Source organism: Pleurodeles waltl, chromosome 3_1 (assembly GCF_031143425.1).
Source record: "Pleurodeles waltl isolate 20211129_DDA chromosome 3_1, aPleWal1.hap1.20221129, whole genome shotgun sequence".
Taxonomy (NCBI): domain Eukaryota; kingdom Metazoa; phylum Chordata; class Amphibia; order Caudata; family Salamandridae; genus Pleurodeles; species Pleurodeles waltl.
The window spans coordinates 1079115853-1079260031 of record NC_090440.1 but is presented as its reverse complement, the minus strand read 5'-3'; positions in this window follow the sequence as shown (position 1 = coordinate 1079260031).

Here is a 144179-nt window from a genome sequence, read left to right as displayed (position 1 = left end):
AACATTCCCTGTGGTAATTTGAGAGCTCCACCAAAACTCCATATGAATGAGCCTCATTTGCAATCAGTGGGACTTGCAGTATCTGTCCCTGAAAATGAGTGTGCAGTCTTGGACCCACCATTACATAATAGTGCATGCTTTTCCATAATTTCTTTAAAAATTTGTCACACGTTCCCCTTTGTATGCTGTTAGAAATAGGGTCTCTAGTTGGCAGTGGTTTGCACCCTGTCCAATTAGGGACCCTCACTCTAGTCAGGGTAAGGCAGTCACACAGCTAAGACAACCCCTGCACACTCCCTTGGTAGCTTGGAATGAGCAATCAGGCTTATCTTAGAGTCAACAAAGAAGTTGCATGGAGTCGGGTAGGTGAGGCAACGCTCGAGCCAGTGCGGCGTTGGTTTCTTAATTCTACCAGGGAGGTGAGGATCTGGTTCCTTCCTGCTAGTCAGGAAAAGTGAGGCATCAATTCCTTATGGTTGCAGGGGAGGTGATGTGGCATTGGTAGTGAGGCATTGGTTCCTTAGAATCTGGCAGGGTCAAAGAATCCAGCAGGTCAGGATGAGAGATGACGACTGCGGTGTCGCAATCACATCATGGGGCCACAGGTGCTGCAACAGAGTATGAATCGGGGGTCATTGATGTTGGAAACATGGCACTCAGGATTCATGCTGCAGCAGGACTTTTGAGGTGCTGCAGTGGCATCGGACCTCTGACATTGGTCACGGTCGCGTTTCACTCGAGGGGACCACAGTTCCTGTGCAGACAACAATGCAGAGTCAGACAGCAGCACCGATTCTGAAGTTGCTCTGGAGCCGAGGTGCTTGGTTTCTTCTTGGTTGCATCAGAACGTACTCCCAAGGGCCCAGGGACTGGATTTGGCACTACTTGGCAAGTCAGGAATCTAAGAAAGAGAGCCCAGGTGCTGGCAGATGAAGTCTTTGATGTTCCTGAGTCTAGACTTCTAACAGGAGGCAGGCTCAGTTCAAGCACTTGGAGAAGCTTTGAAAGCAGGCTCTAGAAAGCAAAGTCCAGTCCTTTCACTCCCCGGACAGAAGCAGCAAGCAGCAGGCCAGCACAGGATAGCAACTGGCAGAGTGGCAGTCCATCCTCCAGCATCTGGGTCTTCTTCCTGGCAGAATTTCCTCAGTCCAGAAAGATTCTAAAGTTGTGGTATCAGAGATAAAGTACTTGCACTAATTTCTGCCTTTCAAGAAGGCAAACTTCAAAGGAAAGTCTTTGTAGCGCACAATACCATGCCTTTTCTGCCCTGGCCCCAGATACACTCCAGGGACTTGGATACTGCTTTTTGTAGGACAGGGACAGCCCTATTCAGGTGCAAGTACCAGCTCCTCCCACCACTCAAGTCCAGGAAGACCCATCAGGATATGCAGGGCACACCTCAGCTCCATTTGTGTGCCTGTCTAGAATTAATTCACAAAACAGCCCAACTGTCATCCTGACCCAGATATGTATTCCACAGCCAGAAAGAGGCGCAGAATAGTTTAAGTAAGAAAATGTCAATTTACTAAAAGTGGCATTTTCAAACGTATAGTTTAACAAACAACTTCACCAAAAGATGTATTTTTAGATTGGTAGTTCAGGGACCCCAAAGTTCATATCTCTATCTGCCCCTTATTGTAAATTACAATTAAAAGGTATTTCAAGTCAATTCCCATGTTACCCCTGCATAGTGGAAACTGAATTTAGCAGTATTTCATTAAACCCGTACATGTCCTTCCTTTTAATTACACTGCACCCTGTCCATGGTGCTGCCTTGGGCTTACTTTAGGGGTGACTTTCATGTAGTAAAATGGAAGGTTTGGGCCTTGCAAGTGGGTGCACTTGCAAGATCGAAATGACAGTTAAACATTGCACACACAGGCAATGCAGTGGCAGGTCTGAGACATGTTTAAAGGACCACTCATGTGGGGGGCACAATCAGTGATGCAGGTCCACTAATAGCATTTGATTTACAGGCCAGGGAAACACATGGTGCACTACACAAGCGACTTACTAGTTAATCAGAAATGCCAATCATGGATAAACCAATCACCAATACCATTTAGACAGACAGCACTTGCACTTTAGCACTGGTGAGCGGTAAAGTGCTCAGAGTCCTAAAGCAAGCAAAAATAAAATGAAAGTCAACACAGGATCAAACCACAAAACCATTACTTAACTGTGTTTCATTCATTCTGTCTTTTTGGTAAACGCTATGCCACTTTTTCACATCTCAATTTTTTTTTATTCTTGCGTAAGTGGTACTGTAGCTCTTTTAGGTGGACAATATTCTGTTGATATGGAATTGCCAGTCGACCATTGGGTCTAAAATTTGGAAGTGGACACTCAAGATGGCAAGTTGGGTGCTGCACTTTAATCACACAAGGGGTGCGAGGCCTTTTGGCGCTCACTGCAATTGGCATTGGTGAGTAGTGTTGCTCTTTTCAAGAATGTAATGCTTCTCAGAGTGCTGTATTTCTTCATAAATCTCCTGGGCTGGGTGCCCTGGAGTTGGTCCTGAACTCTCTGCACTGGGAGTTGATTTGAGACAGTGGGTGCCAGCAAGTGTCATTACATCCCTTCTGTTACCACACCAGATGGGGGAATGGGCATCTCACTGTTTGCCTGCCCAATTGCAGTGGATGACACACTGGCTGGTTGGGATAAGTTTCACAGAGATTGTCAGAGTGGGGGCTCCAGAGGGAAGAGGAGCTCTAGTGGCACTGCTTTTAGGGACTAAGCTGAACCTTACACAATATCCCAAGCTGCTCAGCACAGCACTTTTGCATTGTTGGGCAGTGATTGGTGAAATGGAACACCAGAAGTTGTATACTCCATTCCATTAATGGGACTGCCCACCACAAGGGACGATTCCTGACCAAGGGGTACTTACTGGTTTGGCTACAGTGAGCATCAAGATTCCTGGTGACTGTGACTCCAAGGGGGATTGTCAGAAACTTGCTGTGATAATTGAGGAAAATGATGTCCTTGGTGCTCAGTCCTGATGTATGGCAAGGTGGTACAGCCCCTGTAACATCTTTGGGACAACAGTAGGTCACCACCAAGCTATCATAGGTTTATGCAATTTTTGTTGATGGACATACATTGGTATTGGAGATCTAAAAAACCCTTTTTGAGATGGTGACTGACAGGCTTCCGGCCTTGCAGACTAAATGGGAGCAGGTGATTAGCGAACAGTTCCAGTAAAGCAATTGGAACAGGCACTAGAACATGTCCATCCTGTCTCAAGGAATTCTGTGACCAATGCACACAGTTTAAATATTTGAAAACCACATACCTCACACCACACAGATTGAATGTAATGTTACACACAGGCATCCGGATTTGCTCTTGCAGTAGCCTACTGGATGCATGCTTTATTCATATGATGAGTAGCTGCCTGGTGCTGACTCCTTTTTGATGAAAGTAACAAGAGATCTAGAACGCAGATTGAACAGGAGAAGGGCACTGTTTACAGTGAAAATATGTCTGTTGGGACTATATGTCAGGAAGAGGGAAAGAAAGACTAGTAATAGGTTTCTGGACCTGCCCTTGGTCTACTCACAGATACATTGCCAGGCCTTAACAATCACCTGATGGGCAAGCCCATACCAGGTAAAAAAAGGAGGTTGAAAAACAAGCTATGGTGGAGGGTTCCGAGGAGCACACAGCTAGCAGATCTCTGAATGGACCTGATCTTGGGTTTTCTTGAGCTGATGGACTAACAACAGAGCTGTCAACCTTAGCTCTTATGTAATTTGAGTCAATCCCCACCACATTCCCCGTCTCCCACTCTCCCCACTTGATTCATAACAGTTGTATCACATCTTATTTCATGTGAGGATTGTGTTGGGGGTACTGGTAGGAAGTTTGAGTGAAGGCTTCATTTACTCTTCCTTGCCCCACCCCTTTTTTCCTTACCTTTCCAGTTACTGGGAAAAGCATTAGAATGAGATGTTATTATAACGTAGACAGAATTAGGATGATCCACTGAAGTTACTTTTTTGTTTATTCTTTCTTGCTGATATCGATTGATAGTTGGAATGCACACCAATCAAACCATCTATTAAGTAAAATGGCATAAGAATATGTGAGCTCACTCATTTGCTATGAATATACACTGTTTACAAATATCAAAATTATACATTGGTGGTCAAATGCTACCACTCTCGTGATAGGCCATTTCAAATGAGCCCTGCCTATAACTTGGATTCAAGGCCTTTGAGAACCATTATAGGCCTTGGCAGCGGGCAGCAATGCTACAGTGCAGTGACGTTTCAACATGGAAGGCTGTGCACAGAAGTGGCGTTGCCTCAGGTTTACGATTACTTGTAAATCTGGGGAAATGTCAAAAGCAATGGTTGTTGCCTAGAAACGCCCAGAGCAACACCTATTGCACGCCCCTCTGATGCAGAAAAATGCATCAGAGGGGCCCATATTTAGAAGGAGTCATTAAGACACTCAGCGCAAAGGGCACAGTGCCACTGAAGAATTGCTGAAAGTGACGCTCCGGTGGCACTAGGGGCTTGTAAATATCTAAAGGTTGCCTCTGTTGTCCATTACATTAGTTTTAATGAAGGGAGTATATGACTGAAGAAATAGAGCCACATCAACAAAATGTAAAATAGGAAAATTAAAAGAACTATGTGAAGGAAAAAGCAAGGGAATGAAGAATGAGGAATACATAGGGCACATGGGACTTCAATGATGACAGGTGGGCGGAATGAGACTACATATGGGGTAAAAAGAAGAAGACTGAGAAAAATGGAAATAGGGATGGGACAGGGACTGATTCTAAGGCAGAGCAGGTAGGACAGGTAGCCTGATGCAAGTATTGTATTATTCATTCCCCATAAAACATATACACACATACAGACAGCAAAAACAGAATCCATAAAATATGAATGTTTTTCATAATATTAAGAATATTCATTAAAAAGATCCCTTAATATGTGCAGCCTTTCACAAAACCATAATAGTCCTAAAAAAGAAAAATCACTATACAAATTGAAAACATCTTGTTGAGCATATTTATTGTTTAAAAAACACTATTAAGAAGAACATTTCCACTGTCACATTTTACAATAGTAAGGCTTGAGCAGTAATCGTCTAACTTTCTGAAATCTGAACCTTAGACAATCGATTGAACAGTCATTTGTACGTAGTGTGGTAGAAAATACTCAGTAGAAAGCACATAAAATGTATTATAAGAGCCTAAAACGAATAGGTTTACAAATATTACTCAAATTCAGATAAATGTAGCAATTATTGACATAAGAAGCACTTACAAAATTTACAGATAGCCTCATTTATACAGTGCACCCCATCAGCCTCTTTACAAGCTAGACAGCGTAAAGATGCCTACTTACTGTACATACAATAAGAGATTTGGGGCCTCATTCCAACCCTGGCGGTCAGGGTGGCTGTCCACGGAAGCACCGCCAACAGACTGGCGGTGCTTCATGTGGAATTCCGACCGCGGCTGTAAAGCCGCCCAGCCAGGTCCGGCGGTTTCACACCGGATTAGCCCCGGCTGGGAGAATCCTCCATGGCGGCGCTGCAAGCAGCGCCACCATGGGGATTCCGACCCCCTTCCCGCCAGCCTGTTTCTGGCGGTTTTCACTGGCAGAAACAGGATGGCGGGAACGGGTGTCGTGGGGCCCCTGGGGGCCTCTGCACTGCCCATGCCACTGGCTTGGGATGGGCAGAGAGCCACTGGCATGGGCAGTGCAGGGGCCCCCTAACAGGGCCCCAGCATGATTTTCACTGTCTGCTATGCAGACAGTGAAAATCGCAACGGGTGCAACTGCACCCGTCGCACCCCTGCAACACCGCCGGCTCCATTCGGAGCCGGCTTCTGTGTTGCAGGGCCTTTCCCGCTGGGCCGGCGGGTGCTCCCTTGGCGGGCGCCCGCTGGCCCAGCAGGAAAGTCTGAATGGCCTCCGTGGTCTTTTGACGAGGAGCGGCCAATTGGCGGTTTCCGCTTGGCGGGCGGCGCCCGCCGCCCACCAATATTGGAATGAACCCCCTTAGTGTTGGTCCAAAGTATCCTAGAGACATTGAGAAATGCTTTATACCAAGGTTTATACTAACTCAAGTACATCTTGCTCTTTTGGACAATAGCCAGAAGAACGACACGTGGTTCTGTACCTTTGATTAAGTCCCAACAGGATGGGCAGAGAGCCTGCACTTTGGGATTCTGTCTCCATTTACAGGAGGATTGGCCTACCTGTAAGGGGCTCACCCAAAATTTGATATATACAGATCTGGCAAAATAGGATGTAATAGCATCCATGTAAGGCTGAACTGCTGGTGTCAAATTGAAAGATAGGAAACACTCAATGAGGCTTCCAGAGTTCATAGTTATATGATGAATCTCAGTCAGATGTGACCAGAAAGGCACTTTGACAGTGTCTCAAATTCCATCCATTATAGAAGAAGGTGTTTCCATGCCTAATGTCTCTGAAATACATCATATATAACAGAGCCAAGAGATGATATTCGAGTCATCCATATCTAGGACCTATATTAAGGCTTACCTACATGGATCTAGTTCTAGGGTTGTACACAGTCTGATCCTCCCAAAAGTTAAAATGGCCGTAAGGCTGTTATATTGCCTGTATGCTTTAGCCCTGTATCAATTTATCAAAAAATGAAAGGACTGTGGGAATGCTTGGAGACAGTCTGAACAAAGACCTTAAGAAAACATTTAATTTTACTGTTAAAACCTTTGTGTTCCCCTAGCCCCAGGTTCCAGCCTTGTACAGGTCAGTGCCCTGTTCTTTGGGGCGATAGAGCTCAATAGCTAGTGATGTTCCAATTTTAGTATATGTGCCGCCGAAGTGATGTTATTTTGTATCTTTTGAGGACCCTGGAGTTATCATGCAGGAGTGTGATCCTGCTCTTGTGTAAATGTGAAGTTCAAAAGGTGAAATTGTTCATTCGGATTCTGAGATAATCAAAGCTATTGTTACTTGGCAAAATGGACCCTACATCTTGAAATTACTTGTGAATGTTTTATGGAGATTAAAGAAACTACAGTTTGTTGAAGCAGTGACCACCTGCAAGCTCATTTGCAAAAAGCAATGTATTTATTTACAAGGTGAAATAAGTGCTGGTATAAAGATGTCATCCAGTTTTTGAGAATATGGGAGACAGTCATTTAAATAGCTTATCACATCATTGAAATATAGAGATAATAAGGTAATAAGGTGGGAGCCAACACACAACCCTGTCATACTACCCTCTCAATAGGTATTTGATCATTTAACTCACCCCGAGTGCTCCACCGTACTTTACTTGGGCATAATTGGCCTCAAGTAATATCACAATGATGGTTAACAGTTGACCATAGGTTCTGCCTTGGTACAAAGTGGAATACTCCCTTGAGGTCCACAAATGCCACATAAAGGTGGTCCTTTTTCAGCCCCAAGTATTTCCAGCAAATTAGAGTACATTAAAATACCTGCTCTACTGTGCTGACTCTAGATCGAAAACAAGATTGTAAAGGGGAGAGGTTCTTATTTGACATTATCAGCCTTAAAATATGCTTAGGACTTGATAGCAGAACCCCTCCTTGATGTTCAAACGTATTGAGCGATAATTCCCCAGGATTGCCCTGTCTCTCTTTTTATACACATTTATAATTTAGACCTCCTGACAGGAAGCAGAAATACAGACCTCCTTTATGATTGACAATTTATTAATGTAAAGGGTCCATACAGCTGGCTTAGATGGATAGAGGTCCACTGGTATCCTATCGGGGACATGTACTTTCCTGCATTGTAGGTGATTTATAGCTCACTGTGAGTCTCATTTACAAGACCGTAGTGGCACACTGTGCCACCGTAGCATCATTTTCCTTTTACGCTCCAGTGGCGCAGGGTGCAGGCCCATATTTACAAAGTCACACGAAAGCCACCATGTGTGGTTTTTAATGGCCATGTAAATATGGCTCCCTTTCACACATAACTCTGAGTGAAAGGGGTGTTTCATGGGTGTTGTTGTGGGTGTTCCCCATGGAGCCTGACGGAATCTGATGCATTCCCAGATGTATAAGGCTAGGAATGCATCAGATTCCTACCCATCCTCAAGGGTGGCATTAAAGTGGTGCAATGGGGAGATATCATATTATTTCTCCCTGTTGTTTCTCTTTCTTTGTATGTTGCATTGTGCAGTACACATAGAAAGAGGAAATGCCATTAATGATTGTTTATGTGCAGGAAGGTGTCCCTTACTGCACATAAACAATCATACCTGTCATGCAGGCAGCCTTGCACCATGGTACAGGGGTGCCTGCATTGGTGCTAGGCAGCAGTTTGTGCACCAGACTGAGGAAAGTACAGGGATGCATTGTATTTCTGAAAATTCAACATATCCCTGCATTTTCAAAATGATGCAGCGCACCACGCTGCATCAGTTGCTTGTACATGAAGCCCTGTGTGTCTTCCAGAGTGAAAAAAGGGTGTGATGGATTCAGCTTCTGACTAGCTGTAGCCTCATGGGTGGATACTAGATCAATAGCAGACTTTCTAGTTTCAGATACCTCGTTTTCAGACTTAACTGCAGTGTATATGCCAGCAAAGTGTTTTCCCAGAAGTGAGAGGGGATTAAAATATCTAGAGAAGCGTACATTGATGCGCTTCTATGGACTAAGGTATGCCAAAAACCTTATGTTTTTCAGGTCTTAGATGCTTCCTGAAGATGCACCCGAATTGAGTCTATCCAGTTCTGTCCAGTTCTGTATGGCGTAAAAAACAATGTTCTTAGACCTTGCTCTATTGTCTCTAATCTTCTGCACGCCACACAGCTTGACAGTCTTGATTAACTCTGATTTGTCCTTCCTACAATTGGCATTTGATCATGGAGAGAACTCGAGTATCAAGGTTTGCGACATTTTGACTTCAGTGGATTATCGTCCAGAATACCAAATTAAATGTTGGTCATTTTATCAGGCCTAAAGGAAAGTTTTGACCGGTTAACAGATCTCATGTTGTTACCTAGAGAAATACTTTATCAGACCTGCTACAGGTGGCAAAAACATTAAACTTTAATGATAGATCTAAAGGATAATGGTCGCTAACGGATTTAGTAAGTACATCAAAACCACTCATAGCATGCCGTTTTACCAAACCTGATAGGATACAATCTACCCTAATTCTACCCACCCCATGAAAGGTGTAGTCTGTATGGCTATCTGAGTTTGATTGTATGTTGCATGTGCGTAACTTGAACTTCAATGTTAAAGACTCTAATTGTATAGCAGGAGTGGACCATTTTTTAAGAGGCTCTGCATCAAAGCATTGGATGTCTCTGGCCACATCCCCAGGGTCAGTAAAAGAAACAATAAAAGCTATAGGTGTAAACATTGTTTTAAAATCCCCACCAATGATTAGTGGAGAGCATAATAGCCTGTTCTTCAAAGTCAAGCTTAATCAGCATAGGGAATTTTTACATAGTCCAGAAGATCAATTGTAGATATCATATAGACTTACAGTTACACCATTAGTCTCCCTTTAAGATCACTTTAATAATATCAGGGCAATTAATCAACACATTTTGTATGGACACATTTAAAGAAATTTGAATCCACCTCCAAAAGGGTGTCCACCTATGAATGGAGTGGCTTTAAAACTATAGTTTTCATAGCCAGAGATAAGCACAGGTTCTATGGACCAAGTGTCTGACCCATTCAGGATCAGCCAATTTCGTGCATAGCCCTGCTTTGCTTCATGTTAATAGCTGTAGACTAGACAGGCAACCTTACCCTGATGAAGAAGGGGAACTTGATTTTTGCAAATTAAGACTACTGTTTCTTGTGGTGTGTACAGGAAAAAGTGGTGTCTCCAAACTGGAATAAGATTTTTTGTTGTTTTTGTTGCAATAATGCAAGGGAAAAAAAATGGGTAATCAAATATCTGGTTCAGGAAGATAGAAATATCCATAATAACAGGAGGTGATGGGCTGCACATTGCTAAGGTAGTCACTGTGTCCGCACTCTGAAGATGACCAGTATTAAGTCAGTCCACTTCAACTAAGGCAGGAGCAGAAGGGCCCAAAAAAGAAGCAACATTTTGGGAGTCTGTTTTTTTCTGTACGTTTGATCCAGTGAAAGGTTTATTTGGGATCACGTGTTCTTCCCCTGTAGATTGGCAGGAGCTCATAGAGGCCAAAGCAGCTATGTCACAAGGCTTCAAATTTCTTTAAGTTGCATGTTTGAGCCCATGTATGGCAGAGTCCTAGCTTCCATTGTAAATAGGCCCTCCACTAGATAAGTACTACCTAATATGAAGTTAATTGAGTCAAACTTATCCAACTGACCAGAGAGATGGTAGGCAGTGATTCAATCTTTATGGATTAAAGAGTAGCACTGTCTGTCAGTGTGAATTTAGTTAATTGTCTTTTTACTGTTTCCTTGATTTCCCTTTTACCTGGTGTTGGCTTAGCCACTTTTATCAAATAAAAATATAGCCTCTCTATCAGGACCTGTCTGCTTGATAGAGCCAAAGTGTTCAAAGTTATATTTGTCGGTCATATAAGGACTTTGTATCAGAATCAGCCACTGGGATATAAGGCGGGAAGTAATACTCCCAGGTACTCCTCACAAGATAGTTGAAATTAGCTGCACTGGGTGGCGGTTAATCCTTCAGTAAGCCATGATGGCTTTGAAAGTGTAGCTATTGTGCTGCTACTGTGCAAATTCTCAGAACTCTTCTGGCCAAGAATCCCTCCTTGATTCATCCTTGAATCGGTTTCTTTGGCCTCCAGATCTTGAGGGTAGTAACTTACTATATGTGTGACTGGGGCAAGTGGTTTCAAAGGTCAGCTTACTGAGGAGCATTTTCATTTGGGATCCATGGGTACCTGTGGCTCCTGGCTAGTGAGAGGTGGTATTGATTGCTGGTAGCCTATGGGTCAACAATGAGATTGCTTCTTTAACTGAGGAAAACTCAGATCTCAAACAATCTATAATAGCCTTCATGTCCATAGAGCCTGATGGCTGTTCTCCCATCACACAATGAATCACAGGCCATTTTGATTATCATGGGCTTGTCTGCAGAGTATAATCAGAATGGCTCGAGTTATCCAGGTGAGCATGTGTATTCAACACTTTCTATGAGCTGGCTTCCTTTGGGCAGAAACGCTCATTGACTAATGAGATAGGTATCTGGGTGTAAACCTCAGTGGAACTGGATCGATCTGGATTAAAAGTGACACAAGAAGAACTAGTCACTAGATATCCCATGGGATGGTGAAAACATGTTTCACTTTGTTAATGCCAGTATAAAAGTGTGTAATTTTGCTGGTGGTTGGGGCTGTTTCAGTTCCTTATTTAATATATCTGTAGTCTCCACAATTAATCCATATTGCATAAAGTGTAATTTCTGACTGCATGCCTTGCTGTTTTAGGCGCCTCAGCATGGAATGAAGGCATATCCACCACCTTAATTTTCCCTCTTTTTGAGATAAATATATTATAATAATAATGTAATATTGAATGCCAAAAGACTTTTTAAGGAAATAACCAACTTACAAGGTTGGTAGTCAGTATCTAATAGACAGCTTCACACAGTACCTCCAAAACCAGAAAAGGTGGCAATAGCTCTTACCAATTTACTGCACAAGACACAGAGTAGTACAACATGCTGGCATTAAGGCAGAACCAATGGGGTTGGCTATGACTTGCCTCCTCCTGGTGCTGAGGCCTTGCCCGGCATGCCCTGTGTAGCGCTTGATAATTGTGAAATATAGCACAAAGGGGCATATTTATAGGCCCCTAGCGCCACAGGAGCATCACTTTTCGTGACGCTCCTGTGGCGCTAAGCACTGTGCCGTATTTACAAGGTGGCATTAAGCCACTTTTTGTGGCTTAATAATGTCACCTTGTAAATACAGTCCCTTCCCACACAGCACTGTGCGGGGAAGGGGTGTGCAATGCATGTTGCTGTGAGCGTGCTACAGCAACACCCATCGCATTTTGATGCTGCCTCAGATTTATGAGATTTCGTAAACCTGAGGCAGTGCCAAAATCCAATGCCACCTCTGGGGTGGCGTTAGCAAGGCGCAATGAGGAGAAATACTTTTATTCCTCCTCGTTTTTTGCTTTTTCTATGCATGCTGCATTTTGCAGCACGCATAGAAAGAGCAGAATGCCAGAAATTATTGTCTATGTGTGTCAAGGTGTCCCTTCTTGCACATAAACAATTATTTGAAAATGAAGCTTTGGCACTTCTGTGTGTACTGCATTGTCCAGCACCCACAGAAGTGCCAAAGCGCCATTAGTGATTGTTTATGTGAAGGAAGGGACACCTTCCCGTACATAAACAATCACACCCATCAACACAGACAACCTTGCACGATGGTGCAAGGATGCCTGTGTTGGCAGCTAAATTTATCGGCAGAACAGGGGACAACACAGGGGTGCACCGTATTGACATAAATATGGCACATCCCTGCATTTCTAAAGTGACGCAGCGTGGCTCTGCCAAGTTTGGCACAACACCGCCCTGTGCCACTTTTCCATAAGTTTGGCCCTAATTGTTCACTGGGGCCTCTTCCTTCGGCCTTCCCCTTCCAGCCAGACAAGGTTTCTAGAACAGGTATTTCCCTCAAATGCAGCATATCCTGCACAGCAGGTGGTAAGAGTGTACTTTATACTGCCATGTTTTTTCTGGGGCTTTCTCTTTCTATCCTCTCCTTCCAGCCAGCCAAAGATTTTGGGACAGGTAGTCCCCTCAAATGCAGCGCACCTGGTACGGTGCATGTTGAGAGTGCGCTATATAGTGCCAAGGGTTTTTTGAGGCCTCACCCTTCCACCCCCTCCTTCCAGCCAACAAAAGATTCTGAGACAGGTAGTCCCCTCAAATGCAGAACATACTATGCAGTGGGTGGTAAGAGTGCACTATATAGCACCAGGTGTTTTCTGGGGCCTCTTTCTTCCGACCTCTCCTTCCAGTCAATCAAAGATTCTAGGACAGGTAGACCAATCAAATGCAGCATGTCCTACCCAGCGTGTGGTGAGAGTACTCTATGTTGCACAAGGTGTTTGCTGGGACCTCCGCCCCCTCCTTCCAGCAAGCCAAGGTTTCTAGGAGAGGTAGCCCCCTCAAATGCAGTGCATCCTGTGCAGCAGTAGTTATAGTGTGCTATATAGCACCACAAGTTCGCTGATGCCTCCTCCCTCTATCCTTGCATTCTAGTTAGCCAAGGACTCTATGACATGTAGTCCCTCAAGTGCAGCATGTCCAGTGCAGCAGGTGATGAGAAGCAGCTATATAGTGCCTGGTGTTTCCTGGGGCCTCCCTCTTCTGCTCCTTCCTTTCAACCCGCCAAGAATTCTGGGACAGGTAGTCTCCTCAAATGCAGTGGGTCCTGTGCAGTGGGTGGTGAGAGTGCACTATATAGTGGCAGGCGTTTGTTAGAGCCTCCTACTTTCACCCCCTCCTTCCATCCAGTCAAACTTTCTGGGATAGGTAGTTTCCTCAAATGCAGCACATCCTGTGCAACAAGTGGTGAGAGTATGCTTTAAAGTGCCTGTGTTTGCTGGGACCTCCTGCTTCTGTCCCCTCCTTCCAGACAGTCAAGGATTTTATGACATGCAGTCCCCTCAAATACAGTGCGTCCTATGCAGCAGGTAGTGAGAGTGCACTATACATCAGAAAGTGTTTGCTGAGGCCTCCTCCCATCCCTTCCTTCCACTCATCCAAAGATTCTGGGACATCTTTTCCCTTCAAACGCAGCACGTCATGAGCAGTGGATCGTGAGAGTGCGCTACATAGCGGCAGGTGTTTGATGGGGCCTCCTCCTTCCATCCTCTCCTTCCTTCCAGCCAAGGATTCTTTAACAGGTAGTCCCCTCAAATGCAGCACGTTCTGGGCAGCGGGTGGTGAAAATGTGCTAAATAGTGCCAGGTATTTTCTAGGGCCCCCTCCTTACATACCCCTTTCCAGCCAGACACAAATTCTGGAAAAGGTACACCCCTCAAATGCAGCACATTCTGTGCAGTGGGTGCTCAGATTGAGCTGTATAGCACCAGCAGACTGCAGCACAAATGGAAAGAGGGAAAAATGAGGAGAAATATTTATTAGAAGCTCGCACTGCTGTTGCATCATTTTTACTGATGCATTGGTGGCACAAACCTCTCGACCATATCTATGAGGCCATGCAAAGCCACTTTGCATGGATTTTAATGGCCTCATAAATATGGAGTAAGGCAAGGCAGCGCAAGTCGCTACATTGCCTTACTCTTGGCCTGGGAGAAGTTCCATTAGTGACGTGGTGGGTTTTCCCATGCAACACCCATGGATTTTGATGCATCCCCAGATTTATGGGGGCCTGTAAACCTGGGTATGCGCCAAAACCTTACGCCACCCCAGGGGAGGCCATTCAAAGCAACATAAAAAGGCATTCATGGCTTATTAGGTATGAGTTTGCAGTTTGCACCACCGTAGAGCCACTAAAAGCCAGGCTCCGGCAGCGCGAGAGGCTTATAAATATGCCCCCAAGTCTATAATGTAATACACACATGCAGACTTTACACAGAAGCTAAAGATGCCCAATTCTTACTTCATTCCAAACATCACACAGACTTATCTACATTTAGCCTGGAACAGTTTTCCAGTCAGGCCCAGTCATTCATAAGAAAACACACATTTGCATTCATTAAAGCAAGCATGGTTAAATAAACAATAATATACAAAATAAAAAACAAAGCAACATTCTAACCATGAAATGAAAACATTGTATAGTACACTCAGCTATAAACAGTTATATGAAAAATGCAAACATATAATACCCCACAATAGGGAAAATAATCAATAGCTTTCAGACAAGCAGCGTAAGCTTTCATCAAAAGCACATAGATCATAAGTTTGACTTTCACATTCACTTTATAATATTCAGTTTCATTGATGACCTCAATTACTCTCAGTCAAACCAACCAAGATAATCATACAAAAAAGTGTCAAGCACGTACAAATATGTGGAAAGCCAGCAATGGTGTGCAAACCTTAGGGCGTGTACTGGGTGCCATGGACTGCACACATGTGCAATTTGTGCCACCTGCTGCAACTACCCACTTATACCGCAAAAGGAAGCATACCTACTCCATCAACATGCAGGATATTTTTGACCACTGTGGGTTGATCCTAATTGTAGTGGCCGAACAGCCTGTCAACATGCATGATGCCTTCATATTCTGGCAGTCCTTCATAAACCAACAATTCCAGGATGGACAATATGGAGATTGGGTACTTGTAGGTAAGCAAACAACAAGTACCTAACAGACACAATAACAAATAGGTATGGGGACACAATACATAGATCAATGTCTGTCTGCACAGATAGGCACTGCAGGATGAGGGCCTTTACACATAAATGCACAGTGCTTCAGTTTACATATGTAATGTAAATCACACTGACATACATGTGAATACCAGTTCTGCAGACATTGTATAATGTAAAGGCACACAGACATGCATTGCAGCCAGGAAATCCGCCCAATATCACTTTGTGCAAGGGAGTTGTGCCATGTCCACTGGTGGGTGTACACATGCAACACACATGGGCCATCAGCCATGTTGTGGCTCACACACCAGGGACTAGGTGTAAGTTGACAAACCATGGCCCATAGGCAGGTGACATGTAACTGTACAAACATAAAATAATATGCAAAATCACTCCCATCTCACATGTGTGATGTGTAATGCTACACACATTCATCACTCACCATGCCGCTGAGGAAGTAGCCTTGGCTGGAAGGTGCTCCCGCACACACAAATACCATCCTGAAAGCTAAGAAGAACCCCCGAGTCCCTGATGCAAGTGTAAATGTGTACTCACTAGTCAACATTTGCGCACGTCTAGTTTGATAGAACCAGAAAGTGCAGGAGGCCCCAAGTATTGTGTATCAGTTCCCTGTATCAGAGATGTTGTACAGTGCAGGATGTTGTGTAGCTAGACTGCAGAGGACCAACCAAAAAACTTCATAATCCATGTGTTGTGTGCACAAAACGGGCACAATGCCATCACACATGTACACATTGTTCCCCAACTGTGACATGCAACCATGGATTGGGAAATGGCAGTAGTGACATCATGCCACGCAGTTGGTATGTGGGAGTGTATACTGTGTGGATGGCATCATGTCAACTGTCCTAGACAATATTGGACAATCAAAGGCATGGCCAAATGTAATGTAGGTTAGCACCAATTTTTGGGGATGACCATGGACCCATTCATGTGTCTGTGTCAGCCATTTCTGGTATGTTATCACCTACCTAGGCCGTACCTACAAAAAAGATTCACATCCACATTTTGCCTCTCCACATATGTAGTGTGAACTCATAACATTAAGTGGAATAGAACAATGGGAATCAGCCACCACCAAAATCTGCAGCAGAAATATGACAGTCAGAAAGTTGAATTGTATGATGTATCTGCTTATGTGCTGCATTTGACATCACATAAACGTCAGTACACTGGCATGATTGACACATCATATGGTCATAACTGGGAGAAGTACACAACAATACCATTGCACATAGCACACATGGGCAAGACTTTAGCAAATATAGTAATCCTAAACAATGACACTGTCCCTTTTTTTTCACTTTTCAGATGGCCAAGTGTTAGAAATGGGGTCTTTGGTTGGCAGTCAAGTTGTCCCCTGTCCAAGCAAGGACCCTCACTCTAGTCAGGGTAGAGGAGAATCACCCTCAGCCAAACCCCGCTCACCCCCTTGGTAGCTTGGAACGCAGGCTTAACTTCAGAGTGCTAGGTGTAAAGTATTTGTACCAACATACACAATAACTGAATGAAGACACTACAAAATGACACAACACAGGATTAGAAAAATAGAAAAGATTTATCTAAACAAAACAAGACTAAAACGATAAAATTAAAACATACACAAGTCAAGTTATTAGTTAAAGAGCAAAAAGAGTCTTAAATCCATAAGACAACAGGTAAAACACTGTTAGCATTGAAAACTACTTGGGTAGCGTCAAAATAACATTCACAAGCAAGCAAGACCGTGTGTTGTTTCTCCTTCTGCGGTCGGCATATATCGTTTTTTACTGAGTCCGTTATTTTTCCCTGCATCTATCTGGGCAGCACTCGGGTCCAGGCAGGCGTTGCATCGTTTTTCCGTGCCCAACAAGGTTTGTGTCAAAAATCCTGCTGCACACTATCACCAAAACCAGGCAATGTGGGTTGTGACGTTAACAGCCTCCATCAGCGGGTGTGGCACGTCGTTCTTCCAGCTCCGTGTGCTGATTTTCCAGCAGCGATGACGGTGGAGCGTTGATTTCTGCTGCAAAGCCAGCGGCGCATAGTTTTTCAGCTGTGTCTCAGAAGGTGCGTCAATATTTTCCCCGCACAGCAGTCTGTGCATGGATTTTCAGTCTTGGTCTGCTAGCTTTACCTTCCATAGCCCCAGGAACTGGATAGGGCACCACTTGGCAGGGCAGGAATCTCAGCAGAGAGTCCAGGTGCTGGCAAGAGAAGTATTTGAAGGCCCTGACACTTAAACAACACAAGGTAAGCTCAGGACAAGACCTTGGAGATTTCTTCACAAGCAGGAAGGCACACAAAGTCCAATCTTTGTCTTCTTGCACAGGCAGAAGCAGCAACTGCAGGATAGCTCCACAAAACACAGTCTAAGGCAGGGCAGCACTTCTCCTCAGCTATTCAGCTCTTCTCCAGGCAGAGGTTCTTCTTGATGTCCAGAAGTGATTGTAGTTTTCATTAGGGGATGATACCTTTTTAGGGATTTGGCTTTATTAAGTGTTTTAGTAGGTGGGGGTTGATGTTTAAGGCATGTGTCTAGGAAACTAAAAAAATGCAAACAATTGAAAAATATAAAAAATGCAAAAAAAACTTTTTCTTTGTGTAGGCCTAGTTGTTTAGTCAGTTTATGTACCACTGTAGTTACTGTTGTCTTTGTCTCCAGATGTGTGTTAGAGGTGTAGTTGTTTATGATGTGGCATAAAATGTATTGTAAAAGTTAGGGACAGTTGAGATAGTGGTAGGTAATAATTAGTATTAGGTTGTGTAGGTTAAGTTAGGATAGCTGGGTTTGGTAGTTTAGATAGTTTTAGTGCCATATCCATGGTTTCATTAAATTGTGTTGTTTCCTACATTGGAGTCCCCATCTTGATTTACTGTTTAGGAGTTAGCATGTTGCTCAGCTTATGTTAGGTGCATGCATTTGGGTTTGCTAGCAGTATTTGGCAATATGTGTGACTAGGTATTTTCCCTATGGGCAAGCAACTGTGAGGTTGGTAATTAAATCACATAAGCTATCTACAAACATCGTTGAGCAGTGCATTTGACAATCTGGATGTGGATGGATACACATCCCAAAACAGGTATTTATGTGCAGTTGATCTGTGTAAGTAAGTCATGGGACATGCATTGGTGGAATGTTGTTGTCTTTGTGTTCACCCTAAATCTAGGATTTGTTACTCACACACTTATGTCTGCCCCTCACACATACATGATTTGGTTGTCACAGCAATGTGGTTTTATTGTGAAGGTCCATACTTAGACCATCCACCTGTGGTGTGAGTCACATCAGCTTACACAATGACTGCAGGATACCAGTTGCACTGCATGCTTGGAAGCCTCATAAATGCTTGAAAGTCAACATGCATATCACATTCACCAAATATGTTTCACTAAAGTCTGTGTGGCTTGGTTTGTGGCTCCAATCCACATATGTCGCTTTGGCAAGTATTCGGTGTATTTGCTTCACACAATGCAACAGGTCAAAATGTGTCATGCTTCAGACACTTACAAAACACAGATTGTAGTTAGTGGTTTTATGTAGAGATGTAAATTTACGTGATGTATTGATGTGCATTTCATGAGACAACAACCACAACAGATGTATCAAGACGTTTGCTGTCCAGACAGAGTCCATGGGGAGAACATCTCATTGGATAGGTGCAGGAGAGGAGTGCTCTGGTGAGGGGGAGGAAGACGCATTTCCATTGGGGTAGATTGACCACAATGACAGTCCACAAATGTGAGAGGTAAACAGAGGGAGAGTCAAATTGAGGACAGTACCAATTGCTTGTACACTGGCTTGATCTTAAGCCCACAGCAAAGGAGAAAATGAGCATGTGCCATATAGAAATGCTAACAGGCAGTTTTTCTGGTGAAAGATGTTTGTTCCATACCTTCTTCATCTGATGTATGCAGTGCCTCCTGTGACAGTGGTGTTGTAGGTGTTGAAGTAGAGGGAGGCACACATACACCAGGAGCAGAAGATGTGGATCCCATGTCCATGGTAGCTCTTATCTGTGGAAATACATAAAGCAGCACGAGGATTTGCTTATTTTGCAATACAGCAGCAATGTCTCAGTTGTAGGCATCCATGGTGGCAATAAGGGAGTCCTGCTTCTGCTCCATAGACGCCAAGAAGTTTTGGATTGCGCCCAGGCTGCTAGCGACCTCACAAGTGCCACTTTGGCAGGGCATTTGCTTATGCCTCTGCCTCATGACCCCAGCAATGTCAGACACAGATAGCAGGAGACCACAGAGTGGAGAGTAGGTTCCTCGAATGGTGGCTGAGTTGTCCTTATTCAGACTGAGGAACCTATTGACTGCCTCCAGAATGCCTGCCCTGGTCTTCTTCTGCACCTTCACCATTTCCTCCGGTTCCTGCTGGAATCCTACCATAGTTTGTTAGAATTTAAGTTGTGGGTCCTGGGAGTCCAGGGTTGTGGGTGAGCTGGCAGGTGGTTTATGTGGATGTTGGGCTGATCATCTGGAGACCCACCACAGCTGTCAGGCCTCCCTGCGAGTGGATATGGTGTCTGTATGGCACCCAGGATTTGCTGGAGGGTCTCAGGATGCATAATGTGCAGCTGGTTGTCCACATCATCAGAAAAGTCAAGGAAAGTTGGCTGGCCAGGACATAAGAGTTCATCCTCTGCAATGAGATGGAGATATGTTAATCTTGATGTTGACATGAATAATCAGTTTGATATTCAAAATTTCAAATGTAGCACTTTCATTGCCCCATTTCCAAGACACTAGCAGCACATGCTCAATCGGAGTGTCATTGCTTTTAATGCTCCAGTGGCACAGTGTGCCAGCCCGTATTTACAAAGCCAGTTTGTGTGGCTTTTCATTACCCAGTAAATATGGCCCCCTTTCATGCATGACACTGCATAAAAGGTGCATTTAATGGGTGTTGCTATGGGTGTTCCCATCCAACACCCATGGAATCATAAGGAATCTGAAACATTCCCTGATTTACAAGTCTGGTAATGCGTCAGATTCCTTCACCACATCAGGGGTGGCGGTTAAGTGGTGCAACGGTGAGAAATAAAAATGTTCTAGCCATGGTGCTAGACAGTAGTTTGCGCATCAGCACCGAGGAAAGTATAGCGATGCATTGTGTTCTCTACACTTTCAAAATCACAGAGTGCAGCACAGCAAGTTGCCTTGCTGCACCACGCTGCATCATTTCCTCATACCTAAGGACCTCATTTTGACAGTGATGTGTAGTAAATCTGTTAGGCATGAGTTTTAATGACATTTTCACAGTATTTCCATTTTAAATGACAGCATCTCTGCATTATTTTCACAAGCACTGTGTGCCTACTCTGAGAAGACGGGCCCTGTTCTACTGGGTAGTTTAGCTCATTGACATTCCCACCACATCACCATTATCAGAGTTGTTTATCTGAAGAGTGCCATGTGTCATGTGACTGAGGTCTACGCCATTGTATGTGTACATGCCTCCTCTGATTACCCACATTTGGTTCCTGGTACATGGGTAAGTGCAATACATTGATCCTATACATATCATACATTCATTCTCACATGCCTACAATCACATGTATTATGCATGACCATATCCAGTGATCATACATGTTGCTTTGTTATATAATGATTTTATTTTTTCCTCACCCCACATAGTAGTAGGGGTGTAATTAGTGGCAAGTGCCTATGTTAACGCGTCCCTCTATGTCAATTTATACACATTAGGACTAGTTTTAGGCCGATGAATCTTTTGACCCAGTTGTGAGACACCGTAGAACGAGACAACTGATTAATATGTCAAGCAGTATATCAATGATATTATCAACATATATCACCACAATATATTTCACTTTAGACATTGATTAAACGGTCGGCACAACCATGACCTTTCAGTCATGAATAACCACACCTTTATGAGAGCTTTGTGAATTTTATTCCCTATTAATTATAATCTAATAGCAAGAGTATTAGTCTCAAAACCATTAAGAAAAAGAGCATAGTCGCGATATGACAACTGTGGTAAGACTTCGACAATGCAAAGATCACAAACATAAAAGCACCAATGTAAGAGATACACAAATCAGAATGCATAAAACCTCAAATGCGTCTCAATTCAGCATAGCACAACGTCAGTCATGTTAATCCGCTAGTCAAGTTGAATGCCTAATCTAACCACTAATTAACATCAGCATGTTGGACTTCATGCAAAACAATTTAGAACACTAATTTAGAAAACATCTAACTAGGGTCTCTATCAAAAAATACAGCAGTTGGTACCTAGAAAGGAAAAGCAAATAGACAAATTACAATAGCAATTTTCATAATTACCCTCCTCGGAATGAGTCAGCATACAGGATCAGTCTTCGTTTTCAGGACATCAGTTAGATCACCGTCAACCTATTTTATCTAAGGAACAGGGGACACTTCCCTCATAAGGGGGGCAAAGTGTAATGGGGGGTCTATAGTTGAGGATGGTTTAATTAAGTCTCAAATCACCAAACAGAGTGACAGAGTTTCTGGATGCAATCAATATCATTCTCTACCCAGTACTACTGACTGTTCTGTGTCATGAGTTTTTATCCCTTTTCCCAAATACATTCCCCCAAAATTCTATTGGATAATCGCTATATCCCACTATCTTTAGGCTATCAAATTATACATTAAGTAATCCAACTTGTCACCCCCGCGATAATTTATAACGCTTTGATTGGTCTTCATAATTGACGTCTTCGTAGGTGGCACATCCGGGGTTAGTTCATTCTTTGGCACATTCTTCAGGTCAAAAGTTCTCTTTTCCATGGTCGATTGTCTTTGAATGTTTCCATATTTGTTGCAAAACGTATAAAACTTATACTAAAGCAGCTAATATGCGGAAGGGAAACAAAATGAATTAGCAACATGAAACAAAGAAAAGGAACAAATGCTGGGTCATGGCCTTTTGCGAATCAGCACACTGGAGAAACAGAAAAATATGCTTTAATATGCGAGCTACACAGCTAAGTTTTCAGCTCACGCTAAGTTAAGACTTATAGATTCTAATGAACGCAATCTTCGTAGATGTTCAATTAATCATAAGCAATTATTTCTTATATTTGACATTAGCATATGTGCACAATAGTAACTTCACACTTATAATTATGTTAAGAATACATTTAAGCAAATAATATTTTATGATTGTTTTTGTATGCAGCTTTGTTACGTATAAGCATTTCACGTCTAATATATATGTAATATTTAAACTACGCTCTCTCAGTCCCTCCTCTGATGACGCTCGTCATCACACAAATCTTTCTTTGATTTAATTTTTCACCTTGCGCATAACACGCATTTCAACATCTTGCCCTTTATGTGAGCTTTCCCATATCTCATTGAACATTTTCTCTCTCTCACTTTCTTCATTTCTTCTGGTTCTTTTTGTCCAATTTCTTTTTATTTTGTCATTAATTTTACATATCCCCCATAATCCCAATAGACAAACCAAAACAATTAATAAACCCATCAAGATTTTTGCAAGTACCCCATTCCAAATGTTGGTAAACCAGCTTCCCACTCTGGCAATTCCCTTTCCAAATTTCTCCCAAACACCAAGTTCTTTCAAATCCTTCCAATCTGTACTATCTCTAGTAAGGTTAGTAAGCATACTTCTAATCTTCTTACTGTTATCAGGTATAAATGAACAACAATGACGCTCATTGAGCATTTTGCAGACCCCTCCACTCTTTGCTAAAATAATGTCTAAAGCAAGTCGATTTTGAAGAGTCATAGCTCTTTCTGCAGCAAGTTCAGTATCCATCAGGAGTATAGCCCCTGTAAAATTTGTCAACATGTTATCCACTATAGTAGACAACTTTTGAATCTTCATAGAATTCAATATAACCCCTACTGATGGGATTATGGCTCCAAATAGATCATCAATGACAGCCGCCACTGATTCTCGTTTTTGTCTAGGATGTTGTAATTCAGATGTTTTAAGTATTTGTTTTAAGTCATCAACTTGGTATATCTTTGGGAATACTATCCCCAAATAACATGTCCCATACCATCCCTTAGGGAGATGGTAATAAGCATTTAGCCCACAGATGTAATTGATTCCAGGGATTGCTGGATCTTGTCCATTTAGCACAAAGGTCCATTTACTCTGAAACAAAAACACATGCCTGCATTCACTCGTTCCCACAAACAAATTATCCTGTTCAGATTTCGGCCTATATATACAAAGCCTACCTACATGTAATGCATCTATAGCTAATTTGCCTTGTGTTTTGATTGCAGTGTAAGCATAATCATTTGCATATGTGCGTTTCTCTAATCCTTTTTCTAATCATTCTTTTAATGCTTTGCGCCTATCATCTGTGTGATCTAAAAAGCTTTTCTCTACAGGCGACAGTAAGCAAGTCAAATTATTACGATGTGCATAGGCAGTTCCAAACGTGAGTGTTGGCTCAAGGAATCCCCTAACTATTTTTATATCGTGCTCTGTAGCTAATTTATTTAAGAATTCAATCACAGGCACAAAGGAAAACACAACATCCAGATTCAAATAAAAGTATTGCACATGCTCTTGATTATAGAATCTTGTTAATAATAAGCTACAACTAATTCCATAAGTAAGAGGGAGACTATGATACGTAACTCCCTCCTGCACAGATGAAGGAATTTTAGTACATACATAACAATCTTTCGCATCCATGGTTTCCACATATTCATTTAGTAAGCGATAGAAGACATTAGTTGAAAGTTCCTCTTTTGCATTGGTTCCTTCATGCATATGTCATGCATCCTGCTCAAATCTCTCCCACGGTGTTAGTGTAGTAGTTTCAGGTTTTGAAGTTGCGTTAATAGTTTCTTTCTCTCTCCATGGCATTCCCACAATCACTCCCACTATTATCACTGCACACACAACACCTATTATAAGACCTAACCAACCACACACCTTACTCCCTTTGTTACTATTTCTATTGTAAGCCATGTTTGTATAGAATCAGAATAGCAGATCAACAATCAACTTAAGGATAAACTCTTTTTTTCTTTTCTTTTCTTTTTTTTTTTTCTGTGTATATTTTAGCGTCTTCACTCACTCCAGGACCCTTTCAGTCAAGTCAGGTTAGCAGCTTGTCATAATCAGGTTTCCTTAAAAGTCAAATTCGGTTTTTAGTGTCACTTCCGGTGGTTTCAAGAGTCTCTCTTTCTTTTCAGTTTTCAATTTTAGCCCCCCAAAAAAAAAATTCAAACTCATTCAGGTGCCATAGTATTGGCCTGGTACTTCTCGATCAAAACAGAATGCTAGGAATTCTTGTTGCCATTCAAAGGTTGTAGCGTACGCCCATTCAGGACCTGTATATCTTCTGTTTGCGATTCTTTTTCTCTTTAATCTTCGTTCACCTTGTTGTTCCCCCTCACTCAGATCATCTGCTTGAGAAGTATCACTCTCTTCTATTATTGTGTCATTTGATGCCTCCCTTATTTTAAGGAGTTGCCTGTCTGGCCAATTGTCGCCTCTATGCGTTTTTTCTCGATGTTTTCCTTCAGGACGTTGGACAGCACCCTCCTCTTGTGATATGGTGTTTTCTCTTGACAGACCTGCAATTGGTTCAGGGGACTCTGATACGTTTTGGTTTTTCTCGACGGTTTCTCCTTCTCTTTCTTCTTCCGGTGCTATATTGGGTTCAGACTCTAATCCGTATTCGTCTACTTCTGGGAGAACCGCTCCTTGATTTAGTTCTCCTGCTGCCTCTACTGAGATAGGCACTCTGTCACCTCTCTCGAACTCATTGATAGTTTGAGGGGCAAGGCTGTTCTCAGTGGGCTCTCCGGTAGTCTCAGTTCCTTCTTGACTGTTCTCTGACCCTGAGACCTCTCCTTCTAAGGTTACTGTGCCGGAAACTTCAAGTTCCTCTTCAACAGGACACGTTACCTTCTTCGTGTGACTGGCATGTATCCAGTTGGGAACCCTGGCACACTTCACAGCAGTAGTAGTCGTTAATATTACTTGATATGGCCCTTTCCAACGTGGTTCTAGACACGATTTTCTCACATGCTTCTTGACAACTACCCAATCACCGGCTTGTAGAGAGTGACCTGGATCGCCAATCGGTGGCAATGTGTTAGCTTCCACCTGGTGAGAAAAAGAGCGAATCACATCAGCCAAACCTTTGCAGTAATCCAACACCATATCATCTGTAATATTCACTAGTGCATTTGCAGGTACTGCTGGTAATCTCATAGCTCTGCCCATGAGGATTTCATGGGGGGACAGTCCCGTTTTCTTATCCGGGCTGTTTCTCATTGACATCAGCACTAGAGGTAAGGCATCTGGCCACTTCATATTAGTTGCTGCGCACATATTTGCAATCCTTGATTTCAAAGTACCATTCATCTGCTCTACTAATCCTGATGCTTCAGGGCGATAGCTACAATGCAGCTTTTGTTCAATGTTGAGTGCGGCACACAGGAGTTTAATCACCTCTTTGTCGAAGTGTCTACCCCCATCTGATTCTATAGAAACCGGAAACCCGAATCTTGGTGTTAGTTCCCTGAGTAATAGTTTTGCAACTGTAAGACTATCATTCCTACGTGTGGGATACGCCTTGATCCAATGACTGAAAACACACACAATCACCAACACATACTTCAATCCTACACAAACAGGCATTTCAATAAAATCCATTTGCATTTTGTTAAATGGACCTCCAGCTCTCCCAATGTGGCTCAAAGTTAACACAGTCCCATGCCCAGCATTCATCTGTTGATAGATGACGCACCTGTGGCAAGTGATTTCCGCGGAATGTCTGAATTTTGGATTGAACCAATCGATCTTAAAGGACCTGATCATGGCATCTCTTCCCAGATGTGCCTGCCCATGATAAAGCCGGGCAAACTGTGACAAGGGGCTATTTGGCAAGACTAATTTTCCTTCCTCTGAAACCCATAGGTCATCAGCTCTTTGTACACATTGCATTCTTTGCCAAGAGCGTTTTTCTTCTTTGCTCGCACGATTTTGTAATGTTTTTAGTTCATCTAAGGTGTCAACCACCCGTAATGCTAGATTTAAACATGTATCATTTTCAGTTTGTGGTAACAATTCCCATTGCTCCTTAAACGATATACAGTTCAATGCACAAAATCTTGCAACTTGATCTGCATAGCCGTTTCCCATAGACACAAAATCTCGTGATCTGATGTGAGCGCTGCACTTCACCACGGCAACTTCGAGAGGTAACTGAATCGCGTGTAACAAATCTCGTATTTGTTCACCGTTTTTCACAGGAGAACCAGAGGAAGTCATAAAACCCCTCTGTGACCAAAGTTGGCCAAAATCATGCACAATTCCAAATCCGTATCTGCTGTCAGTATAGATAGTGACTTTCAAATTTACAGCTGCGTGGCCTGCCTTAGTAAGGGCGATTAATTATGCCACTTGTGCTTAAAACACTTTCTCGAGCCAGGAGGCTTCGACGATGCCAGTTATGGTACATACCGCATAACCAGCTCTCAGGGTTCCTGCAGAATCTCTTAGACAGGACCCATCAACAAACATGATGCAGTCATTTTCTTTCAGTTGAGTGTCCTGAATATCGGGACGAGGCTTGGTACACAACTCAGTCACCTCAAGACAATCATGCTCAAATTCTTCCCCATCTTTAGTTTCAGTGTTTTCATTTGGTAGCAAAGTTGCCAGGTTCAGTACAGTACATCTTCTAAGAGTGACATTTGGCGATCCCAGTATGATCGTCTCATACTTAGTGAGACGTGCATTTGTCATATGCTGAGTCTTAGTTCGTGTCAACAGAATTTCAACTGAATGTGTAACCATTACTGTCAGAGGGTATCCCATGACTATGCCTTCACATTGTAAAAGGCTCTGACCAACTGCTGCAACTGCACGCAAACAACCCGGTAAGGCTGCTTCGACAGGGTCCAAAGTAGCTGAAAAATATGCTACAGGGCGATTTGCATCTCCGTGGACCTGTGTTAAGACAGACAAAGAACAAGCATCACGTTCATGACAAAACAACAGAAAAGGCTTCTCGTAGTTTGGCATCCCCAATGCTGGTGCTCTGCACATGCATTCTTTTAATTCTATGAATGACTCAAGCTCCTCTTTTGACAAAGTTATAGTATATGGCTCATCCTTGACTTCCTTTCCTGTCAGTTTTATTAACGGTTTTGAAATGATTGAGAAGTTGGGTATCCACTGGCGACAGTAGGCCACCATTCCCAAAAACATCCTGACATCTCTTTTTGTTGTTGGGGGATTCATTTGCAAGACAGCTGTTATCCTTTCTTTTGATATTCTCCTGGAACCCTTCTCAATCAAATGTCCCAAATATTTCACCTCCTTCTGACAGTATTGTAGTTTTCTGGGTGACACCTTATGTCCGTTCTTTCCCAGATGATTCAGTAATGCAATGGTATCACATTTACAACTGTCCCTTGTTTTGGATGCAATAAGCAAATCATCAATGTACTGCACAAGAGTTGAATTAAAAGGCAGCACAAGAGGTTCCAAATCCTTTTTCAATATCTGATTAAAGATGGATGGTGACTCTGAGAACCCTTGAGGTATTCTGCACCAACTGTACACCTTATCCAGGAATTTGAAACTGAACAAAAATTGTCTGTCCTCATGAAGAGGTATTGAAAAGAAGGCTTGTGATAGGTCTACTACGGTAAACCATTCAGCATCACAGGGAACCTGGAACATTATTACTGCTGGGTTAGGTACCACAGGACAACATTTTATCACAATTTCATTTATTTTTCTAAAGTCTTGCACAATTCAAACTTTTCTACAGGGCTTCTTTAAACCTATTGTGGGAGAGTTACATGGATTGCTCAAGACTTCTTTCAGAACTCCCTGTCTGAGAAAGTCTGCAATTATTTGTGATACTTCAATGAGGACGTCTTGGGTCATGTGATATTGTGGCACTTTTGGAAACACTGCATTCGGTTTTATCTGAACTTTGACTGGTTCTACTCCCTTTATTAATCCTACTTCTTTCCCGGTCAAATCCCACACTTTCTCTGTTACTGTTCCTTGTAGTTCGACAGGTAGATCAATCAAACTATGCATTGGGAATAGAGTAATCAAATCTTCATTTGTCCCTGTTTCATCCTCTATAATTTGACTTTCATCTCCCTCATCGTCACTATTTGTCTGTACTTCAATTCCATCGTTGGAACAGGTAATTGAACATTTTGTCTTACAGAGTAAGTCCCTTCCCAGTAGGGATACTGGACTTGAATCACATACAACAAATCTATGTAGCCCTTGGAAGTTGCCAATTTCAACTTGTACCGGATCGGTAATCGGGTTAGTCAAGTACCTATTTGCTACTCCAACCACTCGTATAGTACGCCCCGAGAGAGGCAATCTTGGAACTTCTGCACTTCGAACTGTGGAACGTGTGGCTCCTCTGTCAACCAAAAATGAAACTTTATAGCCCATCACCTTCCCTTGTACATATGGGCCTCTCTGATCTACCTCTAAGGATGCGGCAAGCCTGCACTCTTCGCTGTCTGAACTATCGTCTGACCAATCCTCATTCATCCCATTTTCACCTCGTAGTGGGAACTGTTGTACAGTATTGTTTTGATACGTTACCTTACCTGTGACCTGCTGAGGAAGCATCACCTGTTGCTGTCCCATCAGAGCCATTGGCACTTGCATTTGCTGTCTAGACACCATAGGAATCTGCTGTTGTACTGGTTGCATCTGTATTGATTGAAAACGTGGCATTTGTATCTGCTGCATGGGCTGTACCCCCTGCATTTGTACCAAGTTATTCTGAAAATTTGGATTTTGATGTCTTATTTTCGGACCTCGTGAGTTTTGTAATGTACCAACATTAGTGCTCTGCTGAACTGCACCATCCTGCACCATATTTGGACATTCCCGCTTCCAGTGCCCCACGCACCCGCATGCTTGACATGGTGACATCTTTTTTGCTCCTTGAACATCATTTGGAATAACAATTTTATTCATGTCTAATCCACGGTTCACAAACCCTCGACCTCTACCTCTCGGCTGTGCCTGAAACACGCCATTCATTTGTGGTTGTTGCTGTATCATCTGCTGGACTCCATTTCCCTGTATTCCAGCCTGTGCAGCTCTTATCTGCATCACCATCACTTTTTCCTTCAGCTTTTTCTGCTTCAACTCAATCTCATCACTACAGTACTTTGCATACTGCAATACCTCATCAATCGGTTTAGCTTGCCAACAAATCAGATGATTCTTAATTATTTGGCTAACTTCCGGTCTCAATCCTTCAACGAATCTAAATACAAGGTGGTTCATATCTTTCGGTTCAATAGTCTCAGTATCACTGTAATGCTTAAACGCCTTTAACAATCTCTCATAATAAGCATGTATTGACTCCTTAACCTCTTGAGAAGTCCGGTCGGTTTTCTGCCAGTCAGTCACCTTCGGCAACACTTTTTGTTTAAAAAACTCAATCACTTTATGATAATATTTCATCACCTCTTCTGAAGGTGCTCCGGTCACCTTATCTCTCGCCGCCTCCTTCGTCGGCCAATCTACCCCTCTCTTGCACTCAAGCCACAAATCAGGCGGAACAATGATCTCAAACAAAGTATTCAAATCTTCCCAAAGACATTTTGCAAGTTTCACAAACCTGTCCGTCTGTTGATACCACTTGATCGGTTTCTCTCTCAATCTGGGATAATCATTAGTAAAGGATAGAATGTCTCCTCTAGTCCATGGCACATGTACTAAAACGCCACCAGCTGTCTCTCTCATAGGTAATATTTTTACTGATTCCAAATCAGGTGAGGTCCTAGCTTGATTAGACCCTGGGCTATCACCCTTTCCCTTATCTTTTTTCTTCGCCCATCGGCTCTCCCATTTCTCCAATGCACCCCAAATCTGTGCACTTTGCAACAGTTCTCTCAAATTTGCCTTCATGCATGCAGATCTCATATGTTCAAAATCTTTTGAATCAAAATCTAATCTGTAACTCTTTTTCAAATGTTTAGTGTTTCCGATATTGATATTCTATTTGTCTGCTAAATTCGCTAATCTCTGATGTACTTTGCCTACTTCCTTGGTAATCTTGGGGCACAAGTATATTAATTCTGCCTCTGTGTATGATTCCAATCTATTTACTCCCATTGTTACTTCCACTAACTCGGCAGCTTCTGCCCCTAGTCGTACAAAGTTCACGTATTCGTCTTGTTTTTCTTTCTCAGGTTCAACCGTAGTCACTGCAGTCTTTTGTGAAGTATAAGTTTTTTCCAACCATTCATTCAACTGTTGAACTGTAAAACCCTGCAGTGAAATGTTCCCTGCATGTATCATTGGAGAATGTGAGGTATTCGTACTCATGGTTTGGGGAGTTAAAACTCCCAACCCTGCTTGACGCATTGCTTCGAGAGATGCTCCCACTGGACTAAGGTCCATTAAGGGTCTGGGTGATTCATTTACTTGTTCTCCAAGGGCCATTATTTGTGGAGTTCCCATAGACCCTCCTCTTATCGCTTCCTGAGTCATCACTCCCTGATCACACACGCTCGTTTTACCCTGTGCATATAATAGCACTGGTGGACCGACAGTAATGGGTAGCGATATAGCAGCAGGTGTCTGACCTGGACCCAGACCTCTTGGAGCAGCAACTCCATATGTCTGTTCCAATGTACCCGGAACAGGTACTATCGGTGGTCCCGCTACAGGGTTATACCCTGGTATTAACTGTGGTGGTGGTTGAGACATTAATTTCGGAGTTGATTCAATCTGTATTAGCTTTGGCTTTGTATATATCGGGTCTGGTGGCACTATCAAATTCGTAGTAGTCTCAAGCACTGGGACATCAGGGTAGATTCTCTTTATCTTTGGTGGAGGCTGTAACTGTATCGGCAAGTCTGGTGCATTGGGTACACTGTCACCATTCTGTGTCAAAGCTGTATCGTTAATCAGTACCGTATCAGCAACACCCTTTTCCTGCGTTTGGTTCCCAGGATCCAGACTAGTTCTTGGAGCGCTGTCGCTCACCGCATATGGTGGTGGACAATCATATAACAATCTATCCATAAATTCCTCATCATCTGAGTCATCTTTCTCTTCCCAGGATCTTTTATTTTCTTTAGATTTGCCTGAATCTTTGTCGGTTTTACAGGAGGCTTTCTTTCCCTGCATTTCTTCTCCCTGAGTTATTGCTGGGAACATCTTCAACCCGTCTACAATTCCCCGTCTCCACATTTTGCTCTCATTATCCCATCTAGCCTCTGCATAGGATTTTTCCGCCCTTCTCAGTCTTCTCTGAAACCTTTCCTGTCTATGCTTGAGAGCCATCAAGTCCCAAATCGCCAAAGCCTCATATTGTGCCGGTCTTGGAGGTGGTTTCTGCGTACTGAACATCCATCTTAGATTTTCTAATACCTTTGGATTAAATGTCTCATGTTCTGGGAACGCTAGACACCCTTCTTTCTCTGTTAAGTTGCGCCACTGTTTCATCCATAAACAAGGTGCAACACCCTTTTCTTCCATAACTGTATAAGCTGGTGTGCCCTCAGGTGGTGTAGGTTCCCCATCGGTTGCAACAATATATACATCTCCCTTTAGAGCGCTCTTGAATGCATTGACAAAATTCATTTTTGCGATTTTCTTATTTCGTATTTTAATCAGAAATGGATTAGTTCCCAAGATACTCTTCACCTGCCTTTCTCAACCTATTGCCTTTCACAGATGGCAGCCAATCCGTGCGCGACCCCTCTCGACATCTGACCTATCTCAGCGCGGCACCAAATGTCACACTCACACACACTGCAGCTGACAAAGTCTTGAGGCTTGTCCACTTCTCACTGAAACCTTACAACTCACACAAACTAATGCAAATTATTGCGAGCACCTTAAAATGACAACACAAATCTGTCGGTTTACTACAGGAAGGGTAACACATTCGCTTCAGAACCTTACAGAGATTTCACTTGAAGCCTCAGCCGCTACTCTCTCTCCTTATCAGTTCCCTCATACGCAAGCAGAATCCGACCCGCAAATTCTACTCTCGACTTGTCAATGACTCCTTCTAGTGCACTTTAGAATTTGTCAAATCTCCATCGAAGTTTTCATACACACATTATGACTCAGACTCGACTTGTCAACCACGTCTGATTGACCTATTAAACCACACAGATTACAATATAAATCACATTTATCTTCATACTCCGGAGTCTTAGACCTCAACAGGTCCGTACATAACAACCAACCACGTGGATAATTTTGAGCAACAAGCGCTACATTCACATGAAGTACGCCAACTTCCCTACTCTCATACTGTGGAGTACGCCCACTCCTGCTAAACAACACTTAATTTGGCCTAAATACACACAGATTTTCACAATCACCTGCAAGATGCATAAGCTTAGGCAAGCGCAGAGTCCCTAACCACACACACTATGATGCTGAGAACATCCCCAACTCATTTAGGCAGGCTCCGAGATCCCGGGAAAGCCATGGTAAACTTAGAAACCCATCATATCTCCGAATTGCATTATCACAGAAAAACAATTTAAACAATGAATCTCCGTCCTAGGGCCCCAAAGGGCCAAACCGTCGCTCTTCTACCAGAACTGTTAACGCGTCCCTCTATGTCAATTTATACACATTAGGACTCGTTTTAGGCCGATTAATCTTTTGACCCAGTTGTGAGACACCGTAGAATGAGATAACTGATTAATATGTCAAGCAGTATATCAATGATATTATCAACATATATCACCACAATATATTTCACTTTAGACATTGATTAATCGGTCGGCGCAACCATGACCTTTCAGTCATGAATAACCACACCTTTATGAGAGTTTTGTGAATTTTATTCCCTATTAATTACAATCTAATAGCAAGAGTATTAGTCTCAAAACCATGAAGCAAACGAGCATAGTCGCGATATGACAACTGTGGTAAGACTTCGACAATGCAAAGATCACAAACATAAAAGCACCAATGTAAGAGATACACAAATCAGAATGCATAAAACCTCATATGCGTCTCAATTCAGCATAGCACAACGTCAGTCGTGTTAATCCGCTAGTCAAGGTGAATGCCTAATCTAACCACTAATTAGCATCAGCATATTGGACTTCATGCAAAACAATTTAGAACACTAATTTAGAAAACATCTAACTAGGATCTCTATCCAAAAATACAGCAGTTGGTACCTAGAAAGGAAAAGCAAATAGACGAATTACAATAGCAATTGTCATAATTACCCTCCTCGGAATGAGTCAGCATACAGGATCAGTCTTCGTCTTCAGGACATCAGTTAGATCACCGTCAACCTATTTTGTCTAAGGAACAGGGGACACTTCCCTCATAAGGGGGGGAAAGTGTAATGGGGGGTCTATAGTTAAGGATGGTTTAATTAAGTCTCAGATCACCAAACAGAGTGACAGAGTTTCTGGATGCAATCAAAATCATTCTCTACCTAGTACTACTGACTGTTCTGTGTCATGAGTTTTTATCCCTTTTCCCAAATACATTCCCCCAAAATTCTATTGGATAATCGCTATACCCTACTATCTTTAGCCTATCAAATTATACATTAAGTAATCCAACTTGTCACCCCACGATAATTTATAATGCTTTGATTGGTCTTCATAATTGACGTCTTCATAGGTGGCACATCCGGGGTTACTTCATTCTTTGGCACATTCTTCAGGTCAAAAGTTCTCTTTTCCATGGTTGATTGTCCTTAAATGTTTCCATATTTGCTGCAAAACGTATAAAACTTATACTAAGGCAGCTAATATGCGGATGGGAAACAAAATAAATTAGCAACATGAAACAAAGAAAAGGAACAAATGCTGGGTCATGGCCTTTTGCGAATCAGCACACTGGAGAAACAGAAAAATATGCTTTAATATGCGAGCTACACAGCTAAGTTTTCAGCTCACGCTAACTTAAGACTTATAGATTCTAATGAACGCAATCTTCGTAGATGTTCAATTAATCATAAGCAATTATTTCTTATATTCGACATTTGCATATGTGCACAATAGTAACTTCACACTTATAATTATGTTAAGAATACATTTAAGCAAATAATATTTTATGATCGTTTTTGTATGCAGCATTGTTAGGTATAAGCATTTCACGTCTAATATATATGTAATATTTAAACTACGCTCTCTCACCTGCATCTGAATTCCACATCAGTAGACCCACCAACTTCGGCCTGGGTTCTTTCATAGCTCTTATCATTAGTGATGGCTAAGTGGTTCTTAGTATCCCTTGTGTTGTCCCTGTTTGAAATCCTCCAAGTTTTACATGTGGCATGTGAGACAATGTTACATCAGACTCTCTCCTGGCATGTGCTACATGTTCCCTTGGTCCACATGACATGTAGGGTGCAGTCCCCCAATGGGCTGTTCTCTCCCATTCCTTCCCATGTGTGCCACAAGAATTGCACAGTCAGACCCAGTAGTGCATGTGTATTTGCATAGCTACAATACAGTACATATGTCCATTTCAACCGTCCCAGCATGCACAGTATCCCCATTCAAGGAAAATTTCATTTTTCCATGCAGAGTCAACAACTATAATGCAGAACAGTAGCAATGAGTCACTATGCACACACATCATCATTACTTTGTACACATGTCCTGTAGTGTTTATCTCTTACATTCCCTCCCTCCAATTAATTCTTTGCAAGGAGTTCCTGTGGTTCCTTCCATGGCAGCTAACACCTGTGTGCACTCACCCTGCCCACCATGTCAGCTGTGAGCAATATGGATTAATGCAGGCTAGTATATACATGTCTTTTGCCATGTCCCTATATGTGGATATCTCCTATTTCCAACACTTAGCCCCCTCTCAGATGAGTTGTTTCTCTTGTGACACAGCCATTCCATTCTGAGGATTTAAATTCTAGATTAGTGTCCATAGGCCCAAGTGAAACTAAGAAGCTACATGGTGCAAGGTGCCCTACATTTTAACAGTCAGGTTGTGCAAGGTGCAGTGTGTATGCTTGGTGTACTGTTTCCAGTCCATGTATTTGTAGTTTTGGTGAGTACTGTCATACATTGCCTTGCAAGCACCAGAATACAAAGTAAGGTAAAAGTGAACTGATGCTGCACTTCACCCAATGAAGAGAGTTACGTGATGGTTCAGGACTGGGTTGGGCACATTCAAGGAGGTCAGTGCGCACTACATGTTATTGCTGTTCATCCATAAGTGTCACAGAATACTACCCCTTGGGCTGCAGACAGTGTTTTTTAGTGCTGGGACATAGCTGCCTGCACCTTTTGACATTGCTAGTTGCCACATTGGCCCTCACTACAAGTTACCATGTGGTTCTTGTTGTTCATCAATGCCACACTGTCCTGTCCTGAGACTCCTGGCACTAACTCTTCAGTGATGACAGTTGTCACCATCTCCTCCAACTCACCTAGCTACTCCTGGGGCACGGGACCTCAACCTCCGGTCTGCAATGCTGCCTTGCGGGTGCTGGCTCTGATTCAACACTTTACTTCACCTTTGGTGATTCTGTACTTATATAGCGTGCATCTGAGACTCATTTACATAAGCTTGGCTTTCAATTTATAATAAATCTTTACACTTTCCTCTCTGTCTCTGAGTTTGAATGTGTGACCAAGTAGGTTAAACTGTTAATTGATTTGAAGTGTCCTAGCGTTATCACAGACTTGGGCAGCACAGAAATCTCAAAGCACAATGTTCAGTTCAAGGAGGTTCAGAATCTGCAGCGTTATCCCAAAACAACCCGCATTTTCTCTCTCCTTCATTTTCAGCAAAGTGTGTCCAATCAAGATTACCTCTGACAGGGTACTCTTGTTCTCTCTTATCTCCTCAGCACCAATCCTTTGTTCTCACTTTCCTTAAGGTCAGAGTTAGGCAGATTCAGTTTTTCTCTTTCTTGTCTTCTGAGCCAATGACCCGTGGAAGCTGGAGACCAGTTGTTCAGGCAATTGGTATTCAGGCACAATTGTTGTTTAGACAGTAGTTGTTCAGTACTTAGTTGTAGAGACTTTTTAGTTGTTTAGCAGTGGTGGTTCAGGCAAGTAGTGGTTTAGACCTAGTTGTTCAGGATGTTTCCATCCCAGGTCTGCCAATAAATGCAGTTTTAAACTGCAATGTTGACTTGGCATTAAAAAGCCCTTGCCAAGCTTTAAATTCCCCTTTTGTTGCATAAAGGTTGCTGCTAAGGGAGGACCAAGGGCAGTCCTCATGGTAGGGTGATGTTTAATTAAAAGGCTGGAAGTGTACATTTACATGCCCTGGTATGCAAAAAGACTCCTAAATTTGTTATCACTACTATGAGGCCTGCCCCTCCAATAGGATAACAGTGGGGATCCCTTTTCCATATATCAAGCACTTATTTTTAACTGGGAGCAGGTAGATATGACAAGTTTGGTGTCTATGACATTGTAATGATAAACCCTCTTGTTAGACTTTGCATCCTTGGTGTGGTCTCCCCTAACCTTTTGCCTCTGTTTCCCAGGCTGTTGATGTGTGCTGGATTCTGTTTTTGCTTTTTTTGTCACTCTGGGCACTTTGCCACTGCTAACCAGTGCTAAAATGAGAGTGTTCCCATATAAAATGTATATGTAATGGCTTTCCATGATTGGCATATTTGATTTACTGGTAAGTCACTAGTACAGTGCACTAGAGGTACCCAGGGCCTGTAAATCAAATGCTACTAGTGAGCCTGCAGCACTGGTTGTGCCACCCACATTAGTAGCCCTGTAAACATGGCTCAGACCTGCCACTGCAGTGTCTGTGAGTGCAGTTTTAAACTGAAAGTTCGACTTGGCAAGTGTACCCAATTGCCAGGCCTAAACCTTCCCTTTTTATACATGTAAGGCACCCTAAGGTAGGCTCTAGGTAGCCCCTGGGGCAGGTTGCAGTGTAGGTTAAAGGTGGGACATGTACTTATGTGTTTTACATGTCCTAACAGTGAAATACTGCCAAATTCGTTTTTCACTGTTGCAAGGCCTATCTATCTCAACAGTTAACATGGGGGCTGCTTGCAAATCTGATTAAAGCATAGATTCCCTTTGGGAGCAGATGGAAACATGGAGTTTAGGGTCTCTGAACTCACTATTTAAAAATACACCTTTTGATAACGTTGTTTTTTAGATTGTGTGTTTGAAAATGCCATTATTAGAAAGCAGGCATTTTCTTGCTTAAACCATTCTGTGACTCTGTGTGTTTTGTGGATTCCATGTCTGGGTCGGTTTAACAGCTGAGCTGCTTGCAACTCTCCCTAGGCAGTGACACAAAGGAGACATGGGTGTGGCCTGCATATTCTGATGAGCCATCTGTGCTAGAGGGGAAGGGAGGAGTGTGCATTCACACCTAGCTGGGTTGTGCCTGCCCACTCACAATGCAGTCTCTGACCTCCTGGTGTGTGGCTAGGGCCTGACCTGGACAAGAAAGGATCTCACAGACACTTGAGACTTTACTTTGAAGAAGGCCTACTTCAAAGGCAGAAAGCGGTGTAAGAAGGGCACCCCAAACCCCAGACTTTAGATTACTTCAAGGATTCAAGAGGAACCTCAGCCTGGAGAAGAGCTGAAGAGCTGAGGAGAAGTGCTGCCCTGGGCTGTGACTGTTGGGCTCTGTTGGGCTATCCTGCAGTTGCTGCTTCTGCCTCTGCAAGGGGACAGAGCCTAGACTTTGTTGCATTCCTGCTTGAGAAGTGACTCCAAGGGCTTGGAGTAGAGCTTGCCTCCTGATTTGAAGCCTCAGGGACAGTAAAGGCTTCACCAACCAGAACTGAGTCTACTTGCTGTAGACTCTAGCTTGTCAGAGGGTGCCATTCCAGTTCCTGGACCCCTGAAAGTGAATTCCTGGAGAGAAACCAGTCTACCAATGCCTAACAATGCTGTGTGGCTTTGTGAAGGATGCCGGTGTCCGGAACCACGATGCTGCTTGCCTCGAGGCTGTGGATCTCACCGAAGTGCGAATCCGATGACCCTGTAAGCTGACGCCGCTACCCTGGAGCCACGAAGCCGCCTGCCCTGAGGCCGTGGACTTCGCAGAAGCACGACAACCCTGTAGGTCTTGGGTCTCTGCAGCCGCTGATCCTCCACGACTTTGTTGACACCATCATTTTGTAAATCCCACATCTGTGACGATCTGATGCCTTTGCAGTGTCTGTGGCCCTGTGACGTCATCACGACCCCGTGAGGTCACGCTAAAGCATCCTAACTCTGCCAGACACACATCTGCTGGAACCAAGGGACCAACTTCGCATCCGATGCCGCCTCACCTCCACAGCCCTGTAGAGAGGAACTGACGCAGCTGCTTGACGTCCGCAGTCTTCCTGCCCCATGGCACTGGAACCAACGCTGCATCGGATCCAGCGAAGCCGCTCTCCCCGACTCCGTGCACTGTCCTGTTTTCAGCCAGTTCTAAAGGTACTGTACTTGTGGGTCGACCAACTCCGTGAACGACTTCGTTACGATGCTGTGTTTTACCAACTTGCAGTGTTTTCACCTCAGATCACTGTTTTCTTGTTTTTAAGTGCTAAATTTGTATTTTTAACTGTATATTTTGGATTGATCATATTTGGTCTTGTTTATTTAGATAAAATATTTAATATTTTTCTAAACCTGTGTTGTGTCATTTTGTAGTGGTTCACTGTATTACTGTGTGAGTTGGTACAAATACTTTACACCTAGACTCTGAAGTTAAGCCTACCTGCTCGTGTCAAGCTACCAAGTGGGTGAGCGGGGGTTAACTGAGTGTGATTCTCCTTTACCATGACTAGAGTGAGGGCCCTTGCTTGGACAGTGGGTAACCTGCCAACCAAAGACCCCATTTCTAACACTGGTGATCAGCGTTGAGGATTTGAACTTGTATTTGTGCTTGACATACAGTGATTAAGTGCACACCACTGTTTTCAGTGCAGACCATTACGTGACCACATACAGTTTCTCTTTTTGCTCTTTCTTTGGACTTTTTTCTAATTCCATTTTTTGGTGATCCGTGATTGACTTTTCTTTGAACTTCACTGGGAACTTGTTTTCTGCCTTTGGAACCTTGCACTTTTGTTGACTTTTCATTGTGTCCCAATCTGGAAATGCATCAGTTGGAGCTGCTTTTGATGTAGGGAAACTGGAGAGCTGTACAGTGGCTTAGTTGAAGCAGTTTTGTAAAAATCTTGCCTGTCCCATTGAGGGCTCCACCAGGAAGGAGGAGCTGCAAAAGGAGCTGCGGGCCTGGGTGACAGCCAATGAAGCTAAAGGGTACACAGAGGAGGAGGAGGATTAGGAGGAGGAAGAGAAATTCGTACACAGTGGAATTGTGGGTGGGCCTGTTCTATCTAGGGGGAGGGTCTCCAGGGCAGTTAGCAGTGTCTCATCTAAGGGTCTGACTCCTGAGTAGTTCCAGGACAGACAGGCAGAAAGGGACCATCAGTTGGAGTTGGAGAAAATGAGGATGGCCATGGAGGAGAAAAAGTTATTGTTGGCTCATGAGCTCAGCTTGAGGGAGCTGGATCAGAGGAGCCAGGCTAGTAGAGATGGTGGCAGCAACAGCACAGAGCAGCCTGAGTAGAGGGTGCACATTTAAAAAGACCTAGTGAAAGACTACAAAAGGGAGGATTACATTCTTGTGGTTTAAGTGATATGAGTCTCCTCTCCATATGAACCTGGTTCCTGAAGCGCATTAGGGGGCAGGTCTGTGGAAGCATTTTGAGGTACAGTGGAGAGACACCTTGACATCCTTAGGGGATACTTAGGGACTCAATGACCCAATAATGAAAGACGCTCTACTCACAAGATACTGTCTGATCCCTGAGCAGTATAAGGACAAATTTAGTTCCTACAAAAAGAAAGAGTCTCAAACTTGGTTGGAGTGTGTGGATTCCTTTTGAAGGTCACTGGATGGTTGGGTGAAGGGCAGTAAGGTAACAACGTATGAGGGGCTTTATAATCGAATTGTTTGGAAGCACTTGTACAGTTTCTGTTTTTCAGAGCTGCGCTAGCACCAAATTGACAGCAAGCTGACTGACCCCAGGAAGCTTGCGCAGGAAGAGGACCATTGGGAGAGTACCAGGGTCCACAAGAGGTATGGGGAAGACCATGCCAAGGATGAGCAGGGTCCATCTCAGAAGAAGGGGGGGTAAGAGTAAACCGGAAGAGTTCTCTAAAGGTCCTGAAGGATAGTACCATCTTGCCTGGCATGTTACCCCCATTTTTACTTGTATGGATGTTTGTTTTTGGCTGTGTCAGTGGGATCCTGCTAGCCAGGACCCCAGTCCTCATAAAGTGTGCCCTGTATTTGTTCCCTGTGTGGTGGCTAACTGTATCGCTGAGGCTCTGCTAACCAGAACCTCAGTGTTTATGCTCTCTCTGCTTTTAAAATTGTCACTGCAGGCTAGTGACTAATTTTACCAATTCTGATTGGCACACTGGAATACCCTTATAATTCCCTAGTATATGGTACCTAGGTACCCAGGGTATTGGGGTTCCAGGACATCCCTGTGGGCTGTAGCATTTCTTTTGCCACCCATAGGGAGCTCAGACAATTCTTACACAGGACTGCCACTGCAGCCTAAGTGAAATAATGCCCATGTTATTTCACAGCCATTTTACACTGCACTTAAGTAACTTATAAGTCACCTATATGTCTAACCCTCACTTAGTGAAGGTTAGGTACAAAGTTACTTAGTGTGAGGGCACCCTGGCACTAGCCAAGGTGCCCCCACATTGTTCAGGGCAAATTCCCTGGACTTTGTGAGTGTGGGGATACCCTTACACGCATGAACTACATATAGGTCAATACCTATGTGTAGCTTCACAATGGTAACTCCGAACATGGCCATGTAACATGACTAGGATCATGGAACTGTCACCCCAATACCATTCTGGTATTGGGGGTACAATTCCATGCATCCCCGGGGCTCCAGCATGGACCCTGGGTACTGCCAAACTAGCTCTCTGGGGTTTTCTCTGCAGCTACCACTGCTGCCAACCCTCAGACAGGTTTCTGCCCTCCTGGGGACAGTACACCCAGTAAGCAGAAGGTTTACAGGGTGACTGATAAGGTCAAGGCTAGCATCAAAGATGAGGGGTCTAAGATGTTAACCCTAGGGGTTATTGAGCATTCCAGCAGTCCTTGGATCTGCCCAGTGGTTTTGGTACCAAATGCCACTGCACCTGGTGCCACCCTAGAACTCCAGTTCTGCATGAACTACCGGGGTCTCAATGCAGTCAGTAAGACTGACGTGCACCCCATCCCCCGAGCAGATGAGCTCATAGATCGGTTGGGAGCTGCCAAATGCCTTAGCATGTTTGATTTAATGTCTGGGTATTGGCAGATTGCATTGACTGAGGGGGCTAAGGAGAAGTCTGCATTTTCTACACCAGATGGGCACTTTCAGCTTAAAGTGATGGCATTTGGGATGAAAAACGCCCCTGCCGCATTCCAGAGGTTGGTCAACTGGGTTGGACGAGTTCAGTGCAGCATACCTGGATGACATTTCAGTGTTCAGTTCCATTTGGGAGGAGCATCTGAAACACCTCTGCAATTTGTTGGAGGTCCTGCAGAAGGCAGGCCTCACTAGTAAGGCAAGCAAGTGCCATATAGGGCAGGGTTAAGTGGTGTATTTGGGACACCAGGTGGGGAGTGGACAGGTGGCCCCCCTACAGCTAAAATAGACACCATTCTGGCTTGGGAGCCCCCCAAGACCCAGACTGAGGTGAGGGCCTTTCGAGGCCTCACTGGTTATTAAAGGAGGGTTCTCAAGGGATATGGCCTCATTGTTGCCCCCTTGACTGAGTTGGCTTCAAGAAGCAACCCAAAAAGGTGATCTGGACGGAGGCTTGCCAGACCACTTTTGATGCCCTGAAGGCTGCCATGTGCACAACGCCTGTGCCGAAGGCACCTGCCTATTCCAAGGAATTTGTTGTGCAAACAGATGCCTCAGATCATGGTATAGGAGCAGTACTCTCACAGCTTAACGAAGAGGGCCTAGACCAACCTGTAGCCTTCAATAGCAGGAGGTTACTTCCCATGGAATGTAGGTGGAGTGCCATAGAGCGTGAAGCTTTTGCTATAGTCTAGGTGCTGAAGAAGCTAAGGCCCTACTTGTTTGCGACTCACTTCCGGGTTCAAAGATGCAGTTGAAGAGTGAGAATCCAAAACTATTGAGGTGGTCCATTTTCCTAGAGGGGATGGACTTTTGCGGTGGACAACTGCCCTCGCACAGAACAGGACAATGCTGTTGGTCTGTCCAGGTTCTTCCGCCTTAGTGATGAGAACTCTTGCGAGGTTGGGTAGTTGCTCCCCACTTTCAGATGGGGGGGGACACATGTTAGACTTGGCATCCTTGGTGTGTTCTCCCCTAACTTTTTGCCTCTGTTTCCCAGGTTGTTGATGTGTGCTGGACTCTGTTTTTGGAGTTTTTGTTACTCTGGGCACTTTACCACTGCTAACTAGTGCTAAAGTGCAAGTGCTCCTATATAAAATGTATATGTAATTGGCTTTCCATGATTGGCATATTTGTTTTACTGGTAAGTCTCCAATACAGTGCACTAGAGGTGCCCAGGGCATGTAAATCAAATTAGTGAGCCTGCAGCACTGGTTGTGCCACCCACATTAGTAGTCCTGTAAACATGGCTCAGACCTTCCACTTCAGTGTCTGTGAGTGCAGTTTTGAACAGAAAATTTGACTTGGCAAGTGTACCCACTTGGGCGGCCTAAACCTTTCCTTTTAATACATGTAAAGCACCCCTAAGGTAGGCCCTAGGTAGTCCCCGCGGCAGGGTGCAGTGTATGGTAAAGGTGGGACATGTACTTATGTGTTTTACATGTTCTAACAGTGAAATACTGCCAAATTCGGTTTTCACAGTTGCGAGGCCTATCTCTCTCATAGGTTAACATGGGGGCTGCCTTTAAATCTGATTAAAGCGTAGATTCCCTTTGGGAGCAGATAGACATGTGGAGTTTAGAGTCTTTGAACACACTATTTAAAAATACATCTTTTGGTAAAGTTGGTTTTTAGATTGTGTGTTTGAAAATGCCACTATTAAAAAATGTACATTTTCTTGCTTAAACCATTCTGTGACTCTGTATGTTTTGTGGATTCACTGACTGGGTCGGTTTGACAGTTGGGCTGCTTGCACCTCTACCTAGACAGTGACACAAAGGAGGCTGGGGTGTAGCCCACATATTCTGATGAGCCATCTGTGCTAGAGGGGAAGGGAGGGGTGGGATTTCACACTTAGCTGGGCTGTGCCTGCCCTGTCACAATTCAGTTTCCGACCTCCTGGCGTATGGCTGGGGCCTGGCCTGGACAAGAAAGGATCTCACAGACACTTGAGACTTCACTTTAAAGAAGGCATTCTTCAAAGACAGAAAGGGGTATAAGAATGGCACCTCAAACCCCAGGCTTTAGATTACTTCAAGAATTCAAGAGAAACCTCTGACTGGAGAAGAGCGGAAGAGCTGAGGAGAAGTGCTGCCCTGACCTGTGACTGTTGAGCTCTGTTGGGCTATCCTGCAGTTGCTGCTTCTGCCTGTGCAAGGGACTGGACTTTGTTGCATTCCTGCTTGAGAAGTGACTCCAAGGGCTTAGAGTAGAGCTCGCCTCCTGTTTTGAAGCCTCAGGGACAGCAAAGGCTTCACCAACCAGAACTGAGTCTACTTGCTGTAGACTCTAGCTTTTCAGAGGGTGCCATTCCAGTTCCTGGACCCCTGAAAGTGAATTCCTGGAGAGAAGCCAGTCTACCAACTCCGAATGACGCTGTGCGACTTTGTGAAGGAAGCCACTGCCCGGAACCATGACGCTGCTTGTCCAGAGGCAGTGGACCTCGCTGAAGTGTGAATACGAGGACCCTGTGAGCTGATGCCGCTACCCCAAAGGAGTGGTGCTGCCTACACCGAGGCTGTGGACTTCGTAGAAGCCCAGCTACCTTGTAGGCCTCGCGTCGCTGCAACTGCTGATCCTGCCCGACTTCGTTGACTCCGGAGTGTTGTAAGTCCGACATCCGTGATGATCTGACAACATCGGACCTGTGACCCTGTGACGTCATCGCACCCCCGTAAGTTCACACTGAAGCATCGTAACTCTGCTGGACTCACATCTTGTAGAACCAAGGGACCGACTTCGCATCCGTCGACGCCTCACCTCCACAGACCTGTAGAGAGGACCTAACGCCTCTTCATGATGCCACATTTTTCCTGCCCCATGGCACCGGAACCGACGCCGCATCGGATACAGCGAAGCCGCTCTCCCCGACTCCAGGCACTGGCCTGTTTTCAGCCTGTTGTAAAGGTACTGTACCTGGGGGTCGACCGACTTTGTTACAATGGCGTGTTTTACCAACTTGCAGTTTTTTCACCTCTGGTCACTGTTTTCTTGCTTTTAAGTGCTAAATTCATGTTTTTAACTGTATATTGTTTATTTTGATCTTATTTGGTCTTGTTTATTTAAATAAAATATTTAATATTTTTCTAAACCTGTGTTGTGTCATTTTGTAGTGGTTCACTGTATAACTGTGTATGTTAGGTCAAATACTTCACACCTAGACTCTGAAGTTAAGCCTACCTGTTCATGCCAAGCTACCAAGGGGGTGAGCGGGGCTTTACTGAGTGTGATTCTCCTTTTCCCTGACTAGATTGAGGGTCATTGCTTGATACGGGGTAAACTGACTGCCAACCAAAGACCCCATTTCTATCACCTCTCTAACGGTAAGGTCAGATTTTCCATTACAATTTCAAAAGTGCCACTTTTAGAAAGTTGCATTTTTATGCCCTTAGCCATTTTTTGCCAGTAGCCTGGCCGGGGTCTCATGACTGGGTGTAACTGACAGTTAGACTTCGAGAATTCCTCGAAGCCCATCACATAATAGAATAATTAGTTGTGCCCTACTAGGCCATCTACTGGGTGGTTGGGGCGAGGTGAGCACAGCCCCACTTGAAACTGAATGGCCTGTCTTCTGCCTAATAACCTCACGCTGGCACTGCAGCCAACTTAGAGCTATGGTAGGCAGGAGATTTCATACACTTCGAAGACACTGTCTAGAAGCTTCCTCCAGTCTTCTGTTACCTGGACACCAGGGTAGACACCAACATTTCAGTGCACGTCTGACCTCTGGATACTCTGCCAGGAAGAAGGAATGTTGTGCTGCTGAATGGACTGCTACTCTGCTTGACTGCTGACCTGCTGCTACCTTGCTAAACTGCTGCTTTTCTGCCCTGCTGCCTTCTTGCCTGGGGAAGATGAACCAGACCTGCAACCTCATCTTCAACTTAGGGCTACCAAAGTGACTCCTAGGGCTAGTCTGCTGGCCTATTGATCTGAGTGTCAGGGACATAAAAGGCTCCCCAGCATCATACACCAGCACCTGAACCCAGTTGAAGTGAATTTCTGACCCCCAAGTAGTGCCCCTAAGTACTTTGACCCTTTGTGTGGCCCAAAGAGCTGTAATCCTGCTCTTGGGCTGTTTGTGCCAGCAAAAGGACTCATTCGCACTGAGACCTTCCAGCACACACTGAAGTTCAATATGAAGCTCCGTCAACCTGACCCTTCACATTACAGCACTGACAACTCACAGGGACTTCCAATGTGAAACTCCAGCAACACCAATCCACAACACCTGGCCTGCTCTTTCTGTCATGCCTGCAGTCTCCTGTGACACTCTTCCTGCTCCTTGTGGCTTCCTCCACCCTGAACAGGAGTCTGGCCACGGATTAAAGAAAGTAAAACTTCAGGGGGCTAACCTGGAGATTGTAGCTGACCTGAGCTTCATCAAGGTTGGCCTGACCATCTGACATTGACCTAGTCCAGCGTGATCAGATAATCATAATTGGCACTTTGTGTGTTTTGGTGCTTTTTTAACTAAAATCTTCAAAAAATCACAACTCTACTGGTAGGAATTGTGCCGTTTTTGGTGTCAAATATTTTATTAAGGTGGTTTGGGATTTTTCATGTGTTGTGTTTTCACATTATCACTCTTTCAGTGCTGCATAAATATTTTACACATTGCCTCTAAGTTAACCCTGACTGATTTTTGTGCCAAGCTACCCAGGTATAAGCAAAGGTTAATTTAGTGACTTTTTGTTACTCACCCTGCAATGGATTGTCACTGTTGCTTGACCATGGTTCACACCCCTGTCAACCAACACCCCAATTCCTCAGAGTTTCCCATTTGGAAGTTGGGTAGTTCATCACCTTTGCAAAAATTCATCAGGAGAATTCTATTTTCGCCACCTCTAGCCAAATAATATTGTAGACTCTCATTTTTAGTTTAATGTTGCTGGTGTTTGTGTTTTGTTGAGTGTTAGAAATTAGGTTTTTGGTTGACTATGGTATGAGAAAATGTCAGCAACAATCACAATCCCAGTTAGGTAAAACCTAGGCTTAACTTAAAGGCAATGTGTAAAGTACCTGAGGTGTTGGGTGGTTCATCACTGTCTGCCATAATGCCTTTGATATTTTGGCTAATGTTTGACCTACTGAGAGGATCTCATGCCAAATATTCGTATGGTGCCATCTACCCTAGTGAATGTGTGGTTGGAATGCATGAAATTGGAAAGTGGTGGATGTCTGATCCAATAGCAATGTCACATATTTCTGCAGTGCCAGTTTCTACACGTAGCCTATTAGTTAAGAGAAAGAAGTTGAGACTTACATAGGGCTTGTGTGCTGAGAAATGGAAAGGATAGTCAATCTTGTTGCATGGATATGATACCCTCCATCAACGAGTCCCTCTTCTTCTAACTATTGCCTACATGCACCAGAGTCCTAACTGTCTCTAGCTTACCTCTGGTGGGAGTGGTCTTTTGCTGGTTCCATCATTAAGTCAAGGTCATACCTAATAAGAATGTCACCTTCAGCTCTGTCAAATATTTCTAAGATGTTAATTTGAAGAAATACTTTTTCTTTGGTGTTGGGTGAATGCATGGAAACTATGGAATAGGCTTGGTCTCCCATCTGGACAACTAACAATAATTTTCTGACTGCTTTATCTGCGTATGTCTGACATAGTGAGCAACAGTATAATGTAAGTGAATACAAGTATACGTTGAAATATGAAGTGGCAAGACTTGTATTACCAACCTTATGTGTGTACTTACCTGTTGTCCTTAGGAGTACGCAGGCAGGGACGTGTGGACCCCTTCCTCCATGGAGAAGTGATAATCCTGGCCTGTCCATTACAAAAAGTACACAACATCACATAGCCTGGCTCCAGTAGATGAAGGTATCATATGTACCATTGTCCCAGCTTGGTCAAGGGGTTCTACAACATGAGTTTCATATGTGTGGACCTACTACAACTAGTGGGAATGCAAAAAACAGACAGCTTCCATGGTAGGACGTGACTTAAAATAGCCAGATCCCTATATTAAAGCCACTGCATCAGTACTTTCACCTGTTTTTTTGGGGGGGCATGGAAATTCTGACGCATGACAGGCTACCTGTGATGCATCTGATAGATGTGTCAAATGAGGAACATTTTGTAAATACTACTGCATCAGTTCTAAGTGACTTTTACCAACAGAACACCCACTCTGCATGCATTAAAAGCTGCCTGATGGTGTTTGATGTGAGCTTGAAAGAGGATGTATCCAGCCCCAGCATCTTTTCATAATTTCTTAATGAGCAGGGAGCTGGAAAGTCTGCTGGTGTTGATGAAGGTCTGGATGAAGGTCTGGACTTTGTTGGAGTGGTCACTGTTGTACTCCAAGTTTATATTCCCCACAGAAGGATCCATTTTAAGTTGGTATTAAAAGGCCTGATCTTGATTTAAAGTGTTAGGTCCCTGGAGCTTCAGATCTTCTTAAGCTGAGTGAAGCCTATTCTTGCCTTGAAGTCAGCGTCTGTGCTACCCTGTTTGTCTATGACACTAACCAGGTAGGTGAAGACCTCAACCTCTTCCAGTGCATCACATGTAAGAATGACTGTAGTTGTGCTGGTCCTGTTAGCCTTTAGGATCCTGTTTTTTCCCCTATGGATTTGGAGGCCATGTTGTACTGATGTGGCTGCCACATTGTTGGCCTTCTCTTGCATCTGCAGATGGGTATGAGAGAGTGTGGCCAAGTGATGTGCAAAGTCCAGGTCATTGAGTTGCATATAAGGTACCCACTGGATCCCATTCCTTCTCCTTGCTATGGATGTCTTCAGAATCTAGTGTATGGCTAGCAGGAAGAGAAGAGGTGAAAGCAAATAACCCTGGCCGACTCCGGTCCTCACTTCAAAGGCAGTGAAATGTCTTTTATGAACAATATTGAAGGTCATTCCCTCATAAAGTTCTTGTGAGTTTATCTGAGACACAGTAGTGGTGGAGGAGTTTCCAAAGGGTCTCCCTGTTCACACTGTTAAATGCCTTCTCATAGTCAATGGAGTTAACATAGAGGCAGGAGTTCCATTTCATCAAATGCTCATTGATGATGCACAGTGTTGAAATCTGGTCTGTGTAGGATCTATCTTTTCAGAAGCCAGCTTGTTGGTCTCGCAACAGACCATCAAGTTGTTCCTTCATTCTGTTCATGAACACTTTGCCTGGGGTTGATAGAAGAGTTGTAAGTTGCACAGTTACTCAGCTCATTTTTCTTAAGGATCTTCATCAGATGTCCCTCTTTCCAGTCGGATGGCACCTTTTACTCTTCCCAGATACTACCAAACATGGGGTAGAACACCCCTACTGATATTTCCATGTCTGCCTTCATTGCATCTGCAGGAATGTTCTCTGATCCTGCTGCCTTCCCATTTCTCAGATGTTTGGGCCCATATTTATACTTTTTGACGCAAAAACTGCGCTAACGCAGTTTTGCGTCAAAAAAATTTGCGCCGGCTAACGCCATTCTGAAGCGCCATGCGGGCGCCATATTTATTGAATGACGTTAGCCGGCGTTAGCCGCCGGCGCCGTCTGGTGTGCGTTAAAAAAAACGACGTACACCAGGCAGCGCCGGCGTAGGGGGATATGGGGCTTGGGCGTCAAGAAATGGGGCAAGTCAGGTTGAGGCAATTCTTTCACCTCAACCCGATTTGCGCCATTTTTTTTTCACTCCCAACCCCCATAGAAATGACTCCTGTCTTAGCAAAGACAGGAGTCATGCCCCCTTGCCCAATGGCCATGCCCAGGGGACTTCAGTCCCCTGGGCATGGTCATTGGGCATAATGGCATGTAGGGGGGCACAAATCAGGCCCCCCTATGCCACAATTTTTTTTTTTTTTTAAACTTACCTGAACTTACCTTAATGTCCCTGGGATGGGTCCCTTCAGCCTTGGGTGTCCTCCTGGGGTGGGCAAGGGTGACAGGGGGGGTCCCTGGGGGCATGGGAGGGCACCTCTGGGCTCCTTCAGAGCCCACAGGTCCCTTAACGCCTGCCTTTTGCAGGCGCTGAAAAATGGCGCAAAAGCGGCCCTACGTCATTTTTTTGGACCCGCCCACTCCCGGGTGTGAATTTTGCCCGGGAGTATAAATCCGACGCACATGCCTCGGAGTCGATTTTTTAGACGGGAACGCCTACCTTGCATATAATTAACGCAAAGTAGGTGTCCACGCTAAAAAATGACACTAACTCCATGGACTTTGGCGCTAGACGCGGCTAACGCCAAAGTATAAATATGGATTTTTTTTTCGTCGGAATTGCGTAAAAAAAAACGACGCAATTCCGGCGCAAACGGAGTATAAATGTGCCCCTTGATGGCTTGCGTATTTCTTCCTTGGTTGGTGTACTGCAGTCAATTGGTAAGTCCTTGTCAGCTGGTTATATGTCTGGTGGAGACTGTGGCACAGGCTGGTTCAGTACTCCTTCAAAGTGCTTCACCCATCTTCGCTGATAGATCTAGTTACCCATGATTGTCTTCCCAGGTTTGTCTTTAACAGGTCTTTCTGGCTTGCTGTATCTTCTGGAATGTTTCCTGTCATGTCATAGAGTCCTTTCAAGTTTCCATGGCTTGCTGCTTACTGGGCTTCTGTAGCTAGACCATTAATGAATCTTCAATTGCCTGCTCTTAATCATCTCCTTGCTTTCTTGTTGGTTTGGTGCATTCACCTTGGATTTTGCTGAGAGTTTATTTAAAAACTGTTCTTTCTCATCTTCTTTGCTGTCATTTCTAGGGGCATAGCAGTAGATAACATTCATGTTGATCCACTTTTTCTTTGTGTAGAATGTAACTGTGATGAATCTGGGACCATGAGCTTCCCAACCAATCAAAGCTCTGTTGGCTGCTGGCATTTGGCATCAGTGCTACTCCCTTAGAATGTGGAGTGTTCTCTTCCTCATGTCGGGAATACAACATCATTGCTCCAGGAGTCAGTCTTTTGGGTCCAGCCTGTGACCATTTTGTCTCATTGATTCCAAGCAGGGTAAAGTTGTATTTTTCATCTCTACTGCCACTTGGGCTGTCTTGCCTGTCTCAAGCATGATCCTCATGTTCCATTTCACAATGATGATGGTGTTCAGCAAAAGAAGGTAGATCAGCTGTGTGCTTCCAGGAATCTCTGGTTTTCACCACAAGGTGTCATACCTCTCCATGAAGGAGATTCCTTTCTTCCAAAGGCAGGGATGTCTTTGGTTTACCATCTGTAGCAAGGATTGTTTACATGGTGCAGTAGCTAGCCCCGTGCATGACACTCCTCTTTTTGCTGCTGGGCGTAGTACTGCCCATGGCACATGGCAGAGTTCCTTCAGCGTCTTACTGTAGTCAAAATCCCTCACTTGATTTTCTTTCAGGTTTGCTGTTTTAGCTTCTGTTAGGGATGATTCTTTGATGATGCTAAATATAATTTTGGCCCTTCATGTTGACCTGACTACATGTTTTTGAGAGTTTGACAGGAAGATAAGCCTAAAAGGATGGCCCTAGTGGTATCATTTGTCATACTTTGTAAGGTAGTCTGTGATTATTTGAAGTTTCTATCTCCGCTTTAGTATGAATAATGCCAAATCATTGAATACAATAAGCCTATAACCCTCAAATTCAATGTCATTTGTATCTTAAGTCAGGTCCATATTTTCAATTTTGTTCCTTGAAAAGTGGATTCTCACTGTTATGCCTGAAAGAGTTTTATGATGTCTTCTTGACACAGTTGTTCAGGGTTCTCAAAGGAGAATGTATTGGTGGATCATTGGATCTGTTTCTAATATGATGAAAGATCCCCTCTGTGAATGCTAAGATATCCAGCATCTCAGATACAGAGTGGAGGCCTCTAATTTGAATGGTGCTCTGACAATGGCAGTTTTTGAGACTTTCTCACTTGAGAAACATGTCTTGATATTGTTCTTCTAGAGATAGGATTCTGGCACCCATGTTGTGGAATTTCCCTGTGTACTCCTACATTGTTTGTTCAATATTAATAACTCTTATATGCAAAGTGTTAAATATTTTTGAATGTCTCTTGTATATTCCTTGTGGTTTCATCTTATTGTTGCTACTTCCTCTTTTATTGATTTAAAAAATTGTAGTTGGAGTAGGAAGTTGCAGAAACTCCTTGCTATTTGAAGTTGATCTGCTTCTCGCTCCGGTGAGTGTTTTGCTCAGGGGTTTGGTTAGTCACCTTTATCTACTTTGCCTTTTCTCAAGGGTAACAGCTGCTTGTTGAAGGCATCTCTGAGCTTCTTCTGGCAGGCATTTGTAAATTTTCTGGTGTATGCTAGCTGTATCACGTTTTGTACCCAGGTACTCATGGTGAAACTTTCAGAATGGCTCATGTCCTAGAGTCGGAAGGTCTCTTTGTTATAGAGACACTCAGTCAAGGTCTTCACGTGTCAGTAGCGCATAAGCCTTCTCTAATATAGTTTGAGGATTATTCATTGGCAGCATACCAAAAACTGCCAGTATTTGTTAAGCTCCCCATCACGGGTATTTGATAGTACCCATAGCTATGTCAATATTCTTACTTTCCTCGTATACTGATTGATGAACAGATTTTATCTAAAAAGCAGGATGCAGACTTTTCAGTGCCTGTATTGCTAATGGCTGTGTACCACGGCAGTCACCAGCATCTTATTTGTAGATGGTGTGTATCACCATTTGTGTCAGTGCCTCGTCACTGCTTGATATTGTCCTTCATGCTCAGCACATCCCTTCTACTTATCAGAGGGTATGGGTATGCTGGCCTGTTTTTTTTTTTTCCTACAAGCCCCATGCCCTGCTCTGCTGGTGAGAGGTGCCCCTTCAATCACCTCAGCTCTACATGCCAGACTAGATTGTCACATAGGCTTGTGATCTTCTGGGACTTCTGTTGCGATTCCTCAGAGGGCCAGCGCTGGTGGTCTGGCCATCGTCCCCATAAACAACCCCCTGTCGACTGCTCAGGCAGGATGACAGTTGGTGCCCATGCTATCATTGCAGCTGAAGGTTGGTTTACATTTCATTGTTCCAGTGATGTGGCCTTGACCCCTGAGCGTCCTGCCTCCCACACCTCAGTCTATCCAGGGCATGAAATGAGGGGTGAATGATGGGTTCTGATGAGAACACATTTTGTGGGGAAAGGGGTAAAGGCCCAACTGCAATATCCTCTCCATTTCAATACAGACCATGCACCCTTTGCAGCACCTTTAAAATGCAGCATCGCCAGAGCACAGTACAGTTATGATCTTTACCATACATGTGTGTCCTACATTTAAGTTGTGGATACATTGCAAATGTAGAATTTTACTTTAATGCCACTGGTCCACTTCCCCACAGTCTATCATGGCTTTGCCGGAAAATTAAACGTTCACTATGAAAAAAGTCACAGCCCTCCATGATTTATGGCACCAGAACCAAACCCCTGCTAAGTTTTGCACAGGACTACACCTAATGCAACTGGTATTTTAGTTCTACAATTGTTTTTCTTGTGCTGGATTAGAATTTGAGTTGTGGTGTTGCTGTTCAACTTGCATGTTGTTGGCCACTAAACTATGACAACCTGTCTACTGTATGGTACACATCAGGAAGGCCTTATCTGGCCTGAGTTTGATGTATGTGATAGACAGTTGGTGAAGGTTCATCCACTTCATTAGCATGAATTGGACCTGGTGAGGCCTGTTGTTTCATAAGTAAATGTTAAAGAAGGCAGAGAAAAGGGAAGCATTTTGTTCCATATGCCCATTGTAGCCAGTTTGGCACCTGCCCAGTAGGAGCCTTTCTTAGAACCAGTTTGATGTTGGAAGATAGGACCACAACCCTGGCTTACACACAGGCTGCATCCACACAATTGGTGAGTGAAACCTATAAAGCTGGCAGCTCACCCACAGTCATCAAAACACTCTCTGGAGCTGTGGAAGAACATAACAAGATTGCACCCGATGGTTGAGACCTATGTTTGAGACATTTCTTCGAGGCCTGTGTGGAAGAGTAGGGGCTGGGCACTAAGAAATGCATTACAAGGGTCGGTTGAATGAAAACTGACCTCCTGTTTAGCTACAGGGGACACAACATGCTGCGAGTGGCCTTTTTCTTGAATTATCCAGCTAACCAGCAACAACTGGAACTGGACTGGGCCCTGCTGGTGGCCTTTGCTGCATTGAGTTCTGGCCCGTAGGAGCTTTCTCTGAGGTCCTGGTAGCTTCTAAAGTGCCAAGAGGATCTACTCCAAAAACTCTGAAAAGTTAGGACTTAGAAAATATTTTGAGTTCCTCAACCCATGGCATATCAGCAGGGCCTAGTGGCAAAGGTGTCCAATTTTCAAGCGAAGTGAATTCATCATATGCAGCTTCTGATTTTCTCCACTGAGCTCCATTAAAAAAAAATCTGAAGGGAAGAATCCCAAATGGGAAAAGGTGCGAAAGTATTTGCCCACTGCAAGGACTTAAGGGACCAATCAATTTGAATTTCACTTGCATAGAGCTTGTTCTGCCAAAACATGGCATCAGTGGGACCTTTTCTAGCCTCTATCTAGCTTCATGAGGACATCAGCAAACACAGGCTGCAACCTCACCCCACTGGAGGATTTTGACTTCCATTTCAGAGTGAAATAGACAATCTGATAGCAGAAGTAGAGGCAATATTGAAACCCCAGAATACTGCAAAATTGATTGCTACTGCTTAACCAATAGCAAGTCTAGTCTCCCTCCTTATGCCTCTAATTGTGAACCCTATCCCCCGGGGTGGCTCAGTGTCCCAGGAAGCCCACCCTGGGGCACAGTTCTTTATCCGCCCTAGTGCTTGCTCTCCAAGCTGAGGTCTGCCGAAGACCCCATCCCCGGGACCAAGTCATAAACAAAAGTGCTAAGTCTCTCAAGCGCAAGGAGGTCCCGGAGGCGTGCCGCGGGCAGGAGCCCTTTAAATTTCTAATAGCGCTCCCGCCGTCGCGGGAAGCGCAAGGAGGTCCCGGGAGGCGTGTCGAGGGCAGGAGCCCTTTAAATTTCTAATAGTGCTCCCGCCGCGCGGGACGCGCCCGGGCGAAGCCCGGGCCAAGGGCGGGCCCGTCCTTGCCCGTCATTGCCAGGAAGAGGCAGGGCAGGGCCACCCCCCTGACATTCATCTAAAGTTGCATGGACATGCCAATCTACACGTATGGCTGCCTGAAGGTACTGTGTTGATATTTACTCCTAAATAGGTCCTTTTACAGAGGGCCTTTGGACCGTATTCTCCACTTATTGTTGCAACGCTTTTTCCATTACCCGATAAATATTGGAGTGGGGCCAGGCTGGGCCTCTGCCTTTTTATACTTGGCAAGAGGTCTGCTTATATTTATAGTGGAAAACATATAGCTATCGTTCTCATATGTGAAGATAATTGTACTAAATAGGTCTATCCCTACCAGCCCTTCTCCTACTCTCCTTTATAATTACATATTGGGGACTGGTTCACAGAGACGAATCACTATTTAGGCAGCTTAATCTATGGGAAAACGCAAGGCATCAGAACCCCCAAGGGGAAAGGGGAATTCTGTAAAAAAACTTAGGAATGCGGGTGAGAACTGCACAATAGCTGAAATAGACGATCTTATCGAGGAGGTAGAGTCACTACTATGTAGTAGGACCACTATTCGGGAGGGTCCCGATAAAAAGATTACCTCCTATTACACGAAGAAAATCGAACCAGTGGAAGATAAAGCGATAGAGATCGTTTTCCAGCAAGAGGGTGAGGCACCATCCGATGTCAGGACTGACAGCCCTAGGGTTGCTGCAACTCGATCCATACACCTATGCACCATTGACAATATTAGGAAGAAGGGCCATATCCAGGAGTGCGAAGCTATGTGCTCCAATAAATATGCAGTCATGGCAGAACTCGATAGTAGTAACATACAGAATGCACAAGAGGGGGAATCCGTGGATGAGTTACACCCATTTATCCCAACTGTACAGCTAGATAGTGAAAGGACCACTCCTCTCAATTCAGAACCAGGGAACTCTCTAAAATATAAAACAAGATCTATAGCAGACCTTTATGATCTAATCACTGGATTAATCCAGGAAGTTAGAGACTTGAAATTTGAAGTAAGAACCTTAACAGATATTGTGGAAAAGGAGGAGGGTAGGGGTACCTATAGAGCCCAATGCGAAAGGGAGTCTCCCCCCATATCACTCCATCTACAAGGTAGATCCACATATCCTAAAAATTTGATTACTAACCCTAACCTTACCCCAGCTATAGCTAAGATTGTACAACAACCACAGGGATGCATGATAGGGGTCAATGTGGAACATATTTGTTCACGCAATTTCCCGAGAAGAAATGCTAGTAATTTATGCCAAGGAACAGGGAAACCACAAAGAGATCCCCGTTTGGTAAAAGGACCCCAAAAAGGAAATTTGGAACTTACTCTGAACCCTTATCCCCAAGTATCTAATGATTATAACAAAAACACTATATGGAATCCATACTCTGAGGAGGATAGGTTTCCTACTAGGACCAATGTTGTTCATCTGTTAAATGTTCCAAAATTGCCCTTAAATAGCAGAGAAGATGAGGACTCCTTAAAAAACAAGCTTATACATTGGATTAGGACCAAAAGACACTGTTTATCCATAATTCGATCAGATATTAGGGGGGCAGAAAGAATCCCTGGAGAGAAGGGGCAACTTGACGTTATTGCATTAACACTCAAGGATGGAAGATTAACCAGAGGTTTGATTGACATGGAACAGAGAACCCCCGCCCCTAATTTCAATGCCATGAGGTTTAGTTCGGATCCATTAATTACCAAACTTCGAGATCAAAGGCATAAACTCAATCACAATGAGGGACTGCAAAAGAGAAATGATGATTCAAACCTTGAAAGAGTAGATTGACTAATCCAGATAGATCAGGCACAAATGGAACCCAATGGGGACCCAATAGTAGGGGAGCCCCATGAAGGGAATGATCTTCATGCTACAGGGGCAGGGAGCGTAGCGGAGCTCTTGTATGGTAGGAAAGATCTAACAACCTATCCAAGCCATACCTTCAATGCCACAAGCCTAAACGGAAGGGGTCCTATCACCATGATCTCCTGGAATGTAGCTGGCTTAAAAAATAAGCTTATAGACCCCGAATGGCAGGACTATATTGATCGACACCATGTCTGCCTCTTCCAAGAGACGTGGCTTAAAGATCCACCGTATAAAGTAGGATATAAAACCTACTTTATTAGTGCAACTTCAGCTGCCAGAGGGAGACCGTCTGGGGGGTTGGTTGTATGGGCGAAAATCTCATTAAATGTTGAGATACACATGCAAGCCACTGAGTCGGAGGACATCTTATGGTTGATAATGGGAAAAAAAAATAAGATAATAACCCACTTGTTCAATGTATATATAAGACCTAGAAAGTCAAACGTGGAGTCTCCTGAAATAACTCTACTAGACGACCTGCTCAAAAAAATTCCAGTAGGTGAGACAATTATGATAGGGGGTGACCTTAATTGTAATTATGAACCTATAACTGGATTCGAACATTTAGCAGAAGAGGAAGATCGAATGAGAACAATTCCTTACCTAACAATAGAAAAAACTGTCCCAGGCACAGTGGCCGCATTGCAAATCATGGGCCTTACATTAAACCATGGACTGAGGGCATGCAATGGCAGAGTGGGTGAAGGCGGCCTTAATCTGGTTACTTTCCAGAGAGGCAACTCAACTTCAAAAATAGACTACATTCTGCATAGTATAAATACATGGGGAAGACTAGCGACCTTTAAAATTGATAAAAGAAGGGATAGCGATCACTTCCCGCTAATAATTGAATTCAGGGCCCACTTCTTAGATTTGGACTCGAAATATATAGAACATGATAAGGTGGAGTTACAACCCACCCTCAGTAACAACAGAAGGGTTGTAAAATGGCCAGCAATACTAGGCAATCAGGTCACTATGATAAATATTTACAACATATTTTCTGATCTCTTGGAGCCTTATGCAGAAAATAAACTTAGTGACATTCCTATTACGGCTATCCACCATTCATTGAGCACTACGTTAAGACCCGTCCTGACCAAACAGCCACAGAATAAGCATAAAAAGGAGAAGGTGCAAACCACCCCAAACAGTCCATGGTATACTATCAAATGTAGAGAGAGGAAAAGAGTACTGGTAGAGGCACTAAAGCAAAAAAATCAATTAGCCGTACAGCAGGCAAGGGCCAGTTATAAGAAAACGCTGGCTACTGCCCAACGTAACTGGGAGGACCAAAAATGGCAAGACCTGCTGGTAGCAGCAAAAAGCAATGATGCAAGGACCTTCTGGAAAATAGTTACCCATGGCAGCAAAGAGGGGATATTTACTACAGACCATCACATAGACCCCAAAACATGGGTTAACTACTTTACATATCTTTACTCTGACCCCCCCACCCTCGATTTCTATCCCTCAAGACATAAAACCCCAGTTTCTTGGGGTATTTTACCCGAGTTACAATTTAGTCTGTAGGAGACGGTGATTGCCATTGAAGCAATCAAGCCAGGAAAAGCCCCCGGTTTGGATAAGATCCCGGGGGATATGTTCAAACATAGCATAGAAATCTGGGCACCTTATCTAAACCTTCTAAGTAACGCTATAGCAAGGGGAGGCCTAATGCCCGAGACATGGACAGGGGCAGAAATAATCCCAATCTACAAAAAAGGATCCAGGGAAGACCCAGGGAACTGTAGACCAATTAGCCTCATAGATGTCACACAAAAAATGTATGCTAGACAGATCCTGAATAGAATCAATATCTGGATAGAAGAGAACAGCATAATGACTATATACCAAGCAGGCTTTAGACAACAGACCAGTACAGTCGACCAGGCCTTTAGGCTATTGACAATAATATGGAAATACACTAGACTAAAGAAAGGCCACCTGTATATCGCGTTTGTGGATCTGCGCGCAGCCTTTGATCTGGTGCCGAGAGACTCCTTATGGGCAGCATTAGGAAAACAGGGCATGCCAGGGAACCTCCTGGGCCAGCTGGAGAGGCTACATGAAAATACATTCGCAAAGGTCCGGTGGGGGCCAAAGGGAGAGTTGACAGACCCAATACCTATCAAGAGGGGGGGTGAGACAGGGCTATGTGCTCGCCCCAACACTTTTCTCATTATACATCAATGATCTGGTTCATCATCTGAAACAAAGTAACCACGACTCACCAAGATTGAATGATGATCCAGTCCCCGCCCTCCTTTTTGCAGATGATACCATCCTATTATCTCAAACTCCAATGGGCCTGCAAACTCTACTAGATAAATTCAGTGAGTATTGCAGCTTGAAGGGATTAGAAATAAATGCAAATAAGACTAAATACTTAACTGTTAACCCTCACAAAGCACTCAAGAGAAACATTTGGATTAGAGGGCAGGCATTGAAACGAGTTAAAAATTTCAACTACCTAGGGATACTGCTTGATGCCAAATTGTCATGGGCACCGCACATCAACAAAGCTGCTATCTCCTTAACTCATAGCTCCATGGCAATCAGTAAAAATTACAAATGTTCAAGGTCGAGCACTGTGTCACCAGTATTCGAGATCTATAGGTGCAAAGCACAGGCCGCTGCTCTGTATGGCGCAGAACTCTGGGGGTTCACAAAACTAACTCCATTGGCTACTCAGGAAAATAATTTCATGAGGGGGGTATTGGGCCTCCCTCCATCCACTCCGTTGATTCCTTTAGCCTATGACACTAATATGAAACAAATAGGCAAATTGGCAGCCCTGAGGCCCCTGCTCTACTGGTGTAGACTTTGGACAACCCCCGAACTGATCCAATACAGGCAAGCACTAATTGAGATCATGGGCTTGGACAAGACTATCTCCCTCCCGTGGCTCCACTATATCAGGCAATGCTTTTACAATTTAGGGCTGAAATTCTATTGGGATGAACCGCATACACTCACAACCCAATCAAAGATTCGACTAAAGCAAGTATTTTGGGACTTCATCTTTAATAGCCCTTTTCATAGAATGGATTCAGGTAGACTAACCTTAAGTTTTCTGGATTTTAAACCATTACCGAGCGCTGAGGAATGGATCGATACTATCCAACCTAGACGAGCAAAAGTTTTATTTATGAAGTTTCGATATGGGATTCTCCAGGTCAAGGCTTTTACCTTTAAATGGGGCCTCCTGAATGGGAGTAATCATGAGGCGACCTGCGAGCTGTGTAATATGGAGACACCAGAAACGACGGATCATGTCCTTTTAAATTGCATTGCCTACGATAAACCAAGGAGGAAATGGATCCGACCCATCTGCAGGAACGTTGGAATCAGGAACTACAATGAAGCTGCCAGAATCTTGAGATCCAGCTCGATACCATATGTTGTTCTTGGTCTAAGCCGGTTCTTAATAGCAATTTCATTCATCAGAGACAAGGCGGGCCTGAGGCTGTAGGCGCTTTAACTCAGGCAAAACTCCCAAAGTTAACCTATGGTCCTGAAATCGATATTTGGGAGTCACCCTCTGCAATTCAATGGCCTTGGGACCTACAATCAGCCAAGGATATATTTAGCCCAGGGGACATTGTCTATGCCCGGGAGGACCGTAGTTATTGGGAAATTGATTAAGTTACCTAGAATGGTCATTGACACTTATGAAACTTGTTCCTGGATTCTGATATTTATCTACTTTTATCCCAAAAAATCTCCTCTTAGCTAGGCAAATAAGTGCCTGATGGCACGGGAGGTAAATTTTATGGGTTTTACAAATGAAATACTGTAATCGACTTTTATTTATTGTTTTTAAGACCAACATCAGATAACTTGTTTCTAATAGTTAAGTGAATATTAGCTGCTGCTAGAACAATGTGCCTTTTGCATTACTTGATCGTATATGGCTTCTAAGTAATATAGGCACGCAAGAAAGAAAGGAATCGTTGGGCCCTAGGGATTGTCAATCATCTCTTAAAAATTAGTCAAATAACCCCTCACGTGATGACGGTATCTTTATTGCCAAGATTGTAGAGGCAATTTGACATGCTAGAGGCAAATAATCTTTCAAAAGCATATATCCTATTTTTATAATGGTCACCTTTTGAGCTAGTCCATAGTTAATGCTACTATTAGTGAGATAGCAATCTTAACTGTTTTTTGTATAAAGATTTATATTTTAGGGGTATTTTATAAAATGTTATAATATTTATATGGCGATTTGCATGATGATGTGTACTGTATATTTTATAGTGTTTTTACTGATTAATTGTTGACTTTTAATAACATTTATACCCATAACTTGCCTATTTGCATTGTATGGCCCTGAGGGAGCTCTGGTCTCGATCTGTTTTTAGTGTTTTTTTTCTTAAAAAGTGTTTTTGTTCCATTTAGAAATGTAAGAATTTTGCCAGTATGCTTTTATGGTATTGTTTTAACGAAATAAAGCTGAAACTGAAACTGATAAGTCTCTCATTGCCAGATTTTAAATGCCTCAAGAACCCAATCTCCCAGGGCCAAATGGTATTAAAATGTGAAAGAGGGCACACCGCCCACTCACTGAGCATTTGTAGGCCTCAGAGCTCCCATTCTCTAGGGGTATTTTCTTCACAAAAATGAGGAGGGTGATTTTCGTAAAAAAGGGATGGCATTTGAGATGTTATCAGGGATGTCATAAATGATGTCATAGAATCATAGAACATGTCATGAGTAATGTAATATGGTAGATCATAAGCAGTGCAAGATGAATTTCTGTGTTTTTTTAGTTCATAATGTTATATTGGTACTGACATATTCACCTAACAATAACATCCCTTTAACCTTTGTTTTTTCGGTGAATTTCTAAGGTTTCTAAACAAAGATAGATGTTTTTATCACACCTATAGTCACTGAAAAAACAAAATATATTGGAATGTTCCAGTTAGGTGAGAATGGTCTGATCCCTACCTCCCCCAAAAAATCTGGCCCTGGAGGATGGGTCTCGGGCCTGGTTAGCCTTGTGGAGGGGGCTGCATACCAAGAACCTCCTCATCTTAAGAAACACTTTAGCCTTGGTAGATGGGGTCCCTGGGGCCTACAAAAGCTCCAGCATGGGGGGCCCCATGTTCATTCTTCAAAAATGATATTGCCCCTTGCGGAAGGGGTCCTAAGGTCTAAAAAATTTCTCAGTTGGAACACACATCCTACTTCCCATAAACAAATGACCAGCGTTGGGGATGGGGGTCCCTTGGGCTTTCTAGAGGCATGTCGCCTTCCCACTAATCATTCAATGGGACCTCAGGATGAAGTCCCTGGAACCTTTCGGAAGGCCCCTGGAGGGGCCTGCATGCCTCTCTCCTAAAAAAATTAGAGGCCCTCCCTCCATGGCCCTGATCATTCACCAGGGGCTTTCTTTTTAAAAAAAAGCAGGAGTCTGGCTTTTTTAATCACAACGATTAATCAGTAGATCATCTGTGGATCTGTAGAACTGATTCAAAAATTGTTTTGGCCGGTGGGGTCCAGACCCCACCACCAAGTCTAGGGCAGCAGGATATCCTTACTTTGGTTCCATCTATATGTTTACTTTTTTCATAGGACAGGTGTCTGAGTCCCTATTTCCTAAAATAGCTTCTGTCACATCTTTGTTGATGTTATGGCCTCTAATCAGATCAAACATTTTGATCTGTTAGATCTGTGAATCCTCCATGGCCTGACATTGATATACATACACTTTGAACCTTTATTTCTCAAGAAAGAACAGATTTGCACCAAATCACAATAGGTATGCTCCCTGGAGCAATATCTAGCTTTCTGACAAATTTGGTGTAATTTAGTTTATCTGTTTTTGCTGTATTTCTGTTCAATTTTCTGTTAAAAATTGCATGGGGAAAATGTGTTTCGGAACCTCTCCCTTTTCTCAGCCTCACTTAATGGATCAACTAGAAACTTTCCAGGAAGGAGCTGAGGTGGATGAACCTTTTTTTTCAAAAGTTTTATGAAGATTTCTCAAAAGGTGCCAAAGTTAATAGAAAACATTTAAAAAAACTAACTCTAACTAACAGGTGTTGCCCAGGTTTAACACAGAAATGTGTATGAGGCATAACCTCATACTCTGCTGCCAAAGTGGTTTACCAAATTTACTAAAATCACTGGTATCAACACAAAGTTCTTTTCAAGATCCTTTATGATTTTAGTGAAAGGATGACATAGGTCAGCAACTCACTCTGAAAAGTATTCTAGCTCCACCCTCCTGTACAGCAAAGCATCTGTCACTTTTATGGTCAGACCAATATCTTGGCTGCAGTCTGATACTGCAACTAATGTGTTTCTATACTTGAAATTAATTATCTAACTTGCAAAAGATAAACCACTGCATTAATATGCATTGTACCATTTATTAGTAGTGTTGTTAGTCTCTGAAGAAGCTTCGCATAATAATTAAAAGTAATTTGGGAAGGATTTAAATGTGTTTTAACTTATGTCAAGTATCATGATATCAAAGGGTCAAAGGTCAAGTAAAGTATCTTTCTGAGATACCATCAGGTTTAAGATCATGTGATGTAATTTCCTGTGATGTCTTGGTATCAAAGGTGCATCAGTCCATGTTAAAACACAATAGCATTTTGATAAATCAAAACCATGAGCCAGAGTTTATAGACTAGAAAACAACAATTCTGAGGCATGATGACAACAGATCCTTGACCATTGTAACCTAATTGTGTTAGGTAAGAAGTGAGTAATCTGAAGAAAATAAAGAAGATCGGCGAAAAGCCACCAACTTACACCACAGGCTTATTTGAGGTATCCTTGATAAATAACATGGGGCCTGATGTAGCAAAAATTTGCGAGTCGCAAATGGCCCGAATCGCAATTTGCGACCCCGCAAAATCAGAAATCGGATGCAGAAATCCCATTTCCGAAGTGCAAATTGTGATGCAAGCCATTACCGACTCGCAAAAATAGCGACCCTATTGTGCGACCCGCAAATAGGTAGACGCAATTTGCGAGTCGCAAACCATATGCAAAAGCCAGTCGCAAATTGTGACTAGCTGCAAAAAAAACATTTTGCAGACCCAAATTACCACTAAGTCAGAGCAGGTGGTAACCATAACCAAAGTATAAAAGGAGACCCAGAAGGCATCTGGGTTGCTCAAAATGTCTGAAATATAAGTGATAGCAAGGAGGAGGAGAGTCCACGCCGCACAGCAGAGGAGGAGGAGGAGCCAGAGACAGGAGAGGATATACAGAACCAGGCAGACACTTTTCCAACAAACTGAGGAGGAGATTTATGACAAATACAGACTCAGCAGTGAAGCAATATTAGAATTAATTGATCTACTCAATCCGCAGCTTCAACGCCAGACTGTGCGCGGCAGCGCCATCCCCACACATGTGCAAGTGCTATGCTCACTGCACCTCTTGGCCTCGGTAGCTATCAGGGGGTGATTGCAGTGGCAGGTGGGTATCCCAAAGTGCACTCTCACGGTTCTTCAGATGTTTCCTAGATGCCATACTCACACACATGTCCAGATACATGTACTTACCCAGGAATGAGGCAGAAATCAACAGCACCAAGTTGGAATTCTACAGAATTGCCAACTTCCCACATGTTATAGGGTGTGTAGACGGGACACATATACAAATATGACCTCCTGCAAATTTGGAATATCTGTTCCGCAATAGGAAGTGTACACACTCACTGAACATCCAGGTGGTATGTGACGCCAATTATGTCATCACTGACATGGTAGCCAAATTTCCAGGGAGTACACATGACTCTTACATATTCAGGCACAGTGGGATACACCAACGCCTAGAACATGGGGAGTTTGGAGACGGATATCTATTAGGTATTGCTGCAGACACCCTGAAGCCATACACACAGGTCACTGCAGAAACCATCCATGCCCTGCTAACATTGTTAATTTTTGCCAAACAGGTGACAGTGCATATGCGCTACGACCATGGATACTTACCCCGTACCTAACACCCAGCAATGAGAATGAAAGGCGAATATAACAGTGCACATAGGCGGACCAGAAATGTCATAGAGAGGACCTTTGGACTATTAAAGGCAAGATTCCGATGCCTCCACAGAAGTGGAGGTGCGCTCCAGTATGCCCCAATAACAGCTTTCAAGATAGTTGGCGCATGCGCTATACTGCATAACATTGCAACCAGATTTGGGCTACATCTCACCCCTGAAGACCCAGATTCGGAGGATGACGAGCAAGAGCTACCACATCGCCAGCCTGGGGATAGAAGCATTGTAAATCAAGGCAGACAGAGACAGGACCACATGGCAAACAAATACTTTGGAAGGTACGTGGAAACTGTCACCACACACACTCATGTCACACACAGAGAGCCCAGTTGTGAAGTGGATCAAACAAAACATTTTAATAAGTGAACCTAATAACGAAATAACTGAACTGTTGGTAAGGGGCTGCACATGTCCATCCTCAATGATGACACATTAACTCCATGTGCCTCATGAGTCCTGCAGTGTTTGGGCCTAACACCTCCTCCTGGTACGCCCAGCATGGCTCGTGCTAGGTGGGTCTGCAGACCTCTGACGTGCACTGCCACACGTGTGTCTGTGGCAGATGAGCTGCTGATGGTGGACCCCTCCTCACTGTCCTGAGGTGTCTCAGCCGTGCCCCTTGCCACCTGCCTGGCCTCCAGCATGTCCACAGCATGGCTAATGCGGCCCAGTCCCCACGTCACATCCCCTGCAAAGTGGCCCAGGTCCACCTGCAGGCTCACGGTACGTCGTGACAGGCCTGTGGTGTCCACTGCAAGACGGACAATGGAAGCTGCCATGCGGTCTAGTCTCTGCACTAGTTGGCGCTCACGGCGCCTTGCACTTTATCTCTCTGTCACCAGTTCCGTCACCAGTTGGCTTATTGATAGTGCTAGGTCACTGACATTGCCATTCAGTCTTGTGAACTGTGTGTTCACTTCTGCCAGGCAATGAGTAAAATTGTGCTCCATCCTCTGCATTGCCCTAGAAATAATCCTCAATTGCCTTGTTTGGAGGCGCTGACCAGATAGGAGGGATGCCTACACTGCAGACATGGATGCGTCTCCTATATCCTCCTGGGACATTGCCTGGACCTGGAGTCTGCGACGCAGTGGGGCTTCTGGGTCTTGCTGTCTCACACTGTGGCTGGGACCAGGTGTTGTGTCTCTTTCCTCCATGTCTACTTCTTCATTTGGAGGGAACCGTGGTGGTGTAGTGCTGGGCCCTGTAGTGGCTGCTGCAGCCTCCTGCCCTGCCTGTGGCCTGCTTTCTTCACCCTGGATGGTGTGGCTGGTGGGGGTGTCGTGTGGGAGACCTGTGGGCCATGGGGAACACACTGTCAGTATGTAACATCTGTTGTATGCCTCCTAATAAACATTTGCCTATATGCTGCCTACTGTACTACACTGCCCATAATGCACTATTCTGGTGGTTGCTAGTCTGGAATGGAGCTAGACTGGTTGTGCATGCTGCTGTGTACTGGGTGAGTGTGGGTATAGCAGTTATAGGTGTACATGCTTGTTTCATGGTACTCACTTTTTGATGTCCCTTGCGCTGACATGTCCAGTGCTCCCATTCCTGATACTGCCTCAGGCTCCAGGGTCTGCTCAACCAATTCCTCTGTGGCTGTGGGTGGTGGGATGGTGGATGGGCCTCCTCCTGTGCCCCTCATCTCCCTGAGGTGCTCTGCCACCCTCTCCTTTGTCCTGGAGCACAGGTCATACCACCGTTTTTTTATTTCGGCGATGCTTCTGTGGCTCACTCCTATGGCATTGATCCTCTCCTGGATGTCCTGCCAGATCCTCCTCTTTTCAGTGTCTGGGACACTCAGGGCTGCCTTTCCAAAAAGCTGGTCACGGTGCTGGCAGCATTCCTCTGTCAGTACCTCAAGTTCCTTCTCAGAGAATTTCTATTTCATCTTCCTTCCAGCACTGCCTGTGTCTTCCATGGTTGCAGCTGTTCCTCCAGGTAGTTGCTCAGCAGTTTGAAAAGGGTGTGGTCCTCCCAGGTGTATTTGATGACTTCCTGGCTCTGATATCATCAGCAAGAGCCAGGAAGTGTTTTTCCAACTGTTTTTCTGCACCTGCATGCAATTTGCGGCACATTCGCAATTTGCGACACCCGACTCGCAAATTGCGAGTTCTTTTTTAGCGAGGTCGCAAAAAGCGACCTCGCTAACAGCGGACTCACAATCTGCGGTGCGCCATCATTTGCGAGTCGCAAATTGATGTCGCTTTTTTTGTTGAATCCCATTTTGCGAGTCGGAAATTGCGAGTCGCAATGACTTGCAATTTCCGACTCGCTAATTTTTTCCTTCCTACATCTGGCTCATGATAACTTGAAATAATCACGAATATCTATCACGGAATACTGATAAAAAGCAGATGACTATGAAGCTCTAAAAAAAAAAAAAAACAGTCTTGAAATAATATTTTTCACCTACATCCACTTAGCAAAGTTTGCAAGTAACATTTTGTTTAAAAATGATAATTTGATAATATGGCTGGGTGGTGAGCTCCACTCTACTGGTGGAGCCAACTGAGTTTTGGTGCTCCATTCTCCCCTTGGAGCACAGAGTTTGGCCAAAAACTTCTCTAGCCTCGGAGCAGAGCAGAGCTCACCTCACTAGTGTTGTGGGCCAACAGTGCTGCACCGGTGCCAACTCCAGATCCAGGCCTCCCTACTTTCACTGTCCTCATGAGCCCAGTAGCAGAGAGACGCAGAGAGCTAGGCTGCTGGCAACAGGGAGCCTAGACCCAAACAGCATTTTTGACGCTTTCTCCTCTGTGTGCACAGGGGAGCCAGCAATGGGCATGAACAATATTTGCATATAGGCGGGGTCTGTGGTTTAAAACAGAGTCCATGGGAAAGGAAGTGGTCTTCTTGGGTACAGAGCTGGGGCCAGCAGGGAGAGCTGGAGACCAGGGGCAGCATCACCAGCTGAATGGTAGTCTGGCAGCCCCCACCAGATGTGAGTGGCCTGAAAGATTGCTTTATAGCACAGTAGCAAACAAGGCTAAGCATTTTTAGAAAATACCAGACTGCTGGTGGTGAGCTGGTTTGCTGCTTACTTGTGCTGGTCGGCCCTAAAGACAGGGCGGTCTGATGCTGTGTTTAAGTGCAGAGGAGCCAATTTTAAGGCTGGTGCAAGATGGGGGTGTGCTTGGCCCTTCGTAGCAAATTTGTGAGGGAGGGCAGTTGATGAAAGGAAGTTTACAGGACAGGTGGAGACTTGCGCCTGATCTCAGAAGCACTAAGTAGGGTCGGGCCACCTGACCCTGCTAAGCACTTTCAAGATTGCACGCATAACATCTTATAAGCCTGGGTGGTACTGGTACCCGGCAGCACTATGCTGCATGCGGAACTCTATGGAATTACCCTGACTTTTTAACCAACTCCGCAGAATTCCATGGAGTAGAACTCCGTGAGCTCTGCCCGGGCCTATTTAATATAAACAGTACCCAGAAGGAATTTTAGGGGAGTTGGGGATTTAAACTACAAATTGGCTGACATTTTGTTGTATAGCCATTTTAGTGATGTCTCTGTGCATGATATTTTAACAACTAGGCCTGCTGCCTGTGTCCTTTAGCCTAGTAACATTTTATTCTGCCTCATTTTATTATTTTAAAATCAGCCACATTGGGGTGATGTTTTCTTTTCTTTATCGAGTTGTCCTTTCACCTAGGAAAACATTACATTTCTCAGCACGACATTCTTTTCACTTTGTGCTTTTCATCAAGGCTTCATCGAGATAGGATTGTTGGCACAAGTGGTACACTGCATCTCTAACATTCACAAAAACACAAGTATCATTATGTGAGGATATTGTCTCAGAACATCAGCTGTTTTATTATAAAACATTTCCCTGTCCCATCCAAGTTGGAGGGAGGTTCCAGCCAGAAGACCACAACTGCATGCTGTCTGACTTTATTGCAGCTGCTTGTTGAGACCACCGATTCACTGGCCTACATGGGGATGGTGTCTCTGTGGACTACAGGCTTCCTCGCTATCATACTCAGGTATGGGGGATGATGTCTTCCTAGCAGGGTCCTGCAGGGCAGATTAGGGCTTATCCTGCCTCGCTCTAACATAGCTTGGGTAAGAATCACATATATTATGCATAGTGACAATATGGTGGGACTTTTCCTGTGTTTTACTTTCTTATTACCATTTTGCTTCTAGTATGTTTCATCATTCATGCCATTTTGTCCAAGCACAGCTGATTCAATAAATCTTATTGAATCATTTTCTGCCTCTGTTTGTCTTTGTATTTCTGAGACTAGTGTAACTGAGAGAAAATAATGAAATCAGATCCACCACAATTTCTCTGAGAAGTCATCTTGTAATGCTACAGGTTTCCACATATCATCTCCGCTCTTGGGCAGAGATGAGGTGCTGCTAGTTGGCAGGAAACAGATTAGGCCGCCAATTGTCACATGGAGTGGGATTGAACTCAGTTCCCCAGAATTCCAGTTATGCTGCCACTAAATTCCAGCAGCCTCATTAGGAAAATGAGAGCACATGCGACATGGCACTGCTAACATTTGGTCAGGCACTGATTTTCAGATGCTCCTGAGTATCTCTCTGTCACTGCGTGCTAAAGATACCTCAATTCTATATACAAAGACATCTGTGGTATTGAGGATTTCTTCCTCAGATAGGCAGCTAGTACCTATCCAACAATGTAGGTTGCTCAAGCTTGAACTTTAAAAGGATCAATTCCCATTTTGGTGTCCTTATCTCTGAACAGGAATAGCTACCATGGCGAATGCACAATGGGTAGTAATTGCAGTGAACATGTGACCTCCCCTTACCACTCATTTGCTAGCTAACGGCCTTACAACCAAGGGGGGTCCTGTAACATTCGTAGTTGTAGCTTATCCAGTCTATAGAACAGAAACATTCTACTCCTGGGTCACCTTTACAGCAGTCAATGGGAACACTAATACATTTCATCATTACACACCTGCTAACATGCTTGCACAAAACAGAGCATGTGCATAAATAGAGATACTTCTATGTTTTCAAGACCATAATAACTTGCTTGATAGCGCCCTACTTCATGCAATATTACATGTTAGGTAAGGTCCTCTGAGAAATGATGATCCTACGTGGCCTTTATTGGCCACTTATACACCAAATCCTGATGCAGCCACCTTTCCAGTAGATGAGGTTCACTGCTTGTATGTTGAACTTACAGCAATATACAGACTACTAGTACATTTTGTGATGCAAACATTAAACACCAACCCAGTATATGCTGCCCTAGCACATCCACATGCACCTACATGCAGACACACCAGGCATTAACCCTGCAACTGTACATTCGATCATTGGTAAAGTACCTGCCAAATGAGAAGAAATTCTGTTTTGGGAACATTGTCCAACTCCACCAAAGGGGAGTCCAAAACTTATTCTGAAAAGTTTGCATATTTTTCTGAGCACAATGTTAAAAATGCTGAGTCGTATTATTTTAAAATGCCAATGATGGAAATGAACATATCCTATTATCTGATACAAAATTGATTTATACAGATTCTTTTGTTTCCAAGTTGGCTATAGAAAGCTATGGATATTGGCTGAAATCAATTGATTTGAAAAGTGCATGGGGAACTAAAAATTGGCAAATAAGGGGAAAGGAAGCTTTATTTAGAGCATGTCTGATACCAGTTCAAATGATATTTTTTTAATGAAACTGTACACCAGACAAGTTGTTTAGGCTTGGCAAAGATTAAGTACTTGAATGCGCCCATTATGCCTGCCCCTGCTTAATTTTACAAATGACAAAAATACAGTAATGCAACTGAAGATCAGCTCGACGAGTGGGTCTAAAATGGAACCTTCAGCACATTACTTTCCTGTCATGGGGAGTGGTTATTGTGGCCAGTGGACACAAATGGTTGTCATGCACATTTTAAAAACTCCATGGGGTGTTAGGACGAATAGACCAGACCCTCGCTATGTGTCATCAGAACATTTTGGTATAAGAACAACTTACAGTGTAGGGAAATTATGCCAGCAATGGTTAAAAAGTTCCTCACTAGATGCTGTCAAAAAACACCTCCTTATCCTGTCTAACAACACAGACTTGCAGGATTTCCTGTTAGGTCCCCGAAGACAACGTAAAAGTGTTCCTTACAGGCAGTTTATAATTAAATTTGTAAACTTTCTCAACAAGAAGCTGATGCCTGGTGAAGGCAAATAGAGCAGGAAAACTTACAGAAAGCATTAGCCGTTAAAGATAATGGGATTAACACCTTGTCCGACCATATATAAACTTTAAACAACATTGTTTCTTCTGTAATAGATATTGCGCAAAGTGACATGTCACATGGACAAAGTCAGCTAGGGTCCATTATGCAGTTAGGTTGGACATTACAAACATTGAAATCAGGTCACTTTCTCTGGCAATATGTCAGCACAAGGGATATATTTTCAGCATTTAATTTGACGCAACAACAGCAAATAATGACTAAGAAGGAAGCAACATGTTATGCTAAACATCGAGAAGTTAGAAAAGTTGTCTTTTTGCTGTGGCTAAAATACCATCTGCTGAATGGTTAATACATAGAGTTCAACATTGCAATTCACATCCTGCTTGAAACACATTCTGGGAGGAATATATGAGAGGCTAGGAGATAGTTACATTCATGTGGTGTGGGAGCTTCCCTTTTCACACAACTGGCAAGAAAGAGATATTTCTTATCGGCAGCAAATGCAATACTTCTATAAGACATTCAATGATTTGTAGGCAGCTGTCCTTGAATGAGGCATGAAACGCTTCGGGAGCAAACGTAGGCCCAGATTTAAGAGGTCCTAGTGCCTCCCTGACCCACATTAGTGTAATTTTTTCCCAACACTGCCAAAGTCGCCCCACTAGATTTACAAAATAGCGCAATGCGTGCATTGCGCCACTTTGTAACTCCTTGCGCCACATTATGCCTGCGGTAGGCATAATGTATGGAGGGGAATTTTTTTTCCAATTCTTTAAGGCATTTTTGAAGCCTGCTTAGATCAGGCATTAAAAAGAGGCACACCATTGGTTACAATGGGCTCCTATGTACTGTACAGGGTTAGTGCCAAAACTTTGGGTCACTAACCATGAACAGTTCATCAATAGCATAAAAAATTCTGACACTATTGCCCCCTACCCCGTGTCATGGAGTGCTGTATTCTAAATACGGCACACACATGGTGGCAGTAGGGGGGTACTAGAAGGTGCAAGAAAAGTGGCGCTGCACTGGGTGCCGCGTCACTTTTCTTAAATCTGCCCCTTAGCTTGCCATCTGAAGGGAGTTCAAGTGTCCTTGATTAGACCTGCGTTCCAGGTGCTCTCTACTGGAAGCTATGTGTTTCTTAGCAGTGAGAGCTGTTGTGGAAGGCAAGTCGGAACAGGTTATGTCATTTCAGTCTCCCAAATTGTCACCTGTTTCGGGAATGTTCTTTTTCCTCCTACACAACAGACGAAAGTAGCAGATATTTGGCCTCACATTGCTACCTCAAATGTTAATTTTTACAAGTTAAGCAGATTACAGGTTATATTGTTTCAAAAACATGTGGCCCTCACTTCTGCACGTGAGACCTACGTGCTTCAAGTTGTGAGGACATCTGCAGCAATACAGTCCCTTTTAAATACAAACTTTCTGAGACTCTTTGGTGAACTTGTGGGCCAAGTGTTTAACAGGTCCAGTACTACTGGGATTGTACACTTCTTTATGACTGTTAGTTCTGTTTTCGTTAATATCTTCTCTATATTTTTCTTAACACCTTCTGCCATACACTAGATAGATTTGAGTATTTTGGTGGAATTTCTAATTACTTCAGCTATAATAGGTGACATCTTGCTGTTGCTATTATGTATTCGCAATGGCTGTCCTATCACAACAAGGAGGACTGATGGCGCTTCCACCAGCCCAACTGTGTCGTGAACGCATGATGCAGTATTTCGGAGCAACAGACCTGGAAGAAGTGGAATGCAACTGGTCTCTGCCATTCAGACTGGTTTTGGATTGTGTGCAGCCCTTGTTTCAATGCCTCTGGTGCCTTTTCAAATGAGTGCTGAAAGTTGGTCTTTCGACGTTGCGCTTACTTTCAATGGACACTGATACGTTGATGTTCTCATTACCAGAAAAGCGAGTTGAGTATGCGTTTGGTACAGGAAGCTGTCTATGAGCTGCATTTGGGCATCATGCAGCTTTTGACTCAACATTGGGCACAGCTCAGAATGCTGCTACCTCAGCTGGAGCTCAGGCCTTAGAATGAGTGCTCTTTGGTTTTCCTTGACACCGATTTGGTCACATTACCATCTGCAGAAGTGGAACATTTACTTGCTTTAAGTGTCCTGGCTGTAATTGGAGATTTTAAAAATGACATTGTCCTTTGAATTTGGTTTCTTTGGAGCCACTGCTAAAAAATTTAACTGTCCCTTTCTAACATTTCACATGCTTAACATGTCACAATTGAAGTTTATGTATATATGTTTTAAAGCATTGCATTCTAGTTGCTGTTCTATTAGGAACTAGGCTGTTTTACCACTTCTCACCTGACAAAAAGGACGGTGTTGTGTAGCTATTTTAGTGAGGTCCCTGGCCATTTTATTTTAGCAACTAGGTCTGCTGCCTGAGCCCTTTAGCCTAGTAATATTTTATTCTGCCTCTTTTTATTATTTTAGAATTGCCAACATTTGTGGTGATGTTTTATTTTCTCAATCTAGTTGTCCTTTCGCCTAGGAAAGCATTACGTTTCTCATCACAACATTCTTTCACGTTGTGCTTTCCTCAACGGTGCAGTGAGATAGGATTGTCAGCACAAGTGGTACACTGCCTCTAACATTCACAGAAACACATGTATCCTTACATAGGGACATTTTATCAGCACATCAGCTGTTTTATTATGAAAACATTTCCCTGTCCCATGCCCGTTAGGGGGCGATTCCAGCCAGAAGAGCACAATTGCATTCTGTCTGACTTTGTTGCAGCTGCTTGCTGAGACCACCAGTTCCCTGGCCTACATGGGGGTGGTGTTTCTATGTAGACTACAGGATGCCTCACTATTGTCATACTCAGGTATGGGGGATGATGACGTCCCAGGGGTTACTGAAGGGCGGATTAGGACTTCTCCTAAGGTGCTCTCACATAGCTTAGGTGGGAATCACGTATATTATGCATATTGACAGTATGGTGGGACTTTCCTTGTGTTTCACTTTTCTTGTTACCATTTTGCTTGTAGTATGATTCATCAATCTAATTATTGGAATTCATGCAATTTTATCTAAGACACAGCTGATTCAATATATCTTATTGAACCATTTTCAGCCTCTGTTTGTCTTTGTATGTGTGAGACTAATGTAACTCAGAGCATCTTGCCATGCACTCGGTTGCTGTAGGAAGCTGGCCTGGCTTATGGTGGGTACCCGATAGTACTTACACCTTGTGCCAGGTCCAGTTATCCCTTATTAGTAGATTAGTAGTGTTCTAGCAGCTTAGGCTTATAGAGGTAGCTATAGCAGAGCATCTTAGGCTGAACTAGGAAACATGCAAAGCTCCTGCTATACCATTTATATCATATAGCACTATATCATAAGAATCACAATACTCAGAGTTACAAAAAAATAAAGGTACTTTATTTTAGTGACAATGTGTCAGAATATCTCAGAGGATATGCTCCCTTAGAAGGTAAGTAGAATATACAAAATATACACACAAACCAAAATCAGGTAAGTAAACAGTTTGAAAAGTAGTGCAAACACTGTAGAATACAATAGGATGCAATAGGCCTCCGGCAACACAAACCATATACTAAGAAAGTGGAATGCAAACAACTTAGGGACCCCAGGCCTAGTGTAGTGTGTAGGGGGTCGCTGGGAGTGTAAGAAAACACTAAGGGTGTCCAAGATACCCCACCCCAAGACCCTGAAAAGTAGGAGTAAAATTACCCTACTTCCCCAGAAACACACTAAAGTCGTGATAGGAGATTCTGCAAAGACAACAACTGACTGCAAACCACTGAAGATGGATTCCTGGACCTGAGGACCTGCAAAGGAAAGGGACCAAGTCCAAGAGTCACAAAAGTGTCTGGGGGGGCAGGAGCCCACTAAACCCCGGATGAAGGTGCAAAAGGGCTGCCTCCAGGTGGAAGAAGCTGAAGATTCTGCAATAACGGAAGATGTCAGTAACTTTTCCTTTGCACAGAGGATGTTTCACTGTTTTCTGGAGGATGTAGAGTTGTTTCCATGCAGAAACATGGCAAACGATCCTTGCTAGCTGCAAAGGTCGCGGTTGAAGAAAATGGGTGCTGCCAGGGCCCAGGAAGGACCAGGAGGTGGCCCCTTGGAGGAGGAGACAGAGGGGGCACCCAGCAGTACAGCAAGCCCATGCAGAAGCTGGCAGCGCCCGCAGAAGCACTTAAATAGGCGTTCAAGTAATCTGCGCATGGTGGTTGTCTCAACACTACAAAGGAGGGTTCCACAAAGTCGGTGATCAACTCAGCGAGTTGAGCAATGCAGGACGGAGTGCTGGGGACCTGGGCTGTGCTGTGAATGAAGGATTCCTTGCAAAAGTGCACAGAAGCCATAGCAGCTGCAGATCATGCAGTACACAGGATTAATGTCTGGCACAGGGCTGCCCAGACCCCAGGAGAGCAGAAGCCTGTCTGTGGGTTGGCAGCTGCGGTAGCTGCAGTGAAAAGCCCAGAGAGCTAGTTTGGCAGTACCCGGGGTCCATGCTGGAGTCCTGGGATGCATGGGATTGGCACCCCAATACCAGATTTGGCATGGGAGGACAATTCCATGATCTTAGACATGTAACATGGCCATATTCGGAGTTACCATCGTGAAGCTATAATATAGGTATTGACCTAAATGTAGTGCACACGTGTAATGGTGTCCCCGCACTCTCAAAGTATGGGGAAATTGCCCTGAACAATATGGGGGTACCTTGGATAGTGCCAGGGTGCCCTCACACTTACTAACTTTGCACCTAACCTTCACCAAGTGAGGGTTAGATATATAGGTGACGTATAAGTTACTTAAGTGCAGTGTAAAATGGCTGTGAAATAACGTGGATGTTATTTCACTCAGGCTGCAGTGGCAGTCCAGTGTAAGAATGGTCTGAGCTCCCTATGGGTGGCAAAAGAAATGCTGCAGCCCATAGGGATCTCCTAGAACCCCAATACCCTGGGTACCTAGGTACCATATACTAGGGAATTATAAGGGTGTCCCAGTGTGCCAATCAGAATTGATAAAATGGTCACTAGCCTGCATAAGTACTGAGGTTCTGGTTACCAGAGCCTCAGTGACACAGTTAGGCACCACACAGGGAACAGATTCAGGCCACAACTATGAGCACTGGAGTCCTGGCTAGCAGGATCCCAGTTAGACAGGCAAAAACAAACTGTCACACAAGTAAAAATCAGTGTAAAATGCCAGGCAAGATGGTACTTTCCTACAGTTGCTACAAATCATCCCTGCTCTTGGGCAGAGATAAGGCGCTGCTAGTTGGCTGGAAATGGATTAGGCCGCCAGTTGTCACATGGTGTGGTATTGTTTCCCACAATTCAGGTGATGCTGCCGCTTGAATCCAGTAGCCTCACTAGAATAATGAGAGCCCACGTGACAACTTGTTAGCAGTGTAATTGTTAAAAACAACTCTTAAATCAGCTTTTTGTTCTTCCAGTACATTTTCCTGCCAAAAGGATTATTGATAGAAAGCTTTCACCAGAGAAGTTATTGGCTAAAAGTTCAAAACTTTGCAACTTTGCAATGTGTGAAGTTCTTGACATTGTCTAGTTCACCATGCCATAATGTTTTGCACACACTTTCTAACACTGATAAGTTAGAATGGTACAACTGGCAACTGCAGCATTTTCCCAAATATGGCTTTTATTGACTTATTGCATAGAGTGGCATTTAATTTGATTAAAAAAGTTTATGCCCTTCTGACATGGACATTTGTACTATGGTAACGTTAGCACTGCAGTTGTTAACACATGTCTTGGACGACATGAAGACGGGCTCAAGAAAAGAAATAAGCAATGGACCCTTGTATTAAGAGGCAGTTTGCAAAACTTAGGGGCATAATTAAGCACTCTTAGTGGCACCTTAGCACCGCTATTGCTTCATGTTTTTTTTTACTCTAAAGCAGCACTAAAGTCGCTATTTTCCATGCATGCATTGCACCACATTGTAACACCTTCCACCACATTATGCCTATGCCAGCCAAAATGTATGCAAAGGGGTCGTTCCGAAACTAGGAAGCCCGCAAAAATGGCGCAGTGAAATTTAACAGATTTCACTGCGCCATTTTTGGTGTAATTTTTATTCCCTGCTCAGAACATACATTAAAATGATGCTCCCATAGAAATCTATGAGCATCCTTGCATTTTGCTACACTACTGTAAAAACTTTTGACATTAGTGTCGCAAAGCACCACAATTGCGTCAAACATTTTGACGTTATTGTCCTAATGACTGCCAAGGTGCACTGCATTATAAATACGGCACAACCATTGTGTCGTTAGGTGGTAGTAAGGGAGCGCAGAAAAAGTGGCGCATCAGCTCTGATGCTCCACTTTTTCATAATTATGGACCTATGTTTCAGATTTTTGCACCTTGTTTCTGATTTTGCACTGTGATCTACTAATAGGTTCCATTGCAAAACCTCCAGCCACAGTGGGTCACTGAGTAATATGCCTAATGAATATTAATTCGGAGGGTCACTATTTCCGACCACTTGGATTGGCTACAAATGCAGGGATGGTGGCTGGCACAGAGCAGCTGACCACCAGCAAATGTGTTAGAATTCCCAAACGGCAAATTCTCTTTTTTTTAAAAAACAGACTGTACACTTTAAAGGAACAAGGACAGTATTTAAAAAATCCCATATGGGAATACATCAGGATGAGGAGGAAATTGACCCGTGGGCCATTCCCTGCCTTCTCCCCTGAGGTTGCCTGACAGAATTCACGACACAGAAGGCATTTCCTGTTCCCAATCAGTTATCACCTTCTTTAAAGTGTTGGCAACTGATCAATGGTTTGAGACTACAACTGATGTTGCAAATCATTGATATGTAACATTGTCACTTGCGAATTGGAGGGAATGCCTGTTTCACGCCCCCTCCAAATTGTGACTTGATATGGATCGAAAAACCCATTTGGGGATTCAGACATGCTGGTGTGGCTCACAAAATGGGTTTAGCAAATTGAAATAAAAGCTATTTGGCAGTTACAAAGTTCAAAATCGAAGGGTTTGTGACAGTGCTTAAATTGTGAAGGCAGTTTCCGGTGCTTTTCCATCGGCGCTCAAATGTTAACACTGGCACTTATGGCAGTCTGCCACATGGTGGTGCTGTTTGAGTAAGTGAGATATGAGCAAAACAACCGCTGTTCATTAATTCAATATACATTACAAACGACTAGTACTTGCCTCACAAGCAATTCTTACAGTTTTGGGGGCCTGAAATAGGCTGAATTATCACACTCGCATGAATGTGATTACTAGTAGTTGTGTTCTTACTATTGTTGGCAGTGCTGGCAGAGGGCAATAGGTTCTGCAGTCTGCAGAGGCCTCATGACGCGGGCTCTGGCACTTTTTATTTTGTTACAGATTAGGTACTGCTTTATGATCATAAAATGGCTTTGCACATTGAGCCCATTGCTTCTAATTCTTTTCTCCAGCACCTCAGCTACAAACGTGGTGCTCCTCAGGGGCGATGGGTAGGACAATAAATTAACCCTTTGATCTTATGGACTGTGAAAGGATCTGCAATGCTCCTTATGGTGTCCCAGACATTCTGGTAAACATTATGCCCTTGCTTCTTAATGAACTAAAAAAATCAAAATAATTGACAACTGAAAACTGTGGAGCATTTAATTCCAATTAAACACTCTTTTATCACTGTGGATGTAATCTTTTTAAATAAAAACACATTAAAGAGAACATCTGAAGTTCCTAATTCTGTCTCTCCCTACTCTGTATTTTCTTTGGGTGTGTTTTCACTGAATGAAGGAACATCTGTTCTCTTTCTGCTCATTTTAAATCACTGACAGAACATATTTTGAGTGCCTTTCATATGCTAAAAGGATGGAAGGCTCCCAGAGGAGCCCAGGTGATCCCTAGGAGACATGAAAAGAATCGAAAAGGATTCATTTTCAATCATTCACCTCACAAATACATTTCAACCTTCCGTTTGTGGAACAATAGCTACAATTACTTCAGTTATATCCTGTGAAATATCAATGGATCAATGGAGACATCCAAAATGACTTCCTTTCAAATGAGGTACTTTTCAAGTAGTTTTATTATTTCCATTCTGTCGCTGCAGCATCTATCGATGACAACATCTGCAGGAACTTCTGCTAAATTCACTTAACACCTGAAAATATCCTAGACAAAATGAGATGCAAAAGGCACTGTGTAGCTAAATCCCACGAAAATGCCTAAATAGAGACAACGGACGACTCTAACTTATGAGCGTAGATAAAACAGTATGTCGAACCAGCTATACATAATGTGACTGAATCCGAATGCATTTTCTTTCTACCAATATCATCTTCAAAAGTAATACATTCATTTTTACATCCATCTTCTTGATTTTTAGTCTTGGTCCCGGGTAGGAAATACATGGTGTCAAATATTTTCGCAAAGTGCTTGACATTGCTGAACTTGAGGGCATATTTACAAGCCCTTTGTGCCAGCTTAGCCCACCTATAGTGTTGATTGTTTGACGCTAAGGTGGCTTTTCTGGTGCACCATATTTACAAAGTGGCACCATGCTTGCATTACGTCACTTTGTAAACCCTTGCGCCACATTATGCCTGCGTCAGGCACAATGTATGCTAGGGAGGTGTTCTGGTACAAGGAGACCCAAAGAAATGGCACAGTGAAATTGACAAGATTTCACTGTGCCATTATTTCCATCATTTTTAACGCCTGCTCAGAGCAGGCATTAAGATGACGCACCCATTTTATTCAATGGGCCTCCCTGTGCTCTGCTGCATTAGTCTCAATTTTTTTTTATGCTAGTGTATCAAAGCTCCACAATAGCATAAAAGTTTTTACCCTATTGTGCTAATGACCGCCATGGTGCACTGTATTGTAAACACGACCAACCACTGTGTCGTTAGGTGCTGGTATGGGGGGTGCAAGAAAAGAGGTGCATCATCTATTGATGTGACACCTTTATATAAGTATCCCCCTTAAAATGTATTTATACCCCCTCTTCTTTGCATAGGATGGCCTTCTTTTCAACACTCTAAGCTCTCAGCTACATGCTTCCTACACAAAAGGTATATTAAAGGGGTACATACATCAGTTAGGATCAGTGGTCTTTGCCTTACCTTACATGCGGCTAGTCACCCTATGCATTGTTGTAACCATGAGCAGATTGCTGATGAATTTAAAGGCAAATATTTTGTTTCTCATGTAGGAGGCTGGCCTGGTGTGTGGCGGGCAAACTTGTACCAGGAAAAGGTGTCCCTTATTAGTGTGGTGTAGTCAGTGTCTAGGAGCCAGGCTCTCTAGAGGTAGCTGTGGATGAGCAGCCAAGGCTTATCAACAACTGCCATGGGTGGCTCAAAGTATTGCTGTGGGCATCAGTGACTTGGTACTGGTGATCAAGTAGGTGTTGCTCAGGGGACACCAGTTTTTCAGTCACCATGGTGACACTGGCACCTGTGTCCCTGTAGGCCTTAACCTGAACACCATTTCTTAGGGGTAGTTGCTTGTACTTATCCATATTGAGGGGACAAGTCACAAAGGGTGGCAAGGTCAATGCCACCATCAGAGACTAAAACAGCCTCTGTGGTTTCCCTAACTAAACCAGCCCCCACTACATTTCCCAGAGTTAACCCTGCTTCACCCTTGGATTGACGATTGCTAGTATTCGTTTTCCCACCACCACTGCTATTGCTAGGGGCACTTGTTGTAGCAGTGGGGGTAGCGGTGGTCGGAGGTTTGGTGCATTTCTTAGGGCAAGAGCTGTCTCCTGCCGCATGGCCTTTATTATTACAAGTATAGCACCAAGGCCTTTTGTTCTGGTAGAGGTGTGAAGAGGATTTAGACTCACCCTCAAAAGAGTTTTGTGGGCCTGCTGAAGACTCATTTTTTTATCTTTGTCCCAACCTTTTCATTAGACTTACTATCCTTCTTCTTGTCCTTGTCACCCCCAGTATGAGCTTTTCTCCTCACACCTGTTCTGACCCATTTTTCTGCCTTCTTTCCCAATTCATGGGGAGAGGTCAGATCTGAGTCTAGCAAGTACTGGTACGACAAGACACAGACACACTTATTCAAAATATGCTCTCTCAGTAATAGATTGTACAAGCCGTCATAGTCAGACACTTTGCTGCCATTTAAACAGTTTTCTTAAAACCTTAACAGAACAGTCCACAAAGTCAACCCAATCCTGTGAGGCCTCTTTTCTGATCTCCCTGAACTTGATTTTATATTGCTCAGTTGTGGGACCAAAACCATCTAAGAGTTCTGTTTTGAATATGTTGTAGTTGTCTGCATCCTCTTCTCGGACAGTGAGAAGTCTACCCCCCGCCCCCTTTGTCAGAGAAGGACAACAGGAGAATAGCAGCCCACTGCCATTGAGGGAGCCTCTGAACTTTACAGGCCCTCTCAAGCGCAGCAAATCACTTGTAAATGTCATCCCCCACCTTGTATGGGGGAACAATTTTGTGCAAGTTTCTGGAATGGAAGGAGTCCTCCCGGACTGTGTAATGCCTGAAACGTAAGATGCCACCATGGGGTGCTAACCCTAACCCCTGCCTCTCTCTCTCCACTGCCAAGGCCTCCCTATATAAGGCTAGCTGTTGCTGCTGCAGCCTCAGCCTGGCCTCCTCCAGTCTCAGTTTACTGAGCTCTCTATCTATAGAGTCATCCCCCGGAGTTGCACAGTGTGACCCCCTCAGACACTGAAGTGACATGAAAATGAGCAGAGGTGGATCTTTTCCGAGTCTTATTGACCATGTCTACCTGCTCCCTGTGTGTAAAGGGGGCCCTACCTGTGTGACTTCTCCTCCCACTACTGGCTACACTAGTTGATCTGCTAGGGACTGCAAGATCCTTTGAGGAACCCTCCCTTGGGCCTAGAATATCATTCTCTACCTCAGTGGGATTAAAGTCTACTCTTCTTCTTCCTCCTCCTGGCTACCATCATGATCTTGGTCATCCTGGAGGAGGAGATCCAAGAGCAGACTCTTATTAGGATTCCTCCCCATGTCGAACTTCCTCTCTGCACACAGACCCTTCCATTCCTTGAAGGTCAGGGTCTCATAAGGAGAATCCATGACCTCAGAGCTATGTCTAGCTGCAGACATGGTGTTTGTTAGGATGGTGTAGGGTGAACCTAACCTACCTAACCCCTAGTCTCTCAGAAGGAAGTTTAGAGCAAGGGCTATGGATATACCTTAGCTGGCCTAAACTTTAGAGACTAGATTTCTTCACTAGGTTCTATGTATGTCTCTAGGTATGGAGTGGTCTTTCCTGTGGAAAGCACCAGGTGACAGAGTAATAAGGCAATTGCAAATACTTATCCCACCGCTGCACCACAAATGTAGGAGGCTGGCCTGGTGTGTGGTGGGTACCTTACACCTTACACCAGGTCCAGGTGTCTCTTATTAGTATAGTGTAGTCAGTGTAGTCAGGGTCTAGAAGCCAAGCTCTCTAGACATACTTACACACACGAAAGAAAACACTCAGGCCCGTATTTATACTCCGTTTGCGCCGAATTATCGTAGTTTTTTTCGACGCAAATTCGGCGCAAAACTAACGCCATATTTATACTTTGGCGTTAGACGCGTCTAGCGCCAAAGTATGGGCAAAGAGCGTCATTTTTTGGCGTGAACGCCTTCCTTGCGTTAATGAGATGCAAGGAAGGCGTTCCCGTCTAAAAAAATTACGGCGACGCAAATGCGTCGTATTTATACTCCCGGGCAAAAATCGCGCCCGGGAGGTGGCGGGTCAAAAAACCCCGCATTTGCGCCACTTTTTAACGCCTGGGTCAGGGTAGGCGTTAAGGGGCCTGTGGGCTCAAAATGAGCCCACAGGTGCCCTCCCCTGCCCCCAGGGACCCCCCCTGCCACCCCTGCCCACCCCAGGAGGACACCCAAGGATGGAGGGACCCACCCCAGGGACATTCAGGTAAGTTCACGTAAGTATAATTTTTTATATTTTTCAATTTTTTTTGGGTGGCATAGGGGGGCCTTATTTGTGCCCCCCTACATGCCACTATGCCCAATGACCATGCCCAGGGGACATATGTCCCCTGGGCATGGCCATTGGGCAAGGGGGCATGACTCCTGTCTTTACTAAGACAGGAGTCATTTAAATGGCGTCTGGGCGTCGAAAAAATGGCGCAAATCGGGTTAAGACGCCATTTTCCCCCTACGCCGGCGCTGCCTGGTCTACGTGTTTTTTTTCCACGCACACCAGGCAGCGCCGGTCTGCTTGCGCCGGCTAACGCCATTCCATAAATACGGCGCCCGCATGGCGCTTCGGAATGGCGTTAGACGGCGCTAAATTTTTTGACGCTAAACTGCGTTAGCGCAGTTTAGCGTCAAAAAGTATAAATATGGGCCTCAGTGTTACAAAAATAAAGGTATTTTATTTTGGTGACACAAATATCAAAATTACCATAGAGACTATACTTATTTTTGAGGTAAGTAAGTAATACACAAATTATATATACTAGTATGCAGTAATAGGCATAACAACAGTTAGAAAACAGTGCAATTAGTGAAAATCACAATACTTAGAAATGGACCTGCGGGGGCACAAATCATTTACTAGGAAATTGGAACGCAAAAGTAGGTCCCCCACCTAGGCAAGTCAACCCAGCGAACAGGAAAAGAAGAGAATATTGCAAAACCCACAAGACACCAACAGTGGCTTCCTGGACAAGAAGACCTGTGGAAAGAGGGCACCAAGTCAAAGAAGCACAGAACAGTCCAGGAACGGCAGGAGCACCTACCCACCAGGATGAAGGTGCAAAAGGTGAACCACCAGTGAAGAAGAATTCTCAGCACTGCACCCAAGAAGACAAAGTCAGGTTCCTGGAGGATGCAGGTGATGTCCCACATCATATGGAGGATTTCAGTCAGGTTTACATCATCTAAGTCCGCCAACAAGCCTTAGCACCTGCAAAGCTTGCGGTTAACAGAAAATGGTGCTGCCGGAGACCAGGAAGGACCAGTTAGACTCTACCCGGGAGGGTGATTCAGAGGGGGCCCTCCCATGCTGCTGGAGAACTACTGAGGGAGTTATTCATCACAGGTAGGAGAGCTGGGGGCTGGAGCTTTAAGATGCATGAAGATCTTGGAGGAAAGATGCCAACAAGCCTTGGCAGCTGCAAATGACGCAGTGCTTAGGGGTACTGTCTTGTGTGGGCAGGCAAGGACCTACCTTCACCCAAGTTGGAAAGTTGGAAGAGAGAACTGTCTGGACCACTTCAGTCCACCACTCATGATGCAGGATCCACGCAGCTCAACCGGAGAGGGGATCCACCCAGCCAATCGTCGTCACAGTTGGTGCCTGCAGAAGCAGGGGAGTGGCTCCTTCACTTGAAGGGATATTCCTTCTTTCTTCTGATACAGGTTGAAGACGGACTGTCCTCAGAGGATGCAAGACAGGAGAAATGTTGCATTTGCTGGAAGGAGCCAGAGATACAATGTTGCAGAAGGTGTCTTGCTTCTTTGTTGCAGCTTGTAGGATCCTCAAGAGTCCAGATACAGTTTCTTAGATCAGAAGTCAAAGTAGAGTTGCAGAGGATTCCTGCTGGATTCTTGCAATCTGAATCTGAGGAACCACCAAAAGGAGAGACCCTAAATAGCCCTGAAAGGGGGGTTGGTCACCTAGCTGGATGATCACCCATCAGGAGGGGGCTCTGACTTCACCTGTTGGCACAGGCCATTCAGATGCTCCCAGAGTTCCCTTTCAACCTTGAATCCAAGATTGCAAAACCCAGGGACCCTCAAGAGGAGCTCTGAGCACCACCCCTAGGGTGGTGATGGATAGGGGAGTGGTCACTCCATTTTCCTTTGTCCAGTTTGGCGGCAGAGCAGGGATTGGGAGTCCCTGAACCAGTGTAGACTGATTTATGCAAGGAGGGCACCAAATGTGCCTTTCAAATTATTTCCAGTGGTTTGGGGAAGCTACCCCTCCCAAGCCTGTATCACCTATTTCCAAAGGGAGAGGGTGTAACACCCCTCTCCCAAAGGAAATCCTTTGTTACACCTTCCTGGGCTTGAGCTTCTCAAGCAACAGGAGGGCCGAAACCTGTCTGGGAGGAGGCAGCAGCCTGGGCTGCCTGGAAACCCTCAGAAGGCTGCAATGGCAATACTGGGGGTCCTCTAAGTAGCCCCTAGAGTGCATGGAATCATAAAACCAATGCTTGCAAAAGCCTTGGGGTGTGATTCCAACATTTGTTATACCAAGCATGCCTATGTTCGGAGTTACCATTATGTAGCTGGACACAGGTATTGAGCTATGTCCAGTACACACGCAAAATGGCGTCCCCGCACTCACGAAGTCTGGGAAAATGGGCCTGGAGTTCGTGGGGCAACTGTGCTAGTGCAAGGGTGCCCTCACACACACAGGTACTTTGCGCCATACCCTCTGGGCTAGAAGGCCTACCATGGGGTGACTTATAAGCGACCTAGTGTAGTGAAAAATGGCAGTGAAAAGGGTGCTTGCATCTTTTCATACAGGTTGCAATGTCAGTGCTGCAGAAGCCTTTGCATGGGCTCCCTATGGGTGGCAATATATGCTGCAGCCCATAGGGATCACCTGGACCCCCAATGCCCAATATATTAGGTACTTATAAGGGGGCACCAGTGTGCCAATTGTGAGTGAAATACAGAGTTTTGGGAGAGAGAGCATAATCACTGGGGTCCTGGTTAGCAGGATCCCAGTGAACACAGTCAAGCACATTGACATTAGGCAGAAAAAGGGGGTAACCATGCCAATAAATAGGGTACTTTCCTACATCTCACTAAAATTTCTACTTTAAAATGTTCTGAGAAGGGCAGCTCGGTTGGATGATAATCAGGTGCAAATAAACCTAAAAGCGGACTGTTCCTGTACCTTACTCTGAACTCATAAAATGCATCAGCATTCAGTTCAGAGCCAAGTAGTTACTGGAATATTTCACAAACACCTATGACTGTAGATGTGTTTCACAGAAAGAAGCTACCCAATGAACTAGTGGAGCTGATTTTAAACAAATATTCCTTACACTTCATTTAAAATAGCCATCACACACAGTAAACATCAATGAGTAGGTTGATATGCTTTAAAAAGAGAAGGATATTTACCTCCCTCTTTTTGAGACATGCTCTGGGGCACATTTACAAGAAAGTGGCGGATCACTCCTGATGCACCACTTTCTTGCCTTGCCCTGTACCGCTCTAACGACACCATGTGTGCACCGCATTTACAATATGGCGCCCTATGGTGCACATTAGAACAATATCACCAAAACCTTTTATGCTATTGTGGCGCTTTACAGGAATAGCACTAAAATGTATGGCCCTAATCCTGCAAAGTAAAGGGAGGCCCATAGACTAATATGGGTGCGTCATTTAAATGCCTGCCTTGGGCAGGCGCTAAAAGTGATACAACAAATGGCGCAGTGAAATCTTTAATATTTCAATGCTCCATTTTTTTATGGTCTTCCAGCGCTGGAATGCCCCCCTTGCATACATTGTGCCTGGAGCAGGCATAATGTGGCACAAGGGTTTACAAAGTGGCGCAATGCAAGCATTGCGGCACTTTGTAAATATGGTGCATCGGAAATGCCTACCTAACACCACATTACATAACCCTTGCTAAGCCAGCCTCAGGCACTGTACGCATCACGGAAAATGCAATTTGCCTTACCTCCGTATCTCACAATGTCCAGTGTGTCAGTTGGAAAGCTGGAGGCAACACTAAAGCTAATCTTTGTGTCATGTCCATTTAGACCTCCCAGCCCTAGGGTGGTTTTCACCCAATTATTTGACTTCTTCCCTCCTGTTTTGCTGATTGTCTTTTGTTGGCTTTATGATTCTGTGTACTTTACCATTGCTAACCAGTGCTAAAATGCGTGTACTAGGTCTATAAATCATTGTAATATTGGCTTACACCTGATTGGCAAATTAATTTACTTTTCAGTCCCTAGAAAACTGTTATACCAAATACCAAGGACAGGTAAGTGTAATGCTTCTGTGGTCCTGCAGCACTTATTGTGCAGTCCCTTAAGACACGTCTTAGGCCTGCCATTCGACTTAGCAAAATAAACCTTTTGCAAAGCCTAAAACTCCATTTTACAGACATATCTGTCTGTATTTAGGTCAGCAGTTTAGTTGCAACTCTTGCAACTCTTACAAGAGTTTCCAGTTGTGTCAGAGGGGCAGCCATCTTGTGCTTGGCTTAGTACTTGACTACCTTCATCCTTTCTAGCCTTGCTTATATTCGAGGAATCCTTGATGAGAGGTTTCCCTTTCCTTCACTCTCAGAATTCAGACATCAATACTTGCCATTCATCTTCATTTCCAACATTCCTGTTCCCGTGTGGACTTCATACACGAACCCAGCTTCAGCTACGTGGAAAAGAAGGAAAGCAAGCACATGTTATATCTAGTTTTGAGTTAAGGAGCAGACACCTGATAAGAGCTACTCAACCTATGCTTCAGTTCACATGATGTCTTCTAGTGACTTTTCTTAATCTCTCTGCACGACTTTAATGTACTTTCCGTTAAGGGTGAGGAATACTGAAATGTAAAAGGCATAACACAATGCAGGTTTAAAAGACCCATAAGACTGCACTTCTGAACAACACTGAAAACAAACGATGCATGATTTAAGTGTCACTTTCTTATTGTGGCTGCTATTCAGGAAGTTCTCTGTAATAAAACAGGATATTTAACTTGTTAGATAAGGGGCCGACTAAAACACAGAAACATATGCAATAAATGTATAGAATTTTATCAAACCTAGGTTACAAATGTGTATTTTTCAGACACACTGTCGTCCCGTAGTACAAAGAGAATGTCCTCAGGCAGCTGGGGCATGCATAGTATAGGTGAGACATAAGAAGACAGTGTTTGCATTTGTATACCTTGTGTATGTGCTTAATTTGAAATCTAAAAGGGAAATGTGTTAGGTAGCTGCCCATCTTGATGAAGAAGTATATTGCAGAAAGAAACACGATGAGTGAAGTGACTAAAGGGTTGATGATCCTCTTCAAAGACAAAGCTACCTACTTTCAGCGACCCTACAACTTGAAGTCTTTCTCCTTCTCATTGTCACTCCCTTTCCCCTCATCTTCGAGTTTGTGAAAATCGCTTGTTATTCACAAATCGGCAGTAAGTACTGTTAACACGTCCCTCTATGATAATTTATTACACATCAGGACTCGTTTTAGGCCAATGAATCTTTTGACCCAGTTGAGAGACACCTTAGGACGAGATAGCTAATCAATATGTCAATCAATACGTCAATAATGTCATCAATCTTTATCACTACAATACATTTCACTTTAGTCAAAGTCATTAATCAATTCAAGACTCTACCATGACCTTGCAGCCATGAATAGCCACACCAGTTTAGTAGAATTTTATAAGTTTTATTCCCTATTGATTACAATTCTAAAAGCAGATGCGTTAATCTCAAAACCAAGAAACACAATAGGATAGTCACGATATGGCAACTTTGATAAGATTTCATCAAGGCTAGGATCACAAACATTAGAACTTAACACAGCGTGAACATAGATCAATTTAGCTAAGTGTCAATAACGCGTCAGTTCAACAAAACACAAATTCAGTAGTTTGTCTATTTGCGTCAGTTTAGTGAACACCTGTCCTAACCACTGATTAGCATTGCCATGTTGGGCTTCATACAAAACAATTTAGAACACCAATTTGGAAAACATCTAACTATGGTCTCTGTCAAAAGCAAGCAGTTGGTACCTAGAAAGGAAAAGCAAACAGACAAATCACAAATGCATTGTCATAATTACCCTCCAAAAGTTTAGGTCAGAGCACAGGTTCAGTCTTCGTCTTCAGGACATCAGTCAAATCACCATCAGTCAGAACTCAGCTCCGGGGCAAAAAGGGGCACTTCCCTCATAAGGAGGTAAAGTGTAAAATGGGCAATCTAAGGACGAGGATGGTTCTAAGTGAACCAATAAGTCACCAAACAGAGTGACAAAGTTTCTGGATAAAATCAATAGCATTCCCTAACCCCCCTAAATGGCTCCCCGTGTCATGGGTTTTTATCCCTTTTTCGTTGTACATTCCCCTAAAATGTCATTGGTCGTTGGTTATACCCCACCATCTTTATCCAATTTGAAAATGCATTAGGTCATTAATCCTTCACCCCATATTATTTTACAGACACTTCATTGGTCCACGTGATTAACGTCTTCAGAGGTAACACGTCCGGTATGATTTCATCCTTCTGTAATTCTTTGGACATCTTTTGATCAGTAACTCCATTGTCTTTACCGGTTTGGATGACCTTGTACATTACATTAATCTACACTGTTGCATTTTGTCTAATATCATTCTACAAGAAATGAAGAATTCGTGATAACGGATCTACTATGGTTACATTCAGCTTCTAGTTTGAAGAAAACAAGGGGTCATGTCCTTTTGCGAGTCAGCACACTGCAAGATAGGAAAAATACATTTAATATGAGAGCCAGGCAGTTAAGCTTCGGCTCATGCTAACTTAAGGCCTACAAGGATTTCAGCACAACCTTCAATAATACAATCATTAATAATTAGAATAAACGTATTCAGTATAACAATTTATAAACATTTTAGTCATTATTATTATTCCACGTATACATTGGTGGCCACTCCCCGTGGTCACATTTCAAGTGCACGTTTAAACAAGATTCACTACATCTGTTTCTATGCGGCATTATCACACATTAATTGTGCATGTTGATATAGATTATATAAGCTACGCTCTCTCAATACGAATGTAAGACCTATATTACATTGGCTCCATCTCACTGCTGCAAGCGCAAGCACTTAAGACGGTATGGGCTTTCTGTTTTGACCCTCTCAAAAGCAAAATTGTGAAGAGGCAATTCATTATTATTGTAAAACCCATGAATCCAAAGATACGATTTAAATACCTGTTTTATATTTTGAGATTTAGGAGAAAATATTTAACCTCTTTTGAGCTATGTGGAATTATTGAGGCGAGTAGCAATATGTGGGCTGAATAGTAATCTCAGCCTCTGCTGAAAGCCCTACCAGGCTATTTGTTCTTCTGACAACTTCAATGCAATCGCTGAACAGTGGATAAAAGGGGGGAGATTTCTAGCCATATGTTTTGATATAGGACTCTGACATATTTGTTCTTACAATGATAATGGGCAGGTTTGGTTTCCAGGTGGAGGTGAAAGATGCAGGCTAAGGATTAAGGGACTGACAAGGTAAGCAACTATTGAATCTCTTATTGAAGTCCCTGAAAATGTGGGAGATTTTAGATGCTGGAAGGCAAACCTCACAAGCCTTCAGTAATATCATCCTGTTGTTAATAATGAAGACTTAAATTCTAAAGTAAACTAACAAGTTCTTACATAAGTACTCTTAGTTAATTCACCCTTTACCAGTCAAGGTACAGTCCATTTTGTGAGAATGAGACTTGCTCCAGCCTTTGGCTTGAATCCCGGTGACTAGATTATGTTTCCAGAAAGGTGGAAGACAAATTCCTAACTGATCTTAAGGAATGGAGAAGTATGAGCCTCCTCTGCACAGGTTTTTGCATGCTGGATGAACTTGGGGACTAATGCACTAACACAGTTGTGCATCAAAATGTTTTGTACCTGCTTGCACCATTCCCGAGCACCAGCCGTGCCCCATAATCATAGAATGGTGCAAGCCAGTGAAAAGAGTGGTCTAGAGTAAAAAAAAAAAAGATTATGTTAGCCAGGTAGGGGTGGCGGTATGGTAAGGGGACGTGGCCTGGCAGTTCGGGCTGAACTATTGCTATGGGGAACAGAGTCAAGACCGATTTGCATATGGCTGGGTCCAAACTGGAATGGCATGGCAAGCAAAACAATTGATGGATTAAACCCAGATCCGTGACTTGGGGTGAATGTTTGATTTGTTCCACATTCTGTCCTTTATCTGTTTTTTTTGCGTATGAACTAAATCAGGCATCGGTTATTCACTCTACTGGTCAAATGACTTGAACATACACTAGGCCCTAGCAAGTGCATCAGAATCTCAAAGACTTCTTTATATCTAGGGAAATCTTTATCCAACAAACATTTTTTTAAAACCTCTGTGAAGAAAGTGAGCATATTGTGTGTTTATTGGCATGGTCTCCCAACAAAAAAAGAAACAATTAAATTATTAAGGCAATTTTTGATGAGGCAGAAGGAAGGATGGTCAACCAATCAGAACAGTTTGGCAAAGCATTTATTGACTATTTTACAAGAGTGTATGATCTTACTGAGAGGCCTTCTTTGACTGCTAACAAGGAATATCTACACTCTATCGTTTTACCGACTTTGTCCAGTAATGCTTAGACTAGCATCATATTACACTTTACATCTACTGAAGTGCAGAACGAAATTAGATCCTCTCCTAATGCAAAAGTGTTCGAAACCCAAGTACTGAAGATCTTAGTTGTTTTATTCAATGAAGTTCCTGCAGGATGTGAGCTTTCCAGTTCCTTTATGGAAGCTATAATCATCAGATTTTTGAAGAAAAACAAACCTTCTGATCAATCTGGCTCTTATTGCCCTATAAGTTTGCTGTACAATGTTCATAAAATTCTCACTAAAATAATTGCATGCAGGCTAGCTCTGTTAGGATCCACAGTGGTCCATTCAGACCATAATGTAATATCTTTATTGTTACATTAATTACAATTGTTAGAATAAGCAAGAGACACATGTTAAAACAGTACTCAAAATGCGGGTGAAAGTAAAACACAAAGGCCCATATTTATATTTTTTGACGCTAAACTGCGCTAACGCAGTTTAGCGTCAAAAAGTTTTGCGCCGTCTAACGCCATTCTGAAGCGCCATGCGGGCGCCGTATTTATGGAATGGCGTTAGACGGCGCAATCAGACCGGCGCTGCCTGGTTTGCGTGGGAAGAAACCACGTAGACCAGACAGCGCCGGCGTAGGGGGAAAATGGCGCATGGGCGTCTTCAAATGGGGCAAGTCAGGTTACGTCGAAAAAATCGTCTTAACCCGACTTGCGCCATTTTTTAACGACGCCCATCCCCCATCAACATGACTCCTATCATTGTAAAGATAGGAGTCATGCCCCCTTGCCCAATGGCCATGCCCAGGGGACTTCTGTCCCCTGGGCATGGTCATTGGGCATAGTGGCATGTAAGGGGGCACAAATAAGGCCCCCCTATGCCACCAAAATAAAATATAAAAAATAAAAAATAAAACTTACCTGAACTTACCTGAATGTCCCTGGGGTGGGTCCCTCCATCCTTGGGGGTCCTCCTGGGGTGGGCAAGGGTGGCAGGGGGGGTCCCTGGGGGCATGGGAGGGCACCTGTGGGCTCATTTTGAGCCCACAGGCCCCTTAACGCCTGCCCTGAGCAGGCGTTAAAAAGTGGCGCAAATGCGCCGTTTTTTGCCACGCCAACTCCCGGGCGTCTCTTTTGCCCGGGAGTATAAATACCACGTAAAGGCCTGGGAGTCATTTTTTAGACGGGAACGCCTCCCTTGCATATCATTAACGCAAGGAAGGGGTTCACGCTAAAAAATGACGCACATTCCGGGAACTTTGGCGCTATTCGCCTCTAACGCCATAGTATAAATATGGCGTTAGTTGGCGTTAGTTTTGCGTCGAAATTGCGTCAAAAAAAACGACGCAATTTCGGCGCAAACGGAGTATAAATATGGCCCAAAGTGCAGATGCAATGTGAAACATTAAGCAATAAATTATTTTTTATACAAGCTAAAAATTAGGTAGTTAAGAGCGCACAATCATCAAAAGGAGCATGGGAGTATGACTAAAATGTTTAATGACTGTGATTACACCACAGGAGTATAGTAAACTAGTTTATAACTAGTTTACGGTTAAGTGGCTTTTACTTTCTTCAGGGACCTCTCAACTTCTTGGAGATATTTAGCAGTCACCGAGAATGTTCTCTGGTCTGCTGAGTTTAGGAATGCCAAAATGACTTGTCTACAAGAACGCACCCATAGCTGATTCCAGAGGGGGTGCAGCCATTTTCGATGAATGTCTGTAGTGGAGCTGCAGATGCAGACTGTTTGCACCAGGTCTTCGGTTGCAAGGCCACTTAGCCAACAGATCTTTACCCCTTCTGTCCTCAGCCAGGGCTATTGTGCTTGTAAAATGGCAGGATCCCAAGGTGATAGTTCAGGTAACTTCTCTTAATCCTGCAGATTAAAACTACCCAAGGTATTGCTGTGGTTTTAGGGCCATGTAGCTGTTACCTATAGACCAGACATGAGATTGTTTTTCTACAGTGGCCCTGTCATCTAATGAAGAAGATATTTTCATGGGTTTATTGACAACTCTTTTAAAGATGTCCTGACTCACTCAGGCTGACCACAGATCAGCCAACCCAACAAGGCAACCATTTTGTCGAGATAAACTTGTGGGGATGAGCGTGAACTTTTTGAATTTTCCTCCTATATAAATGGTTTATTATATTTGGCTCAATATATTTAATCTTATTGCAAAAGAAAGTGAATGCTGCGCACCTTGCGTGGGAATGTTTTACTAGCCCAAACTCCAGCCTAATCTGGTCTGGCAACCTATGACAGCTGAGTTGAAATATCTGTCTAAAAATCTGTCTAAATATGTGTGTTATCATGGTGTCCTGGGTTGTTTTATCTCTCCCTAGAGAGCCTCAGAAAGCCTCACAGCCACCAGTCAGGGTTGGAGCCATGTGTGCCCTGGCATTTTCCAATATTGGGCTGAATGGATGCCAATTTAAGTTCTTCAATACGGCAGAGAGCCCTACCACCAGGGTGATCCTTTTCCTTTTGATTTGACCTTATTGCAGTTTGAAAGAGCCTTTGTTATCGAGTAGGGGACCAAGGTATTTGTAGTCTTTTGTTTCCTCATGATTGTTCCATCAAGGAACCAGTTAGCTTTTTACTATTTATTTCGGTCTATTCATCAGGGAGTTTTCAGCTAGGAGGTGGTGCATGCTGACCCCTGTTTGGCTAAGTAGCACCAGATCATCAGCATAGAGAAGATTTGATAATTGTATTGACCTTAATTTCTGAGGATGCAAATTTACTGAATATAGAGCTGGGCGGGTGGTCGGCCCTTGATAGATTGACACCGCTCCCCAACTAGATTCTAAATTTTCTATTGCTTTCAAAAGAAGCGGGCGATACCCCATCTCTTTTGTGTTTTCCAGAGCCTTTTGAAGTTCATGCAGTCAAAAGCAGCTTCATAGTCAATATAGCACTGATAGAGAGAGTTTTTTGTATAAATTTCTCAGGTCTCAGGACCATTTAACTCTTTTTAGGTCAACCGAGTAAATGGACTCTGGTGGTTCTATTATGAGCTTGTTCATGGTCTTTAAAAGGAGAGTTCCAGATCCTGCGGGAGATGGTCACTTTCTGGTCTTTGTCCCATGTTGAAGGAGGTGACCAAACGTACCAGGGGTGGAGATTCCAGTATTTAAACTATTAGTGAATTTCCAATTGTTGAATGAAAGGAAAAATCTGGAGGCATGCCCTTACTGAAGGGGCTATTTAGAACCCACAGGTCTAGGTGTTCTAATTTGCCAGCAGAGTTTGGCCCATTAGGTCCCTCCTGCCTAGGTTTGACTTGCTGTAGGGGTGTCCCAATGGCATTCCTGGGCCTCTATGACTTTGTTTCTTATAGAAGGGCCAAGCATTTTCATGTTGAAATCTCTCATCACTATTAGCAGTGTGCTTTGATGGAATCAGTCTACTTTGAAGATGTATTGAATTCATTTTTTCAATAACTCACTAGGGTCCTTATGTGTGCGAGGCGCATAAATGTTTATTGGTGTCACTGCCTGCTCATCCCACTATCTTCAAATACTGTATGCTGTATTTGGACCTTTTATGAGTCTGTTGTTAATACCTTGCTCCGAGATGTGATGGCTGTCGATAGGTATATTCCTAAACCACCCTTACTACTGCCAAATTAAATAAGTATAAATGTGGGTTTTAGTGTCCTTAGGAGCCTGAGTCGGGGTTTGAGAGAAACCCAGGATTGAGACTGGCTTGAGAGCCCAGGTTTCGTGCAGGGCTATGACTGTAAAAGTTTGGAGATATCTAAGGGTATCCAGGTCATCCAACTTGTGCCTCAGGCTGTGATTGTTCCAGGAGCAAAGTCTTAGTTTTGGTACCCTTTATTCCAATAGAGCCTCTTTAGGATTGATTCACTTCGAAGGTGACTACCAGTTCCTGGAGCTGGTGAACAACCCCCTAGTCATTACTGAGGGACTCCCTCCTACAATGGATTGTTGGATAAGGATTTGAGACCAGGTTTTTAGCTTAAAATCCTTTTAATGGTGAGGCCCCTTTGGCACTCCTGAGGACTGAGTAGTGCTTGAGTGTGAACATTGTGAACTCTATTTGGGATCTTTGAGCTTCCTCAGAGGGTGCAGATACGCAGGTTCGAGAAAGATTTACACTACAATCCCCCAATCCATGAACTGTTTACTCTCATTGAAAACTTATTGGTGTGTATCAGGAGATTTCCAAGTGACCTTGGTTGAGTCACAAAGATGCCCTGATTCTGGACTGATAAATTGAACTGAGTCAATATCGGTTGAGGAAACCCTGGCAAGTTTAGGTATCTGCCTTAGCAGTCTGATTATGTTCCCTCAGTTTAGAACATCTTCGTTTCCCACCGAACCATATTTAGGGTGGGATTGGGCTATGTTTGGTGACCCATCTTGGTGATTTACTGAAGTATTCCTCTCAGCCTATGAGCAGTAGGCTCTGATTCCATGGGCCTGCTCGCTGTTGGAAGTGAGTGGGCCTTGGGTGAGTATGTGGTGACTAGGTCTACTTGAGGGTAATTGTCTGTGGATGACATGAACTACTTCAGGTGACAGAGGCTCAATGTTACCTGCCATGCCTAAACAAACGTTATCACTTCTTTATTCATACTGGGTGATATATGGGGCCCATTGGATAGAAAAGTCATTCCCAACGGTGTGTAAGACCCTTCTTTTTGGGATGACTCTGCGTTCCAAAGATTCCGAAAATGGCGGGGAGAATGCTATGTCTGGGTTTTTATCCCCCCTATGCAAAACAGTGTGGGCACATGGACCCAGGTTGGATAATCCCAATGTCCTGGCCTGGGGGCCATTTGTTGTCTGGAAGCCAATTAACAATTTCTGGAAGACCAGCTGCAGGAAGGTTTTGTGTTTGTGTCTCTGGAGTGTGATTCAGGGGCGGTAAGGAACCCCTGGCTTGGGCCCTTTGAATCTCAGTGTGTGTTGACGATAACATAGACTGTTAGTTTTTGCTGCTATCATGTTTGGACGGCGGTTCGATTGGTGACCAAGGGGCTCTGCTTTGTCCTTCTGTTTCATGGCCAGGCATGTGAAAGATGGCTTAGTTCAGTAGCCACATTTTTTTAGGGAAGTTTTTATCTCGTGATTTATTTTTTTGACTTCTTTTAGACTTTGTTTTTATGTTGTTCCCTGCTGCAATAGGAAAATAGGTTTTATCTTTAGTAGATGAAAGGTTTTGCATTGCAACGTCACTTTTACTGGTTGCCCGTGAGGTAAGTTGAACATTTTGTTTGTGAAGTTATTATGACTGTGATGGGTCGTCCCTTTTACTGCCCTCTCCCAAAGTGGTTCCATTCCTGGACTTTGCCCTTGCCCTCGTAGCCTCACCTTCTGTCAGCATGCTGCCCATTGTTGTTGGGATTGTGATTTAACTGACCTGGAGAACTGAGAGGAGTTGCTCTGGTTCATCTGTTGTTAATATTATGTGCTCAGGTGGCATGGTAACTTTGCTTGAGGCTTCCAACCCCTCCTATGTGGATGGATCTGCTTTTGCTACTAGCTTTGAGGCCCTCAATTACCTCCCGCAGGAACTCAGGTAGTGTGCTTAACGTTTCCAATACTGTGGACAGTGTACATCTAGGGCTGAGTTTCATTGTGTCATCTTGAGCTCTTTTAATTAGCTTTTCTAGCTCAGCAAGTTTGCCATCAATTCCAGCCACAGGAGCAGCAGTGGTATGGAGTGATAGACCAGGGTATCAACAATAGATGGGATAGTCTTCAGCATAGAAGCCCAGATGCCGTTGCTAGGCTTGTCAGTTTGCTTTGCCATGGTTCAGTGGTTTAGTCCCCCTTGTGAGGGTGGGATTTCCTCTATACTTTCTGTGCCCTCAATTGAGCTCTTGTCATCCTTTTTTGAGCCCTATAAAGCCAAAAGCTTGTTCCACTCTTCTTGTGTCAATTCTGAAAATTCAAGCCCATATTTATACTTTTTGACGCGAAACTGCGCCGGCGCAGTTTTGCGTCAAAAATATTACCGCCGGCTAATGGCATTTTGGTGCGGCGCAAAAAATAGGTGGGAGTCATTATTTTTTACGCAAACCGCGCCGTCAAGTCGTAAAAGAAAACGATGTTAACGCGGGGGAAATTACTGTGGGTCGATTTACGACACCGCAAACCGGATATGCACCGTTTTTTTTTACGCAATAGCGTCATAAAAACCAGCGAACACAGCCATTTCACCAGAGGAGAGCCAAAATGGATCCCAGATGCCACTACAGACCCCAGGAAGATGACAGCAGACCAGGAACCAGCCAGGAGCACCCACACAAGAACCAGGACACTTTTAAGAAGAAAATAAAGTGTCGCTTTAGTGCTGAGGAGCAGGAAATTCTGGTTAAAGAGATTACGGAATACCAGCACCAACTGTTTGTCACATCAAAGTTGCCAATAAGTAGGAGAGAGGCCATATGGCAACAAATTGCCGACAAGATTAACAGTGTGGCTGAAGTACGCAGGACAGTCATTGAGTGCAAGAAACGCTGGCATGACAACAAGCGCAGGACCAAGGAAAAGATGGCCAGGAACAGGAAGGCAGCACTGCAGACTGGAGGTGGGAGTCCAGCACACCAAGAGGCCCTGGACCACATGGAGGAGATGGTCGCAGCCGTCATCCCTGAGGAGATCGTCACAGGGTTTCAAGGACAGGACAGCGCAGACTACCAGGAGACAACGCACATGCAGGGTAAGTCGCATGGGGAATTATAATGCAATTATATCATCTACATCCGGGGGGGGGGGTATACCGACCACTAAATGCATGGAAGTCATCTAGTACATGGAGTGGCATGGGTAAAGGGGCACGGCAGGGGGGCATGGCCCGTTCTGAGAAGACCTGGGGCACACCATTACACAACACCAACAACAGTCCCATGGGAGCATGCTGTCATGCCAATGATGGAGCAAAGGGAAAGCCACGCAAGGAGGGAAGGCCACTACGTCAAACTGACATCCTGGCACACGTCAGCCAACATACCCCCTATATTAACTAGGGCCCTATTGGCAATCCTCTAGCCATACCAACAACTGGAATGTAACTGCGACAACAGTTGCCACTACCACCTCTGCTCTGTGTGCAGCTCAAGTAGCCAATGGCAGTAACCTCCCCATGGATCATACTGCAACAATCCCCAGAAACAAGACAAAGGCCCCAGTACTGTCAAATGTTAATGCCCATAGTTGTCGCAAACATCAGCCAATGTAAACAACAATAGGAACTACACAGCACTAAGGACACACCCATGCTGCATATGTCAGGGTCCATCCTGTGCCTGGGTAACAAGGCAACGTCCCAAATGTCATACTGCTCAGACAACAGCATTGAGGAGGGGACACATGTAACTGGTCACTGAAATACACCTGCACAGTCAGAGGATAAAACAGGACACTGATACGACTATCAGGGCAATCCAATGTAACACACATTCCCCAACATCAGCAGGACACATTAACAATGTCAACATCCATATCGGATCATAACATTGCCATGCATAGGATATGCCACATGTCAATTACATTTAAGTGGATGTGAACGATCAGAGATTGGGGCAGGTCCAGATTGTTAAGTGTGCTGCCAGGGCCATCAGTACACCCACAGCCAGTGAAAGGTCTCAAAATGAGAATGGATGTACACGGAGGGTCGAGTAGGAAAAGAAGGTGGCAATTCTCTATTTGGCATAAATCAACACCTAGAGGCGATGAGGCTGACAAGTCTGATAACTCAATAACATACATGTGACACACAGGTGGGCCATAGGCCTGGAAGAATGCCCATCTGAAGGACTGGAGAAATGAACACAAAACAAGATCACAAAGTCAGTTCATCATAAGGCAGGTACGTCACATCAAAATTGCCACAACACAGACACACTAATTGTACCCTGTTTCATTGCAGAGGAACATGGATCTCCTGCCAATATGCCTGTCCCAGATTTCCCTGATGATGAGCCGATAAACATTCCCCAGGAGACTATCCAAAAGGTCCTTGAAACCCTCCAGACCCCACCTTCAGTCACAAGGAGGAGCACAGAACAAGCAGCCATCTCAGAGGATCCACCCACCACCCCAATTGTAAGACCTGCCAGCTCCAATACAGCTGAGGACTGTGACGACACTGGCACCAGCTTTGAGAGAACTGTAGTTGGAGTACAGCGGGAGCTGGCCAAGGAGGTGCAGGTGGGGATGCAAACTATAGCAGCCAGCCTTGAGGGGGTGCGTTCGTGCATGATGTCATCTGCAGATCAGGAAGCAGCTATGCAAGCCCTAACATCCATACAGCAAGGACTACAAGAAACTGTCAAGGAATTCACCATTGCAGCAAGGGAGTTGCCACAACACCTCGCACCCCAAACCTTCCACTGCATGCACGAATGCAATCATGACTCCCTCAGGGCCGACCTGGCTGGCTAACATTGTGATGTGGCTGCTATTCTCAAGAACCAGCAGACCCTCCTGGCTGCAGTACTGCCCTTAAGACCTTCACAGGGAGCAGCGACCGGGATGTCTGACTCCACGTCTTCTAACACTGAGGTTTGTGTTGCCCCTTCACAACCAACAACAAGAAGGACAAAGCAGGCAACACACACATCAGAAGAAGAAGACATGGAACAGATCAAATTCACAAGGAAAATGACCCAAAAGCACTAGTCCCTGCCACATTGCCCACATTTACCAAGGTCCTGTGCATTGTAACTTGCCAGTCTTGCAACAACTTTACTCGAGCACTGTTCTGCAAACCACTGTATATCTTGTCACCCAGCCCAGTGATTGTCTCTCTCCTACTCATTGCCAAATCCTGTCCCTCTGCACTGTCTGAAACATCAACCCCAGCATGTCAAAAGCATTTCCGTAACCCCTTGTGTTGGATCACAATTTAAAATGTCATTATAATGGACCCACAATCATGGACAATGTATAGATAGCACTACAACACGTTTCAATAAATAGCACTTACACAACAAATCTGTCTCTGGGTAATGTGACATATCAACTGTGAAGTAGATAACTGAAATATGCCTACTGTCAAATTACGTAGCTTGTCAATACAACTGTCTTGATAATATGTAGTCAGAGAATTCTGCACAGTGCCCATGATTGCATCATACTCTGCCCTTCCTGAGGGACAAATCGGATGAAGTGAGAAACCATATACCACCATGCTGTGTTGGACAGAAGAATGCTTCCTCAGGGGACAACTAAGGGCCAGATGTAGTAAAGGAAAATTTTGTGACTTGCAAATTGCTTGTCTGACCGACTCGCAATTTGCAACTCGCAAAATGGGATGCAGAAAGGTGTCTCAGACACCTTCTGCGACTCACTATGGGGTCGCAAAGACCCACCTCATTAATATTAATGAGGTGGGTCGCAGTTTGCGACCCCATAGCGAGTCCCTGCACTCACAGGGATGGTGGCCTGCTGTAGTCAACAGACCTCCATGTCTGTGACTGCTTTGTAAATAAAGCAGTTTTTTTTTTTTCATTTTGCAGCCCGTTTTCCTTAAAGGAAAACGAGCTGCAAAAAGAAAAAACTTCCAAAACCATTTGGTTTCATTTTTTTCGGCATTCACAAAGGGGAAGGGGTCCCATGGGGACCCCTTCCCTTTTGCGAATGAGTTACCACCAGTTTGACACTGGTGGTAACTGCGAGTTGGTTTGCGACCGCATTCACGGTCACAAAGCAACTCAGCATGGCGATGCGGTCGCAAGTAGGAAGGGAACACCCCTTCCAATTTGCAAGTCGCATCCTCAAATTGCGAGTCGGTGCCAACTCGCAATTTGAGGATGAGCATCGCGTTCGGCCTTTTGCATGCCGCAAACAGCGTTTTTCGTAGTTTGCGACATGCAAAAGGTTCCTAACTTTGGCCCTAAGTCATCAAATAGTGGTCGCAAAATGTTGTAAACATGCAAAAATAACACAATAAACATGCCACACTAATCTAAGTAAACACTACAAAAACTGCACAAATGAAGGTGCCTGAGTTAACATACAAATAGGTAATCATGCCGAACTGTGTCACAAATTATGTATGAGGGTCATGAAGACAAGAATACAAGATTGCCAATGAGAACTCATCTTAAAAGGCTGTGGATGATCATCACACTGCAGTCAGACCTAAAACTGTTTCCCCAATATCAAGTCTGGAAGCACTGTTAGTGACTTTGAAAACACACTTATCAACAGAAACACATTGGGATCCATATTAACTGTGATTGGTGGTTGCAACAAAGGGTCAACACTTTGCAAGGTAGCTCTGGGCTAGCTGCCAATCGTACAGCTCAGTTGGGATTTGTTAGTAGCATAGGACACAGATGTTATAGTACCAAATTGATGTACACTGAATCCAAACCCACGATCAAGTACCATTCAACACATACTATTAAGGGGTAACCAAATATTTGTTAAATGCTAACCACAGATAAGGAAACTGAGGGAAAAATCTTACCTACCCTAATCTACTCTGACTACTCATTACCCACAACTGTCCCTAACTAACCTAAGCTACACTTACTTATGACATGTAACGAAACGTTCTAAACATCTACCCCCTGCCCCCCTTATGAGACGGGACACATGGAGGACAACACATACTAACCTAAACACATACTATACTATCCTAAACAAATATATATATATATATATATATATTTTTTTTTTTCTTTTTTTTTAAACACACAAGAACCCCGACATAGACCCCCACCCACCCACACACTTAATAAGTAAAAATATAAAGAATGAGGACCCCCCACACACCAACACTAACTAAACTAACAGCCTATACTAACCTAACACTAAGCCCCCTAAGCCCACTAACTATAAGAACAAGGAAAGAGGAGGGAGGGGAGGGAATCATGTCCATCAAAAAAATTGTCTAGAGGTTGGCCCTCCGGAGGGTCATATTAATGTCCTTGACCCGCCGGTTAATGTGCCGCACGTCCCGGCTCAGGTGGCTCAACTTGCGCAGCACTTTGTCCATTTTATGTTCCATTCTGTTGAAGGCTGCAGGGTCAACAGATGGAGCAGTGGCAGTCTGGGTACCAATGGAGGAGGTCTGTGTGGGTGTGGTGCCAGGCCTAGTGGGCTGTCCTGCACCGGTGGCAATGCTGGGGCCAGGAAGTCCTGCAGATGTTTGACCAACAGTGGCAGTTGTGGGTGGGGCCACCTGGCTCTGATTGGTGGTTGTGCTGGTGGTGGCTGTGGAGAGCAAAGTAGGCCCACCCTGTGGGAAGACTCACCATTCCCCGGAGGCCCGTTCAGGGCGATATCGCCGGGCCATCCTCCGGAACCCCGACTCCACCAGCAGGATGTGCTTATATCGCATGGCCCGGCGCTGAAATTCAGGGATCTGGTCTGGAGTCATGTTAGCAGCTGTGTAGACAAATGCAGATATTTTAAATTAGTAACTGCATTGTGTGAAATGTCACAGCAAGTTAATCAGACACTACATCTACTGTACTTGTAACAGCTCATATTACAATACAGAGCATTGAATGTTCCTGAGGAAGTATATTGCAGGCCAGACTACAAAAGTCACATCACACAAAGCACATCCATAACCTACAAGATGGGTAATAACTGGCTTTGACTTGCAATCTGAGTTCTGACAGTTATCATCTAAGAATCATGCTGCATATCCTCTGCCAAGAGCTGGGCTACAAATGTCAGTGTACGGAAAGCAAAACTAAAGCAACATGGTCTGCAAGTTGTAACTGGACTTGCCAGTATAGTACCAAGTGCCAAACCTGAGTGTGTATACTAGTATGCAACCAAACCGTCACTTATTCACATGTATGTGTAACATACTGATACCATCAGTACACCATTCCCAAACCCATGGCCGTTTTTGAGGGGGGGCGGTGGATACACAACTATGATTTGCCAACAACATGTACACCGAGGAGTGTATAGGAAACTCCACACATGTTTGTCTCTACAGACACACCACAGGTAAGGTTAATCTACAATTAGGAGTCAGCAAACCCTAGAGCACTCATAGGGTCAGACATGTCAGGAAATGCAGAACTTAGTACACAACATATACTTCCAGTGAGGCCTGACTTACATCAGACACAGAGTTGCTAGAACACCCATGGTCATGAATTGCATGCACACCTAGGCCATTGCACTCAGGTTCCACAGACTTGTTGCACTACATGTGGAAGTACATGCTGCTAGGAGGTTCTACCAACTGTTTCAAAATAACGTAGGTAAATTGGGAAGCAAATGTCTATTGGAAAGCTATTAGCTCTACCAATCTTAGAGAATGTGGGTCTGACAGGCTGACTAAATTGGGGCTGACTTCCATTGCGACTCTTGGTGATACAAGTGTCATACACATGACTATCCCCTGTACTCACAGTGGGGCCTACAGGGATGTCCTACAGTCCCTACATGATACCATTGGATACGCATTGGCAAACTCAAAACATGTGAGAACTGCATTCCCACTCATGGAACAAGAGAAAAGCTTTCCCAACGCATCACACCTTGCTATGCGTCCAACTCACACGAGTCCATAACCAGCAAACATAACACATAACAGACATATCAACACTTACTGGAGTGGTCGGGGTCCTCAAATGTCGCCACCTCTCCCACAGTGTAGGGTGCCGGTCCACCTGTAAGGTATGGAAGGAAGAAATGTGCTCAAAATCTGTGCACAGTGCAATAATTTCATAAACATTTACAATGTGTAGGCTTAATAATGAAATGGCAGCCATTCAGACATGATGGTTCTGGATCTGATATATCACGGCCAACTTGTACATAGCATGGGCCTCCTGTGACAGTTACACACATATCTGCAAACATACATTGGCCCTAACTATCATGTGGTTGCAAACATGCCCCATAATTGGTGAGCACTAAAAAATATGGAGTGTAATCGTCTCATCATGTGCATCCAAGAGAGACATCCAAAGCCTGGTTACTTGAGGACTGCATTACCAGTCAAACATGCCTTGTGGCCATGACACATTTATTGCACATAGGCCCAATGTACAGAGGGAGGGGCAGGGACTTTTTTAAGCCATCCTGTTGTTACAGTATAGTCAATTGATGTGGCCCAGCTATGGTGATTTGCACCAACCATGGAGATGTAAGGCCATGTGCATACACTTGGACTGCCATCCATATTTGGATTGTGGCTCAACTAATTCCAACAAACATCTTAAGATGTTAGCTGAGGGCACCTTACACCTTTTCACGATGCTTTCAAATCAAGAACTGACAAGTATCCAAAAAGATCAAGTAACACAATAATCCCACACATTCATAGTACTTCTGTGAACGCTTTCCTTCCACACTCACCAGACTCACATGAGACATATGGACTGAATTGAAAAAAGGGGGATATGGAGGATTAATGGTCCAGTGTATGCCCTCCTATGGATACTAAAATATACTGGGAGAATAATGGAAAAATTAAAATTGGTTCACAACCCTCTGAATAATCAAATTTATTAATCTATGTAGGGAAATGGCCAAGATTAAAAACACAACAAGGGAGTGGGAAAGAGGTAATGCTCCACCACTATATATTGGTTTGTAGAAACAAGAGGAGGACAGGAATTACCTGACACACCTCAGCAGTGAGGTCGACACGTTTCGCTTCTCTATGGTCCTCAAAGGATCCAGTGACGCTTCTTCTTAATTTTTCCATTATTCTCCCTTCTTTATTCTCCTTACTCACTTTTGGGGTTTGTGGCATCATTGAGAAAAGATCTCCGGCAAGACATTGCAGCGCCGGTCTGACGAGGAGCATGTCCGATGATGAAGCATGACACCCAATAGGGTGTGTGAGGTCTCTTGCTCCTAATTATTAGGACCCCAGTTCCTTTCTTTCTTGCACTTTTTGGAACAGTGTATTTCAGTATATTTCACATGAGACATATGTCTGAGCCACTTTGCTATTATCAATTGACGTGAAGACAGCACTCATTTTCAGCATCATGTAGTGATTCTAAAGTCGGTCTAGCAACTGCATCAACATAGTTGGCCTAAATGTTGGTACATCTGTACTTCTCTGTCAATAGTACCCTATATAGACATGATTGGCTCATATTTTGTTAGCTGCACCAATTTCCTTCATGGAAAAGTAACCTGTAAGTTTGCTGAGCATGTGCTACCTGACAGCTAGCAATTGTGATCCTTTCCATAGTGCATCAATGATCCCCTTATATTTCCCCAGCATTACACACAGTGAGCAAGTTAGCTGGCAGACATTGCACTAATCCCCTGATGTCACTACAGAGCATTTAATTGTGCACATTAACATAATTCGTACTCACCAACAGTGCCACCAATCATGATTCCCAGGTGGTCCAAGAGATCCTGCTTCCTGGTGATGAGGTCAGCCCACCGGGGCTTCAGCTGGTGGTCACTCCTCTGGCTGGCATACACACAAGGTGATGCAGCACCTTTACCCACCGGATTCTGTGCGCCTCTGTCGGATACCCCTGTATCACCCTGCCACCTGCCTGGATCATGAGCGGCAAGAAATGCGTCACCAGCCAGATGAAGCCCCCCCAACTCCTCTCCCCCCATCCTGCCAATACGTGGCCTACCAGACATACTTATAAGTGATGATATGGAATAGGGGTAAAAGAAATAGAAAGGCGAAAGGGGGAAAGTAGGGGTACAAAGACAGAAAAAAAGTAAACCTAAACACTAAAAGAGCCCAACTATCCCCAAACTAACACTACCCACAACAGAGTCCTACAAACAAGAAAAACACAAGATAAATGGACAAATGTAGACAAAACACAGTAGTACAGTATACACAAACAACATTTATTTCACAAATGCACTTTACAGATAGCACACAGGACAAAAACAGCACAAAATCTCAGGACAACACTCAGTCTAGAAGGATCATAGACTGCAAAGGGAAAGTGAAAGTACACCCACTGTACATGATCTGTAAACAGGATATCCTATTACATCACTTCCTGTATGAAAAATGCTTCCTTTTTCGCGTTATGCATCATTTTTTGTTTACCAAAACTGCATTTGAGTTATTTTTTTTACGCACAGACGTGAATATTAACCCGCATTTACATAATGATACATGGACTGTACAAATAGCTGGATGCGGGCAAAATGTCAATCCTGTGTGTCAAAAAAAATTACAGTGCATTAACTGGTTTGGGGCATTGTTACTTGTTTTTTGGTTATTTTACATTTGGAACACATCAGAGATTGGCTAATTGAAGACAGTATGGTGTTAATGGTGTATGTTCACATGTGTGACATCATACTGCAGCGGAACATGATTCACTACACCCTTCACAGTATTTTTACAGTTGGCTGACGCAATAGATGGTCATAAGTGTGGCCTACATATATGTTTTGCACAAATTGTGCATGTTTGGCATTAGGAGAGGATAGCAATGTGACGCACATATGAACAATACCTAAATGCCTTTGGCTCAAAGTGTGTGCTTTGACAACTAATGTGTTGGTTGACCAAGTGTGTGTGTATCACATGAAGCATAATTATACATATGGTTGTATGAATGTGACGTCCATGTGTCCAATCCTTAGATGCACGTCAAATTGAAAGTGAGCGAGGGCATGTGTTAGTCATACATGTAACAACACCTGTAAGTGTACTTCCAAGTCTTAGGGCTACGTAGACACCACATGTGACATAGCATGCACCAGATGGATGGCAGATGCTTGTTCATGTCAATGGTCCACATTTTCTACATCCTATGTCCTAGAGTATTGGTAAGAACTTCCTAGGCACTACTTGGAGAATCCCACAGTGAGTCATACACATGCATTGAGGAAGTGGGTACCATGTTGTTTGCACAGACAGACAAGGGTGAATCACATATGTATGATGACACCACAGTTGAGGCCATAGAAGTGAGCCCCAACTATCAAGTGGCTGTGGAGGACCAACATACAAGACAGCACGTGTCCACTTATTTCCAGTGATCAATTGCACATAGAAGTCTTGTTCATGTGTGTGGTCCAATGATGATCCTGTATATTGTTTGGGGTGTAATTTGTCACAGTTTGGTCCAGGACTCATCATGAGTCAGTGGCAGCTATTCCTGTATCTACTGAGTATCCTTGGTTGATCAATGTGAGTAAAGTGGATGAGGACACGTGAACCTACATGTGGATGGTCCCACCCTGTCACTAAAGACGTGTAATGAGACAGTCAACAGGGCAACCTTGGTGTACTGAGTGAGATAATGTCTCAGGTGTCATGTTCCAGCAGGTGTCATTACAACATTTGTACACAGGTTGGCCTCTGCACTTCCCACTGCATCTGGGAACATCATAGCCTCTGTGCTCATTATTCTCGCAGCTATTCACCACACACGGCCCATCACTATGTTGTGCGCACTGTGATGCTGTCTGTGAACTGTCATGGTCCTGACATTTGTGTATTTTTCATGGACATTATCAGAGGTTGCTGGCTGTGCTGAAAGCCCTGTACCCAATCCCTGCCTACGGCCCTGGGACACTGTCACACTTTGTCATTCATGCATACATGCAACCCAGACAAGGGATGGGCCATTAATTTTTCTTTTCCAAGAGGATGTAACTCAAATGGTACAGTTAAAAGGCTGATGATGCTATACAATGTATTTGGGTATGCATGGAAGAAGTCCATGCCCAATGCCCCCTGATGAATGAGAGGTTTGCTAACGTAAGTGTGGTACATATGTAGACACAGGGATACTTTAGTGTGACGCACAGACAGTTGCCAGTCAGGCTGACAGAATGCAAGGTGATTCAGGATCCAGTTACTTGACAAGTTACGTAATCAGTGGTCTGACTGAGACTGTTTTGAGGACAAACTAGACAGTTGACATGTCAAACTGTGCACGTTCTGTGTTTTTGAAGGTGACAAATGAACCCAGTGGCTGTGCTACACGGCTTAATTAGTATTAATGCTTGACGGTATATTTGACCTAATGGCAACTCCTATGCTGTTCCAGGGATCATCAGGGGCAGCGCTTTTTGAAATGGGTGTTGTGCATGGAGGTGATCACAGGTGTGGGCTGCATCTGTTTCTCACCAGCCCTGTAGGTGAGACTTGCATTCTAAGGGCCAACAGACATTTTCACAAGGGGAAGCAATCTACATGTGCTAATAGGGCTTTGAAACTAGAAGACAGTGTATTAATTGACCTGACGTCCTTGCAGTCAGATGTTCTATGACAATGGCATACCATAGGAAAGGGGGTAGCACACTGGTTTGCTAATGTTGGTCTGTGTGTGTGTAGAGGAGGTAATATCAGGGTACACATCTTTGTATTCCAGGGACCTCTTCCGACAGGTGGGTTGTGACCATGAATGCCATGTGCGCAATGCATGTCATATGTGTGGCACTTGTGCTGTCTATGTTCTGCTTCTAGGGAACTCTAGTCACAGATAGTCCTTGCAAATAATGGATGCAGTTGGACTTACTGCTGTTGCAGGTGGACTTACTGCTGTCAAGGGTCTGGTCAGGCATTCCTTTTACTGATGCCAAAGCACATTGACTGCCTCATGTATGAGGCTTGTTTTCCCCTTATTGAGTGATGGTGTCTTAGTTGTGTGCCATATGCTGCGTTGGACCTTGCTTTCAACATGTATGTGTGAAATAGTTGCAGTCCTCTGATATTGGCCTTCAAAGGAGATATGTACATGATATATGTCATTAAGAGTGTGTGTGTATGTGACCATTGTATGTTAGGCATCACATTAGCTCTGGGATGTTCCGTGTCCTACTCAGTATCTCAGCAATGCTCCATGAGGCAACATTATTCTGATAAGTAGAGATGAAGGTGTGCAAAAAGGAATAGCCAGACCATGATATGGAGATTAGAATAGGTGTTTATTTCAATTCGTTAAATAAAGTGGTGAAGGTGATCATATTCAGAAGAAATTATTTACAATCTGTTGCCGCCTGTGTATACCAGCGGCTGTGTTCTGTAGTTCCCCCTCCTGTTGCAGGCCAGCATCCTCCTCTTCCTCCTCTTCCTCCTCTTCAGGCATGTGTGGCTCTGGTTCCAGGAGGGGAATGTTTCTTTTGATACAAATGTTGTACAATATTGCACATGTGAGGATGATCCTACAGACCATCTCGGGGGAATATAGGAGGCTACCACCAGTGATGTCGAGGCAGCGGAACCTTGACTTGAGGATGCCGAAGGTCCGCTCGACAATGCTGCATGTCCTCCTATAGGCGTTGTTGTATGCACGCTCTGCAGCAGTACTTGGGCTGCCAAATGGTGTCATAATCCATGGTTGGATGCCATACCCCTGATCAGCTGCAAGAGAAAATGAATGGGATCATGTTGATGTAGCTGGCACTATTGAAAAGACCTTTCATGGCAGTAGTTGTCTTGTGTTGTCTGTGACTATTTTGTGTACTAATGTGGCATCCTATGCTTGCAGGCTGTACCATCTGCATTGTGTTGTTTCCTTGGCTGAATGAGTGTTTGTCTGCTAAATGTTTGTCAGCAGTATGTTTTGGGATTTGCAGTGCAGTGTGCCATCCCTAGCATTGTGACTTGTGATACAGGTGTCCATGTGTATTCACTGGGGGTGAGATGACAGTTCCATGCACATTTAAAATTGAAAGTGTTGTTAATACGTTCATATCAATGTACCCTGGGCATCCTATACCTTGAAACATATGCAATGGATTAATGTAAAGGTCATTGGGACACTTACAATTTGCAAGGTGACATTTAGGCAACCCACTCCACACTTTGTGATCTTTGACGTCTTAACATTAGGCTGTACAGTAATTTCCGATGTGTGACAGGTTCAATGGTGACTTAAGAAACATGGCTAGCGATGTCACGACCTCAGTGTGTTCCTGTTCACATGTTGCTGTTGTGGTGTATGTGTTGTGTGTCCTAGAGGGTTGCTGTGCAGTGTGTATATAAGTAGGTTTTTGTACTCACCAACAAGTAGTCCATTGCCATACCGTCCATCCTGGAAGTGTTCATTGATGGTGCAGTGACGGAAGATGTATGAGTCATGTACACTCCCAGGATATTTAGCCATGATGTTGGTGAACAATCCCTGGTGATTGACTATGGCCTGCACGTTGATGGAATGTGTGTGCTTCCTGTTGCGGTAAAGGTGTTCAGTTGCAGCAGGTGGCACAATGCGTACATGTGTGCAGTCGATTGCACCAAGGACGTGTGGGAAGCCACTGATGAGGTAGAACCCCTGTTTTGTTTCCTGCTGCTTCTGCAGTGTGTTAGGGAAGCAGATGTGGCGGGGTGTCAGTCCAATGATGGCATCCAGTACTTTGGGCAAAAAGGCGGAGAATGATGGTTGTGATATTCCGCCAACCAGGGCACCAGTTGTTTGGAAAGAGCCACTTGCCAGCATATGAAGTACGGCAAGCAGCTTTGTTTCTGTTGGGATGGTGAGGGGTGTCACCAAAGTGGGGGCCAACTGCTGTTCAATGTTTCGCAGCAGCTGCTGAATGGCCTGCCAGTTCAACCGGTACCTCTGGATGATGTCGTGTTCCCTAAGGCCCTGAAGGGTGGTTCTTGGGTGGAATATCCTCTCCTGCCTTCTGCGCTGCCTTTGGGATCCCTGCTGGTGTTGTTGTAGCTGCTGTTGTTGCTTCTGGGCTCTGCATCTGCGTGCACACTGGATTACTATCACCTCCATGGCTCCCTGTTGCTGCTCTGCTGCTCTGCTGTTTGTTCTGTGTGTTCTGATTAAATACAGGTGTGTTTGCCCCATTTTAACGCCTGCCCTGACCAAGATGTTAATTTTTTACGCATATCGGACTGTGCGTCATTTTCTGGCTCCACCTCCCGGCCGTGCGTCATTTTTGCCTGAAAGCATAAATACAACGCACGCCCCTTTACGCCATTTTTGGGACGGGAACGCCTACCTTGCATATAATTAACGCAAGGCGGGTTGCTGCATCCAAAAAATGACGCACACAGTGGAATTTTGTCGTCCGCGGGCTCGGGCGTCAAAGTTTAAATACGGGGCAACGTTTGTGCTGATTGTGCTTCAAAAATTTTGATGCACAATCGTCGCAGACGGAGTATAAATATGCCCCTCAATTCCTTCTTCTGTGTCTCCTGCAGCCCTTACTGGAGGCTAGCGGCTAAGAACTGTGTCTATCACTGCATTACTGGCTGACTTCCTTGGGTCTCCCTCCACGTCCTGCTGGATTAGATCTTGAGACAGATTTGAAGGATTTCTTCATGTGCTGATCTCAATCGTGTCACCTGTTGGCTGATTCTCAGGTAACCACGGGCTCATGATATTGTCCTCAGGGTTACTGGTTGCCTGTGTGTTAGCTCAAGTCAAAATGTTATGCCCTGTTGCTTTTGCCGGGCTGTTTACATTGATTTTCTCTGAACTTTCCTTTAGTTTAATGTCCCATTTTCATTCTCTTTTCCTTTTATGGAGCATTGACGCTGAGGGCTATCCCTTGATGTTTTGGGGCACCACTCTAATGTTTGCACTGTATCCTGTATCCTATGTCTAATTTCCTGTGGGCTCTCACTGAGCTACGGTGCCCTCTGCTCTTTGCTGTATCAGACCAGAATGGATTCCCCCTGAGTAAATTAATTTCATCTAACACCAACGTCTTATTGCAGGCGATCAATCACTAATCTAATAATCCCATAAATGTGGCAATTATCATGCTTTACGCCAAAAAAAGTCTTCAGCTTAGTGCAATGGCAAGTCTTGTTTTCTATCTTATTAAAGTTGGGTTCTCCTCGTGCATTTAGTAACTTAGCAGAGAAACTGTATCAGAAGGCCTTTTTAAAAACCTAAGGAACAGAGGGAAGAGATGACTGAAAGAAAATTCGAAATGATAGGACGACATAGGTTATGTTTCCTGTTACGTTTATTTCATACAGAGGCATAAGAGTTAATGTCATCATTAAAATACTTAAGAATCACATTATTCAGGCACTTAAAAGTTTTAAGACCTAGTTTAAATTGAATATTCTACTGTATTGTGCACCACTGAAGTGAACTGGTGGATGTGACATAGGCCCTCATTATGCCCCTAGCGGTGTTCTGACCGCCACTGTTAAAGTGGTGGTAATACTGTCAACAGGCTAGCATTAATTACTGCCAAATTATAACCATGGCAGTGACACCTCCCATAGACAGCCAATGTACTACACCAACCGCCAGGGCGTTAATACTACCGACCATAGCGGTAGCCACCTACAGCCAGGCGGAAGGCAAGGTACCGCCAACTACATTATGACATAGCATACCGCCAGAATTCCTGGGGCGTTAGCAGAACACTTAAAGCCTGACAGAAACACATAACAGAAAAGGAAAGATTTACCTCCAGGGACACAGAGGACTCCGGACTCCCTGGCCTCCATGGAACCAGAACTCCAAGTCTTCCTGATTCTCTACCATGCCATGGCCATCCAGGAGTACCAACACCGACAAAGATGACGAGGGTGAATACAGCCACCTAGCACACAAGGGAGGGAGGGAGGGGAGAGTAACACACACACACAACACACACCATACACACACACTAGACACCCAGAACCAGCTGCAGAGTTAGTCAACAGTAACAGAACCCAGGAGCAAAGAGAGCCAGGGCACATATCTGTAGTACAAGCACTGTAATTTAGTGGCAACAGGGACCATAATAAATAAATAAATAACTATATCCATGTCAATGTACAGAGTGGGCAAATGGCCAGTCCAAAGTAGCAAAGGGCCACATGGCCACAGGGCATCGTCCAAGGCCCAACTTGACTCCTGACATCATCCAGACTCCAATGTTTAGGGGCATCATGTTGGAAATGGCCAGGCACCTCAGGGGAAGAGGGTGGGGGGGCATCTCAGCTGGATGGGGCTCCTTTCCCACTGTCCAGGGAGGGGGCTCTATGCCCACTGGTTCTGGAGGGGGCTCCTTGCCCACTGTCCCTGAAGGGGAGTCTTTGGCCACTGTCCGTGGAGAGGAGTCTTTGGCCACTGGTTCTGGAGGGGGCTTCTTTCCCACAGTTTCTCGAGAAAGCTCCTTGCCCACAGTCTCTGAAAGGGGCTCCTTTCCCACTGTACCTGGGGGGGGAGTCTTTGGCCTCTGGCTCTGCAGGGGGCTCCTTGGTCACAGTCTCTGGAGGGGGCTCCTTGCCCACAGTCTCTGGAGGGGGGTCTTCGGCCATTGGTCCTGGAGGGGGGCTACATGGCCTCTGGTAGTAGAGGGGAATCCTTGCCATCATGTGGTGGTTGGGGATCCTTGCCCTTTGGTGGTGGTTGGGGATCCTTGGCCTTTGATTGTGGAGTGAGATCCTTGGCCTTTGGGGCTGGCGGGGCCGCCTTGGCCTTTGTCCTTGGACCTTTGTCCTTGCCTCCAGGTTTAAGAGGTGCCTTCACTAATCCTGTCCTCTGTCTGGGAGGTGCCAGCACCCTAGACCTCTGTTTTTGGGGGGGAGGTGTGTCCTTGGTAAGAGGGGATGCCGTCCCACTCAGGGGCCCCTTAGTGCCAGCTGCAGATTTTTTGGGGGGAGCAGTGGCAGACTGTTTGGCTGAGGTGCTGGGCTGGGTGGGTGGGACCTTGAGCTTGCGGGCAGAACGGGAGGAGGGGGAGGGAAGAGGTCAAGATGGGAAAGAAAAAGCTTCTGAGAGGCATAGGTCGGGATGTTGGAGGAGGGATGGGAGTGGAAAAAGAGGGAGTGGTTATAGGAGGAGTAGGTGTGCTGGAGTGTGCGTGTGTGAGGTGGATGGCTGTTGGGGGTCTGAGTGAGAGTGCTTGTGTGTCTTTGGAGGGGGAAGACAGGGTGGAAGAGAACAAACAGGACATGGATGGATGTTGTGGCAGTGTCTGCAAGTGAGGTGGGTGTGCTGCATGAAGTGGTGACGGTGGTGGTGGTGACTGCAAATGTGGTATGTTGGGTGCATGTCTGCGAGTCTGCTCTTGTGGTGTCTGTGGGCAAGGCTGTACAGGTGGCAGGTAATGGACTGTTGATGCAGTGCATGCAGTTGTGAGTGCGGATGTGACTGTGAGGTAGGAGGGGGAGACAGTGGAGGCAGTGGATGTTGTTGTGTGTGCATCTGTCTGTTGTCTGTGTGAGTGCTTGTGGCTTGAACTATGGTGCCTGTGTTTGTCTGTGCCACTCTTGTGTGATGTGTTGTGTGCATGCTTGTCTGTATGTGTGTATAAGATGGGTTGGGGTTGGGGAGACTAGGACTGTTAAGTGGTAGTTGGAGGGGGAACGGAAGGAACAGGGACACTGGCTGCCATCAGGGAGGAAGCCAGAGCCTGAAACGATCTCTATAGGGCCGCCAAGCCACCGTGAATTCCATCCAAGAAGGCCTTGTATTGCTGCATCTGGGATGCCAGCCCCCGGATGGTATTTACTATGGTTGACTGCCCTACATACATGGATCTTCGGAGGTCAATAGCCTCTGAAGTGAGGACAGCAGGGCTCAGTGGGGTAGGGCCTGAGGTTCCTGGGGCAAAGGAGATGCCCACCCTCCTGGGTGAGCAGGCACGGGCAACTCAGTGGGGGCTACTGGGAGGGCGGTGCTGGTACGGGGGTGGTGGTTGTACCTGTAGCTGGGGTGGTTCCAGAGGGGTCCGCCACCACCAGGGAGCTCCCATTGGAGGATGTTTCAAAGTCAGTGGTGTCACCTCCTGTCCCCGCTGTGGTGCTTCCTTCATCCTCGGTCCCACTGGTCCCCTCGGTGTCTGTGAACCCAGCCTCCTGTGTCCCTGTGGGCTGCAGCTCCCTCACTCACTGGTGCCCAGGCTCCTTCCCCAGATGATGCCAATGCACACATGGACAGGATGACAGAAGAAAATAGAAGGGTTGGAGAAAGAAAGGGAGCACAGGGTCGATCACAGCACCAACAGCACAGACGGTATACACATCACTATCACACACAGGGACTAAGAATGAGCAGTATGGAACACACTGGCATTCCATTGGCTAGGTACCATAGCAGGTAAGAGCCAAACACTTCCATCTGCACCCCACCTGGGACCAACTGAGTCCTGTTTAACATGGAAAGTCAGCTAGCTAGATATCCAGATTTTGCAGTTCACCCAATTACCCTAAGCTGGACCACGCAGGAATGTCTGAGCTGGCAGAAAGGGGCATCCACAGACTAAGACCATCCACCAAAATCCTGTGCCAGGCAACAAGGATGGTTGTCACACACACTAGACTTACCCTCTTGTGGCTGCTGTGATGACCTCAAGTGCCCATCCAGCTCTGGATAGGCCATCGCCAGTATGCGGGCCATCGGGGGGTCAGGTTCCGATGGGTACCCCTTCCTTGTTGGGAGGCTGTCCCCAGCTGGGTCTCTGCGGTCTTCCGGGTCCAGTGTCTCACGTCCTCCCACTGTTTCCTGCAGTGGGTGCTCTGCCGGCTATAAACCCCCAGAATCCGCACATCTTTGACGATGGCAAGCCACTAACCCTTCTTCTGATGGACCCTGACCTGCAGGGGAAACAAAAAGAGGGACACCATAAACCCAACTATCCAGCCTCTCACACATATGGCGCTCAAACATAATTTGCCCCTCAAATGGCACACGCATCACACCAACCCCTGCATTAACGCTGCCACCAGCCATACCCCCGTCAAATGACACACTGCCAGAACACACACATATCCATGCAGTGTTGTTGCATGCAGCGTCCCCATGGTGTACTCACCTGTTGGTCTGGATGCCCATACAGCTATCCATACAGGGGTAGGACCCCATCCACTAGGTGCTCTAATTCCTCTGAAGCGAAAGCTGGGGCCCTTTCCCCTGTCGCACGGGCCATGGCAGGTTCCATACACAGGTCACAGCAGTACAAACAGCGGCGGTGTTGTCCTGTGGAAAGTCAGGAATCAAGTGAGGTTATAGTCAGAAAATGACTGTCACGTCTGCAGCGGTGTACACCGTCACTACTGACGTTGATCGTCATTGGTTTCTGTACTCCATAGAAACCCCATGTTAGCCAATGAGGAATTACACGGAGGTGCAGACCCCCTTCCACCATGACGCCTAACGCCGGTGGAGTGAGGTCACTTCCACCTGTCCCAACATACAGGACAGGCGGGTGCCATTTTATATAGCTGGTACACATATTTTGCATAAAAACTGCGTTACTGGTGTTGAATGTTAATAAAACGGCATTTCCACTGTCCAACGTACAAACATGCTCTGTGTACACTGAAATGGTGGATCCAGTTTTTCCTGTTGTCACTCCCTTCTTACTTTTCTGTCCCTTAGGTACCTACCACTGTGGAGGAATAGGACGAGGAGGCAAGCCAAGTGTACAGATCCCTTGAGGACTTGGCTGTACCTGAGGACAGGCACATAATACTCACCTATAGACTGGACAGGACCACAACCACAGAGCTGTGTGTTCTATTAGAGCCAGATCTGATATCTGCTACCCGTCAGCCCACTGTGATCCCCCCTATTGTGCAGGTCCTATCAGTGCTCCATTTCCTGGCGACAGGCTCTTTCCAAGTGACAGTGGGATTGGCTGCAAGACTGTCACAGCCAATGTTCTCAATAGTGCTGGCAAGGGTATTGGCAGCCTTGCACAAACACATGGGCAGCTACATTGTATTCCCCCAAGTAGATGATTTGGCCACTGTGAAGGCTGGATTCTATGCAATGGGACATATACCACATGTAATTGGGGCCACTGACTGGACACATATAGCATGTGTCCCCCCCCAGCCAATGAACAGGTAAACATGAATAGTAAGAGTTTCAACTCCCTCAGTGTCCAGATGGTGTGCCTTCCTGACCAGTGCATCTCCCATGTCAATGCCAAGTATCCTGGAGCAGTGCATGATGCCTCCGTACTGAGGAATAGCAGCATCCCACAGCTGATGACACAACTACAGAGGAAGAGAGTGTGGCTAATAGGTGAGCCAGAGTCCTCACCTAATGCATGTCAGTGTGTGCCTTCAGGAGTCATCCCCATGGCATTGTGCAAGGCTAATGGGTGTCCCTTATGTCTTGCAGGTGACTTTGGCTACCCAAACTTGCCCTGGCTGTTGACCTCTGTAAGGAATCTGACTACAGGGGCTGAGAATAGGTACAATGATGCTCATGGGCATACCAGGATTATTATTGAAAGGACCTTTGGTCCCCTAAAGGCAAGGTTCAGGTGCCTTCATCTGACAGGTAGATCCCTATGCTACTCTCCTAAGAAGGTCTGCTAGATAGTTGTTGTATGCTGCATGTTGCACAACCTGGCCATCAGAAAACATGTGCCCTATCTGCAGGAGGAGGGGGGTGAAAATGCTCCTGTGGCAGCAGTGAACATTGAGGACAGTGAGGAGGAGGAGGAAGAGGAGCAGGATGTGGACTTAAGTTATACAGCCATACTTCCAATGACACACAGGTAAGAAAGTTTAACTGACTATTTCTCTAGTAAAATGTTTGCTGTGTGGCTGTGTCATGATGGCAGTCACTACCTTAGCATCCTAACTGACTGTTATGTACGCCTTTCCAATTTGCAGATGTTGATGTGTATACATCTGTGTACTGATGTGATGACCACAAACTGCTACAAGCCATTTGTTGGATGGATTCACATATTACAGGACAAATGCACAGGATGATACAATTCTATACATTGCAAATTTCTGTCAGATAAATCACTATTACTGCAGTTGTGTTCAAGGGTGTATATTGATGTGACAGTCATAAAGGGATAGTGCAATGGAGTGGGGTGATGGTATAGGAAAGTCCAGTGTAGTGGGTCACTCTGTTTGTTGCACAGGCCCAGTGCCCAAGGGGCCATAGGAATGGGAGCAATGGCAGTTGAAAGTGGACAAGGAGACGCAGTGGATCACAAGGGGGACATCTTGGAGGGGCTCATTTCCTGGTGGTGGTCTTGGTCTTGGCAGGTGTCTCTGGTGTCTGTCTGGGTCGCAGGGAATGTTTACGGGGTGCTTCACCTTCTGTAGGGGGAGGGGTGCTGGTGGTCTATGAGTCCTCTGGCAGGGCATTCAGTCCACTACCTGCAGCTTATGTAGAGGCTGGGCAAGAGTCTGGCTAGTGGAAGGGGCCTACTGGTGGGTGGAGGTCTCATGTATGACTGTAGCAATGTCCTTGAGCACCCCTGCATTGGAGGCCATGTTTGCATTTAGGGCCTGTAAGTGCTGCATGACCTCCTGGTGGTGTGCCTCCTTCAGCCGCTGGTTCTCCTGCATTATGTTGATCACCTGGGCCATCCTGTCCTAGGATTGTTGGTAGGCCCCAGGATGTTTGTGAGTGCCTCCTGGGCATTCGGTTCCCTGGGCCTGTCCTCCCCCTGGCACACAGCTGTCCTCCAACTGTCCCTGCCCCTGTGCCTGTGTCCCCTGAACGGTGTGCTCACTTCCACTGACACCGGGACCCTCATTGTCTTGACTGTGTGATGTGGTCTTGGGTCCCTGTACAGGTGGGCATACTAGAGATTAATGTGTCCTGGGGACCGCAGTCTGGGGGCGCTGGCTGGCAGCTGTGGTTTTGGAATCTGAGGGGGGGCTCTGTGGTGGCCTAGCTGCAGGATGGAGTAGCCGACTGACCAGTGGTTCCAGATGGTCCAAGGAGTTGCTGTCATCACTCGGGGCATCTTCAGGTGGGGGACTGGGTAGACATGGCCCCTCCTCGTCTCTGGCACTGACTGAGGCTCCTGTGGGGTTGTAAGTGATGAATTATGCTACATGTTTGTGACATATTAGGCATTACTGACTTTCTGAATGTGAATGTTGTGGTCCTGTCACCCTAGGCTGTGTGTGGAGATGGATTGTGGGATTGGTAGTTCTCCATGCTGTGCATGCATTGGTGGTGGGTGTGCATGCAGGGCTGTAAGGGATGTGTATGCAGTGGGTATGGCATGCAGAACTTGCCATTTGGATGTGTCAATTGGGGTGGTGCAGTGTCTGGGATGGTATGGGGTGCTGGGGATGAGGGTGAGGGATGGTGGTGGCATGCAGGTATGGGGGGGTGATAAGTAGCAAAAGTTGACTCATCAGTGTCCAGTCCTCTGGCTACTCCAGTGAGGTCCTAAGGATGCAGTATAGCCAAGACCTGCTCCTCCCAAGCTGTCAGCTGTGAGACAGGAGATGGGGGTCCACCGCTAGTCCTGCTGATGGCACCTTCCTCCGTAGGTCATTCCACCTCTTTCGGATGTCATCCCTTGTGTGTGGATATTGTCCCTCGGCGTTAACCTTGTCGACAATCCTCCACCAGAGCTCCTTCTTCCTGGCAATGGATATCTGCTGTACCTGTGTACCAAACAGCTGTGGCTCTACCCTGAGGATTTCCTCCACCATGACCCGCAACTCCTCATCGGTGAACCGGGGGTGCCTTGTGGGACATGGGTGTTGTGTAAGGAGTGTTGTTCAGAGGGTGATGTGTGAAGTATTGAGTTGTGTGTGTTGTGTAATGCGTGAGGGATGTGTGGGTTGCTGTAGTGTGTATGGGCTGTGCTGTGATGGATTGGCTTGGCAAAATGTAGCGGTATTATTATGTTTGCAGAGGACTGTTGGTGATGCAGGTGTGTGTTTTATAGTGCTGTTGGTTGGTGTGTGTGGTGTGTCTATTTGTGTCCGGTGTGGGTTTTTGGTTTTAGCCAATGTTGTGTTGTTTTGTATTTGGGTAGCCATTTCTGCCGCAGCGGTGTGCAATGCCAATGGTTTACCACAGTTGACTGGCTGCTGTGGTGATTCGTGGGTCATAATGTGGAGGGCGTTGTTTTGTTGGCGTAACGCAATGAATGTTAGTTCGAACAGTTTATCACTTACCTTTGGTCTGGTGGATTTTTGTTTGTGGCAGTATTCTGTCAGTTTTGTGTGTGTGTGCCATACTCTGGTGGACAGATATTTGCCTCCGCGGTGGTATGTTGGCGGACATCATCGCGGCAGTAAGTAGAATTTAGCCCCAATGTCATAATGAGGGCCATAGTCTCTTTTGGTGAGACCCATCACGTTTTTCAATGGAGCATTCTGCACCCTCTGAATCCAGGGGTTCTGGAATACTCAAGTGCCAGCACAGCTTGAGCTGAAATAGTTTAGAGTTCTTTGCCATGCATATTTATTGACACATGTACCTCAATTTTTACACATGATGAAAATAGCTGCTGAAAACTGAACATATCTGAATGTTAGGAAACAGAAAAGTGTTGAATAGAAAGCCTCTCTCCCTTTAAACATGATGACATTGGATCATGACCAATTGGGATATTTAATTTACTTATAAGTCCTTAGTAAAGTGTACTATATGTAGATTAAATGCTACTAGTGGGCCTGCAGCACTGATTGCGCAACCCACTTAAGTAGCCCCTTAACCATGTCTCAGGCTTGGAATTGCAAGTCATGTGTGTAAAGTTTCACTGCCAATTCAACTTGACATTTAAAAAGTACTTGCCAAGCGTACAACTCTCCTTTTTCTACATATAAGTCTCCCCTAAGGTAAGCCCTAGGTAACCCATAGGGCAGGGTGCATGGTTTAATCTACAGACCCTGGGCACATGTGGTGCACTTTACTAGGGACTTATAAGAAAATTAAATAATCCAGTTGGGGTATGATCCAATGTCACCATGTTTAAAGGGAGAGAGCATATGCACTTTAGCACTGGTTAGCAGTGGTAAAGTGTGCAGAGTCTTAAAACCAGCACAAACAATATCTAAAAAGTGGAGGGAGGCAGCCAAAAAGTTAGGTGTGACCACCCTTAGGCTGTCAGGTCTAACACCCTGTATATACTTATGGAGTCACTCTGCGCCAATAACAATATTTAGATTCTTATCTGAAGTCAGTTGGTGCTTCCAAAGTCGGTGCAGATACTTTGGGTTCTTCTGCAGCTCGCCTATATTGTCACCGACAAGAATGTAGTAGTGACTCCCATAAATGAGTTAGGAGTTGGAGAGAAGTTTTGAATTATACTTGTTTGTTTGAAAGCAGAGCTGCAACACATTCAGCCTCTTGACGAATCTCGATGGACCCAACTGCCACACCAGTTGAATCCAACAAATCCTCAGGCAACCACGGCATTCCATGAACACACAGTCCCACATTCCATTGAATGCCAAACTTACTCACTACTATAATACTGCAGATTTGGAACCTCACGTTGTGGAGACCTACTCTACAAACCATAACACCAGTAGAATTACCAAAAACAGGTAATTTGAAGTACCTAGTAAATTGACCTCCCAACCGCCCAAGTGATGTCTGCGAACATTTTTGGGCTGAGAAACATCACTTAATTTACCTGGTACACCACACAGCTGTTGACAATTTTAATCAACATTTTTTTAATTGTTCCTTCAGAAAGAAGGCCAATTTTCTCTCTGCACTTTTTAGTGGGTATTCCGATTTGGTTTGCATATTATTTTCTCTCGATATGATTTTCTGCCATTTTTTATTTCCAGATCTCTGATTAGTCACTTTTTGTTTATTTACTTATAATTGCTTTGAACCTTCAAAAGTATTATCTTTTTAATTGTGACAAGTAAAATAGTGGTTTGTTACAGACAACACCTCACATATTCCTCTGGTGATAGCAGCAGCTTCTCACGCCAAATGTCCAAAGGTGAGCCAGAATTAATTTGGAGCCCAGGGTCCTTTTGGATGTCAACCTGTTTGAGTTTAGGACCTATGTTATGTTATGTTATGTTATGCGAATTTGTAGAGAGCACTATCACCCAGCAAGGTATCATGGAGCAGAGCAAGTGTGAGTCTAGCCAGACTGAGCACCTCTTGAAACAGCCAGGGTGTGAGCTTCTTGCAGAATTCACGAAGTCAGTATGTGGTTTAAAATATGTGTGGGGTGCATGCAAGTAGGAATCTGAACCAGCAGAGGTGTCTTGAATGTTTTTTTAAATCAGATACAATTGTTGAGGGATGCTAGACCGGTGTTATGTAGTGCCATGTAAGTGTGTGTGAGCAGTTTGAATTGTGCCTGTTTATGTATGGGGAGCCAGTGGAGCTCCTTCAGGTGTGATGAGGTGTGAGTGCAGCATCGGAGATTGAGACTGATTTTGACTGCCAAGTACTGAATGGTCTGCAGCCTCCTAGTGAGTTGTTTGTTGATCCCGGCATAGAGGTTGCTCCTGTAGTCCAGCTTGCTTGTAACAAAGGCATGCATGACAGTTTTCCAGATGCTGATTGAGAGCCATTTCTATGTTTTCTTGAGGATCTTCAGAGAATGGAATCATGAGGGTGTGACATGTTGACTTGGGGGGCCGTTGTCAAGTTTGCTGTGGCTGACTTTCCTGAGGTTCATGGTGTGGGGTGGTTGTCAGTCCTTTTTCTGTTGGCAACCATGTGGAGTCCCACAGTGAAGAGCTCTTCTGGAAGATAAAAACTTTGGTCTTGTCAGTGTTCAAGGTTAGACCGTTTATTTTAATCAAGTGGGCGATTTCAGTCATGAAGGCATTGAACTTGATCCGGGTTACTGGGAGTCTTGTCAATGAGGGAGATAATGATTTGCCTTTTATTGGCATAGGAGAGGATGTTGATGATGTGAAAGCAGATGATGCTGGTGAGAGGGACCATGTATGCATTAAAGAGGGTTGGGCTCAGGTTGATCCTTGTGCAACTCCACAGATGAGGTTGTGGGCATCCGAGTGTACAGTGCCAGACTGACTGTCTAGGTCCTTGCAGTCAAGAAGGAGCAGATCTCTTGGAGTACATGTTGTTGGATTTTGATGTTTTGTAGGGGTTGGTTGAAGGAGGATGGGTGGGAGACAGTGTAAAATAGTGTTGAGAGGTCTAGGAGGATGTGGCCACCATATCTCCTTCATCTAGAGCATACTGAGGTCACCCATGGTGGCAAAAAGGGAAGTTTCTGTGCTGTGGTTAGGTCTGGTCATTAAGGTATGTAGTGAGGCATATGTTGCAGATTTTCTCTAGGACCCTGGCCTGTAATGTTTGGAGGAAGATTAATCTGTAGTTCTGGCACGGTTCACATGGCACGGTTCACATCAGAACTGTATTTTCTGGCTCACACTGCCTCTAAACTGTATTTTTTACAAGTGTGATGCCCCTTTGCCTCCACAATACTCCCAGTTGTAAAAAGATTCACCTTGTAGTGACTCATTGAGTAATGTTCTACTTCATCATCGGTGTATGCATAGAATAAAATGTCACATTAAATCTCGTTCCTGCATATAGAAATAATAATACATATCACTCAAAGTTCATAAAGATTTTCTTAAAAACCATTGCTTTTAACTATGCAAAATCAAGATTACAAATTCACATACAGAACTCATTAGTATAGCAAGCATTCAGACATTCACAAAACTAGCTAAGAAGAATGTGGTGAGAGAAATAAGCTTATGTGATGTCTAAGTGTACCACACTGCTTTTATATCCTATTCACAGCTACTTAAAATATATAACTGGTTGAGTCTTAATGAATGTCCCTGAAACAGAATTCTACTAAACTGGGACAGTCTTTATTGAAGTCATTTAAAAAGTATGCATTGCTTTAATAACAAGCAATCACTTGTGACCAGTGTTTGACTTTTTGGTTAGTGGGTGGAGGCAATGATTGTGTCTGTAAAGCTAGGACTAAAGCTAAAGCTAAAACAAAACAAAAAAAAAACCATTAACAGAATTTAAGAACTGGAGGCACTGTTCTATATCTTACCGTATATTTTCTGATAAAGCACAAAGAAACTGAAAATGGTCTATGTTGCCTCTATTGTCAAACAGACAGGAATTGGCCAAGCCATTGAGTTAAGCTGATCATTGTATTTGTGATGAGACTGATTTTGTTTAGGTATGTTTGAAATGTATTTATTTATGCTATTTATTTTGCATGTTACTATATAAATAATCTCATCCTAGGGAAGCAGATACATTTAAACTAACAGCATATTTGCCATATTGGTTGAGAGTGGATGGGCACCAAACAAAACTGTCCGCCTGACCTTAGGTTGCCTCCATGTTTCTGGACAGCTCATTGATTTTATACTGACTTCTTTGAAAGAGTTACAGCAGGATTTGGCAGCCAGGTAAATTGAGGAGGTTGTTTTTTGTGTCCTAACTATTATCCTTTCATGATTTCAACATTCATTTTGTTGATGTTTTCCTCTGTCAGCTCCCACCTGTCAGGCCCACCAACATTTTAGTTTGATAGAATGCCTTCCAGCATCCCGGTGCTCATCTTCCTCAGTGCACAAGCTTTGATGTACATCTAGGGGGGAGGCTCCAGGGAGGTCTAAGAAACATGTTCTTTCTACAGTCCATGCATGTTCTGTGTATTAAGTATAGTGGCAAGTAAGCCTCATTTATTTTGATATTACCTACAGGTGGTAATCTCTCAAGGCTACTTCCCCTTGCTCTTTTTCTGTAGTTTTATTATTGTTATGCCCTGAAGAAGGCAGTTGACCAAATTTGGTTTTACACCAGAACACACGTCGGTGCTAACAAAGTGGGGACCACAAGATCATGTGATGCAAGAAAAATATAGAAGACCCTAGATGTTGTAAGTGCAATTTTAGAAGGAGAGTGGGGAGTTGGAGCCCATTCTAGTTTTCTCATAGGATTTTGGGGAATATTATGGATTAACATTTGATACATTCTTCTCAGTATTCTCTTTTCTTCTTATATCATTTTTGAAACTCTCAAAAGATCATAAAATATTTCATAACATGGAGTCTATTAATAATATCTGTTGAGTCATCTTAATGGACTTTCATATGGTCTCATGATTATTTTTTTATTGTGGTTGTTCTAAACCATTTCTAAACATGAATCTATCATGTCACATTTTAATGCTTGATGAATGTTAGAAATGGGGTCTCTGGTTGGCAGTCATTTCACACTCTGTCCAAGCAGGGACCCTCTCTCTAGTGAGGGCAATGGAGATACACACTGAAGATAACCCCTGCTCACCCTCTTGGTAGCTTGGCACAATAAGTAAGGCAATGTTTCCAGTATTTGTACCAACACATACAGTTAAACAGTAAAAACGCTACAAAATGGACACAACAATTTAGAAAAAAAGATAATATTTATCTGAATCAAAGAAGACGAAAAAGACAAAAATCCAACATACACAGGTCAAAATATGGATTTTCAAAAGAATAAGAGTCTTGCTCCATAGATAACAATGGAAACGTTCGTTTACACAAAGTACCTGGTTTGCATCAAAAATAAAGCCGCACAGACGAGCGTGTTTCGAAAGTCAGTGAATCGTTGATTTCTCACTCACAAGTGAGACTGTGTGTTGTTGTATTCTCCGGTCAGTTAGGCATTGCATCAGGTCTCTCTCCCACAAGATGGCGATGCATCAATTTCTGGCCACACACTTCGGATCTGTGCAGGCTTGCATTGACTTTTGATGCCCAGTGATGCATGTGAAATCTGGCCACATGGTGATGAAAGCCACGCTACGTAAGGTTTCCATCGTAATCAGGAGCAGCAAGCGGGTGTTGTGTCGTTTCTCCAGCCACGATGCTTCGATCTCTCTGCCACCATGCAGTTGGAGCATCGATTTTAGCTGCGAATCGGCGGGCCCATCGTTTTTCAGCTGCGCTGCAGGTGGTGCGTAGAAATGTTCCCCGCACTGTGTTCTGTGCATTGATTTCAGTACTTGTTCTGCCAATTTCACCTTTCAAACGCCCAGGCACTGGATGGGGCACCACTTGGCAGGGCAGGAGTCTCAGCAGAGAATACAGGTGCTGGCAAAGGAAGTCTTTGATGGCCCTGAGACTTCAAAACAGGAGGCATGCTCAGACCAAGCTCTTGGAGATTCTTCTCAAGCAGGAATGCTCAACAAAGTCCAGTCTTTGTCCTCTTTCAGGCAGAAGTAGCAAATGCAGGCCAACTCAGCAAAGCACAGTCACAGGCAAAAGAGCAGTACTCCTCCTCCAGCTCTTGAGCTCTTCTCCTTGGCAGAGGTTCCTCTTGTTTCAGAAGTGATCTAAAAATCTGGGGTTTTGGGTCCATTACTTATAACCCTTTCTGCCTTTGAAGTAGGCACACTTCAAAGGAAAATCTCTGTTGTTCACAGGATCCTGCCTTGCCCAGGCCTCGTCCCAGACACACACCAGAGAGTTGGAGACAGCATTGTGTGAGGGCAGGAACAGCCCATTAAGGTGTAAGTGACCACTCTTCCCTCCACTCTAGCTCAGATGGCTCTTCTGGATATCCAGGCTACACCCCAGCTCTCTTTGTCTCACTGTCTAGAGGGGATTCACAAACAGCCCAACTGTCAGTCGGACGCAGACAGGGAATCCACCATCAGGCAGAGTCAAAGAATGGTTTAAGCAAGAAAATGCCCACTGTCTAAATGAAGCAATTTTAAACTGACAATTTAAAAAACAACTTTACAAGGTATTTTAAAATTGTGAGATCAGAGACAACAAACTCCATACTTCTATCTGCTCCCAAAGGGAGATTACACTTAAAAGATATTTAAAGGTAGCCCTCATGTTAACCTATGAGGGAGATAGGCCTTGCACCAGTGAAAAACGAATTTAGCAGTATTTCACTGTTAGGACATGTAAAACACACCAGTACATGTCCCACCTTTAACATGCACTGCACCCTGCCCTTGAGGCTACCTAGGGCCTACCTTATGGGTGCCTTACAGGTATAAAAAGGGAAGGTTGAGGCCTGGCAAGTGGGTACACTTGCCAGGTCAAATTGACAGTTTAAAACTGCACACACAGACACTGCAGTGGCAGGTCTGTGACATGCTTACAGGGCTACTCATATGGGTAGCACAGTCAGTGCTGCAGGCTCAATAGTAGCATTTGAATTACAGGCCCTGGGCACCTCTAGTGCACTTTACTGGGGACATGCTAGTAAACCAAATGGGCCAATCATGGAAAAGCCAATTACAAATACATTTTGCACAGGGAGCACTTGCACATTAGCACTGGTCAGCAGTGTTAAAGTGCCCAGAGTACCAAAAACAGCAAAACAGAGTCCAGCACACAGTCAAAACATGGGAAGCAGATGCAAAAAAGACAGGTAAGGCACACCAAGGATGCCAGGTCTAACAATGAACAGAAAAGAAAAGAAAAAGAATGAAAATAAAACATTGTCCTTTTGTTTGAATACTCAGGGTAAATGCCTCTCAAGTAGGATTGTTAGGACGCAAGCGTTATTACCATTGAGTCTTCTGTTCTTGATAAAATGAACAGAAACATTGATACTTCTTTTGAAACTGTCTCTTATCAGGTCTCAGGTGCAAGTCTAAAAAAAACAATGTGATAGGACCATTTAAAAGATGCAAAAAAGATGTCATCACCCATCCTAAATCTCCTTCACCATTGACACTTGAAGATCTCCTTGAAGAAATTGAAATGTTAAAGTCTTTGTGTTAGAAATGAGGTCTCTAGTTGGCAGTCGGCTTGCACCCTGTCCAAGTAGGGACCCTCACTCTAGTCAGGATAAAGGAGATACCAGCTTAGATAACCTGTTCTCACCCCCTTGGTAGCTTGGCATGAACAGTCACGCTTATCTCTGAAGCAACGTGTACAACATTTGCAAGTAACACACAGTAATACAGTGAAAACACTCCTAAAGGACACCACACCAGTTTTACAAAAATAACCAATATTTATCTATATAAAACAAGACCAAATACGAAAAAAATCCAACATACTGTAATAAATCTATGAATTCTGCAAAGGTTATTGAAAAAGACAATTCCTTGACGTCAATAGCTCCACCTGGGGCTATCACAGCGTCGTGATCAACAAAATCAACAGTTCAGGCCAGCCTTGGCGTCGCGGCCCAGCAATGGTGCCGGGAAGACCCATAAACAGTACCTTTGGAATTGCAGGGCGTCGTGATCCTCGTAATGAGATCTGGAGAGCGGTGTCACTGGTGTTGCGGTGTCGGTTCCGGAAGTCTGTGCAGGAGTCGTCGGGCCCTGGAAGTCACATGCGTTGTGGACTGAACTCCGGGCTGATGAAGTCAGGAGCTATGGCATGGATGGCATCGGGGCTGTGTTACAAACTTGAACAATGCGACGTGCCCACAGGTCACGTTACAGGCAGTGGCTAGGTGACGGTGTCCAGGGGCGTCGGTGATGCCAGTGCTGCAGTGTGAAGCTGGATAGTGCGATGTGCAGTGTCACCAGGTCATGGTGCAGGCAGCGGTGACATCGTTGCTGAAGTGCTGTCGTCGGTAGGTCCAAGTTGTCGGTCCAGCACGGGATGGGCTCTGTGCGGTGTTCAATGGTCACGGTACAGACAGGGATGCCTCGTGACGACACTGGAGTCAATGGTGGTGGCGTTGGTGGACCGGGGCTGCAGTGCGGGGTTTAGGATGGTGCTTCGTGTACCCCACAAGCGGTTTCCACAGGCCACGGTGCAGGCAGCGGCACTGGTGTCAACAAAAGCATCGTCGTCGGGAACGCCCAGGCTGCAGTGTGAGCAAGGCGATGCTGGAGTGCAGGGCCCACAGGTCATGGTGCAAGCAGCGGCTCTGTGATGGCATCAGATGGCGGCATCAGTGAGACCAGGGTTGCGGTGTGAAGTGGGGTGGTGCAGCTCCGTGCGGCGTCGGCAGGTCATGGTGCATGCCAGCCACATCATTGGCGGCATTGCAGTGGTTTTTCTTCCTGAACAGCATGAAATACACAGTTCAAGTGCTGTAGGTAGATAAAACGGAAGTCTTTGGTATCCCTGGACTTCCAACAGGAGGCAAGCTCTACTTCAAGCCCTTGGAGAATTTTCTCAAGCAGGATACACAGCAAAGTTCAACCTTTGCTCACGTTTAAGGCAGAAGCAGCAACTGAAGGCCAACCCAGCAAATCACACACAGCAAAGGGGCAGTACTCCTCCAGCTCTTCTCCTTCGCAGAGGTTCCTTTTGATCCAGAAAGATTCTACCAGTCTGGGGTTTTGCGTCCACTACTTATACCCCTTTCTGCCTTTGAAGTATGCATACTTCGAAGTATGCATACTTCAAAGGAAAGTCTCTGATATTCACAAGATCCTGACTGGCCCAGCCCTGGCCCCAGACACACTCCAGAGGTATGTAGACTGCATTGTCTGAGGACAGGCACAGTCCTTTCAGGTGTAAATGACCACTCCTCCCTCCACTCTAGCTCAGATGGCCCATCAGTATATGGAGGCTCCACCCCAGCTCCCTTTGTCTCACTGTCTACAGGTGAATCACAACAGCTCAACTGTCTGTCTGACCCAGACAGGAAATCCACAAACAGGCAGACTCACAGAATGGTTTAAGCAAGAAAATGCCCACTTTCTAAATGTGTCATTTTCAAACAAGCAATTTAAAAACCAACTTTACCAAAAGATGTATTTTTAAATTGTGAGTTTAGAGACTGAATACTCCACATCTCTATCAGCTCGCAAAAGGGAAACTGCAATTTAAAGATAATTAAAGGCAGCCCCAATGTTAACCTATGAGAGAGATAGGCCTTGCAACAGTGAAAACTGAATTTGGCAGTATTTCACTGTTAGGACATGTAAAACACATCAGGACATGTCCCACTTTAACATACACTGAACCCTGCCCTTGGGGCTACCTAGGGCCTACCTTGAGGGTGCCTTACATGTATTAAAAGGGAGGGTTGGGGCCTGGAAAGTGGCTACACTTGCCAGGTTGAATTGGCAGTGCAAGACTGGACACACAGACACTGTAGTGGCAGGTCTGAGATATATTTACAGGGCTACTTAAGTGGGTGGCGCAATTGGTGCTGCAGGCCGACTAGTAGCATTTGATGTGCAAGCCCTGGTCACCTCTAGTGCACTTTACTAGGGACTTACCAGTAAATTAAATATGCCAATCATGGATAGACCAATCAACAGTACAATATATATAGGGAACACTTGCCTTTTAGAACTGATTAGCAGTAAACAATAAACCAGCAAAAACAAAAATTTAGTATAACATATAAACAGGCGGTCAAAAGGTAAAAAGACAGGGGAGACACACAAAAAGCTGCCAGGTTTAACACTTTGGATTCTAAAACAACGTTACAGAGGACTGAAGAAAGATAGGAGCACATTTACAAAGAATGATGCATTGCTGCACTGAGGCAGTGGTTTAAAAAAAACTGTGTCAAGACAGCATACAATGCCATGGATGCACCATATTTATAATACAGCACACATCCAAGGGAAGGATGCTACAAGGCATCAGAATCAAAACTGCTGCATTGCTGAAGTTATGCTTACGAGTGCAACTTCAGCAATGTGTCAAAGTAATTTAGGTGATGCATCAGTTTTGACTGATGCAAGTAGCCTAATGGGTGTGGACCAATGTAATAGAGTGTGAAGCGGTGGAAAACACACCATTTACTCTGAGACATTGGTCCTATATTCAATACAGACAACTATGAGGTATGGCTATGTGTCACATTACAGTGGGCACAGTGTAGTTATGTGTACGTAGATACCTAAATATGTGCGATATATTGAGTGACACTTGACTGTGAGTGGATAAAGTATATGCAGTAATGTATATTGGCAAAACATGGATTACCTACGTAATGTGGGCACTTAACTGTTGTGCTTTGGTGTACTCTTGGCTGGACTTCCGGACCTATTCCTATATGAATATATGTGACAATCTGACCTTTCCCTTCCATGGAGAACACCGTGTCACATTACATTGCTGCAGTGGATTATAATATCTCAGGAGCCATGGACCCAGGTTGGTCAAGGGGTCCTACAACATGATTGTGGCAAGTGTAGAACTCCTACTGGTTGAGGGGATGCAATTTTATTACGTGTTTTAAGTGACTTCTGCTGGTCAGATTCCTATCACAAAGCTAATGCAACATTTCCTACACCTGAGTTACAGAGGGGTAGGAATTGTGACACATTCCAGGTTTAGCACGACAAATCTAAAATATGTGTCACACATTGAAATCTTTGTACATATCTCTGTGTTAGTTCAAGTAGATTTTGCAAGGGAACGCCTTCCCTGCTTACATTATAAACTGTGTGGCACAGCCGATTCTAGCACAGATGTTTTTTAATGCAGGCCTACAATAACTGTTGCATTGGGGCTGATGCATCACCTTGTAGATATGGAGCAAAGAATGCACCACTAAAGCATAAAAATGTATGCACAGCGGCACAAGTTTCTTGTAAATATGCCCAATAGTTTCTGTCATTGAGCAGATGCTGAGTAGAATTGTCATAGAGATCACAGTGATATCAAAGAAGATTGAATATTTCACAAGGACAAAAATGGATCTGGAAAATAGGAATAGAAGTAATGACTTCAAAATATATAATATACCATAGAGCTCATATTACTGTGTTGGTCCAAAACCCTCCTCTTTTATAGTGACTTCTAAACCCAGAGAAGTCATTATTCTCTTTTTAGAATTTAGGGGCATATTTATACTCTCTGTGCGCCGAATGTGCGTCAAAATTTTTGATGCACAATCAGCGCAAACACTGCCCCATATTTATACTTTGACGTCCGACCCCGCGGGCGTCAAAGTTCCACCATGTGCGTCATTTTTTAGAAGGGGGAACCAGCCTTGCGTTAATATATATGCAAGGTAGGCGTTCCCTTCCAAAAAATGACTTTAAGGCCTGTGCGCCTTATTTATACTGTGACATCATTTTGACGCACAGGAGGGGGCAGGCCTTAAAAAACAGCGCCCAGCCTGATGGGCGCCGTTTTTTAACGCCTGGGTCATGGCAGGCGTTAAGGGACCTGTGGGCTCAGAAGGAGCCCAGAGGTGCCCTCCCATGCCCCCAGGGACACCCCCTGCCACCCTTGCCCACCCCAGGAGGACACCCAAGGATGGAGGGACCCATCCCAGGGAAGTTAAGGTAAGTTCAGGTAAGTATTTTTTTCGTATTTTTTTTGTGGCATAGGGGGGCCTGATTTGTGCCCCCCTACATGCCACTATGCCCAATGACCATGCCCAGGGGACATGAGTCCCCTGGGCATGGCCATTGGGCAAGGGGGCATGACTCCTGTCTTTGCTAAGACAGGAGTCATTTCAATGGGGGTTGGGCGTCAAAAAAAATGGCGCAAATCGGGTTGAGGCCAAACTTTTGGCTCAGACCTGACTTGCCCCATTTTTTGACGCCCAAGCTCCATTTTCCCCTACGCCGCCGCTGCCTGGTGTGAGTCATTTTTTTGGACGCACACCAGTCAGCTGCGCCGGCTAACGTCATTCAATAAATAAGGCGCCCGCATGGTGCTTTGGAATGGCGTTAGCCGTTGTTAAAAAAAATTTGACGCACAACTGCGTTGGTGCAGTTGTGCGTCAAAAGTATAAATATGGGCCTTAGTGACTCAATTGCTGTACTGTCTTTAGTTAAGATGAAGAAGTAATTACTATGGTCTAGTCATAGGGACGTTCACCAGTTACGATCATTCATAGAATGGAATTTCTCACATTAAGACCATCACAAAAGACAAAGAGTCCAAGATATAGATGCATTTTTCTGTGTTATTTTAAAGTCACTTATAAAGACAAGACAGCCATCTTTGAAAGCCCTGCCAAATTCAACGTTTATTCAGCATTGCATCAGTCTGTAAATCTGCTGCCTGGCTGTGCTGACCTGCTGCCAGCTGCCCTCCTTACCTGGGTGAGGAGACTGGACCTGCAACTCTTCAACCAAGAACCCAGAGTGACTCTAAGGGCCAACTGACTGGTCCGCTGATATGAATCCTGAAGGGCATAAAAGATTTCCAACCAACCCGTCACTGCAACTGGATTCTGCCAGCTGTAAGCCTGCGTGTAGGAAAGTGCTCCTTTTTGATATGGTCATCCCCACTATTAGCCTGGTATTCAATGCAATTTTGACTGAAAGTGCACTGACTTCCTGGCTAACCAGGTCCCCAGTGCCAGATCTCTTTTCCTAAAACAGTGCAATACACAATTCCTTTGCCCCCCTTTAACCTCCTAGTAAATACCCCTGGTACCTAGGGCATGGGTACTAAAGAAGTTCGTGAAGGGTTGCAGCATGTATTATGCCACCCTCAGGGACCCCTCACCTAGCACATGCAGACTGCCATTGTAGGCTGCGTGTCTTGGTGCAGCTAAAAGTGAAAACATGACACAGCACATAGCCTGTGTGCCATGTCCCCTAAAGACTGCAAGCAATATATGTAAGTCACCCCAACAATAGGCCTTACTAAGGCAGGGTAGACTATCTTACATGTGAGGACATATCTGCAAGAGCAGATATGTCCCTGCTATGTCTTTGTCAATTTTCATACATAGTGAGTGGGCAGGGAAGCCATTTTAAGTACATGTGCTGGACACTGGTCAGTGTGAGTTCCCCAGCAACCCTGCCCTTATTCTGCAGATTTGTCTCCACTCAAATGAGAGGTGCCGACCCACTGCTGCAAGGTCCGTTTGGCACCGGAAGAGGTGGGAAATGTAGTATTCAGGGAGGTGTGTCCACTCCTACGGTCAGCTGCCAGGTGTGGACACAGCATTTAGAAATCTGCCATCTTTATGTTGGCAGAATTAGGAACTCTGGGACAGGGTTATGCCCACTTTCCACAGGAAGTGGCAATATAAGGGGTATAGTGACCCCAGGGTAATTAGCCTATTGGCTACTATCCTGCACTTCTCTAAAGACCCCTAAATTCAGTATTTGGGGAGCCCCTGGCACCAAGATATCAGATTCCTGCTGACCCATGAAAAAGAAGGGAACCTAAGAGCTGTAAAAGCAAAGACTGAGAAAGAAGCACCTGACTTGGCCCCAGCCCTGCCGGCCTGCCAAAGTCAACTTGTGTTGCCAGCTGCTGTGCCTCCATAAGCCTGGGAGGTCTGCTTGCCTTCAACAATGACCCAGGAAATCCTGTGAAGCACCAGAGCTGCTTCCCTACATCTTGCAGGAACCACAAGAGACCTGGGAGGAATCCGGACCGCAAAAACCCAACATCAGAAAGCACCACTGCACCACTGCACCTATGCTGCCTAGCCCGAGTGGAAGTGTGGAAATGGTGCCAACATGGTTCTCCAGCCCTCCAGAGGCAGAATCCACCTTGGACTTGCCCACTGTGGACTCCTCGATGCCATCAGCAGCCTCTGCCTGCAGGCCCCTTCAACCGCAAATGCCCCTGATGGAGAAACCCAATGCCTCAGGACACCTCTGCATCTATCGTCCCCGACCAGTGAAGAAGAGCACCCAAGGTTTTTCAATGTCTCTGAGCATCTCAAAACTTAAACCCACTTCTTGGTTCTTCTTGACTGGACTCCTGTCCAAACCTGCAGGCTCTTTTCAATCTGACCAATCCCCATTGACTAAAATTGAGCACCCAACTCTGCCCCAGTGCCCTCCGAGGAGACCTGTTGGTGCTGTCTTCGAATTTGCCCCATACTTATCTTAAGTCCAGGAGATTGGTCCCCTAAGTCACTGTAAAGTGCCTGAAAGCAGTATGTTTTTCCCCCATAGGATTACATTGGGCACCCGAAGCTGAAAGGCCCCTCTGCACCCAGCTGCCCCAGTGCTGCCAGAGTTGAGCTGTTTGTGCTGCCATGGAACTTGCCCCACACTTACCCTAAGTCCAGGAGACTGGCCTCATAAGTTGCTGTGCAATACCTGTATGCAGTATTTGTTTTTCCTCCAGAGGATAACATTGGCGCCTCTGAAAAATGCCAACTTTTGAAACTTAAAAGTATTTTTCTTGTAAAATGGACTTACCTGATCGCATTGATTCTGGTGCCTCATTATATATAAAGATACTTGTTATTTGTGTAAATTGATGTGGATCTCTTTTTTGACTTGTGTGACTCATTTATTTATGTGTATTTGGAGATGTCTAACACTCCTCTGTTAAGCCTACAGCTGCTGGACCACACGTTCCCCTAAAAAGAGCACCTTGGGATTCTAGAGCATACCCCTGTTCACATGTAAGGGAACCCATGGACTCTTTGCACAGTAAAGCTAATGTTGCTATACTGTAGAAAGATCCAGCTGTACACACTGACCAGCCAAGTAGTGCCAAGCCAGTCCTGGACCCTTGGAAGTAGATATTAATATGGTACTTCAGCATAACCACAGTGTCTCAGCTGTTGCAGGTGCAGAACCAGTGCATCTCTGCCTTTGCATGGATAAAATTGGTGCATTGCATTCAGACTACAAATCCCACAGTACAAACCAAACTTCTGGACTGGAGCAGAAAATCATGCATGAACCTTAGAAACCTGCCCAACCTTACTGTGACAAAACACCCCCCATTGCACCATGAGGCAAATGTGTTTGTCTTTGGGTCACATTGCCAAAAGTGGAGTGTAAAGTAATAGAATGTTATGGAATGGGGTTACTAGAGAGGTTGCATGTTAGAGACCACACTATCTCCTGTCTTGTAAAAATGAATATTTTGGTGAGAGTGAATGTTAGTGCTGCACACCAGAGGTCCACGTGTGTTTATCTGAAGCACAGGTGGTGTGTGAGCTTGGTGGGTCCCTAGTAGTTTAGTGCCATGTAGGTATGACTGAGGACATTGGACTGGCAGTGTGTCTACTTGGGGAGGTAGCAGATCTCAAGGAGGTGATTTTTGATGCTTGTGCCGCAAGGTAGCGTAAGTGATAGTCATGTACTGCTGTGTTTGAGTATGTCACACATGTGAAGTAGCTAGGAAGGGATGGCATAGAAGAGGCCGTTAGTGCACTACACTTGGCATGTGACCTGGCATAAGGTGTAGCAGGTGTCAGGAGGGAGGATTGAGAAGAAAAGTCAGACTACGCTACATATGTCAAAGCAGAAGGATGTGAAAGAGAGATGGTGATGTGACTGGAATGTGAAATGACAGGTTGAGCCAAGCATGAGATAATGGGCAGGTGTCGGAGATGGATGGACTGTGAGGTGTCTGGACATAGTGGTATGGTCAACCAGGGTAGGTACATGTTACAGAGTATCATCACTACTCTCTTGTGAGGTTCACCATGAGCCATAGATCTCACATACAGGTAGGCATGTTGGTCAACTGCATAGTACAAAAATTGTTAGCTGGTGTAGGTGTCAACTGTGAGTCAATGTGTGATCTGGGTGTCAACAGTGTGTGAGAGTAAGGCCTGACCCTCGGCCCAAATGGTGATTGGCTCAGGAGTCATATACAGGTACAAGTGAGATCGGTGATACTCTGCACAAGAACATCTTGGCTAATGTCAAATGAGGTGAGCTTCAGGTATTGCATATTTCCAAATGTGACAGCGCTTTTCCCTTACAGATATCGTTATCCGTACCTATTGTTCTGGGATCTGGAGATGACTGTGTGTAATAGGAAATCACAAATAAGTAAACCATGGTAACTAAATGTCCTTGCACATTCCTGCAGGGTAGCAAGGCTGTTTGCTGTGTAAAGTTGGGTGGATTTGTGTCAAATAAGATCCCTTGTCGACATGAATGCACAAATTGCATGCACTACATCACTGCAAGGAAGTGTGAGGGTATACTGTGTGAAGTGGAGAGCGATAGATGACTAAGCTAACATTTCTTTGTCAGGAGCTGTGAGCTAAGTAATGGCTAGAGGGAATGCAGATACCCTAATAACATGATGCAATGTTCTCAGTAGTAGCATGAGTATGTTAACCCTACGTTAATATAGCCATGATATGAAAATAAGCCAAACAACATGGTGGAGAACTTACCTGCACTCACCCTATCAGCAGTTTCTCTAGAGGAACCACCACCCACAGGACATGTCCCATCTGCCAGTCCTAGCCCAGCTGTGGACTCAGATGACACCCAAGTTGCCTTCCAACGAGGGGGGTAGGAGTCCTGCAAAGGATGGTTGATGTGGTGCGGGCAGGGATGAAGGCCATAGAAGGCACCCTAGAAAGAGACCGTAGGTGCCTCAGTTGCAATATGGATACTTCTGAGGCAACTAAAGGCACCTAAATTTGCCTCCATGGTATGGTTGAGTCCCTAGCTGACATTGCTGGTGTCATGAGGTGGCAACAAGAACAACAGACCTCAATATCTGACACCAGTGAGGTTGCCACCAAACTGGGGAGCATTATTAACATCATGGCATCTATAGAGCGCAAGTTGAACCCCTACATGGCAACAATGGGTACCCTCCATAGAGCTGTAGGTTCATTGTTGAAAAGTCATCAGACTCTAGTCTGTGCTGTGCTTCCTTCCTTGCTTGCACAGACAAATGCTGGCAGGGACAGGGGAGCCACATCTTTGGTCCCTGTTTTGTGTGTGTGTGCCTCTGGTGCCTATCTCACAAACACTACCAACTGCACAGGAGGCCCAATCCCCATCATAGGATGAAGAAGTGGACTTTTCCAATTTCTAAAGGGACACTGCCAGGTAACATTTGCTGTGCCCCTTGGTCAGTTCCCCAGTGGTCATGTATCTAACATCATGCCATCTCCTTTGTCACCTAGTACTGCACTGTTTTTTTGTGTAGCTGTAATTACATTTTATCAACTTGTGGATTGCTGAGGAGGCCTACCTTCCCTAATGACAATTTGTAACTTCTCACTGAAATTCTCCTCACCTCTACATGTTGCATGACGTGTCTCCCAAATTCACTCAGTCTGGACATCTTTTGCTCTCAATCAATGTTGGTGTTGTTGTCCCAGACACTGAATTTTTTTTCATGCTAACCAACCCACATTTGTCAATAAATGCAATCATATAGACCAAAATGTTGTTTGTTTGTTGCAGAAAGGACTACCTATACCATGGTGAATGTGTATATCCAAAACACACTTCTTAGTATCTCAAGCAGAGTGAGCTAAAGTCACTATCACCTGCACTCTTTCACTCATATAAACCAGAATGTTGTATGTTTGTTGCAGAAATGACTACTTATACCATAGTGGATGTGTATATACAAAACACACTTCTTTGCATCTCAAGGAGACTGAGCTAAAGTCACTGTCACCTGCATCAACAGTACATTCACTGCAATGGCATTATACAGAATGTCTTGTCTCCCAATTGAATGTCATGGTGTGCCAATTAGCTTCAGTTACTTGACTGGCACACACTGAAAAGCCCTTACTAAACACACACTTTCGGTCATCCACATATATCTGGCTCAGTGAACATGCCAATATTATCAAGCACATATGATAGCCTCCATGGTCACACTGAAGCGATCCTAAAGTACACAAATTATGATGCTTGCGCTGATAATATGCAGATATTCATAACTAGACTCCTTCTAAATTTGCATCATACCTGTGCCACACAAGGATGTACAAGGTCAGGCCAATACCTTGGGTGTCAGTATGCGTGAAATGCAAGTTATTATTTTTGAGGTCCTGTGTCAAATGTTAAATGGTGTAGAGCATGATCTCCCCAGGATAATACGGAATGGGAGACATATGGTTTTACAACTCTCTAAGTAGATGCGCAAACTGACATATAGATAGGGACACATTTAGCAAGTATTCAATGCCAAGAATGATTGAGGTTCTCCAGGCAAGTAGGGGACACATTCATGGTTTGTAACCAGCTATCAGCAATGACCTATTTGCCCAATAGTGCAAGGGTGTGTGTATTAGTGGCAGGCACCAGTTTGTGTCTCAACACAACCACACTTGCAAAAGGGAAAGAGGCAATGCCAGAATCTTTTGGTGTAAAACAACAGGTATATTTGGCCACGCTTATGGTCAGTCACACTGAAATGGTGTTACTGGAAAGCTCAAAAGTATGCAGCATGTCTGAGCAAAGTATGCTGCATGTTGGTGGAACATATGTGACTCTGATTCCATGATGACTACTTGTACATACTTGTTAACAGTGTCTGTGTATTAATATTGCACACCATCTGCACCTGTGTCATACACAATATTGGACATAAGCAAAAGAACCCTGCCCAGACATGCTTAGCAAAACACATTTCACTGTGTTGCTACAAAGGCTGAAATGTGATCATTTGGTTTATGCCATTTGTTGTATGAGCTAATGTGTTTATGTTGAACACATGCAAATTATGCACAAGATGATGGTTACTGTGCCAAATGCTGCATTACTATAGATCCTTACTATACGCAGTTCAGAGTAGTTGTCAAAAAGCACTGGGAGACCCAGATGGGTAGCCAGGCACTATATAAAACCAGTTTGAACTGAACTGATGTGCTAACATTAACACAAATGTGAAGATGCTTAGATCCGGTGGGCCTGCTTACATACACCCCACATTCACAATCAAATTCCTCTTTGTTCTTTCCAAATGTATCTGTGGGCATGTTTTGTCATGTTTAGCAACCTGACAGCAAAATGATAGTAGGTGACTGTTACCTCCCAGAACACATCACAATGTGACATTTCACGTAGATCACACACAGACATCACAATACTACATACATATACTTATGACACTTACTCTAAGCTTTGGGGTCCTGGAAAGTGTCCCTCTTACCACATGTCAATGGGAGATGTCCACCTAGAAGACACACACTTGGACATTGCATTGTGAATATTGTTTTTACATATGTTTAGATGTATATCTTACAAACTATGCTATCCCAATATTTCAGATAAACACAAAAACGCTGGCACATATATCAAATATGGTAAGATTATTGGCCACAGATAGTCTGCTTGCAGACCTGAGCTGGTGGGATGATAAGTTCAGAGGTATCCATCATCACATGCTTGATGCATGCCTTAGGCATGTGATGTATTTAGTAATGCTGACCAGCATAAAGTCAGACTCCATTGTGCCATGACACAAGGGTGACAACATTGACCCTCAGCAGAACTAAGTAGTGCTTTGTTTGAAAAGGACAGGACACTGATGTGCAGAGTGCTGACTATTGTGAAACATTTATACCTTCCCACTTTGCACAAGGGTGCATTCCTTGTCAGCAGGTTTTCTGTATTGATGTTGCCCTGAAAAACATATTAATCTGTGTACATGTGTAGCCAATGCAGCTCATGAAAGATTTTACATAAATGGAGTTTGGACATAGATCTCCTGCTTAGCCTTCAACAGTGGTGCTCTGGCAATTTGTAAGCATCCCCTGGTCATTCACGTATGTTATATAAGGGAATACTCATAATCCAATGCATTTTCATTGAAAACTACCACCCACTAACTATTGAACAACCTCTTGTGCCAGGGTATGGCAATGGAGCTATTGTGCTTACTTTATGTTTGCTTAATGTAGCCACTCTGAGACACATAAAGTTAATTTTATATACATCTTGCATGTTGCAATGTGAAAAACCAACTAGACAAATGATGTACAGTTTATGTTTGGCATTACTGATATAGCTACATCACTAAATACAGATAGAACATTCCTACTGTTGTGCCAATTTCCAGTCCAAGGTGGCCAAAGCGACCAGCCTTCCGCACAATTATGTTAGCCCATAGATGTTTAATTGCAAACGTCTTCTGGTGATGCCAGCGCACATATTCCCACCTATCTTTTTTGTCTGAGGGTGGGTTGCCCTGGCCGACCCTACCCCTGGAGGCCAGTATCTTGGGCAGGTAATGGACTGTAGAGATTAAACCCCAAAAAGAAAAACTCCCAACAATGCAGTGCTAAGTGTCTAGATACAACAGTGCTAATGGACAAGAAAGTATTACAAACACACAAGACAGAAACAAATCACACACTGACAAGACCTAAAAATCATCACTGGCACAGATACTATCAGAACACCTTCAACACCCAGCACAAACTAACAGAGATGGCGATGCATGGGTTCTGACCAATGCTACTGATCTAATGTATTCTATCTGATATAGAGGACTGTGAAATGCAGGAAATCACACCTTGGACACACTTTGATTGCCCCGGGATTTATAGCAGACAAGTTAAAATTTTGCTTCTGTGCCACATTTCAGTGGTCACAGTGTGCTTGTGTGTGACAATATACCTTCTTAGGTGTGGCATACTGATTGATACTTTATTGTGAGGAGAACCAAGTAACTATTGTCATAGAATGAGACATTTTCAAATTTACTTTGTTCTGTGGTTTGTAGTAGTAGCTTGGGTGAAAATATATAGTAAATAGATTACCATACCCAATGTAGCATAGTACTTGGCAGGGGTATGGACTGTGTTGGCACCACTTGGCAGGTCTCTGTGACAGATGGAAGTGTTCAGGTGGTTAAGATGTGTGGTTGTAATATGTTCATACCCCTAATACTCCATGACAGGTAGACCAGCACGCTTCACCCAGCCAGGGGAACAGCAAGGCAGGATTCTGATCACACCAGTTGCCACAGCCGTTACCAAGTTACACACCTGAATGTCCCCCACAGTCATATGTTCATGTGAAGATTCTTCATGGGGCTTATCGCCCATACTAATGTATTCCCTATTCTGCCCAATCACTCATTCATTCAATCTGTCAGGGATCCTTCCATATGATCTGTTATGGATGTAAACCACACTTAGGGAAGCACAAAGACAGGCTGGTTCATCCATACAACAGTATAAATGCCGCCTAGTTGTCAGATTTACTGAAGTATAACAACCATATGGTGTAATCCCATAATTTCACACGCAATTGTGAGGCAACCATGTAGTTGTGCACAAAGTTAGGCAAGGTGTGTCATGTAATATGGTGGTAAAGACACATATTCACTCAGGGGTATATGTAGGAACCAACATGTGTGGTGCTTGCCCAATGCACTGTGGTAAATGTGCTACGCTAATCTATTTGTATATTGTTTGAGTCAAGCAAGTCCAGTTTGTGTAGCTCTGACAAGTGTCATTAATCACAAGTGAATCAATGTTTTGCAAATCACTGCATTGCCTTATTCTGCACCAGAGAGAGGCTCCTTGACCATTGCATTGGGGTACTCATTAACATCCCATTGTTTTAGATGCGTTGCCCAAACTTACAAAACCAGCTAAACCTGGAAATGTGCCAGTGAGTACAACCTTCAATTCTTCTTGTTATTTCATTTTTTAGTGTGTGCTGCATTCTTTTTGCACACATTTGGGTGGCTTGAGAATGTTGAGATTGGGATCCTGGGTACATTGGTATACCTTGCCCTGGTTGCATTGCATTCTATGTAAGTGACATGTTTGATAGCATTGTGTTTGAGTATGTTAGTTTAACATTGAAGGCTTCATATACTGGGAATTTGGCCTCGTTACAAAACAAATCTGATGATCTATCACATTGGTAACATATGTCAATGTGGCTTGATTCATATGTCTGCGTGTGTTCCTAAACTGCCAGCATAGCTGCGGCATATGTGTGTTTTGTAATGTTGGATGTTACATTGTTACACTAAATTGACTTTCACACATGACTGGGGTCTACACTTACACTGAATGACACAAATCAAATTTACAACTACTTCTTCCAGAGTTGCTCCAGAAACATAGGCCTATATACCAGTATCCAGACATTTGTGACACACTTATTTATGAATACAGGATTAGCTCATGCACCATTATTTTTTTTATAGTTAACAGATACCGAGACAATGTACACAACTGGAGAAACACTCATCCCACACTTAGACATCATATGCAATTTGAACTAATGTTAAGGTGTCTTGTGCACCACATGATTATTATATTTGTTAACCAGTGAAGATGATGTGGTTCAGTCCATTCAGACAGTGTGAGAGGAGACAATACTACGCACAGCTTTTCTGTTGCTATTGCCATTACAAGATTAGTGAGGGTATGACAGAATGGGAAATCATTATCTACATGTTGCAGTAGATTGTTCCCATTATGTGCACATAACACTAGGCAGCAGATTTTTGACAAAGTGGCACAGCGCAGCACAGCAAGTGGCCTTGCTATGCTGCACTGCATCACTGGGAAAGGGCAGGAATTCACAGTATTAAAGCCATACAATACATTCCTGTTCTTTCACCCTGCAGTGTCATACAATAGGTTGCATAGCACAAACACAGGCACCCTTTCACCATAGTGCATGTGTGCCTGCTTTGCATGTATGATTGTTTTACTGCAGGAACCTTCCGGCACATAAACAATGCTTAGATGCATATTCCTATATCTATGTGTGCCACAGAATGCAGCACACATAGGAAGTGGAAGTGACTTGGATGACTTTTGTCATTTATCCCTGTAACACATCACCTGGGAAGGCATATTTATTTTGCACATTCACAGGTTTACCTTGATTGGTATACATGGCATGCATCATCAACCATGGGAGGTGCATGGATACACTCACACAATGCGCATGAAACACCTCCCTTATATACACTAATGTAACACAGCATTTGGAGCCAGATGTATAAAACCGTTTTGCATTCGCAAGCGGTGCGAATTGCAAAATTCAGCCATTTGCAAATGCAAAAATGCCTTTCACGATGTATGAAAGGCATTCGCAGTGAAAATATAAGGAATCACTAAAATAGCAATTCCTTGCGACTGTGACATGAATCTGTGTGTTTCAATCTGTGTATCGCAAATAGCGACATGATTTAGGGAATCAATCCACAAAATTCCATTTAGCAATGCTGTGCATCAAAAAATCGCAAATAGCGAATATTCGCAGAATGGCCTTTTGCACATGCAATTTACCACAAATTGAAATCAGGTGGTAACCAGGTGCAACCTATATAAAGAGGTCCAGAATGACTCAGTGCCTTTTCCACAATGGCTTCACTCTGAGTCATGGCGAGGAGGTTGAGGATCTTGGCAGGTTTGAGGAGAGGGAGGAAGAGACAGGAGCGCATTTTCAGAGTGCGCATAACCCTTTTTGACCAGACAGAGGAGGAGAAATATGATAAGTACAGGTTAAGCTTGTCCGTGATATTTGACTTGATAGCTGATCTACAACCCATTTTGCAGCACACCACACACAGGACCAATAGTATACCCACCCATGTGGGAGGTATCATGCTCCCTGCACCTATTAGCCTCAGGGAGCTATCAAGGGGTTATAGCAGCAGCAGGGGGGGTCTCACAGAGTGCCCTCACACAATTTTTCAATGCATTTCTCAATGACATGCTGAGCAAAATTCAACAGTACATAAGATTCCCCAACACCCCACAATTATTATTACAGACACAAATTGATTTCTACTTGATTGCTCGATTCCTACATGTCATAGGCGCCATCAATGGGACACATGTAGCAATCTGTCCACCATCTGCCACAGAGTATGTTTATCGGAACTGTAAAAATTCACATTCCATGAACATACAAGTATTTAGCAATGCCTTCAACATCATAACCGATTTCGTGGCCAGATATCCAGGTAGCACACATGAAGCCTACATCTTTCGCCATAGTGGAATTTACACTACTGCCAGCTGGGGAGTTTGGTGAAGGATATCTATTGGGTAATATAATAGTTGACAATGTTGCAA